The 144,179-nt window shown below is 36.9% G+C and overlaps 1 pseudogene; it reads right to left on the minus strand.

The window, feature by feature from the left end:
• Positions 1–11,697: 11,697 nt before the first annotated feature.
• On the minus strand, positions 11,698–11,795 carry LOC133094221 (U6 spliceosomal RNA; annotated as a pseudogene).
• Between the last annotated feature and the right edge of the window lie 132,384 nt (positions 11,796–144,179).

The raw sequence follows: 144,179 nt of genomic DNA on the forward strand, positions 1-144,179 counted from the left end.
TGGAGAGCATTAACTAATCAACCTTTTCACCTAAGCCAAGAAGTTTGATTTTTGCAATTGTTTTGAACATAAAAATAATTACTTCGCAGGAATTGGCAAACTACGTCAAGTCCAGCTTTAGCTGGACTAAATCTGTTTTACATTTTTAAAGGATTGCAAACAAAGCAAACAAAGAATATGCCACCAAGACTATGTAGGCTTGCAAACCCTAAAATGTTTACTATCTGACTCTTTACAAAGTTTGTTTACCCCTGCTCTATGGGCTTATACAGCTTTCTAGGATCCTTGAATGAGAAGTACTGAATAATGTATTTTTATTCTTTATTATTTCAAGTCTCTATTGTAAATTACTTTCCTCTCCTCCAGCCTTTCAGCATTTGCAACCAGGGTTATATCTACTCATGCTTCAAGGATGCTATGTTTGTTAAAGTATAAAGGCAGCTCATTGTACGTCAACTATTGTAAGATTTAAGACACTCATCATACTGTCTCTTGTAGTTTGGAGCTATGAGATTTGTATGCATATCTCTTCTTTAGATGCTCAACATTACAGTCAGTTAATTACTGGAGCAACAGTTTGACCAAGGATAAAAAAAGTACATGGTGTTAGAGGGTCTGATTTGTACTCCAGCTTTCTGCTCAGATGTGTCACCTTGGCCAGTGTAGACAAGTTCTCTCAGCTGTGGTTTACACACTAGCCATACAGTCTAGTAGCACCTTCCAGAATTGTGTGACTTACATTAAGAACTCATAGTTAAAAGCATTTTGCTCAGTTGCTCATGCATGGACTCTCAACAGTTATCAGTGGACTCTGAATCTGAGGTCAGAACAATGAATGTACATTCACGGATTTAACTCCAAGTTGGACCATAAAATAATAATACCTATAAAGTAATATACAGTAAGGAATTGATTCATTTTTTTCCATTCAGGTTAATCTGTACCATTTTCCTTATACCCTTTGTATTGGCTGAATTTTTTAGAGAAGACAAATTTTATGACTTAGACGTGGTTGTCTATATTCTGCACTAAGAGAATCTTTACCTCGAAAAGTTACTTATGTAAATGAGCCCAGTTATTAGGCACATTATTTTCAACTGAGAAACAAATTTATGAAGTGAATATTTAAGGGGACATATCAATGAATATTTGTGCAAATATATTGTTGATGTAGGGTTAATGAGTATCTCAGGAGGATCTATTTCTTCATATATATATTTCTCCATATATATATGTGTGTATATATATATATATTATTTTTTTTTAACGTGGCTTCATTTGGAAACATGCCCAGTAGCATGGTAGCTGTGATTGCTAGTGGCTTCCCAATATCTATTATCTCCCTTTCTTGTTAGTAACAGAATCCTTATTTTTAACCTTGGCACATTGGTACCCACTACACTTGCAGCTAGATATGATTATGGGACTAAGTTCTAATCAATGGGATGGTTGCAGAAAAGTTGAGTGCAGACTTCTAGGTAATCTCCTACAAGAGAATGGCTGTATCCTTCTTCTTTCTTTCCTCCATCTTGCTTCCTGGAATGAAGATATAGATGGCTGGAGCTCTAGCAGGCATATTGGAACATAAGGATGAGGATCACACCAAAGAAAAGCGAGTTCAGGGAACTACAAGGTCCCTGAGTTTCTGATGTTTTGAAAGTTTCCACAAAACCTATACTATCTCCCTCCAGACTTACTTTATGTGAGATGGAAGTTAACTTATATCTTTTTAGTTGCTATTATTTGTTTTATTTTCTGCCATAGATAGTCGAATCCAATCATGTCTAATATAGATACCAACAGATTTTATTCGTTCATGGTAAAAGGGAAACATCCATTTATTAAAAATGGGGGAGCTTATTGATTCTATAGCAAGGATCATGAATATGTATTTAAATTTGCATCTTGAAATTGTCTTCAAACACATCAAACCTACCACTAAATAAATAATTGTAAGATATGTGTGTGAATATATATAATGACAAGGAAATATATATATATACATATATATGTATATATATAAAATCACTAGGATACAACCTTCTCTAGACCATTGTAACAAACAACTTGAAGTTCCAGTATTGCATCAGGTCTTGGGCAGAACTGATTAGCCAATCAGAGATCTTATGTCTGTGAAGCAAAAATAAACATCATCTAGGTACATTTCTTTAGCACAAATCAAATTTATTATAGAAAGAGGAAATTCTGCCAAAAATATGTGGATTATATTCTTTTGAAAGAAAAATTGTGTTTCTTGTTCTATTTGTATCTTGTTCCTTCATTTTCAACAGCACTTGTCAGGTGGTACTAATTCATTAACTTCTATCAATGAATAAAACTGCTATTTAACAATCAATGTATGTCTTCTACAAGTGATAAGGTGTAGTTGTGCCTCTGCAAATAAAACACCTTCACTGACCATTCATAATTTTAAATATTTGTTAACTGTGAATTTTCACAAATTGACTAGGTGGAAAAATGTTAGACTCATATGTGAAATAAGGAAAAAATACACATGCATGTAGAAAAATGCCCAGCAATTTTTCATTTTTGAAAGTAATAATAGATTAAAAGTGCAAATTACTTATAAACATATTAAAATAACTAACTGCCCTACAATTAACTCAAAGTATAAGCATTAGTCTCATAAAATAGTAAGCAACTCTTCTTTAAATATCAGGAAACTGAAGGATAGAAAACTTAAAGTCACAGTGAGTAGATACTAGAGGTAGGATAAGAATCCGTATTTCTTTATTTCCAAACTGGTGCTCCCTTGGACATGCTGTAAGACATTTTAAAAATGATGAATTATGGATGGACGTCACGCTGTTGTTGACTCTTCTGAGCAAGAGATTTAAAATTCAATTCTAGCTTGTATAAAAGTTTTGGAATTAATTGTAGACATCTGCCACTTTCCTTGCTCTGTCCTTTAGCAGAAGAGATTATCACTAACCTTCTGTCATTCGTGTTGCTATCACATTCTGCCTCCCACTGGATTCCACTGCTCCCTCATCAGAGCACATATATTACCTTCCTACGGCCCAGAGGTGGAAAATAATATGGAGTCAAATCAAACTCAAGGAAATAAGAACCCTGAAGTTTTAATGATACAGCTGGTTTTGGTATTTTAAATTCTCTAGTTCATTAATAAAAACCCTGCACTTGCTGCTACTATCCTAAAGCCAATAAATACTGGAAAAGTGCAAACACTTTTCTGAAATATCAATATTATCTACTAAATAAATTATTTACTAAGTAACCAATGACATTAAACCACGGAAAATGGAAAGAGAGAAGTTACTGGACAAAAATAAGTCACAGTGGAACTGTTCTGGCCAACTGGTTTGGGCCAAACTCAGAAAAAAGCACTAAGGAAGTAATTTTATAAAGAGGAATGATGATCTGGACAACTCCTGGTATTTGTTTCTACCAGTAAAACCTTCTAGAATAAAGTCACATGATAGATGGCGTCCAGTGGGAGATTGTAGCTACAAAGGGGGAGGGACAGAAGGCCGAGTTTTGGTTTTCTCTTTGCATCATCTCCCCATCCTCCTACAAAACTTCGTAATTGCATTCAGCCCTTTCTTGACTCCATTTCATTGTTACTATTTCTGCGTCTCTAGGCAATATATTTTCTTTTCTCAATGAGAAAACTGTATTTGCTGCTTTGTTTTCAGATGGCCAGTGTTATTAACCATGTGTTTCTATATGATGAGTGCTTAAGGTGAAGAGATTGTGTAGGTTATTGATTAGTGGAAGAAAGATAAAATGAGCTAATTGAGTGGTATTTGGAAAATCTGTCAGGATCTGCCTCCATGGAATGGCATAAAAAAACTAAAAGCTGGTAAGAGTTCACAAGTAAACGGGAGTCGAGTACTAACAATTTGACATATATGATGACAGTGGGTGGAAAAAAAACAAAAGGACTGATCCAAGAGGAAAAGTAATGTTACTGTTAATTATAAATCATGCACAGACACTTCATTCAGGAAAAACTGTACCATAGGACACAGCTACAATCGTTGTTATTAGAAGTGTGTCTTTGTGCATTCATATCAGTTTTAGGAAGAGACAATAAGCTGATTGTGAGAGCGGAATAGGAGCCAAGTTTTGTGACAGAGTTCCAGAGAGGGAAATTTGTTAATGCCTTCTGGCAAGATAGAGAGGGTTCAGAAGGCAAAGTGTTTCTTAAAGGAGAAAGTGGAGAACTCAGAAAGGAAAAGTTGAATGACGACTTCACCTCCCTGGTCTTCAGAAATTACGTACAATTGCTGACCTCAGAGTACTAGAGGAAGCAAAACTCAGACCTACAGCCTGGAGAAGCAAGTATAAAGCTCAGAATGTTTAGGAGAATTACTGGCCAAAGAGTCTGGAGAGATGGGAGAATGAGAGTAACAGTATTGAGTGCAGGTCACATAGAGTAAAGCCTTGACCCCAGCATTCAGACATTGCAGAGTTGTAGGGAGTTCCTGGTTTTCTGTGTCATTCACATAATTAATACTTGTTGCATTTTTAGTCTACTTTCCTCCAGTTGTATTCTAATGGGTACAAGTGGCAACTGCCCACTGTAGCGCCTCTTCGGAGATTGCTTGGGGTCTTCAAGTTCAGTGAAGCACTGGACTTTCCATCACATAACTCAGACTCTTGAGGAATATCAACACCATGGTTACTATCATCAAGTATGAATAAGTCATACTCTCCAAACTCAGGAGTATAAGAAATATAATATTCTTTCTTTTCTAAAGCTCCACTTAATTTTTTTATTTCAATTGCCTCTTTTGTCTGACTGGCAGGAGGAGAGAGGAACAAAACTCAGACTATAACCTTAATGTTACAAGGTGTCCTTCACTCTCATTTATCCACAAATCTGTGATATTTGCAATGCTTAGGTGGCTGGGGTGCAGGGAGTCCATTCAGCCACTGGTTATCCATAGGTCCTTGGTTACTCTGCCCCAATCTTCTTGTTACTCACCCCATCCTTGGTTACCCTGCTCCATCATTGGTTAAATTAACTCATAAAGACCTTCACATACCTCAGTTCCCTGCCATTTCTGTGCCACTGCTGAGGGCATAGGCATCTTTGCCAAAGTTGCCTATGGTCCTACCTGCCCTAGCACATACCCAATCACTCCTCTCTCAAGTCAGGTTACTTTCTGTTGGCATTGAACCAAAGGGCACCAGACATGTTTGGTCTGAAGAGCCATCAAACTATTATATCTCACCCCTCCTTTTTCCCACTCCAACTCTACCATATTTTTTCAGATAACCACTAATCCTCTTAAAAGTTGTTCTAGAGTAGTAAACAGCATAATCTCCTGAATGGTTTTGGCTGTGCTCCAGGTGCAAAGAAGACATAAGTTGGCAAACTGCTTGAAATGGGGTGGGGGAGGGGAGGGGAAGATAGGAAGAAAAACAAAAAATTAACATCATGAAATATTATTTAGCTTAATGTTTATTTTTTAGATATCAGATAGTCCAATAAGAGGCATGATTTGTGTTTGCCTAAATCATTGTCATTACTCAAGCATCACTGGGCTGACAACCCAATGACTTACTTCCCTTTCAAATGCCAATGTTAAAGATACTTTAAAACACTTAAGTAGGTGGTTGTTACTGATCGCAATAAGCATTCTGCTGTAGATTGAAACATCATGAGATTCAAAAGAGAAGAAAGAAAAAACTTACTGCAGGATTCCTCCAGGATTTATTGTTTTCATGCAACTTGGAGGTCTCTGGTAATGATGAATTTATGATCCATATTACATATTTTAAAATAATCTGCAGCTCCCTGAATACATTTAATCTCAAACATATTTCCTTTCCGTTATATGATAGATGAAAATTTCAGAATCTTTTTGTTGAGTTTACATCTTATGCTTCAGGATGTTTTGGCTGGGTGACTTGATATTTGAGGAATTTTTTCTGTGAAACAGCATGTTGAATTTTAAAGTGAAAAAATGAATAAAGAATGCCATTCTTGTGCCCCTAGAATCCACCAAAATGGGATTTGATTAATTTTCTTTGTTAATTTTATCTATTTCCTGAAGTTGTCTTTTTTAGTGAAAGCTCTACTCCAGTTAAGAGCTTCGTATCTATTGAGAATGTGAAATCTTACTCAGATATGCAAAAAGATATGTTCAAGAATGTTTGCCAAAATTGTTTACAGTAATAGAGAGTTGAAAATAATTTAAATGTCATCTTGAAGAAGAGACAAATAAAATGTTATATGACAGTGATAGAACACAAGTTTACAGAATTAGCAAAACCTGTCTATCATGAATAAATTTCAAAAACATAAGTTTGAGTTATAAATTAAGCTAAGTGAGATGTAACATAATGCCATTTATGCAAATTACAAATACCATACTATTCATGGACATGTACATGAGTGTGTATACATGTGTATATATGTATTTATAAATATACATTATGTATTATATATGTGTGTTATACACATGTACACATTTGTGAGATATATATCACACACATATATAGACACATAATTATTATATATGTATAATAACTAATTATATATACACATATATGTGATATATATCACATAATAATACACAATGTATATTTTATATAAACAAATATACAGATATATACATTATATATGTATACATATATATATATATGTAGAAGAACTCATAATAAAAGCATTTATCTGTGGAGAGAAAAGATCGAAATTAGATTAGGAATGTGAGCCTAAGGGGAAATTAATAAAATTAAAAATTAAATTAAATATGGGCAATGCATAGACTCCTTCAAGTCAGATGTCAAATTCAAATGTCACCTTTCTCAATGAGGCTTACTTTGTCCACTCCAACTCCTGATCCCCTTAATTTGCTTTCATTACTCTTTTCTCATATCATCTAATATGATGATCAATTAGAATCTTGGCAGAAAGCAAAATATCTCAGATGACAGAAACAAAATATCTCAAGAGACTAATGAAAGGACTGATTGCGGAATTGTGGTCAAGGTTAAGGGAACTGATAAGGAATGCTGAGACACCTAGAGACCTGAAGAAGGAGCAGAGGGCGAAAGTGGTTTATTGGAATCCAGAGAGAGTTAGAGCCTTGCAAGAGGAAGACACCCAAGAGGAGGTGTAGCTGGGCAGGGACACAGCTTTTGCCAGAAATGCAGCCCAAAGTAGGGAGGAAGTAGGGAAGAAGTAACCTGACATACACCTCACACTGGCCCAACTCAACCAGAAGCCAACTGGCAAGGGAGCCTGGGTGCTGTTCATAGGGCAGAGAATGGATTTGGGGAGGAGTGGGGAAAACAGAATAACCAGGATATGTCATATAAAAATATTTAATAAGTAGAAAATAAATGAATAAATTTATAATAAAATGTGTTTATATTATACATTTTTTATTTATTATCTGTCTCTCCCTGCTAGAATGTAAGTTCCAAGAGGCAAGGATCATTGTTTTATTCACTGATGTATCCCAAGTGCCTAGAGAGTGCCAGGTATAAATAGGTCATCGATAAATAATTGTTAAATGAATGGTATGCCACTAATTAAGGATTATGTTTAATATACTTTTTGGAACCTGAGATAGAATAAGAAAAGATGATTAGTTCTGGGTCAATTAGACATCAGAAAATAGTGATTTTTATAATTATGGGGAAATTTTTCTGCGTTGAATCAATTAATTTTTATATTTTATAGTTAGATGCAGCACAAATGGAGTTAATAAATTACCTTAAGATTCCAGACTAATACATCTGTACCTAAATCTTACAGATATGTGAAAGGCTGAGCTTCCTGCATATCCAGATCCTGTCTTCTGCAGACAACCCTATGTAAAGAACAGGCATTGGAGCAAGTCCTTGTCAATGATTTCAGCGATCATAGTGACTAAATCCAAACGAAAGCATACAAAGGTTATGCTGTAGGAAAGCACTTCAGAATGATTCCTCCATATCTTGAGGTCAGCTAACAATATCCCATCAGTTCACTGGCCACCCCTCATTTCCCTTCCTGTTTTAGCTAGTCAGCATTCATCTCTAGTAATCTTCCAAGTTCTTAGGAAGTGTTAACGACCAAGAATTATTTTAGAGGCTTGCCTCCTATGAAAGATGTTCCTGACATGAATTCCCATCCCAAGGGCAGATGATGTCCAAACCCCTTATAATATGTCCTTGATGGTTACTGTTCTAAACACTCAGATACCACAAGAATCAGTTTATGCTGCTTGAAGCATGGCTTTACGTACTTAATATTACAATGAAGTATTTTGCCTAGCACCTTAATAAACTAAACTGCCTGAGGCCTTAATGAGGTGAAGTGTGTCCAGTGACTTTCAACTCTGGTCTTGAAAGCTTTTAAGTACTAAAATAATTTGCATATTGTCTCATCCGCCCATATCTGAACAGTTTATTGAGTAACGGGATAATTTTAGATTGCTCGGAAAAAATGTCAACTTAATCGTAGAGGGAAAGGCGATGGGATTGCTGTCTGTGTTGTTTTTTTATAGACGGTCTTAGAATTCTTTGACAGTCCTCCCATTGAGAGATGGAGGCTCTGTCTCTCCCTTTGGTCCTGTGTTCTGTGACTGTTTGACAAATAGAGGACAGCATAAGTGACACTGTGCCAGCTTCTGGCTCCGAAGACTTAAGAAACTGGTAGCTCCTACTACCTGAGTTTTGGGCTAGTAGTGGCTCTTCACACCCAGCCACCCTCCTCTGAGGAAGCCTACCAGTCACATGGGAGAGGCCACGTGCACACATTCTAGCTGACAACCCTAGCTAAGGTCCTGGCCAACAGCCAGCATCAACCCCCAGACATATGAGTGAATGAGACTTCGGATGATTCCAACCTCCAGCCATTGAGTCATTCTAACCTTTCAGCCACCAGAGCTGGCAGTGCATGAGCTCTGACCAAATTGCAGACTCGTGAGCAACATGAGTAATTGTTGTTTTTGTCCAACGATTTTGGGGTAGTTTGTTCCACAGCAATAGATAATCAGAGCACTATTCCAGCTTCTCGATGGCTACAGAAATCTTACTCAGCATATCTCCCACTTGTGGATATCGGAATTTTAAGTTAGAAAAGTTTTGCTCTGTGTTCTTCAGTATACAAACTGAAAGAAGCTGTACATTTCTTTTTAGATTAATAAATATCAGGTTTGGTTAATCGAAGCATTTTGTGAATTAACATACTTAGGATAAAAGGAGAGCAAAATTATCTAAAATGCTTTTCTGAACCATTGAGCTGGCCTAAAGAGAATCTAAGGATTTTTAAGAATCCATATTTTCAGCCATTCTAAAACCATCTTCCTCCTTCTTTCTCAGAGAGAAACCTTTCATTCACTCAGCTCCCTCCACACCCACCTTGGCCTGCATAGACTGCCACTTTAATAACCATCTGGTTTTCTTCAAGTACCATCACCATATTTTCTTTCTTCACATCCCACCTCTAAAAAGTATGTTTGTCTTGTATCCATGTCTGCTTTGTTAGTTCCCAGTCAGTACTCATTTCTGGCTTGATGCCAGAGTTGATTAGCTAAAATCATTTAATTTAGTAAAGATTGTTCATTATCAGGAAGACTAGGTTTTACTAGCATCTTGACATTAGAATATCTAGTATTTATTTAGGTTAAGTATTTGCTGTCTGGCTGTTCTGTATTTACTTCATTTTCTTCTCTGTTTGTAGCTTTCCTGGACTTACAGAAACCAAGAAAATTAAAATAAGGGTGTAATTAATGAAAGCAGATCAAACCATCAAGGTGTATAATTTGTTATGACAAGTTCTAACCTCTTTTGTTCACAAAATTCTAAAAAATGAAAGTGAACTAGCAAACATTTCAGTTTTCAGCTAAGTACTTATTGTCCTTGGAAGAAAAAATTGAATATGTGAGTCTATACTGAATTATTTTCATTCTTGACATTTTTATATTTATTTTATTTTTAAAATTTATTTATTGAAGTATAGTTTGATTTACAATGTTGTGTTAATTTCTGCTATACAGCAAAATGATTCAGTTATACATAGATATATTCTTTTCCATTATGGTTAATTACACAATACTGAATATACTTCCCTGTGCTATACAGTAGGACCTTGTTGTTTATCCATTCTATATATGCTAGTTTGCATCTGCTAATCCCAGACCCCCAGTTCATCCCTCCCCACCCTCCATTCCGGCAACCACAAGTCTGTTCTCTGTATTTGTGAGTCTGTTTCTGCTTCATAGATAAGTTCATTTGTGTCATATTTTAGATTCCACATATAAGTGATATCATATGGTATTTGTCTTTATCTGACTTACTTCTCTTAGTATGATAATCTCTAGGCCCATCCATGTTGCTGCAAATGGCATTATTTCATTCTTTTTTATGGCTGGGTAGTATTCCTTTGTGTGTGTGTATATATATATATATATATATATATATATATACACACACACACCACATCTTTATCCATTTATCTGATGATGAACATTTAGGTTGTTTCCACGTCTTCGGTATTGTGAGTAGTGCTGCTATGAACATAGGGGGTGCATGTATCATTTCAAATTATAGTTTTGTCCAGATATATGCTCAGGAGTGGAATTGCAGGATCATATAGTAACTCTATTTTTAGTTTTTTGAAGAACCTCCATGATGGTTTCCATAGTGGCTGCACCAATTTACATTCCCACCAACAGTGTAAGAGGGTTCCCTTTTCTCCAAACCGTCTCCAGCATTTGTTATTTGTAGACTTTTTTTTTTTAACATCTTTATTAGAGTATAATTGCTTTACAATGGTGTGTCAGTTTCTGCTTTATAACAAAGTGAATCAGTTATACATATACATATGTCCCCATATCTCTTCCCTCTTGCATCTCCCTCCCTCCCATCCCCCCTATCCCACCCCTCTAGGTGGTCACAAAGCACAGAGCTGATCTCCCTGTGCTATGCAGCTGCTTCCCACTAGCTATCTATTTTACGTTTGGTGGTGTATATATCTCCATGCCACTCTCTCACTTTGTCCCAGCTTACCCTTCCCCCTCCCCGTATCCTCAAGTCCATTCTCTAGTAGGTCTGCATCTTTATTCCCATCTTGCCCCTAGGTTTTTCTGACCATTTTCTTTTATTTTTTATTTTATTTTATTTTATTTTTTTTGTAGACTTTTTAATGATGGCCATTCTGACTGGTGTGAGGTGGTACCTCATTGTAGTTTTGATTTGCATTTCTCTAATAATTAACGATGATGAGTATCTTTTCATGTGCCTATTGGCCATCTGTATATCTTCTTTGGAGAAATGTCTATTTAGGTCTTCTGCCCATTTTTTGATTGGGTTATTTTTTGTTGTTGTTGTTATTGAGTTGTATGAGCTGTTTGTATATTTTGGAAATTAAGCCTTTGTCAATCGCATCATTTGCAAATACTTTCTGCCAGTCCGTAAGTTGTCTTTTCGTTTTGTTTATGGTTTCCTTTGCTGTGCAAAAGCTTATAAGTTTGATTAGGTCCCATTTGTTTATTTTTGCTTTTATTTCTATTGCCTTGGGAGACTGACCTAAGAAAACATTGGTACGATTTATGTCCAAGAATGTTTTGCCTATGTTCTCTTCTAGGAGTTTTATGGTGTCATGTCTTAAATTTGTCTTTAAGCCGTTTTGAGTTTATTTTTGTGCATGGTGTGAGGGTTTGTTCTAACTTCATTGATTTACGTGCGGCTGTCCCAACTTTCCCAACACCAAAAAATATGGAATGCTTCACAAATTTGTGTGTCATCCTTGCGCAGGGGCCATTCTTCTCTGTATCGTTCCAATTTTAGTGTATGTGCTGCGAAAGCAAGCATGGCATTTATATTTTTAGATGTTTGTAATGGGTTACTTAATTTAAAAACATATCAATTTAAGTCAACTATGTAAATAATTTGCATGCTATATTCTTTTCTAAAATTTTGTTTACTCTTTTTTAAAAAATCCAAAAACATATTTTAGAAAGTCCAAACAATAAAAAAGCATGATTTTAACAGAAAAAGTTCTTCTGATCCACTAACTCCCACCTCCCCCATGGAATACTTTCCAATTTGTTATTCTTATTCCTACCTGGTGCCCAGGAAAACACCTGCCGAATTTGGTCTTCACTGTGGGAAAATTCATGAATCATTTTTACATCACTCCTTTGACATTTCCTAATAAAACAGACATGACAATTAGAATCAATCTAAAGAAGTTTATTTTAGAATTACATACTTTGTAATCCATAAAGCTAAGTGTCATCTCCGAAGGCGGAATTGAATCTTGTGTCTTTCCTAATGTAAGAGACAACAGAATGATTTTTTTCAGATTTGTTTTGCAGTAAGCTTGAAAATATTTTAAAATATAAATTATGTCTTCATATTCATTATCTTAAATTGTCTAAAAAATTTATTTCAAGGAAATGAGCACAATTTTACATGATAAAATGGGGCCTCAAAAATTTAAGCAAATCTTCAAAATATGTAAATAAAAAGTAGAAATGACAAGAACCCAGAGCTTCATTGCTCTCCTAAGACTGCACTGCTGAGCTGACAGCGATTAAGTAAAAGTTATCATTGGACAGTTCAGGTAACTGCAGTGTAAATAACATTGCTCCCATTCTGTCTGTTGTAATGAAATGCTGCTTGTTATTCACAGAGTAAAACCTGTGCCCTATTGAACTCTTTTCCCAAAGAAATGAGACAAATTGAAGGATCACCTAAATTCACATTTTGTCACAAGTAACTTCCGTTGTAATTTAACCCATAAACTTACATTTCAGGTTTTCCAATAGGTGATATAAAAAAGAAAAAAAAATTTACCAGAATGACATTTTTATCACAACTGAAACTTGATATGATTCCTATAATCTTATCAGCTCTTAGAGCATCTCGTAAAGGAACAGAGGCCTTATTCTTAGTTGAGTGTACACCATCTTGCAGGGGAAAACACTGGGCCATGGTGTATTGTACTTGTTTGCTTAGCAAACTTTTATCGAGTACCTGTTATATGACAGGCACTGTTACAGGCACTGAGGATACAGCGGGGAACAAACTAGATCTAGCCTCAGCTCTCATGGAGCTTATATCCCAGTGAAGGGAAGCAGATAGTGCAGGAGTCCCCAGCCCCCAGGCCTTGGACTGGTACTGGTCTGCAGCCTGTTAGGAACCGGGAAGCACAGCAGGAGGTGAGCGGCGGGTGAGCGAGTGAAGCTTCATCTGCCCTCCCCAGCGCTCGCATTACCACCTGAACCATCCTCCCGCCCTCCCGTCCGTGGAAAAATTGTCTACCATGAAAGCGGCCCCTGGTGCCAAAAAGGTTGGGGACCGTTGAGATAGTGGACACCAAAATCAACAAACGTGATAATCATAGGTAGTAAGATAATTATGGATATGAATAAATATGGATAGTCAGAAAATAAGGTGATGACATAGGGTGGGGAGGACTTGGATGTGGGTATATTGGGGAAGACCTCTCTGGAAGTGAAAGCAGAGCAATGTTCTGGAGGAGGGTGAGCCCCAGCCCTGAAAAGAGTAGTGGGGAGCACGCAGGCAGAGCTAATCCAGACCTTATATTGGACACACGAATGTTCCATAATCATCAGAGTCCACATCTTTAAATTTGAGTGCATTGTTTTTCTTTCTATTTTCCAGAAACTAGTTTTCTTTGCCAGCTATCTCATTTTCTGTCATCAATCCTCTAATTCACTTATAGAGAACAGAAGGAATTGATCAATATACTGATGGCAGCCAAACTGCCCTGGTTCGCTGGTTAGCTCAGGGGTAAATTCAGTTACTGAAAATTAACTTTCCCTAGCAAAAAAGCGTAAAGGAACTACAGAGAAAATTATTGGTAGATTAGACTTTCTGGCTACTGTTACAGAAGGAACTGATCAGGTTGGGACTCAAAAGAAAGATAATCTAAATCAGACAGAATTAGGATGTCAAAAAAAGATTATCTAGGTTATTAACAAAGACCATGCAATCAGGTGTTTTAGAATAATCTTATACTGGCACAAAAACAGAAATATAGATCAGTGGAACAGGATAGAAAGTCCAGAGATAAACCCACGCACCTATGGTCAACTAATCTATGACAAAGGAGGCAAGAATATACAATGGAGAAAAGACAGTCTCTTCAATAAGTGGTGCTGGGGAAACTGGACAGCTACATGTAAAAGAACGAAATTAGAACACTCCCTGACACCACACACTAAAATAAACTCAAAATGGATTAGAGACCTAAATGTAAGACTGGACACTCTAAAACTCTTAGAGGAAAACATAGGAAGAACACTCTTTGACATAAATCACAGCAAGATCTTTTTTGACCCACCTCCTAGAGTAATGGAAATAAAAACAAAAATAAGCAAATGGGACCTAATGAAACTTAAAAGCTTTTGCAAAGCAAAGGAAACTACAATCAAGATGAAAAGACAACCCTCAGAATGGGAGAAAATATTTGCAAATGAATCAACGGACAAAGGATTTATCTCCAAAATGTATAAACAGCTCATGCAATATTAAAAAAACAACAGCCCAATCAAAAAATGGGCAGAAGACCCAAATAGACGTTTCTCCAAAGAAGACATACAGATGGCCAAGAAGCACATGAAAAGCTGCTCAACATCACTAATTATTAGAGAAATGCAAATCAAAACTACAATGAGGTTTTACCTCACAACAATTAGAATGGGCATCGTCAGAAAATCAACAGACAGCAAATGCTGGAGAGGGTGTGGAGAAAAGGGAACCCTCTTGCACTCTTGGTGGGAATGTAAATTGATACAGCCACTATGGAGAACAGTATGGAGGTTCCTTAAAAAACTAAAAACAGAATTACCATATGATCCAGCAATCCCACTACTGGGCATATACCCAGAGAAAACCATAATTCAAAAAGACACATGCACCCCAATATTCATTGCAGCACTGTTTACAATAGCCAGGTCATGGAAGCAACCGAAATGCCCATCAACAGACGAATGGATAAAGAAGATGTGGTACATATATACAATGGAATATTACTCAGCCATAAAAAGGAACGAAATTGGGTCACTTGTAGAGACGTGGATGGATCTAGAGACTGTCATACAGAGTGAAGTAAGTCAGAAAAGGAAAAGCAAATATCGTATATTAATGCATGTATGTGGAACCTAGAAAAATGGTACAGATGAACCGGTTTGCAGGGCAGAAATAGAGTCTCAGATGTAGAGGACAAACGTATGGACACCAAGGGGGGAAAGTTGGCAGGGGAGGGGTGGTGGTGGGATGAATTGGGAGATTGGGATTGACATATATACACTAATATGTATAAAATAGATAACTAATAAGAAAAGCAAAAAACAAAAAAATGAATAATCTTAGACCCATAATACAAGTTAAACTATCATATATATTTCTTGTTATATTTACATGTATTATGTGAAATTAATAATTGCTAAGTTAATATACAAATGAAATTGTCCATTAAGAAACCTGTACGCAGTTCATACATGGTGTTGATTTAGGTTTTTTTCTTGGTTTTTTTAAAATTTATTTTCTTTATTTCATATAAAGTGTAAGTCATATCTTACAGCTTGATGTTAAAAATTCAATTTAAAAATTTTAAATTGATTCGGTACTATTGTGAGTCCCATATTCCATGGATCCCACCATCCATGATGCTAATTTTGACCCTCTCCTTAAGTTATGAAATTCTGAATGTAATCTGTGTGATTTCTAAGGAATTTTAAAAAATCTGATTCTTCATCAATCATACACCTAATGATTTTAATACCAATCGTTAATTCTTGCCTGACCCAGTATTTTCATCAGGGTTTGTGAAAGTTTTGCTTCTAACATATTATTCCTTCTACATATATTAGTTGTCCTTCTTTTTTTCCTTCCTTTCACAAATAGTCTCTTTCCTCATCTCTCCCTAGAATTACAAAGCAGCATCGTTTCTTCTAAGGAACATTCCTAGACCACCAGGTTGGGCTAAGTGTCCCATATCTAAACTCTCTTAGCCCTCTACACAAAGCCCTTTACTAGTCCTTTACCAAAGCATATCAAGATAAGGCTGCAAGCACTTCAAAGGCAGGGCCAGAGTATTATCATTCATTGTGTGTATAATGTTCCTGACGCCTTGTGGGAGCTTAGTACACGATAACCTGAAACAAACTGCTTTCACTCAGCTAGCAATGCAGTCTCTGTTTCTACATTCTGAAGAGAAATATGTGTTCACTGAGACTTCCTAGAAGAAAACTTGGAAGAATTCCTTTAAAATCATGGAGTGGGGAAGGCCTGTCTGAAGTATGGCTCAAAATTCAGAAGACAGGAAAGAAAAGATTGATGGATTTTATGCCACATACACACACACACACACATACACACTAACTTTTACATTACAATAAATGGGAAGCAGCCGCATAGCACAGGGAGATCAGCTCTGTGCTTTGTGACCACCTAGAGGGGTGGGATAGGGAGGGTGGGAGGGAGACGCAAGAGGGAGGAGATATGGGGATATATGTATATGTGTAGCTGATTCACTTTGTTATAAAGCAGAAACTAACACACCATTGTAAAGCAATTATACTCCAATAAAGATGTTTAAAAAAAAACAAAACCCTGGGGAAAATATTTGCATCTCATACTCCAGACAAAAAATTAATTTCCCTAGTTTATGAAGCAGTCCTAGAAAGTGAAAAGAAAAGATCAATGAATACAATAGAAAATAGGCAAAAGACATGGACAGACAGTTCACAGAACATAAAATTCAAATGGCCCTCAATCTTACGAAAAGATCTTCAAAAAAGAGCATTTACCGATAAAAAGAGAAATATGAAATTCACACTGCAGTCTCATTTCTTACCTATCAGATTGGCAAAAATCCACAAATCTGAGAACATACTCTATTGTCACGTTGGTGGAGAAAGGATTTCTATATATTCCTGGTAGAAATGCAAAATGGTACAACCTCTATAGAAGGAAAACTGGCAATATTTACTAGATCTGAAGACGTATCTACCTTTGACTCAGTCATCTCACTTCTGGGAGTTTATTCCATCAATATATCTACACATGTATGGAACCAGTTACATAAATTACAGCACATCCACACAATGGACTGTTATGCAACCACAAGAAAGAATGATGAGGACCTCTAGTGACTGGTACAGGATGATCTCCAGGATAGACTGCTAATGAAAAGAGTAGGGTGTGAGTATAAAGAGTGTAAGAGGGAGGAAAGGACTATATATATTCATATTTTCTTGTGTTAAAGAATCATGCAAGGACAAACAAGAAGCTAATAGAATCATTACCCAGAATGAGTAGAGGAAAGAATGAGAAGAAAAGGCAGTGACAGAGGCAAGATTTCTCTGTGTGTACTTTATTGTTTTGACTTGTGAATCATTCATGTAAATGTAAGTATTAAAAATTATTTGTTAAAAAAGCACTGCCTTTCCAAAAAGAACAGGGCTATGAATATTAGTTTTGTGTATACACTTTCTATTTATTTTTATTCAGATAAGATTACAGTTATATATGCAGAAATAAATGTCACAATATATGAATGTACAAAGAAGAGAGCTTGATATAGTGGGAAAAGCATAATTTTAGAACCAGAGAGATCAGGATTCAAATTATAGCTCTACCATATAATTAGGGATTTGATCTTGGTTTCTTTCATTTATTTTCTTCTTCTTTAAAATGAGACTAATGACGTCAGCCTTCTAAAGCTCTTGTAAGGGTCAATTGAAAGAAGGTGTGTAAGAGTCCTAGTACATCATCTAGCTCACCATTCACACAGCTAACAGATGTAGGGTCTGGAATTTGACCAAGCTGTTTGCTTTTTAGAAGCTCTCTTCCTTGCATACACTCACATACTGTGACAGTTATGAATCAAGAATAATTCTCTTCCCTTCTGGTCATCCTAACCACTCCTTGGAAATTTAGTCCAGATCTTACTTCATGAAGATTTCTAGGGATCCTATTTCATTTATGGTTAGTACTACAAAAACTGTATGAGTTTCATGTTTTATATATTCATTTTTTGTCTCCTAAGAACCCTAGATTTTAAAAATTCTTTCCTGCATTTTAAAACAATAACTAAGCACATAATAAATGCTCAATAAAATTTTGTTGCTCTTGTTTTGTTTCTATATGTGACAGAAAGCCTAAATATTAAGTAGCAAAGCCTAATCTAAGTCTAGAGTACCAACAGTTTTTGATCTGTACAACCTTTAATTAATGCCTTTTTGCAGACTGCTAAATGCATTTCTCTTATATCTAATACTTGCAGGTGTTAAGATTATTTTTAATGAAAAAGTAGTGTGCTCAGGAATAAAATAAGATAATAATAATAAAATAATAATAATAAAAATAAGAAATGCTTAGATTTGGGGAATTCCCTGGTGGTCCAGTAGTTAGGACTTTGTGCTTTCACTGCCGAGTTCGCGGGTTCAGTCCCTGGTCAGGGAACTTAGATCCTGCAAGCCACGTGGCGTGGCCAAAAAAATAAAGAAAAAAAAAAAAAGAAGAAATGCGTATACTTGGAGCACAATATCATTTAAATATTTTCCATTCTGGTGTTTTATAATATTATTATAAGTCAGGTTATAACACCATCAAAACTGACATTTAATTATAAATATGGCAATTTTTCACTTGGCTACTCTTTCTTAATAAATTATTTTTTAATAGACTTTATTTTTTAGAGTAGTTTTAGGTTCACAGAAAAATGGAGTGGAAGATACACAGACTTCCCACATGCCCTTTACCCCAATATAAGATACATAGATTTCCGTATTATAAACACCCTCCCATCAGAGTTGGTACATTTTTTACAAGTGATGAACCTACATTGACATATTGTAATCACCCAAAGTCTATAGTTTACATTAGGATTCACTCTTGGTTCTGTACATTTTGTGGATTTGAGCAAATCTATAATGACATGTATCCACCTTTTTAGTACAATACAGAGTATTTTCACTGACCTAAAAATTCTCTGTGCTCCTGTTATTCGTCCTTTCCTGTCTCCTAATCCCTGAAAATCACTGATCTTTTTATTGTCTCCATGGTTTTGCCTTTTGTAGAAGGTCACACAGTAGGAATCATACACTATGTAGGCTTTTCAGATTGGCTTCTTCAACTTAGTATTATGCATTTAAATGTCCTCCATGTTTTTTCATGGCTTGATAGCTCATTTCTTTTTAGCACTGAATAATATTTCATTGTCTGGATGTACCACAGTTTATTTACCCATTCAGCTACTGAAGGACATCTTGGTTGCTTCCAAGCTTTGGCAGTTATGAATAAAGCTGCTATAGACATCCATGTGCAGGTTTTTGTGTGAATGTAAGTTTTAGTTTCATTTGGGTATATACCAAAGAGTGCAATTGTTGGATCATATGGTAAGAGTATGTTTAATTTTGTAAGAAACCACCAAACTGCCTTCCAAATAGCTTTATCATCTTATATTTCACCAGCAATGAGTGGGAGTTCTTGTTACTCCATACTCATTAGTCTCATTGTTCTCACCAGCCTTGTGGTGTTGCTAGTGTCCAGATTTCGGTCATCTAATAGGTGTGTAGTGGTATCTCACTGTTGTTTTAATTTGCATTTCCCTGATGACATATGATGTGGAGCATGTTTTCATGTTTATTTGCTATTTGTGTATCTTCTTTGGTGAGGTGTCTGTTAGGGTCTTTGGCCCACTTTTTGGTCAGGTTGTTTGTTTTCTTATTGTTGAATTTTAAGAGTTCTTTGTATATATATGTGTGTGTATATATATATATATATTTTTTTTTTTTTTTAATTTCTTGGCTGTGCCACGTGGCACATGGGATCTTAGTTCCTCAATCAGGGATCACACCTGTGCCCCCTGCATAGGAAGTGCAGAGTCTTAACCACTGGACCACCAGGGAAGTCCAAGAGTTCTTTATATATTTTGGATAACATTCCTTTGTCAGATGTATCTTTTGCAAATATTTTTTTCCCAGTCTGTGGCTTGTCTTTTCATTCTCTTGACATTTTCTTTCACAGAGCAGAAATTTTTAATTTTAATGAAGTTCAGCTTATCAGTTCTTTTTTTCATGGATTGTGCCTGTGGTGTCCTATCTGTTTTTTTTTGTTTTTGCTGCATTGGGTCTTCATTGCTGCATGCAGGCTTTCTCTAGTTGCGGCGAGTGGAGGCTACTCTTTGTTGCGGTGCGTGGGCTTCTCATTGCAGTGGCTTCTCTTGGTGCGGGGCACAGGCTCTAGGCTCATGGGCTTCAGTTGTTGCAGCACGCAGGCTCAGTAGTTGCAGCATGCGGGCTCTAGGGCGAGTGGGCTTCAGTAGTTGTGGGCTCAGTAGTTGTGGCTCATGGGCTCTAGAGCACAGGCTCAGTAGTTGTGGCGCATGGGCTTAGTTGCTCCGTGGCATGTGGGATCTTCCTGGGCCAGGGATCCAACTTGTGTCCCCTGCATTGGCAGGCGGATTCTTAACCACTGCACCACCAGGGAAGTCCCTTGGTGTTCTATCTAAAAAGTCATTGCCAAACCCAAGATAATCTAGATTTTCTCCTAGTTTTATAGTTTCGCATTTTACATTAGACCTGTGATCCATTTTGAGTAAATTTTGTGAATGGTGTTAAGCCTGTGTCTAGATTCCTTATTTTTTTTTTTTTTCTGCATGTAGATGTGCAGCTGTTCCAGCACCATTTGTTGAAAACAGTGTCTTTGCTTCATTGCCTTGCCTTTGCTCCTTTGTCAAAGATCGGTTGACTATATTTATGTGGGTTTATTTCTGGGCTTTCAGTTCTGTTCCATTGATTGATTTGTCTGTTCTTTTGCCAGTACCACACTGTCTTGATTACTGCATTTGATTACTCTTTAGCATGCATTTATTATGTTTTAGCATTTGTCATTCTAATTTATCTGAAGAAATACTTAGCCATGTTGCTGAAAATAGCATATGATCAAAACTAAGTCAGAGGGGTGGGTAGATCCCTTGATGTCTATGAAATTTCCACATCTTACATGTAATTTTCATTCTCACTGTTCCATATTTCTTGACTGGCATTTCAATGCTATTATAACATTTTCCTTCTTACCTTGGAAAAATTGGGGTTTTGTTTCCATTGTTTCTGATAGCATAAAATTATAGTTTAATTGAAAAAACACCTAAGAAACAATTTAAAATATAAAATTAATACCAATTTTGTATAAAAATCTAATTATTTATTTTTGTTTGATTGATGGAGCCTCAAATCAGGTTGAAAACTGACAAGTGACCATGGGGCCCAAGCTTAAAGTCACATCTCAGAACTCTTTTATTTTCTTCTTTTTATTAACACTCTCATACTGCAAACGTCTAAATGTCTTGTGTCTTTCAACAACGGAGAACTGACAATATCTAGATTGTCTTTTATATTTGAAGCTAATTTTTTAATTAAAATAAAAAACTTCCAGGTAATTTAGTCTATTAATAAACATAATAGTTATATTTATTAAGGATTTACCATGTTCAGGATTCTGTGCTAAACTTTGCCCTATATAACTTCGATGAAATTTCATAGCAACATAATACCTTATGAGATAGGTGCTATTATTATCTTCATTTTAGAGATGAGATATTTAATGTGCAGAGAGGTTAGAAAGCTTGTTTAAGATCTCTCACATTTATGCCTTGGTATAGTGGTGAGCATATTTGCCTTCCAAGCTCTCTCACATTTAACAAGTGATGGAGCAGACCTAGTCAGACTGGCTCTGGGGCCTGTAATCCAGTCACCTAACTACCCTGACTGTGAAGAAGTTGCACATATTTTTGGGTTAGAGAAATCAAAATCCTTTTTTTGTGCTTTCAGTGGAGACAATATAGTATCTTTAGCTTCTGAAATTTCTTATTTCTGAATTTGGTACTTTACAGTGTTTATTTTTCTGTGAGTCAAAGCAGAAACTATAGTCAATTAAAAGTAAAGTCATTGGGACAAATTAGGTAACACATATATAGTATTTTGACTCATTCAAATTATTTTTTGTTTTGTTTTGTTTTTTTTTAAATTATTTTTTGTTGATGGCATAGTTAGTATAACAACACTGAAGAAAAATGACTACATTTCACTTAAATTACTAAATAGGGATTTTAATCTATTGAATAAATTAATATTCCTTCCAGTTATAAAAATAACTGTTTTTCTTTTTTTTAAACAAATTTTATGCAAAGGATTGATAAAAGTAACATGGGGAAGATTTCTATGTAGAATTTGAATATAAACTTTGACATGAACTGATTTTACTGAAGTAAAATGGAATCTGTCTCTTTCTTTTCCCCCATGTCAATAATATTTCTAGGAGCAATTGGAACTTAAATGTCTTTTAAAGTGTACATATTGTGAAATTATCAGGAATTTGGAACTAAAAAGTCTATTTTAAATTTAAATAATTGTTTTATTATACATATTTTAAAAAAGAAGTTATGGGTAGAGAATAAAGAAACAAGCAAACATGACCTTTATTAATAGTCAATACTCTTCCAAAAGTAATTCTTATATTAATAAATAAATGAATGAATTGCAAGTTATGCTAGACTTTATATACATTATACCCGCTGTATGTAGGCACATTTCAGTGCGGGAGATATTATGGTTTTCAAGACAAGTAATGTCCGTGCTTTTATGGAACTTATTTTCTATTTGAAGTAGCGGTGTGGGTGTTATGTCTGGTATTTACTAATAAACAAATAAGTTTTATGGACTGAATATGTTCCCCTAAAATTCATATGTTAAAATCCTAACCCCAGTAACTCAGAGTGTGACTGTATTTGGAGATAGTCTTTAAAGAGATAATTAAGTTAAAATGAACTCACTAGGTTGGGCCCTAACCCAATGTGACTGGTGTCCTTATAAGGAGGGAAGAGTAGACATATACAGAATACACAGACATATACAGAAGGAAAACCATGTGAGAAGGCAGCCATTTACAAGCCAAGGAGAGAGGACTGAGAAGAAACCAACCCTACTCACACCTTTACCTCCAACTTCTGGCCCCCCAAATTGTGAGGAAACAAATTTTTGTTGTTTAAGCTATCCAGTCTATGGTACTTTGTTATGGCAACCCTAGCAATCTAATATACTAAGCAAGTACTATAAGATCAAATAGAATGTGATAGGATAGAGAGTGATGGAGAGGTTACCTTGGATTGGATACCCAGAGAATGTTTCTGTAAGGAGGAGATATTTAAACTGAGATCCCGGTGATAAGAAGGAGTCAGTCATGTGATGCTCAGAGAGGAGAGCACCCAGCGAAGGGAACAAACAGCGCAAAGTTTCTATGGTTCAAAGAACCACAAGAAAGCATGTATGAATTAGATCTAATAGAAAATGATGCTAAATGAGGTTGGATTCCTAAGCCAACATCAGATGATGTAAGGCTTAGACACCAGGGAGAGGAGTTTGGTTTGATGTTATTTTAAGTGCAGTGGATGGTCATAGGAGGGTGTGAATCATAGAAGTGATATGACTGGATACTCATTTTAAAAAGATGACACTGGTTGCTGGGTGAAGGGTGGATTTAGGGGTCAAGAGCAAATGAAAGGAAGCCAGTTAGATGGCTACCCTGGTCATCCAGGCAAGAGATCAGGTAGCTTGTGCTGTCTGGCTGGTTGTTGTGCAGATGGAAAGGACTGGTTATATCAGTGGTGTGTTTTCTAGTCGGAGACCACAATTCTTACTGCCAGACTGTAATTGTGGTGAGGAAGAGACGGATCAATAAGTTTTGGGTTAAGTAACTTGATGGTGAGATTGGGAAGGATCAGGAAGGAGTAGATTTGGGAGAAAATCAAGAATTCTGTTTTGGCTGTGTTACTTTTTGGAGATCTCAATTTGGCAGCTGGAAATATGAGCCTGAATTTCCGGAGTGTGTCAGGGCTGGTGATAAGAAGTTGGAAGTCGCTGGTATAGAGCTGATATTTATAGCCCAGGGATTGAATGCGCTTACCCAGAGAGAGTGAGTAATAGAGAAGAGAAGATGTCTTTTCTCACCAAGGGGCAGTCATCTGGAATGGTCACTGTGGACAGAACTCAGGGTAGGCTTTAACATATGTTTCAAAATAAATGGTACATTTAGGGCTTCTGTGGACAACATGTCTGATCTAGGTAGAAGGACAGTGTCATGTACATGGGGATCTACTCCCAGCCCCTCACTGAGATGTAGCAAAACATCCGTTTAAAAAATCAACTTAGGATACTTATATCTTCATATAGTTTTTATTCCAAACCCTCTCAATACACTCAGAACTCTCTTCTTAATGCTTTTCTGCTGCTTCTTGTGCCCATCCCTCACATGAAATTTCAAGAGATCGTTGAGGAAAATGGAAGTCTGACCTAGTAAGTTAACAACTTACATCCTGCCTCCTCTTAATATTATCCAGCCCAGTCCAACTTGCTCCCTTCTGGAGGAGGATAAACAGGGGCTGAAATAAAATGGAGTTAGTTATAATGACCCATTGAATTGAGGGCGGAAAATAATGATCTGTGACTCACATTAGCCCTTTGAAATTGTCAGAAGATCAAATGAAATTCAGAATATGGTCTTGACAACAGAAGTGGCTTAAGCAAAAGATATTTTTATCATTACACATTCAACAACTTCATTTGTTCATTTATTCATTCGCTCATTCAACATTTAAGAACCAACTATGTTTTAAGCACTCTTTTGCCACCCAAGGTGGTATGGGAACATGACAAAGCCTCAGTCAATCAGATGCTTCTATCTGAAGCAAATGAAGCTGGTGGCTTCCTGTTGAGATGGCTTCTGCAAAAAGACAGTTATTTTGCTTGTTCTTTATGATTCTCTGATAACTATCCTAATTCTTATTCAGTTCCCAAATCTTGGTCTCCAGCTTGTCATTGACTCCATGAGCCTTTGCTAAACTTATAAAAATCTTTTCTGCTTAAGAGAACCGGGGTCAATTTCTGTCATTTGCAAACAGGAGTTCTGGTTGCTGTATGTCTCATAATTGGCAAACTTCAAAGGGTAACATCAGACTTTCAAAGACTAAATGTATATACATTTCAAATGGCTACATATCAAGAATTACTATCCAAGTCTCACATGCATTGTAGAATGAAGGACTGTTTTCTCCATGAAACCCTTTACTGATTCAAGAATAGGTGGAAGACGAGCTCTGCTTAATATCCAATCGTTTCTTTGGTTAGCTCTATTTTACTGAATCTTAAAACAGCAAATTATTTCTTGCTATCCATCTTGCCATGGTTGAAGAATGGAAATTTGGGCTGAGGGATGGGGACAAGTAGAACTAATTGCTAGGTCAAGCAAAGTAAATTAGACGCAATGACTAAGTGCTATTTTAGAAACTCTCTCCAGAACCTTGGGGTTACAGAGCTAAGTGCCAAAGAGAATAAAACATCGAATAAAACATCGAACATTTCCAATTTGATGACCAAGAAATGAAAACACTTGGGGGAGTCTATTCACAAGTTCAGGATATTTCTAGTTCTCATCTTCAGGGTAGACTTTGGGCTTTAAAAGCCAGAAGTGATAGCAAGTCATCCTAAAGTGTGCAGAAATGGAAGCATGATGAAGCATGAGCACCCGGTTTTCTTGTTAGCCTTCTGGGTGGAAAAGATAAGAAAACCAGTAAAAAGATGACAGTATCTTTTTTCCGGCAGCCATGGGCACCTTAGTTTTTTACTCTTAAGAGAAATGCCACCAGAAGACATTTATTTAAGAGGGGAAAAGAAATGTTCTTTGTAACTTTCACTGGAAGTTACAAACAAAAGTTCTACCTTGCAACTTGACCTGCATGTTAGAAATGTCTAACTATTGCACACATTTAGACCCATAAAAGCCATATATTTATGTATCATTTTATTCTTTTATATCCACAATTAAATCTGAAATATGAGGAAACTCTTGAAGGATTCAGTAAAGTTAATATTATCTCCATAGATTGAAAATTATGGAAAGACTGATTTGGTAAAATTGTACAGTATCCTTACTGGGCTGCCACTATTCGTTTGTTTCCAAAAGCATTAAATTGCCCATTTTGTTTTTTAAGGGGGAAATGATTTTAAAAATTATTAACTGGAATTTCAAAATGGATTTGTATATATCGTATTGAATTATATATTATAGGTTAGTATATATCAATTAAATTATCAATGGACTCTAAGTACTTCACACTGTCATAGGTCTGGATTTACCAAGAGGAGAATATATTGAGTGCTAAATTTTAAAGAAAGCTTAGAGGAGAGATGCTATCAGCTCTTGTAATAATAATAACAATAACAGCTAGTATTTATCAAATATTTAATATGGATTATATCATTTAATCCCTTAAACAATCTAGGAGACTGGTACTATGATTCCCATTTTATAGTTGAGATAACCAAATCCCAAAAAAACTAAGTAAATTGTCTAAATTGTCCAAAGCTATGCAGCTTGTAAGTAGATGAGTGGATAATTTGAACCTGAGTAGCTTGACCCCATCATCTGTACTCTTGATCATTATTGCCTTTACCAGATAAAGAGTATATCAGTCAATAAAGGCACGTTCTATTTACTAGACAAAAGGGATGGATTTTAATGAGCCATTTTGTATTTGAGATAATATAACCTGAAAGGTTTGTAAATAATTGTGCACCACGATGTGCTACTGTAGTGAAAATAATTTCATGCTGTCACCTCAGAAGGCTTGGATTTCATTTTTCAACCTGCCACTTGATGTGGGTAGCCAAGGGCAAGTCAGACAAGTCCACCAGTTGCTGCTGTATAAAGTAGATGTAGTTCATCATCATCATTGTCCTTGTTTCTTATAGTATATGAAAAAATATTTTTAAACTATAAAATACTATATTATGACTTTAAAATTAATATTTAATTTTTATTAAGAAACACAGACCCCAAGAAAGATAATGTGAAAAGGAATATGGCTGAATAAAGAAACATATTCTTAAAACTGTTTGTTTTCAAAGATTCCAACTTTCCTCTTGACAGTGTTATTTTCTCACTGTCAGTAAGATTTACAAAAGTTATTTACAGTAGAAATGGCATTCATTGAACTGTTTGTTATCTGTGCCTGGAAGTCAACCAAAAAAAGACAGCTGGGGAGGGTACTAGTGCTTACAGGCTGGTTACTGATATCTTTTGAGAATGGTTGCCCAGTTGCATTATTCAGGTAACTCGTGTCCCAAAAGAATGAACTGCCAGTTTCATTTTAACATTAATTATTTGATAAAGGGATGGGGGAATTGGAGGTAAAGGGAGAAGAAGAGGTAAGAAAGATGAGAAGTGATTTTATAGAAATCAGGAGTAGAGAGCCTAGGAAGAGGGTTGATGAACCAGATTGAAAAAGACCTCCATGTTGCTGAGAAACAGAGAAAGGGGTAGATCAGATGGCAGGTATACTAAAATGGTAAGGTGAAGCTAACATATAAATTTGAAAACTTAAATCAAAATTGCATGATTGGCGAAGAGCCTGGAAGTGATGGGGCATCATAAATAATATGAGTGGTACTTCATCTAGCAGGGTCTTCCCATAAAACTGAGTAGTTATTGTGTGGGCAGGAAGTGTCAGCTTTAAGGTTTGAGAGATTTGGGGGGGGGGGTGGAATATTGAAGGGAAAAATATTATGACTCATTAACTTTTGTTGGCATTGTAAATCCCTAAGGAAACATTTTCTGCATGAGAACTGACAGCCTATTTCTCCCTTCCCACTTTATCCTAAAATACACTTTATCTCAACTTCAAGAAGTATATGATACATATATATATATGTACATGCACATATGTGCACACATACATACATGCATATACACACATATTCATCTAAGATTTCAGAGTTTATTGGGTTATTTACTCATCTAGGATTAAATTTTTTATAATGGAGAATGCAAGTTCTGTGAGTATAGAAACAGATTGTCTTGTTCACCGATATATACCAAATGTCAGGCAAATAATCTTGTAAATAAAAGATGCCCTATAAATATTGGCTAAGTGAGTGAATGTCATTCATTCTTGGTTTCATAGCAAATCTTCTGATTTTCTGAGGTGGTCATCAAAATCCCAATTTCATCATGGAAGGCCTAATTTTGAACTGTAAACTTCCCTGGGAATAATGAAAAATAAACATTTAATTTATGAAGAGAAAAATCTTAATACTTAATAATACTCTTTACTCATATAAGTAGGGTATAGTTTTATTAAAATCTATATGATAGAATGTCAGAGCATTCCACTATTGAGGAAATGTTTTTATCTACTCAGACTATATAGGGGTTGTTGTGTTAATTTTCAAACAAATTTCTTTGTGAACAAAAGGATTACTGGAAGCCATTGCCTTTTACAAATTGACAATATGGAAATCTCAGTTAAATAAAGATATAAAAGAACACCAACTTTTAGAAACTAATATTGAAATGTCATTGATGTCAGTTTAGCACTGGTGGAAGATATTAAAAGCTTCTCAAAACTGACATTTTTAATCAAAGTAATATTTTTAATAATAGTTCCTCTGTGATCATGGCAATCACTTGTGTTATTCAAAATCTATTTTTTTACATCCATACAGTGGTAGAGCTCTAAAGGTGGGTGGTGTAGGCAGCACACAGACAGTGTGAACTGAAGGTCACCGAAAGGGCTGTGTCCCCAAATCCATCCACATTGTCAGTAATATGGTGTTAAGTTTGTAGAGAACTCGCTAATATTGTTTGAATATATTATTCTGTTAGTCTTATCTCCAGCACACCAAATATGTGGAGTATATAACAACAGATGCTTGAACAATTTAAGTGACTTGCTCAAGGCCATATAGCTAATAAATAATGGTTCTGGGGCCAAACCTAAGCCTTCTTACTGATAATCTAATGTTCCTTTCACTGTGACACAGTCACTCTTGGCACCTAAACATCCTGTACTAGGGACTTTCCTTTAGGTTAAGCACAGTGGTGTTTCCAGAATATCCTTGTTAAAATTTAAGTTTACTTGAGAGATGTGTAATGAAATAAGCCAAAAAGAAGCATAAACCTTTGGAAAGAAAAACCAGAAGTCTAATGGGATAAGAGGCAAAAATCGGTCAATCTTGAAAAAGTAGATTTTTTTAAAATTAGAAAGTTCACAAACAGAGCACTGCAGCGGTTGGAGAAATCTGGACCATCCAGGTAACACCACAGGAGGCACTGAATACTGGCACATAGGTCTAGAAAGCAGAAAACCTCTGGGGACTGTCCCTGGGAGCTGAAGGAACTGGAGTAGGAATTGGGTCTGAGGAAGGATTGGGTCTGGCTGAGGCCAGAGAGCAACACAGACTTGTTTTTGATAAGAAAGTAACTCACATATATTTTTATCAAGACAAGTGATTTGCTTTGAATAGAGATACCTTCTCTTCAGGCAGTAAAGAAGTTTTCTAAAGTTCTAATTTTCAGATGTCATACATTTTTAAAACTCAAATTATTATTTGCTAGATAATGGGACACTTCCATCAAAGTCATGCATTAAGGAATAAAAAGGAAGGAGCGCCATACCTCCCTGTCCTCTGCTCTTCAAGGTGCACACAGGTCTGCACACAAAAGGTGTATATATTCCTTGGGAAAAACCCACACCTGCCGTCCTTTCATGCCTGAGGTCTTCAAGCGCTCCATGGAGGGCTCCATGCTACGGCCTAGCGTTTACGGATCTGGTCATCAGTGGAAAGTGTTGTAGTCCATGCCCAGGGGTGCCTGAAAAGGGATCTGAGACTCAAAGTTGACACACGAAGCCTTCCTACACAGTCACCTCAGGCAACCAAGTACTTGTTCAGAAAAGCCAAATAAAGAGCTAAAATTTAGTGCTTTTTACATAGTCATTTTACCTTCATTTTATGGCTTGATATCAAAACCTCTTTCCATTAAGATACTAACAGTTGATAAAAAGCCCAGATTAGGTTTTGCTAAAAGAAAATCTAAGTTAATGTCAAGCTCTCTTGGTTTTCTTGTGTTGTTATTTTCAGGAAACTCTCTTGAGACAGAAAGTATTAAGATGGTGAATGAGCTGTTTAGTGAGGGGAAGCTGGGGCTGTTTAATGAAACGGCTTTTATGTATGTAAAGTTTTTTTGAAGGCTGCCTGATTAAAAAAAGCAGGGTTTGTGCCTTAATTCTAAATGTAGATTTTAATTTTTGTTTCTTTTTAAAACCAATTTTCAAATCATCTCAGCAAATTTCCAGCATTTTATAAGATACTAAGCCCAATTTGTTTGAAGACAGAGACTTTATTTGATTTTTTTCAAAGTTTGAACCTTTTATTTTTCCCACATATTTTCTTGAGCAACTTGTAGAGAGATAAATTTAGTTAATGAGGAAGAGGATGGGATGGAGAACTGTCTGTAACATGGAATTAACATTCATTTAACATATATTTATTGAGCACCTGTAGTATGTCAGGCTGTTCTAAGAGGTAAGGATACATTAGTGAAAAAAAAAAAAAACCAGAAATCTCCACCCTTGTGGGTCTTGCTTTCTAGCTGGGGGAGACAGAGAGTAAGGAATAAATAGAGAATGCCAGAAGGTGGTAAATGCTATGGAGAAAAATAAAACCTGAAAGGGAGTAGGAAGTGTCAGGGTATGGTGTAGGTTGCAATTATGAACAGGACTGTAGACGAAAGCCACACCGAGAAAGGCATATTTGAGCAAAGACTTAAAAGAGATAAAGGAACAGTTATGTGGGGATCTAGGGGAGGAGGTTTCCAAAGAGAGGAAACAGCTGGTGCAGAGAATGAGGCAAGAGAATGCCTGCCGAGTTCCAGGAATAGCAAGGCAACCTGTGTAGCTGAAGTGGAATGATCCAGGGGGAGAGAGGTAGGAGATAATGTCAAAGAAGTGATGGATGGCTCAGACCACATAGGGCCCTCAATGCCATTGCAAAGTTTTGCTGGTGAACGAAAGGGGGGAACGTTACAGGGTTTTGAAAAGAGAACTGCCAATGCCTTTACTTACAGGTTTAACCACTCCACTCTGGCTGCTGTGTTGAGAACAGACTGTATGGGAGCAGGGAGACCAAATCGGAAGTCATTGCAGTAATCCAGGGAGGCAATGACCCTGGTATGAAAATAGGGAGAAGTGGTCAGATTCTGGATACATTCTGAGGAGAGAGGCAACGAGATTTGCTTAGGAAGTGACTGAGATGTCTGAAGTAAAGAGAACAATCCAGGATGACTACAAGGTTTTGGCCTGAGCAACTAGAAGGGAATAGCTGCCACATACCAACGTGAGAAGGACTGCTGGGCGGAGAGATCAAGAGCTCAACTTGGACCCATCAAGTTGAGATGCCTGTTAGATATCCTAGTGTAGATCTCCAGCAGGAGGTGACTGTGGGAATTGGATGTTCCAGGGAGATGTCTATAGTGGGGATTTGGGACACATTTGGGGATTGCCTAGCTGTCAGAAAGTATTTATCAATAAAACAACACAACCGGATGAGATCATATAGAGAGTGAGTGAGAGAGAAGACCCAAGACCACGTCCTGAGCCGTAAGACACTCTGATATTAAGAAGCTGGGGACAAGAATGGAAACCAGGACTTTATCCTGAGATAGAACAACCAGAGACCAGGGAGGGAGGAAGAAAACAGGAGGGCGGGGTGTCCTAGAGGCCAAGTGAAGAAAGGAGGAAGGAGGGATCGGCTTTGGAAATGCTGCTGATAGGTTAAGTAAAATGGGCCCTGAGCATTGGATTCGGCACTGTGAGTTTACTTTTGGGGTTAGAGCCAAAGTTTCTTTTTCTTTGGCTTTGGCTCAGTGTGTTTTTCGGCAGGGTGCCTTGCTTTCTGAAGCCAGGTCTGACTCACCCTGGAAATAGAGCTTGCAAAATCTGGCCTAGGGCCAGGTCATGTGCTTATTTTCCCTGCCTCTTCAGCTTCTAAAAGCAGCCGATCTCTCTGATAGGGTTAGGCCAAAACTCTCATCTCTCTGGTGGGTGGTAGCAGAGAAGAGGCCCAAAAGAATTGAATCCCATTCTCCCAGAGCATTTCCATTGTGGTTTACTTAGTATGCAGACTCCCAGAGAATATAAAGGACCTGAGTCATTACACTTAAGAGCAACGGAGTAGGTGGCCCACAGGTTATTTATTCAAGAAAAATGAAAAAGATGAAAAAAAGTGTGTCACAAACTTGGAATTTAAATCATAATGTTGCACATCATTTATTATGCTATAGGTATCTGAACACCCAATCTCATCTCTTAGCTCATAAATCAGGTATTGCAATCCCTTTACGTTCCCAGAATGATAAAAATATGTAAACTATGGTTAAAAAGCACTTTAAAGATATGAAGCAATTTAGTACTTTAAAAATAAAATTCCCTCAGGAAAATAAAATGCTGTTTTCATCACAGTACAATCAGATAACTGAAATCTAATAAATAGTTTGTAGACTGATTTAGAGAAGGCTTTTATAGATTTTGGCTAAAGAATAAGCTCGGGAGATACAGGTCACAAATTGTTCTGTTATATTTTTCTTTTTGTACGAATTTTTCTAATTAAGGGTTTACTTCGTGTAGGATTTTAATAAGGGAAAATGAATATTAATAAATTTCAATAAGCTTGTTTGAATTTCACAAATATACTATACTGAAGATCTAATAATCACAATACAAATTTGTTTTTCATTTGTCTATTGCTACATAATAAATCACCCCCAAATTTAAAGGCCTAAAGCTACAACTTTCCTTTTTAATCCTTACAAATCTCTTGGTTAACTGGGTGAAGCTGGGTGGTCGATTGCATTCGGCTGCGTGGTTCTTCTTTTCCATGGGATGTTGGCTAGGGCCCCAGTCATCAGGATACTTGGCTGGGCGGGAGTACTGGTTGGCTCACTCACTCGGCTGGCAGTGGTGCTGGCTTTTGCTGGGAGCTCAGCTGAGACCGTAGAGTGTCTTGGTTCCTCTCCAAGTGTTTTGGGATTCCAAGAGGCAGAAAGTAAAAACTCAGTGCCTTTAAGACCTAGGCTTGGAAACTTAAGAATGGCATTTCCACTGCATTCTATTGGTCAAAACCAGGTACAAGGTTAGCTCAGATTCAAGGGGAAAGGAAATTAGCACCATCTCTTGATATAAGGAGTGGCCTATGCATCCAAGAAGGGAAGAAATGGTTGAGGACCATCTTTGGAGATGAGCTACCACAGTTTGTCCTCTGGCCTCAACAGTTCATGACCCTGTCATGTGCAAAATACCCTCATTCTTCCCTAAAACCCCCAAAGCCTCATCCCATTATGACAGTGCTCAAAGTCCAGGATGATTTAGTCCTGTCATCTAAATCAGATCCAGGCATGGATGGGGCTCCTCAGGTGCAGTTTCTCAGGTACAGAGACCTTTAAAAGACAAAGTATATGTCATCCACATTCCTAATGTGCAGGGATGATATTGGATAGCATAATTGCAATAGACACCCCTGTTCAAAAAGGGAGCAAGTAGGTGAACCCTAGAAGTCATCAGTCCATGGCTGGGCACATGTTGCCATTTCCTCTGACACCAGGGAATTTCTGCTCCCTGGGAGTGAATTCCATGGTTCTGTGGTCCTTAGATCCTGAAATCGCCCACATTTAGAGATGAATAGCTTTCTCAGCCTGCTTTCTACCCACAGGCCTTTTTAAATTTTAAACTGCCTCTGTAGTATTTGGTCCAAGCTTGTATAATTCATTTTAAAATGGTGTGGGTTTTCCATGCATCAAATTATAATATACTCCATTAGACAAAAATAACACCTATAAATTTCTTCCAGACAGGCCCCTCCCTACCTTAGGCTGTGGGAAAGTACCTTAAATATTCTTAAATATCCCTTTTAGTGTAGTGAAAAGGGTATAAGAATCATGTCTTTATGATTCCTGGAGTCCCAATTTTTAAATTGAGAAGGTCTATAAGACATGTCTTTAAGCTTCTTAGATGTTTTGTAGTCTAGCTCAGATATACAAAGTGCTCCATTACATTTTTCTGAGGACCCAACACGTAAGAACAACCGTACCCCTAAACTGATTTTGACCCTCAGGCTATGTTTTACTGGCAGTGTCCTGGCATTGCCTCCAGGTTTTAATTTGCTTTGAGTATATTTTGTGAACTGGGATTTTAGGATTGACAAAGAGTTTTATTATCCAAACCAGTAATTCTGGGTTTGGAAATGTTTTATCTATTCTTATCTTACCATACACAGTTAAAAGTAAACATTCAGCACTTTCAAAATACTGCCTGGAAATGTTCTTAGCCATATTTACAATTTCATTAAGAATGTTGCCAAACTTTCTGTCACTACATAACTTTCTGTGATCTTTTTTTTCCTCTAATCTTTAATAATAATGCCCTCACTGTCCAGCCACCATTTACAATCTCCTTGAGGCTGTTCTGGCCTCTGCTGGCTACTAGTCCTAATGTCAATGTCACGTGTTTTAGGATTTTGTTATGGCAACACCCTACTTCTAGGTATCAATTTTAATTTTGGTTATAATGGTACCCCTAATGAAAATGCAGAGCATTTGGAAAAACACTTATCTTAAAAATAGTAAGTGCCAAGAGAACCAAAATTGACAAATTTGCTAATGCTTCTCCATGCCTACCTATATCAGAGTTAGTCTTTTAGCAACAACATACACTAGTTACATAGCCAGCTGTGAATTTTTGTCCACTGGTGAACTGCCTATAAAGTTAGTAAGCCAATATCAAGGTATCAAAAACTTGGTTTTAGGGACTTTTTAAAGATTGTTTTCTGTTAAAGGCACTGCCTCCTCCTCTATTCTCCCACACACTTACGCCCCCAAATGTGAAACTATGATGACTTTTTTTCTGTCCTCCAGCTAATTAACTATCATGTTTTCTAGATTCTACCTTTACAGTCTCTCTCCTTGTCATGCCATCCACTCCATGGCTTTGACCTGAGTCCAGATTCAGGTCTCCTCATCTCTCACCTGGTCCAGTTCAATAGCCTCCTCATTTCTGGTCCTTTGCTCCCCTTACTTCCCCTCCTGACCATTCATTTAATAAAGTATGAGACATGCTATGAAGCATACGCACTAGGACAGGCTGTAGACACTCATACATGAACTAAATATGGTACTTGCTTGAGAAACTCAACCCTGTTGACAAAGGAATTTTTGTTAAGCACAGATTGAGTCACTTTATTCACAATTCAAGACAAATAGAAAAAAATCAGTTTCTGTTTCTGGCTCCAATCCAGGATTCCATGTTGCGTTCACTTGTACAGCCCCTCAGTGTACTCCAATCTGTGATAGTTCCTCAGTCTTCCTTCGTATTTCATGATCTTAACACTTTTGATCAATACTCATCAGCTATTTCAAAGAATTTCTCTCAATTTTTTTTTTTGTCTGATGTTTTCTCATGATGAAATTTAAGTTTTGCATCTGTGGCAAGAACACCACAAATGCCATCTTATGTCCTTCTTGGTTCATAATATCAGGGGTTACATGATGTTGATATGTCTTAATTACCAGAGGTGCTAACTTTGATCACTTGGTTAAAGTGTCTGCTAAGGTTCTCCACTGTGAAGTTACTATCTCTCCCTTTACTATTTAAAAATACCTTGGAAGGGATTTTGGGGGGATTATATTAATATACTATTTCTCCTCAAAATTTCACCCACTGATTTTAACATCCTCAGTGGATCTTGCCTGCAACAATCTATGATGTTTGCCTAATGCTGCTTTTGTATATCCTTCATTCCCTCTACATTTATTAATCAGAATTATTCTGTAAGGAAAAGCTGCCTCATTTTGCCCATTTATTTATTTATTCAAATATATATTGATGTAAGCATGGACTTATGGATATTTATTTGATGAATGACAGTCAAATACTGTATTTATTTTGTTGTTCAAATTTCAATAGTCACCTTTTTAAGGAAGCTTTCTTCTTGAATTACTACAACTGGATATTATCTCTCTCGCCTCTGAACCTGCAGGTCATATCATATGCATCCCTTTTATGTTGCACTCTACTTTTTGCCTTATGTTACAGATATTTATGAATACTCCCATTCTCATAACCCCCATCTCCATTTCATGTGCTGGTTTATTGAGGATAGAGATGACTTATCACTAACCTTCTATTTCTTCTACAGTCAATAGAACTGTAGCACATTGTAGGAAATCAGTAAATATAGGTGGAATTAAATTCAACTGGCTAACACATTTTTGGCCAGAACATAACTTAGCAACCCAAGAGCCTAACACTGTGTCTCACTTGTTTTCACACCCGCTTTTTATCTAAAGGTTTCTTTGTCTTAGAATTCTTAAATGTTTTATTATTTATATCCCAATCTCTCAATGTTCTAGAATATTTGTGTTTCCAAAAAAAGCCTCTCTTTAAAATACTTTAAATTGTTAGAGAAGGATGGGAATTCTAGCAGGAAAACAAAAGTTCAAAACAATGAAAAACAAAACCAAAAACTAAATTAGGTACAGATAAAGACATGGGATTAAGGGGGAAAGCAACTAAGACATGGGCCACTAAAAGAATTAGACATAGGCATTAAAACAATGACTAGAGAGCTAATTTCTATGTAGCTAGAACAATTGGGGTCTGAAATATGGAATTTGGATTCTCTCAATTTTTGATTTGGTTCTCTTGACTCATTGACTTATGAGGGACTCTATCACATTAAGGGTGAGAATTATGTCCAGGTCATAATATATAATATGTGTGTGTATGTGTGAGAGAGAGGGGTGGGTGTATGTGTGTGTACACACATATACATGCAGAGATTATTCTTCGTGCCTCTGTGTCATTAGTCTTATAGAAGACTATTAAATGTCTTAATAAATTTGTGTTAAATATTTATTAAGAGCAAGATTTGAGCTATTAGTGTTGAGAAAATACAAATAACTTGCCCTCCATGTAGTTCTCTAATTTCAGTCATTTATGTACTATTTTAAAAATACAGAGCTGGTTACTGACACCTGGGATATGAACTCAGACAGTCTGACCCCAGAGACTAACCACTGATTCTAAACTGCCTCTTAGTATGTATTAAAATGATGTGTTCCTTAAGAACTGTAAAAATCATTTTGTGTAACACTAGTGGGCACATTTATATTTTGTGATTCCCTAGAAACTGGATGAAGTATATAAGTGACAATGGTAGTACAAAGTGTTATATACTATGAGAATGGTTGGTACAATGAATCACTACAGGAGATAAGAGAAGAAAAAGAGTATGTCCAGCTGGGCAAAGTGAAAAGATTTAGTGGAGGAGGTGGCATTAGAATACTTGATTTGTGTGTGTAGAGATGGGCATGAGAGGGGACATCCTAGCTTCAGGGAGAAGCACAAACTATGCATGAAATGCAGCAAGTGTTGATAGATAATTTTGTTGGAGCACACATTGTACGAGTGGGAGTGAAGAGAAGTAAAGCTGGAATAGTACTAGATGAAAGCATTAAAGGATCTTCCATTTGAGGATGATTTACAGTGCTAAGAAAAGTAAATGAAGCATCTGGACAGATGCCCCCAAACCTAGAAATGTACTCCTTAAAGTGTTTTGAGTTGGCAACATGCTTTAGATTTATAGATTGAGAGTTGTATTGATCAAGATATTTATTCAAATACAAGAAAATTTAAGTCAGAATTTGGGTAAACTACCACCAGGTGGTAGCAGATATGCTGATTTCTTAGTCCAGATGACTTGATTTAAGCCAGAAACATACGTGTGTGAGAGCCAGTTCAGAATTCTCAGTTATTCCAGGATCTCATGTGTGTAGAGGTTTGTCTGCAGAGCGTATAATTACGTCATGTAATTACTATGTTTATGTAAAATAATTTACTTCTAACAGTACAGCTGCATTCCCATTTTCAGAAACAATACAATGTGTTTCTTTGCAAGACATTTTATTCTTAGAAGTAGAATGTACAGGGATATACACTAATTCAGTGGGATGGTTGGAAATTGCTATTTCAAATATTATTTCAAACAAATTAGAAAATATGTGTTTATCTGAAAGTCTTGTGGTTGAAGTAGTGAGGCCAGAAAATGGGTTAATTAAGATTGAGAGAGATTGGGGAGAGGCCCAAATTTGGCTTTTTCACAGATAGTGGGTGGAATCTAAGGGGTTTCAGATCATAGGCAGATCTGCCTCCAAGACGCAGCTAATGTCTTCTCCTTTTATCATCTAATTTAATCCTCCCAACAGCCCTATGAAATAGAAAGTACTGTCTCTATTTAAATATAATAAGACTGTGGCTCAAAAAGCTAAGCAATTACCTAATTTATTTGCACAAGTAAAAGATCTGGAATTTGAACCCTCATCTGGTTTCACTCTCAGTGCCCTTTCTTCTCAGTACCCAAGAGATTCATGATCCACCTACTTCAGAAACCCACTGGCCTTTGCCCTCATCAAAGCAGGAAAGGAGGTAATGACAGTTTTTTAATTCTGGTTAATTAATCATTGCATTTCCCCAACATTTTATTATGAAAAATTCAAACATACAAAAAGTCAAAAAAATTTCACAGGATGCCCTTCATATAGCTACAACCTAGATTCTACAATTTGCATTTTACCCTACTTTCTTTATCACATATCTGTCCATCTATTCATCCCATTATTTTATCATTATCCCAATTTTATATGCATTTCACAGTAAATTGAAGACGTGAGTATGACTTCACCCCATTACTTCAGCATGCATATCGTTAACTGAATTTCAATATTGGTTTATAGATTTATTAAAAATTTGAGATAAACATACAGTGAAATGCACCGATCTTAGTGTATCATTCAATAATTTCAGACAAATGCATACAGCTATGCAACCCGAATTTCTCTCTAGATACAGAACATTGCTCTCAGACCAGAAAGTTCTCATATGTCCTTTCCCGATCAAGTTCCATCCCCTCCACCCCTTTTAGGACACTATCATTCTGTTTTTTGGTTGGTTGTTAGTTTATTTAACTATAGATTAATGTTGCCTGTTTTAGAATTTTATATAAATGGAATGAAACAGTATGACCGTATGTACTCTTTTGTATAAGGGTTCTGTCACAGCAGCATAATGTATTTTGAGAGTAATTCATTTTGCTCTATGTATCAGTAGTTTATTCCTTTTTATTCCTGATGATGGACAGCTGGACTGTTTTTAATTTTTTATATTTGAATTTTATTTTATTTTTTTATACAGCAGGTTCTTATTAGTGGACTCTTTTGGTTTTTTATCTATTATGGAATAAAGCAGCTGTGAATATTCTTGTACCAATTTTTCATTTCTTTTGGTGTAACTACTGGTCACAGGGTAAGTATAGGTTTAGTTTTACAAGAAACTGCCAAAACTTTTTCCAAAATATTTGTACCATTTTATACTCCCATTAACACTGTATGAGAGTTCTGGTTGCTCCACATTATTACCAACACTTGGTGTTATCAATCTTTTAAATTCTTTCCTTCTGGAGGATTTGTATTGTTTTCTCATTGGGGAAGAGAGCCATGTGCGCAGTCAGCCTTGGTTGGGCCCTCTGTTCCTTTTGAGTCAACTTCCATTATGAGCTTTCCCCATATTGTTTTGTCACAGTTTGTAAATATTCCTCAAGTTCCTCGTTCATATTTTTTCTGCTTCTCCATAACATTTTTGCTTTTCCTGAATTCTCTGACTTTATTTTATTTCTACTAACTAGCTCTGATAATGCCTCCTCTTTCATTGCAATAGATTTTTCCTTTTGACTAATATGACTCTATTTAATTGTTGAGTTTTTTATCATTTGCAGTCAAATAAGAGGATCCATTTATGCAAGCTCTTTGTAGCCCAAGTTGGACAGTAATTAAGTAAGGAATTCTGCCAGACTTTGCAGAAGAATTTCAGGCTCAAAGTTTTTAAGTTATGTAGGCAAGAATTGCTTTTATTTGCAATGAACTTCTTGGGTCTGGGTAGAAGTAGGATAGTTTTATGGTGAAGTTGTGATTGGTGGTTGCTTAATCGGAGGACTTTGGTAATATGTGGAAAACTGGTAAATCAAAGGGTAAAAGGCAATGAGCAGTAGGTTTTGTTTGTTTGTTTTAATTTGGCAAGACTTAAATGAACAGAAGAGCAAAACCTAGGGATTGCCTATTTTTTGTGTGTGGGGGGCGGGATTGCCTATATTAAGCGTTGTTTGTTAATCCCACTGTACTTGTAACTCACTGTGAGTGACAGAGGTTCCTTATTTTTTACCTGTTTGATACCTATGAGAGGGAAAACCTGCTGGAAGACTTCTTAGAGGGCATTATTGAAGTTTAAATATTACTTTAAAAAAGTCATTACTGATAAGTTGCAATAATTTATACTCTGCCAGTGATTAACATGGTTTAACTGATTCCAAAAGGGCAGGTCCCCTGCTAGAATAAGAATTTTTTAAATGACATTTAAAGGCGATTTCATGAAATGGACTTTAAATTTAGGAATTCTCAAAGAAGGTAGTAGCATAAATTCATTTCTATTTTCATTAGGTAGACATTTCTCAACAACTTATGCTTGCGTTCACATTCATTAAAAAAAGAAAAAAGAAGAAACGTGATAATTTCTTGGTCTAAAATTCTAGCCTGAAGTCAAGAGAAAATCTCACTAGCTAAAGAAAAAAGAAAGAAACTAGAATTGAATGGCATGGGCAATATAAGTATAAAGCAGGGAGATAACAGTAAATGGAGCCACAAAACAATTCTTTGAATATCAGAGCAATCTTTTTCACTTTTTAGCTGTGTGTTCTTGGGCAAGATTTTTAAATTCTCTAAGCTTCATACGGTGATTTTAAAAACTAAATAAAATAACAGTTTACAAAAATTTTTAAATTCTTTTACCAGTCTTGCAGAATAACATTACCTTTCCCCCACCCCAACTTCTAGATGAGAAAACTGAGGTTGTTACTTATTCAAGGATGTACAGATAAGTTATTAATGAAGCTGGAGCTATTGGTGAAGCTGTTTCAACACAGATATAGACAAATTCCCAAAGCCATTATCCTCTGCATATAAAGCACCTACCAGTTCCTTGGAAATTAGTAATTGCTTAGTAATTATGAGTCTCCCAGGCAGGAGGGGGAGGGGGGGGAGAGAGACGGAGAGAGGAAGGGGAGAAACATATAAGCTGGAAATATCTAAAAATGGGATTACTATGTACTATATTGAGGTACTTGAAATGCTCTCTTTCAGGTTCTCTTTTATAAAATAAAATTACTGTAGACCAGGAATTCTACACTTAAAGTCCACTAAATCCATGGGGCCTGGAAAGAAGTTGAACTGTGATGCAGACCTGACAAAGCATCAAGTGAATATTGCCCATCAGGGTGTCCTGTGTTGAGCTGAAATGACTGAGCATGTCCACCCCTGTCTCTTTGAGTCCCCAGGGGTGGGCTGCCCTGGGAAGGGCCGACCAGAGGCAAGGAAACTCCTTGCAATTGAGGCAGATTCTGAAAGAGGTGGACAGGTGAAAGCTATTGACTGCATGGCTTGTGACTGGTGAGTAAATCCCAGGGCAGGATTTTAAAAAAGAGAAGAAAAGGGCTGAGAATAAATTATCTGAAAGTGGGATTAATATCTCACTACACTGAGATGAGAGACAGTTTCTCTTCCAAGTTCTTCTGTATATAAAAAATATGTTTTGGAAACTAGATCTTGGTGGTACATCTTGGTGACACATTACCACACTTTTGCTGTGTAATATTACATTGTATGGATATAGCTTGACAATAAGTCTTGGTTTCTGATAGTTTAAGTCTACACTTTTATACTTTTTCAAAATTGCCTTGGCTGTTTTTAATTTTTTGCATCTCCATATGAATTGTGGTGTTACTGGTTGCCAGAAGCTAGTACCTAGGAAGGGCTGTCCATCGGGAAGGATGCAAAGCTGATGAACATAATGAGCTGGATTCCATCAGGCGAAGAGCTGAGATATCGTGCACTTAACTTCTTTCACTGATCTCTAGCACAACTTAAATTTTCTCATTGGCTTGCATTAGCAGATTCATTACAGCAGGATTTGGTTTGCATGGTGAATATTTTTAAGTTTTTGTAGTATTGCTGTAATGTATAGGATTATTCAGAGAGTGAGAGTTTGCATACCAAAGGAAACCTGTATTCCGTATGATTAATACACGTGCGCACGCGCACACACACGCGCTTCTAACTCTGAATTTTTATTTTGTGAGTTACTTACTGTATTGGGAATATAGTAAGGTGGTGTTTAGTAATATACATTTTATATTATTTCTGGTAATGTAGCTTTGGTGGAAACTGTGAACAGAAACCTACACAACCCAAAACAATAATGAATGTGGTTAGCCATTTCATGTTCCAGTGCCTACATCTAAACATGTACTGAGGAAAGTAAATGATAGTGCAGACTTCCTTTCTACAGTGTCATTTCCAGTTGGGGAATGAATGTAATTACATTTAATTGAGTTGAGGAACATTATTACACTGATGCATGCCTCTCTTGATTGTAAATAAGAAATCTGTGGTATTTTATAACAGTGGAAAAATGCTTTCAATCTGCATGGAGTAAAAATTAGTATGGGAACCAATGTATGTCTCGTCCCAATTATAGACAATTAGGAAGGCTTTTTGGTATTATTAGAAGGCACTTCTGACATTTGATTAACAGAGGTCAGGTAAGTAAAAAAATGCATGTAATATACAGAGAAATCTGTGTAGACAAATGATATGAGGGGAAATGTGGCAGAGTAAAAGAAAAGTGGTTAGAGATACTGAAGACCTGAATCTTAGCTCCAAAATCATGATCCACTAGTTATATTTGGAGAAGGTACCCAGTTATTTTATCAGTGAAACGAAGCTGGTGAAAGTGCCTCTTGAAGATCTTGTCCCACAAAGCTCTGCACAATTCATACTTTAAGGAGATTATGACCTGAGAAATATATTAATGTTATTGCCAATCACTTGTTACTCAAAAATACATTATTTGAGGGGATATGTAGATGTCGTATGATAATTGTGTTTTTGCTACGATACCCAACTTTTCCATTTTTTGACATTGTTTTTCACATCATCCTCTTATTCTTTCCTATTCTTGATTACATCAGTTGCATTTTCACTTTAAATACACATTGATATACAAAGTTCATGCCCTACATAAACTCAGCAATTGTGATTTTTTCATATGAAGGATGGGATATAAATTACTAAACTAGATGCAGATTGTCAGCATTCTATCAGGTTCCAGATTTAGTGGCTCGACACACTTAATTTGTCAACTTTGATAATCACAGAGCATAAGGAGAGGTATTAACGGATTAATCTGATTGCTTCGTTTTGCTCAGTGCTGTGATATGCACATGTTAACAATGTTCCTTCCATCTCCCATTTGCAACTAATGATTCTACAGCTCTGTGCTGACCTTTGGTTCCAATTCTAATTTTGGAAGTGACTGGCTTTAAAACCATGTTGAAAAGAATTCTGAGGCCTCCTCTGGGCTTGGTAGGAAAGAGCAAAGTAATCAATAAATGATAACTGCTTTAGGCATGGAAGAAGCTGTGGCCACACATGTGCCGCAGGCTGGCCATCCCTGCTGCCTTTACTGCTTCATGAATCACAGTGAATATAATGATTTTGAAGTGGAAAATTTAATTGCATAAATCATTGGAAAAGAAATCATTATCATTTGTTGGATATTCTACATATCATATAAATTATATTAACAATCTTTGGCCCCTCCCCTTCTTGTTCTGCCATCAGGCTGGAGTGGGACAAAAATTTATAATGATGGTAACACTGTATTTACCACTCTCTCATTGAGGAGAGCCCACCATGACTTAATTTAGTAGTGTGACTTTGTAGTAAAGTCTTAGCCTGATGCAATTCACATATTCCATTTTCTTCTTAACAGGGCTAATGTCCCCAAAATCTCATTCTTTTCTAAATACAAAAAAAATCCCACAAAATTTTAAATAGCATTTAGTATTTCTTTAATGTCTCTAAGCACCAAATGCTCCCTGGGTGCGTTAAATGATGCTTCAGAAGCAAAGTTGCCAAGATACACAGGTGCTAAAGAGTTAGGATTCTCTCTGCTAAAGTAAAAAGATCCAATTTCATTGGGCTTAGTAAATACACATATGCTCTGAGACACAAAATTTGCGTTTCAAACCACTCATTCCCCAGTTCAAAGATTATCTTTGTTTTCCAACAGCTAAAGTAGAACATATCAAGAGGCTACTTTTCCTCAAGAATAAAAAAGTATGGGAAAAAGTACTAAGAAAGCACACCAACATGCAAGCAAATCACAATGATGATAAAAAGCAAAATATAAGGAGATACAACAGTATGTTTTACCTAATGGCTTACTCTGAGCCTCTTGTGGGTTTTACAAAAGACTCATCATATCCTCAAGGTGTTTATGGTATTATTAGGTATATAAAATGTATGCCCTGAATTATGGAAATATAATTAAAGACAGAATTACCAGCAAGTAAATGAGGAAGAGAAGAAATGATCTATAATTGATATTTTACAAAGAAATAGAAGTCGCTATGAAGACTTGCAAATAATTTGTAAATAATGATGTGTTAAAAATCTCATAGAGTTTTCAGGGATTTACTAATGAAGACCTTTCCACATGTGTAGTACATGTTTTGGAAATAAAACTTACGTTCACAGTATGACTTCACCAACTAATAGTTCTTTGACCTTGATTACGTTACTTAAGTTTCTAAGCCTATTACTTCATTTTTAAAATGGACATATAATAGTACTCAAAATCTTAGAGTTTTATGTATATTCAAAGAGATACTTAATACAATGAACATTTATTGAATGTCTACTATCTGCAAAACACTCTTTTGAGAGCTATGTAAAACAACACCACCAATAAGGTTAAATCCTGCCCTCATGGAGAGAATATTCCAGTGGGAACTTCATTAACTTATCCATTCATTTAACAAACATTTATTAAATGCATATCATGTTTCAAGAACTCTGTCTGCTTTTGTGGTGTTTATTTGGGAGGCACACAATACACAAAGAAACACAAATGCTTATGGATAAGGGCTAAGAAGAAAAGAACAGGATCTATGGGAGAAAAACAAGGGGGCAGCAACTTTCATTTGAGTGGTAAGGAATGGCTTTTCTAATAAGGTAACATTTAGACTAATTCATTAAAATGTAAGAAGGATTAAGCCTTGAAAAAGAGAAAGGAAAAGATTTGCAGCAGAAGGAAGAACATGTTTAAAAGGTCCTAAATTGAGAACGAGCTTGGTGCATTTCAGGACCTGAAAGAAGGCCAGTGTGTCTGAGTGAGTTTTTGACTGAGTGAGTGAGTGAGTGAATGGAAAAATGGAGAGATAGGCAGAGGCCAGATCTTGTATATAATTTCTGTGCCATGGTTAGAGTTTGGCTTTTATTCAAAGTGCCATTGTAGCCACTTAAAGGTTTCAAGAAAGGGAGTGATGTGATCCAATTTCAAATTTACATTCTGGCTGCTGTATGGAGAATGGATTGAGGGGGATCATATTTGGCACCAAAGAGAATAAGAGTTTATTGCAGAAGTTCGGGTAAAGAGTCATGATTTATATTTGGGGGGTGGTGGTCGATTCAGAAAGAAAAGAATGGGTTTGAAATATTTTTTGGAAATCGAATTAAGTGGTAGAGAGTACAGGAGAATTGATAGATGATGCAGAGTCAGATCTAAAGAATGGCATCCAGGTTTCTGGCTTGAACAACAGGGTGAATCATTCCACTTGAAGTGCATACAAGATAAAATGCTTGACATAATATCTGACATGTTAGGTGTTCAATAAATGTTAGCTCTAAACAGGTAATTGATGATATGTACCTTGAGAAACCAATCCTTTTTACAAACTTTACTTGACAGTGTAGCACAGAAGTCTAGAAACTTGCTCTTCAAAATGAGGTAAAACAGCAGCACCAGCATCACCTAGGAATGTGTGAAACTCTTAGAGTCTCAGGTCCTTTCCCAGATGTAAAGAACTAGAGTCTGTGTTTTTAAAAGATGCTCAGGCGATTCAACACTCAAGTTTGAGAAGTACTGGTCTAGTGCAGGGAACATGAAACTACGGTCTGCAGGCCAAATCTGACCCACTGCCTGTTTTTGTAAACAAAATTTTATTGGAACACAGCCATGCTGTGCTCATTCATTACTGCTTTTGCACTACAGTGGCAGAGGTGAGTAGTCATGACAGAGGCTGCATGGCCTGCAAAAACTACAATATTACTATTTGGCCTTTTACAGAAAAAGTTTGCCAACCCTGGTCTAGTAGATAGATTCTGATGCAATGAGGATTTGAATGCTAGCTCTTGCATTTACTAGATGTATACTATTCAACAAATTACATAACTAATCTGTGCCTTAGTTTCATTTCTAAAATGAGGACAATAGCAGTATTTACCTTATAAAATGGCTCTTATAAAGGAGAAAAAATATAACACTAGTAAATTGTCTGGCATATGTAAAACATTCAATAAATATTAGTTGTTATTTTCACTTGGTATACAATTTAGCTTACTCATAAGAATGTGTAATGTTTAACGGTGAAAGAGGCCTTAATGAAACATTAATTTGAAAAGCCAACTGGCATTTGTCATACAGACAGTGCTTTTTGGAGATTTGCTGTGATTTTTAATGGAGCCATTGGGTGGAGGCAGAATATGGAACAATTAATGAAACTCAGTTTTCATGTCCTATTGATATCTGGACAAGATAGTTTTCCAGATCAAGTGTCAGCAAACTACAGCCTGTGCGCAAATGCAGCTTGTTGCCTGTTTTGTGTGGTTCTCAAGCTGAAAATGGTTTTTACATTTTTTAAAGGTTGTAAAACAAAGCAAAATAACAGACTAGATGATAGAGATGAGTTGGGGCCCACATGGCCTGAAATATTTACTATCTGGCCCTTTACAGAAAAAGTTTGCCAACTCCTGTCTAGACAAAAGAAAGTACTTTCTCTTTTATATTTTAAACTTACTGGATAAAAGAATTAAGCACAGAGTTAAAAACCCAAGTTTGTTCTGTGAGCCTATTATTTTTTTGGAGTTATTCCATTTATGAAATTTGTTTTTGTCTTTTTCATGGTAACCATCTTGCTTGCCAAATACCTGTATCTCTGTTTCAAACTGTACCATTTCTTTTAACCACTACTCTAGAGAGCAAATCCACGGCTAGTGAAGTCATTTATCTATTATGCAAATTGTTTGCAGTGGGGGAGGCTAGCAGGTTTTTACTTTTCTTAGTTTTTATTACCTAGTTGGCTCCAATTTGGGATTTACCAAACCTAGAAAGAATTCCTGAAGCAACTTTTCAATAGACTCAAGAGAAGGCAGGCAGGCAGGAAGAATTGAAGGAAGGAAAGAGAAAGTAGTGGTCACTTTAAGACTACTTCCTTATCATTTCAGCCAGGTCTCCCCCAAACCCACCTACTTTCACAGTGACCTCTTTTTCAGTCTCTCAGAGTTTCGGGTTCAGTTCAGGTAAGGCTCACGCAAGGGTAGTTTGCTTGAGCCTCAGAGGACTAGCTAAAAGCTGTTGTGACAATAAATGAATCCACAATCTTTTCCAAGATACCCACAGGCATTTCAGCTATAGGTCTACAGGGGCTCGCTTGCACACCAGGCATTTTCTTTTTTCTTACAGCATGTGGTTTGTAGCTTATTTGAGGGCACTCGATCAGTAAAGCTATGCGTGGCTAATTTCCTAAATTAGTTGTCTTTAACAATTATCTGCAAATGTGGAAAGAATGACTTGTAAACAAACATATTTCTAAGACTAACTTGTGATAAATACCATGTAAACTATCTGGAGTTCTTGAACAGTATTCCAAATATCTCAATAATTGAAAACATTTAGCAAGTAGGTCTAAGGTTTCCAGATGGTATTCTAATCAAATGTATAATAAGCTTATTTAGAAAATTTCCCCTCTGTTTTTTACAAATTGCCTGGTAATACACTTGAGATAATACATGTACCATTTTGTCTCAGAGTATAATAGTATAAATAATGAGTAAAATACAAGGGGAGGGAGATTTTAGCTTATGAGAAAGAACTTCTAGAACTGCATTGTCTAACATGGTAGCCACCAGCCACATGTGGTTATGGAACACTTGAATGTAGCTAGTTAAACTGAGGAACTAAATTTTTTTTTAATTTTTATTTTGTATTGGAGTATAGTTGATTTACAATGTTGTGTTAGTTTCAGGTGTACAGCAAAGTGATTCAGTTATACATATACATATATCCTTTTTCAGATTTTTTTCCCATTTAAGTTATTACAGAATATTGAGTAGAGTTCACTGTGCTATACAGTAGGTCCTTGTTGATTATCTATTTTATATATAGTAGTATATATCTGTTAATCCCAACCTCTTAATTTATCCTTCCCCCCCAACTTTCCCCTTTGGTAATGATAAGTTTATTTTCTAAGTTCGTATGTTTCTGTTTTGTAAATAAGTTCACTTGTATCATTTTTTTTGATTACTCATATAAGTGATATCATATGATATTTGTCTTCTCTGTCTGACTTACTTCATTTAATGAAAATCTCTAGGGCCATCCATGTTGCTGCAAATGGCATTACTTCATTCTTTTTTATGGCTGAGTAATTTTCCATTGTATATATGTACCACATCTTCTTTATCTATTCCTCTCTCAAAGGACATTTACGTTTCTTCCATGTCTTGGCTATTGTAAATAGTGTTGCAGTTAACATTGGGGTACATGTATCTTTTTGAATTATGGTTTACTCCAGATATATGCCCAGGAGTGGGATTGCTGGATTATATGGTAGCTCTATTTTTAATTTTTTAAGGAACCTCTATACTGTTCTCCATAGTGGCTGTACCAACTTATATTCCCGCCAACGGTGTAGGAGGGTTCCCTTTTCTTCACACCATCTCCAGCATTTATTGTTTGTAGACTTTTTGATGATGGCCATTCTGACCAGTGTGAGGTGATACCTCATTGTGGTTTTGATTTTCATTTCTTTAATAATTAGTGAAGTTGAGTATCTTTTCATGTGCTTTTTGGCCATCTGTATGTCTTCTTTGGAGAAATGGCTATTTAGATCTTCCGCCCATTTTTTGATACAGTTGTTTGTTTTTTTGATATTGAGCTGCATGAGCTGTTTGTATATTTTGGATATTAATCCCTTGTCAGTCACGTTATTTCCTGGGAACCTGAGCCAGCTGAATACTTAAGTCCTTCTCAAACCTACCTCAGTCCTGTTTCATTCAACCAACGAATCATTCATTCATTCATTCATTCATCCTTTTAGCATGCATTTATCAGTCATCTATTGTGTGTCATGCACTTTGCTAAGTATTGGCCCCTGATATCAAGATGGAAGTAAAAACTAATTTAATATAAATAATAAATGTTATAATTGGTGTACAGGCATACCTCATTATGCTTTAGTTTTTTTATTGTGCTTTGCAGATACTGTGTTTACAAATTGAATGTTTGTGGCAACCTAGCATTGTCAGATGATGTTTAGCATTTTTTAGCAATAAAGAAGTTTTTAATGTATGTACATGGTTTTTTAAGATGTAATGCTATTGCAGTCTTAATAGACTACAGTCTAGTATAAGCATAGCTTTTACATGCCTTGGGAAACAAAAAATTTATATGACTAGCTTTATTGCGATATTTGCTTTACTGCCGTGGTCTGGAACTGAACCTGCAATATCTATGAGGTCTACCTGTATATAAACCACAGTGTTAAGAATGTCAGAGAAGAAGCACCAAGGTCTTTTTTTGAGGAATTGTCATTTGAGCTCATACTTGTAGGGTAAGTAGGAGTTTTACAGATGTCAAGGAAAGAGGAGGGAATGTTTGAAAGAAAGAAAAGCAGATGCACAAACGGTAGAAGAGGACTACCACCAGAATATTTGTGGGACTGAATGTCCAGTGTTTCTTTTACTTAGACAGCAGAAGGGCGGGAGATGAAGCTGGATAAGAGAAAGGATTGTATCATGAAGGGTCTAACACACCATTTAAAGGACTTCAGATTTTACTTTGTGGGCAACAAAGTCACCGACAATTCTAAACATGGTTTTATTTTTATTTTTAAAATTTATTTTATTGAATTATAGTTGATTTACAGTGTTGTGTTAGTTTCTGCCATACAGCTAAGTGATTCAGTTTTACATATATATACATTCTTTTTCATATTCTTTTCCGTTATTATTTATCACAGGATATTGAATATAGTTCCCTGTGCTATACAGTAGGACCTTGTTGTTTATCCATTCTATATATAATAGCTAAACATGATTTTATAAATTTGATTACAAAAAATTATGTTTCGGAAACATCATTTTGTTGATTCTGAGAATAAATAAGAAGTGCTTTTGGCTAGAGGTAGAGAGTCTGGTAAGCTATTGCAATGGTTCTGGCAAGAAATGATAAGAGCCTAAGCAAGAGCAGATAACTGCTGAGGGACCAAGGGAGCGTTGGGTAAGTCTAGACTTCCAGCTTGGAGAGGTGGATATATACAGGTGCCCTTTACCAGGGCACATAAAGGAGACAGAGAATTGGAGAAATAATAACTCGGTTTTGGGTATTTGAGATTGAAATACCTATGGGAAGTCCAGGTAGAAAAGTCTGTATGTTATGTTATCAAATAAACCAAATAAAAATGCAGAGAAAAGCATATGAATGACTTTAAAACTTTAACCATCAGAAGAAAAAAAAAAGCAAACAGTATGATTTTATCTCAGAACAAATGGTCTTAAAAGTATATATTGTGAAAATAAACTCAAAATGGATTAGAGACCTAAATGTAAGACCAGACACTATAAAACTCTTAGAGGAAAACATAGGAAGAACACTCTTTGACATAAATCACAGCAAGATCTTTTTTGATCCACCTCCTAGAGTAATGGAAATAAAAACAAAAATAAACAAATGAGACCTAATGAAACGTCAAAGCTTTTGCACAGCAAAGGAAACCATAAACAAGACGAAAAGACAACCCTCAGAATGGGAGAAAATATTTGCAAACGAATCAACGGACAAAGGATTAATCTCCAAAATATATAAACAGCTCATGCAGCTCAATATTAAAAAAACAAACAACCCAATCCAAAAATGGGCAGAAGACCTAAATAGACATTTCTCCAAAGAAGACATACAGATGGCCAAGAGGCACATGAAAAGCTGCTCAACATCACTGATTATCAGAGAAATGCAAATCAAAGCTACAATGAGGTATCACCTCACACCAGTTAGAATGGGCATCATCAGAAAATCTACAAACAACAAATGCTGGAGAGGGTGTGGAGAAAAGGGAACCCTCTTGCACTGTTGGTGGGAATGTAAACTGATACAGCCACTATGGAGAACAGTATGGAGGTTCCTTAAAAAACTAAAAATAGAATTACCATATGACCCAGCAATCCCACTACTGGGCATATACCCAGAGAAAACCATAATTCAAAAAGACACATGCACCCCAATGTTCATTGCAGCACTATTTACAATAGCCAGGTCATGGAAGCAACTGAAATGCCCATTGACAGACGAATGGATAAAGAAGATGTGGTACATATATACAATGGAATATTACTCAGCCATAAAAAGGAACGAAATTGGGTCATTTGTTGAGACGTGGATGGATCTAGAGACTGTCATACAGAGTGAAGTAAGTCAGAAAGAGAAAAACAAATATCGTATATTAACGCATATATGTGGAATCTAGAAAAATTGTACAGATGAACCGGTTTTCAGAGCAGAAATTGAGACACATATGTAGAGAACAAACGTATGGACACTAAGGGGGGAAAGTGGCGGGGGGATGGGGGGGTGGTGTGATGAATTGGGAGATTGGGATTGACATGTATACACTGACGTGTGTAAAACTGATGACTAATAAGAACCTGCTGTATAAAAAATAAATAAAATTCAAGAAAAAAAAGTATATTGTTTACTTTGTCTTGCTTTGCAATCAAGGAAGTTAAAGTGAAGATTTAATCTAATTAATGTTCTGTTAAAACAACTGCAGAGAAAGTTAGTTATATAATAAGAAAAGATTGGCAGCACCCTAAATGAGCTATATTAGGGCAATGGTCAAGTAACTAGCAACATGTACCATCTTTGGAACATTACATAGGCATGGAAATTATATTTTGGAGACTATTTAATCAGTAAAATAGTCATGATATGATGACAAGTAAAAAAGCAGGATACAAAACTGTGTAAACAGTACAATCCTAATTTTGCCAAAAATATATGTACCTAGGAGTGGGATTACAGGTAATTTTGATTATCCCCTTGCTTTCTTTTATTAAATGTTTTACTCTGAAAATTAATAAAAAACATTAGAGAATAAATAGTTCATATAAAAGAAGTATTCAATTCCACTGAATTTAAAAATTATATTATTGAGTTATAGGTAAAAATAAAACTGAAATCCATTCAACAACCTCATTTTGGATGTGAATATGTCATATTTTCACTTTCTGTTACTATTATCTTGGAAGCAGAAGAGTTCACCTATTTATGCAAATTAATATACATGCTATTTGCAAATTATAGGATTACCAAAAATTAAGGAAACCTTTAACTTTATCATTCAAACTAGGACAATTTTGAGAATGAAAGGGTCACTAATAATAATTATTCTGGACAACAGGTACAAATCTGGACATATGGTCACACATTCACTTGGATTAAAATTTAAGGCCTTATATTGTGAAAATGTTGACTTTTAGCATTATTTCATTTCCTTTTTTGTAAGAGTAAACATTTCAAGGATAACATGTATGAATGAGCTAAATCACACAGTGGCATGTATAGGCAGCTCTTTTTGACAATAATTTGCTCACTCGGTAGATTGTAAAATTCAGGTTTGAAAGTAACTCATTCATCCTTGATGGGTTGATATAATGGGAGGAGAAAGAAAAAGGGTAAAAATCCATCTGTTTCAAAAATGATTTATGTAAATCAACTATAATTCAATAAAAAAGATATTAAATCAATAAAAAATGATTTGTGTCATTTAGGCTTTTCTGAAATTTATAAACTTCCATTTGAAACTGAAAGGCAGTGTGTAGTGCATTATACTCTGACCTTTAACACATTTCATCTTCTTGTTTATCTCCTAAACACTAAGATGGAAAAAATTTTTTTAAGAAAATCATTCACAAATTTTAATATCTGATGCTCTACAGTTGCTGTATTACAAATGACATAAAATTTCACAAGAATTGATGTGACTAAGTAGAAATTCATAAAGTCATTTAAATAGTTAAGATTTGTATCAACTTCTGTAACTACTGAAAAAAAATGTCTGGATGGGGAAAGCACTTTCATAAACAGATGAGTATACTAAATGCTACAGAATGCCTGAAAAGGATCATGTCTCCTCTTTGTTAATTAACACTATTATAAAGAGGTGATAAAGGAAAGAAAAACCCAACAGTCCGTAAAATCATACACTTACATTTATGCACAGTACTTTTGATTCTTGGATAGAACCAAAATCATAAGCTTCTTAGCAGCTTTCATAGTTACATGTAGCTAATAATATATTAAGTGCATTGTATGATTTGCTTTTACCAAAGTATCTTGAAAATTATGGCAAACAAGCTTATTAAATATTACTTTGAATTTTAGAATGAAGTTTTGGTGGTACTGGGACTAATGGGTAGAGGGAAACTATTGTTTATTTATCTTTTATGCTGTACCATAAAGGGAGACAGGCACTCAAAAATCCTTATTTCTGTTAAACGTTACAAAAATATGAGGGTCAGTTTTATGTACGAGAAACCTGAGAATTAATGTATTTAAGTGTTATTGCCAAGGACTAAAACTAAGTATTTCAAGCCTAAGGTATACATATGCTTAAAAAAAAGCATTAGAGACAGAAGAAGCCCCAAGCTGGTGGAGTAGGAAGACCCTGAGCTCACCTCTTCCAACAGGTACACCAAAATCACAACTATTTACAGAACAACTATCTATGAGAATGACCTGAAAACTAGCAGAAAGGATTTTCTAAAGCTAAAAATATAAAGAAGGAGCCACATCAAGATAAGTAGGAGGGGCAGAGACACATTGTAGGCAAGACCTACGCCCCCAGTTGGCAACCCCCAAACAGGAGGAATATCACAGTTGTAGAGGTGCTCTCCAAGGAGCCAGGGGTCTAAGCCCCACATCGGGCTTCCCAGCCTGGGGGACCTGCACCAGGAAGATACGCCTCCAACATCTGGCTTTAAAAACCTGCAGGCTTGTGATTGGGAGAGCTGGAGGACTATAAGAAACAGAGACTCCACTCTTTTTTTTAAATTGAAGTGTAGCTGATTTATAATATTATATAGTTTCAGGTGTACAATATAGTGATTCAATATTATTATAGATTATACTCTACAAAAAGTTATAAAATATTTGGCTAATTCCCTGTGCTGTACATTACATCCTCTCCATTAAATGCTTTTGGGAAAACTGGACAGCTACATGCAAAAGAATCAAACTGGACTACTCTCACATCATGCACAAAAATAAATTCAAAATGGATTAAAGACTTAAGTGTAAGAAGACTCCTAGAAGAAAACCTAGGCAGTATGTTTTCTGACAGTGGTCTTAGCAATATATTTTTGGATCTGTCTCCTCAAGCAAGGGAAACAAAAGCAAAAATAAACAAATGAGACTACATCAAACTAAAAAACTTTTCACAGTGAAGGAAACCATCAACAAAATGAAAGACAGCCTACTGAATGGGAGAAGATATTTGCAAATGGTGTATCTGATAAGGGATTAATATCCAAAGTATACAAAGAACTCATGCAATTCAACATCAAAAAAACAAACAACTCAATTTAAAAATGGGCAGAAGACCTGGATAGACATTTTTCCAAAGAAGACATACAGATGGCCAACAGGATGTGGAGAAAAGAGAACCCTTGTGCACTGTTGGTGGGAATGTAAATTAGTGCAGCCACATACTTTTGGAAAAAAGTATGGAGGTTCGTCAAAAAATTAAAAATAGAAATACCATATGATCCAGAAATTTCATTTTAGGGTATTTACCCAAAGAAAACAAAAACACTAATTCAAAAAGATATGTGCACCCCAATGTTTATAGCAGCATTGTTTATAATAGCCAAGATATGGAAGCAACCTAAGTATCTATCTATCTATCTATCTATTTATCTATCTGTATATATATACATATATACACACACACACAAATGCAATATTACTCAGCCATAAAGAAAAATGAAATCTTTCCATTTGTGACAACATGGATGGATCTAGAGGGTATGTTATCATGCTAAGTGAAATAAGATAAAGACGCATACCATATAATATTACTTATATGTGGTATCTAGAAAACAAACCAAACCAAACCAAAACAGACTCATAGATACAGAGAACAAACGAGTGGTTGCCAGAGGGGAGGGACGCAGGGGGTTGGGCATAATAGGTGCAAGGGATTAAGAGATACAAACTTCCAGTTATAAAATACAGAAGCCACAGGAATATGGTCAGTAACAGCATAATAACTTCGTATGGGGACAGAAGGTTACTAGACTTACCATGGTGATCATTTGGTAATGTGTATAAATGTTGAGTCACTATGTTGTATACCTGACACAAACATAATATTGTACATCAACTATATTTGAATAAAAACACTGTAAATTGTCAAAGTATGTGTAAGTAAATTTGTAGGATAAACATAACTCACCTTTGAAATATCTTATGGGTCCATATATCCCTAATCTCTATAAAGATCTCTATGCAGTTAAAAGTTTAAAATAAGGTGGTTTTTTAACAGTAGAAATAAGTTTATGGTAGCTTGGAGAATAACATTATTCTGTCCACTTTGATAATGATCTTCCTAACTGAATATCCATTCAAAAACCCCTGTAAAGAATTAAACAGATTTAAACACCACGTGAAAGCATGAAAACCAGTTTTGTGTTATTTTTATAATAGTTTAATTTTTAAAGGTGCCCTGGGATGTTAACAGAGAGACAGTTCATGTGGCCAGGACATCATGGTGTGACTGGAAAAGAGGGGCAGTTTGGTGGAGGGTGGAGAGTGAGAGGGGGCACCTGGATTTGAATCCACATTTTGCTATAACCCGTTTTCTGACTTCAAATGGATCCTTGGTGGCCTCGCTCCTTCCTGTAGACGATTTCTGACTTCCCACCCCCATAAAGTCTAAACTTCGAAGGAAGGAACTCACAAATTAAAATGATAACCAAGTACATTGGAAAGTCCCTGAAGGCGATACTGACAGTAGTGATGATATCGTTATAATGCTCTCTAAGGTTCACCCGAGCTTTGAAAGTAAAATATTCTATGGTTTCTTCCCAGAATTGTTATGAGATGGTAACTAGTACTTAGTAAGCTGGTCTGCGATTCCATCCACTAGAGGACAGTAGTAAATGTGCACAAGCATATTTTAAAAAGCCATAGTGTGACTCATTTGAAATAAAACCTATCTTGCACACAGATGCTATGCAAAGAAGCACATAAAAAAACGGTCAATATTTTGAATAAAGCCACAACATTAGAGGGTTATAGAAATTTCTGGTCTAGTAAATAGTTGAATATTTACTAGTGCATAAATGGGCAATTTCTCCAGGACCAGCTCCTCTGTAAGAAGTCAGCTGTGTTGAAAGGCCCCTGGAGTCATCATCAAACATGCAGCTGTGCCTGCAATGGCAGTGAGGTGAGCCGTGGACAGCCTGGGGCTGCTCCCAGCCCAAGACAGGCTCGAACCTCCTCGGGGCGTACCACATACTTTTTTTTGTCTCTACAGCCCAGCCCAGCATTTTGTGTGCAATAAGTGCCTAATCAAAGCTTGTTCTTCAACCCTAGCCATCTCTGGACTTGGTTCCCTGTTTTGCCACTTCTCAGATTTTTGATTTTTGGCAAGTCACTTAACTTCTCTGACTCAGCTGGTTTTGGTTTTGTGGATTCAAGAATTTCTGAGGACCCTTTAACATCCACAGTTATGAACTTAGCAATCTCACCTTTTGAGATATTTTATGTATTTCCTTGCTGCCCTTCCCTGCCTGAGAACAAGTCAGGCGATTAATTATGCTTCTTAACACATTTTCCTTCCCAGATTATTTCTTTTTCTGATATAAAGTTTCTGAATAGGCAAAGTAAGTTCAGTGGCAGGTAGACTGCCTAAATGTGTACCTATGAGTATATGTCTTAATCTTTCTGAGACTCACATTCGTAAATAGCAAATGGGGATACTATCTCTCTTAGAGTGTTGCTAAAGATTAAAATGAGATTTGATATTTAAAGCACAACAGTAGGTCTTCAGTTGACTTCTCACAAATATTGGTTCTCTACTCTTCTCTGACAGATCTAATAGTCTATGATTATGTTATCTTCTTTTCATTTATAGGTAGGAATTTATAGAGAATTCTATTAAAATAGACAGTTTTTAGTGCATGGTGGGTCATACAGTGTCTTTTATAATATAATTACCAAATGTAGAAATGTCTTAATATCATAAGACACAAGTAAGCAATAGCGCCCCTTCTCAAGAAAAAAATCATTATAGTAGAATTCTAAATTTTCTAAAATGACTGGAATAAATCATCATGTGCCCTGTGCATTGGCCACATTTGATAACAATAATTTTATTGATGAATCTGTAATTAAAGATAAATGTTCTGAGTTTTTAATTATATGTGATTGAAACAAACTCTTCTTTTTATAACATGCTTAGTCACTCTGTAATTTCCTGCACATTTAAGTGTTCATTTTGTTAGAAGTAGCATGTATTGTCATCCTTACTCCCAATGTTATGGGATGAAAACAACTCCAGTGTCTGAATCATTTATCCATTAGTGACAGTGAAATAAACCCATAGCTGAAATAGAATTAAGAAATTAAGTGTTTTAATTTCAACAAAGGCAAAATGACAGATTGGTTTTGGAATAGCTATTGGCAAAGCATAGATACAATGCCTGTGACCAATATAGACAGGACATTTATTATTTTCTGACTTTATAAGTAAGTGGGGTTTGTGAAAATCTCAGTTCTTCTTGCTCCATCATGAGAAATGCAGAGATGATTGGACAACTGGGGCTTCTGCTTCCTGCTAAGAGCCTACTTTCTGTAAGAATCAAATAGCGTCAATAGACCTTGAAAGGCCCATGGAATAGGGCATTCACTCAAAGTACAGAAACACAGAGATTTTCTTCCTTTACCCAAAAGTTGCTCTGTGTTTCTAGGCTCTCTCTGTCTCTCTCAATTTTATTCAAGGTTTTTTTCTAGAATGGATTCTTCTTGGACGTAAATGACTGTAAAACATTTTTCAAGGAAATGTCTTTTTGGGTAAATGCAGTCACACCATAATAGAGGGCACAGACTGTGTTTGACATGAGCCAAAGGAAAGAACTTCCCTAGATACTCTTATATAAACTAGGTGCATAAACAGAGCGCACTGTGACAAATCTACAAATTCTTGAGGGGCTCAAAATACAAGCTAGATGTTGAAAGACCAAGATACAAATGCTAAAGTGAGGAATAGTCTTTCCTGTTGGGGAGGTCTATTAGCAAGAATCTCTAAAATAGAAGACACGATTTCTCTCTTGACAATTCCCTAATATTTCCAGAGCCAAATACTTTATAGCCTGGTCTACCAGTGCGTCACAATCATGCCCTACCCAAACAGTACAACTTTGTCCTTGTTACTACTAGTGCCGTCCATACCCACATTCCATCCCCACCCACACTCACCATTTCCAACACTTCCTTCCCTGAGCCTTTGTTTGGCTGCTTCCTCTTCCAGAAATGTCTTTCTTCCACTTCTGGTGAACTGTGACCCAACCCTCAAGACTAGCTCAAATGTCAATTCCGAAATCAGTAGCTTTCTGGGAATCTCTTTTCCCTACCCCCAAGCAGAATTAAGTTCTTCCCTCCTCTGTACTCCTTTAACCCTGGCATTTGCCTACACAAACGTGGCACTGGACCCATCGCATTACTACAAAATATATATGGTATCGCCAGTGCCATTGGTTTTATACCTTCCTGCATGTGTTCATCTCCTCTACTAGCCAGTGAGTTCTTTGCTTACGCACCCTCACAATCCAGGGCCTGGGACATAGTAACCATAAATCAAATATTCTCAACAGAATTATTAAAATCCATGCCATTCATGTGCACAAAAGTCTAAAGTCTTCAGAGTTTCTACCAATCTGTAGTTTAAAAAAACAGGAACGAGGACTGTATCACCTTTGCATATATTTGTTCTTTGAGTATTTGTTTATTTACTGATGAATCATCAAGGTGCTTTTAACATTCAAAATTGAGTTTATTGAACTTGGCAAAGTGATAAATTCATTTATTTCCTTCTATTTCCCAAGCTAATGGCATATTTGTTTTATTTTAAACTCCTTTTTGAAGGAGTAGACATTTATACACATAGACAGTTTGTTGACTATCAAGTGTTGTTTAGATTTAGGTTCGAGACCCGCAGCTTGTGGGGAATGGAGATGCACAAGGGTCCAACGAAAACATATAAGTTAAATTTAAAGTAGCTTGAAAGTCTGCCTTCTGTTGGTAGATCATAGATTCATATGAATTGTAAAGTGATATAATTTAATGTTAGAAAATACCAGGGTTTTTTTCTCCATAATTAGAATGACTTGGAAGTGGAGTGGGTTGGAGAATATTTAGAAGAGAAGAGACAGGGAAGATAAAATTGTTGAGAGAAAGTCACCTTGGCCGGATGGTTAAATGTGGGAATTAGAATCAGAAAGAGGAAAATCCCATCCAACAGATATGTATAGACATTGGCAACGGGGTCCTAGAAACAAGTAACTACATTAATAATTAACTAACATATTAAATTAACATTAAAAAGCCTAAAAAATGGTTGAGATTTTGACACCCACCTCAGGGAAATTGCTCCATTCTTGCAAAAGAGAGGTGTCAATCTTTTTGTAGAAGTGGCTCATTTCTTAGGTTCAATGGGAGCACCTGCCCTGACTGGAAAGGGCCTCTTCAGTCATTCCTTATTTTAGGAACAGGAGTTACTGGGCATTTCAGCCAGAAGGGACACTCAGAACAAAGTCTCATTGTGATGATCAGTGAGTGGTTCAGTGTCCTAGAGGGTAGTGCTAGAAGAAGGGCTTGGTTGAGATGAAGCTGGAGAGGCAGAAAGGGCCAGGCCCCAGGGCTTGATTTGCTACATAAAGACAAAGGGATTTGGGGGAAATACCTGCAGTGACTCAGCTTCCTGACACGGTCCACTGTGCAGAGAGATGGGATGGTTGTGGACATGTGCTTTCTTTTCCAAAAAATGTTAGAGTGTTATTTTCTGGATTTCTCTAGTTGTCAAAATTTGACAGAGATAATCTTCTGAAAGCATTTTATCTCTGTTCTCATAAAATGTTTATAAATGTATATAACTGTGTTTCAGGTCTTCCAGTGTGAGAATACCACAAGGAGCTTTCTGGCAATTGTAAGGAGCTGTGCCACAGCTGTGTGCAATAAAGAGGGTGTGGTTTATAGGGCATGCAAAGCTATTTCCAAGAAATGAGATTCTGCTTAACAGGTTTAGACACAAATCTTAGCTGCACAAATGGCTAAATGTACTTGGTTATGACAGGTACAAAGAGTCATTTTGAGTCAGTGAGGTCACCAACTTCAGTGCAAAAAAGGCTGAGAGTCAGTTTTAGCTATTGGCAGTTATATTTATGAAATGCACCCCAGACTGGGTAAGATGCTAGCTTTCACTTGCCTTGTTAATACTTAAATAACATGAGAGAATGTGGGATACCACTTCTTCCAGTAGCTCCAGTTAAGACTTTCTGTAATGATAGGTTTCTACTGAAATAATGAGCTTAACCACATTTGCTCACAAAAGCCCCATTCTTTATGGGTCAAAACTATAAATGGTACAAACAGCAAAAGCAATCATTTGTTAATACATAAATCTGTTATCTGGATGTAATTTCCATTGTCCTTCATTCAGTTCTTAAAACAGTGAAAACATAAATATAGATCCTCAGTTTCTTTCCTTCCTTCCTACTTCCTGCCCTAGACACACACACACACACACACACACACATGCACACAGAGATATGCAAATACACACACACAAAAAGGTGGGGAAAGATAGTCCTTCCAGAAATATTTCTGATGGCACATTAAAAAGGGAGTACCTTTGGCTTTTAGACAAACATACCTTTTCCAGATTACAGATTCTTCCCAGACAGGTTCAGACACAAAAACTCAGCCACCAACTGATTGCAGTAGGTAAAATTAGGTCTCTGAATGTGTTAGCTTGGTGTTTTAGAATTCTTAACCTAGATGTACTTTTATATACATATATATATATATATATGTCATTTATTTGGTGTGACAGAAATTTCGATACCAAAATATTATAGGGAAGCATTAAATAATCACATATGAAAATGCATTCTAAGAATATAGTAATTAATAAGGTGTGTTTCTCACATTTAGTGTGTACGTATACATAAAGACAAAAGCTTGGTATGGGCCATTATTAAATCCTAGGATGGTTCGGACACTCTTACCTTGCTCTGAAAAAAAAAAATGAGTGTTTATAACCATGGAAATGGTTCTTCATCTAAAGGGAAAGTGGGGAGATGGCTCAACTAACAATAAAGAACTTAAAAGTATTTTTATTTAAACTTCAATTCATTGGCAATCATTATTCTTTAACTCAATTGTGACAACAATCAGTGTTGCTAGGTCAGCAGCTAATTCCAGGTTTCTCTGCTCACTTTATGGCTTCATCCTTGCTTGTAACAGATGATGTGTTGGGTTGACCACTGGACAAGCCGTCCATTGCCATATTGGAGGAGAACTTGCCAACTCTACAGAAATCATAAACTTGAAACAAGAAGAGAAACTTTATTGGTTACCAGGTCCAGGGCCCTAGTACAGTATGTATTCATCTCCCCCTACCTTTGTTTGGGGAAACCTCCTATCTTACATTTCAGGCCATGTGGTTTGGGTGAGGTTTTCCTTACCCTTAGCTTCAGGGGTGAGTTTTCTGTTGGTTTAAGCCAATCATCCTTTCACATCCCTTTGACTAGAGTAATTGATTTGGGGATTTACTTGCAACTTAATTTGGGCAATGAGCAACCCCAAAACATTTGTTTATCTGTTAACAGAGAAAAGTTCCATTTTGTGGACTTGAAGCTGAAAAAAAGTATGAATCCTGAGGCAATAATAGCCATCTAGAAACCAGGAGGGGAAACCTTACTTCAGAGTGAAGACAGTGCATTAAAAAAAGCCAAGTTCAGAGAAGTAGAGAATCAGGCTTCAGTTACTTCATTGAAGCCCCTGAATTAAGGCTTATCTAAAGCCAGTCCTTACTCTTGGACTTCTCATTACAGCAATCAATAGGTTCCTTACATGTTTTGGCCAGTTTGGTTGGGTTTTAAGTTGCTTGCTATGGTAAGAATCCTGTCTAGATATAGCATATCACCTTATTATTGAAGCATCAGCTTAGACTTTTACCTTCTTAGTTGTAACTCCATTAGGATGATAGCAAGTAAAATCATGCCCCGACAGCTGTCAATGACATCAAAGAGTAGATCTCATCTCTATTGATATTTCTGATTATATATGTATGTATGCATGCATGTATATATGTGTATGCATATATACATATATATATAATCATATATCAAAACAAAGTTCTTTTGGGTGGATTAATTAATGTCTTTTTGATTACACAGCAAGAAATTGGGTTTGCTAATTCTGCGTCCAGTAATCCATAAAGCATGCAGTACAACCATGTAGCTTGAAAGAGGAAAATAGCTTTAGGAAGATCTGGATCTAATATCTTAAGGATTAAGCAGTGTTAGGAGAGGAAAGCCATGCTGATTAATAGAGACCCCTCTAGTGGCCATAAACAGGTACACAGAGGGAATCATAATCATGTTTTCTCACCTGTACTGCTCCAACATTTTGCCTCCTCTCATACCCTGCAGCTGAAGTTGTCTCATTGCGTCCGAGTAAGCTCAAATAAAGTTGGATGATGAAGAACTGCAGCCCAGAGGCAAGTAGCAGTCATGTGCATTGGATTGTAGTTTGAAAGCTGACAGGCTTAAAGTGGCTCATAATATGCCAGAAAAGAGATGGGGTCAGGTATTTACTGTGTAATGTTCAATGGCATTATGAAAAATCTACGAAAGGAAATGTGACATCTTGTTAAGTCCCAGCAACAGAGGCTGGGAGAGACGGTGTCAGTTATGCAATGTCTTACTGCATGAATATGAAGTTTATTTCAAAGAGCCTCTCAATACCTATTAACCAGCATTGAGAGTACAAGTGTTATATGAGCTGCTCAAAGGTATACTACATTTTGTATTTGTACAAAAAGGCTTCTAATATATCTGCTTAGAAATGTAGCAATTAAACCCAGATAGTAGAAAGTAATAATAAAGGTAATAATGAAAAATAGGTAATGCTGTATTTCAGTATTCGTCCCTTCATCATATTGTGTGACACAAAGTATCATAAGTCATCTGAGAGTATTCTAGTGTCCCTTGAAATCTATTAGCAATTAACTGAAATAATTTAAATTTGCTAGACTGGAAACTGGGGTAGAGTGAAAGAAAAAGAAGCAAATAATAATAAATACTTATACAGATTCATTTTAAAGATAATCTTGAGTTTCTGAAAGTAGAATAAATATTGATAAGAAACAAAAATAGATTTAAGGCTCGCTCAAGACAATCTAAATGTAATAGTAATTTGAAATGTTTTATTTGATGGAAATCTTTCAAGATGAATTTGACTACATAGTGCGGTTCTGATAACAGGTTGGCAGACGTGGCCTTTTGAGTGCAATGTGACCAGGCACTTTTCTAGGTACATGTATCTGATGGATACATCAGAAAATAAAAGTAAGGACACTATCCCTGACCTCATGAAGCTTACATTCTAGTATGGGGAAACAGGAAATAAACATGAGAAAAAACTGCATTACATAGTATATAGTATTGACGGAAGATGTTAAGTGCTATAAAAATACAATAGGATTGAGCTGCTGGAGCAGGGGATTCATTTAAATAGGGTGGATAGTGACACTTCAGCAAAGACTTGAAAGAAGTAAAGAAAGGAACCACATAGATATCTGGTGGAAGACCATTACAGATACAGAAAACAGCAGTGCAGAGATTCTGAAGAAGACATGTACCCAGTGTGTTTGAAGAATAGGAAGGAGGTCTGTGTGTCTCGTGCAGAGTAAAAAGGGGTACAGTAGTAGGTGATGGGATCAGACAGGTGTGAGATGGAGTCTTATAAGGATTTAGATTTTTTAAATTGAGGTATAATTGACATATAACATTATATTAGTTTCTTCAATATCTTGTAATAACCTATAATGGAAAAGAATCTGAAAGAGAATACATGTATATATATATGTAAAAAACTGAATCACTTTGCCGTACACCTGAAACATTGTAAATCAACTATACTTCAATAAAAAAATTCAAAAATTTAAAAATTTTAAAAAATTAAGTAAACATTATATTAGTTTCAAGTGTATAAAGACTAATAGTTTCTGTATATTGAGAAATGATCACCACAATATGTCTAGTTAACATCCATCACCATATATAGTTACAGAATTTTTTTCCCTGTGATGAAAATAACTGGAAACGTGTACCGTCTGACACCCTTCACCTATTTCACCCGCCTCCACACCCGCCTCTCTGCCTCTGGTAACCATCCATCTGTTCTCTGTATCTATGAGTTTGGGTTTGTTTGTTTTGTTTTGTTTTCAGTTCCACAAAAAAGGAGGTCATACGGTATTTGTCTTTCTCTGTCTGACTTAATTCTCCTAGCATAATGCCCTCTGGATTCATCCATGTTGTTGCACATGACAAGATTTCATTCTTTTTTATGGCTGAATAATATTCCATTGCATATATATATATATATATATAGTCACATTTTCTTATTTTCTTTATTCATTCATCTATTGGTAGACAGGTTGCTTTCATATCTTGGCTGTTGTAAATAGTGCTACAATGAACATGGGGGTGCATATATCTTTTCATATTAGTGTTTTTGTTTTCTTCAGATAGATACCCAAAAGTGGAATTGCTGGATCATATGGTAGTTGTATTGTTTTTTTGGCCGCACTGCCCGGCGTGTGGGATCTTAGTTCCCTGATCAGGGATCAAACCCGCCCCCACCCCCTGCAGTGGAAGTGCAGAGACTTAACCACTGGGCTGCCAGGCAAGTCCCGGTAGTTCTATTTTTAATTTTTTTGAGGAACCTCCACGCTGTTTTCCATAGTTTCACCAAGGATTTAGATTTTTAATGCGTGTGAAATAAGCCTTAAGGAAGTTTTGAGCAGAAGAGTGACATGACCTAACTCAGTGTTTTAACAGTGTCAATCTGGCTATGTTGAGAAGAGACCGTAAGAAGAAAAAGGTAGAAACAGGAGTGTCAATTATTGCAATAATCCACGCAAGAAGTGGTGTGATTTAGTTCATGGTGTTAATAGCGTAGGTGGTGACAGGTAATTCTAGATATGCTTAGAAGGTAGAGCCATGGGGATTCTGATACATGACAATAAAGGATGGAAGGCAAAAAAAGGAGACAAGAATTATTACACGGTTTTTGACCTGAGTAATGCAAGTTTGGAGAGGTCATTTCCTGAGGTGTTAAGACTGTATGTGGAGTGAGTTTGGGAGGAGTTAGATGAATCTGGAGTTCAGAGAGATCTTGACTGAGAGGTCAGTTTTGGAGGCACCTATTTAAAGCCATGAGACTGAATGCATAATGGCACATAGATAAATGAAGTTTCTATTTTAAGCAATTTGCCAGTCTAAATATCTAGAAAAATTTCTTCTGGTGTAGAACACCTAAAATGCTAGATAAAACATAATAAACTTTAAATAAATAAATCTGAGCTCTAGTAATGAAAACAATCAGAACCAGCAAAGAATAAAGAACGGTTGCACAGTGGTAAGCCAAATCTAAAGTTTCTTTTGACCTGAGGGCATCTCTCAGTTCCTGAGGGCTCAGAGCCAGGCTTTTAACTAGCCACACATGTTTAGGACTGGAAACTAAGCTGCAAGCCCCTAGAATATGGTGGACAGATAAGAGATACTTTAGTACAACAGAAAACTTGAAATAACTTTCTTAGGGAGTGCATTAGGATAAATCAACCCACCACTCGAAAGGAAATATCCCCCTAAGGGGGATAGCCGGGATGGGGGGTCAGGGGAGGGATAAATTAGGAGTTTGGGATTAACATATATACTACTATATACAAAATAGATAAACAACAAGGACCTACTGCTATACTCAGTAGGAACTATACTCAATTTATTGTAATAATCTATAATGGAAAAGAATCTGAAAAAAATGTATAACTGAATCACGTAGCTATACAATTGAAACTAACACAACATTGTAAATTAACTATACTTCAACAAAAATATTTTAAAAATACAGTAACCATCTTACAATAAAAAAAAAGAGAGAAAGGAAATAGTCTTAGACTTGGCACGGGTGGAGGCATGGATTTATGTTTAGGGGACAGAATTAAAACTTCTTGTGTGGCCCACAAAACCCTCAGTCTGAAAGTTAAGTTTCTAACATAGTTCTGGGTTGTTGGTGACATCAGGGATAAAGCAAAATCAAAAGCAGTTCCTCTGTGAAGGAGATGATTTAATTACTTACCTGTGTAAGATATTTCTTTCTCTCTGGCTCTTTCCCCTCTCCCACTTTTGTCAGGACATTCTTTCCATTGCCTCTCTTGTCCTTTATCTTATTTCATTTCTATTCTCAGCAGTTTTCCTCAGTGTTGCAGTCTACTTTGGGAGAGAACCCTAGCGGGCCAGGTTTCAGAGATCACAGAAACTAGACTGCTCCAGTCCCTTGCAGTTCCACGGCAAGCTCTTACATCCACCTGCCACCAGAGTGGGTAAAACCCATCAAGGTTTTAGCAGCAGCTCCTGAACTGACCCATTGCACTTTGTGAATATCTGTTGGCTGTTTTATAGTTCCTGTGTTCTTAGACACTGGGTTGCTTCACATTACTTCCTCCTGCAGAGTATGTGGATCTTAGGGATGTTGAAGGATTGTCCCTACTCACCTGTATTTTTTACTTCATGAGGATAACTTGTCTCCTAGTTATTCTAAATATTGTCTTTCATTCTTTGGTTTTGCTATCAATTTTCTCTGTTTTTATATGGGGATTTGGGTTGCATCAGAAACTATGCCCACCACTATTACTATCTTCTGCCCACCACTATTACTATCTTCTGGAATCCCCATAATACATTAAAAAAAAAAAAAAAGGAAATAGAAGAAAGGACTCAGCTTTTATAAACATATATCAATATATATTTATGTATACATATATGCAAATATATGTAAATATATACAAATATACATATACAAAAAATCAAAGACAGTTCTTAGAATAATGGTACATGAAGAAAGAGCAAGCAGAGATTGTTAAATGGTAAAATGCATTACTGGAAATAATTATAATGTGCAATGATCAGACCAGCCTCAGGAAAAATTGTCAACAGTAATAGGTTTTCTTTGGTGCTGAGCACCTCCTGATTCTGTGGTCAATGCCCTCTTCTGGCTTGCCACACCTAGCATCCCAGTAACCTATGTTTTGTGCCTATCTATGGCCTATCAATATCTACTTTTTAATCCTTATTTCACATTCAACCATAATTCAATGTTAAGAATGTTAACTAGTATTTTTGGAAAGAACAGTAGACTAAGTGGAAATCTCAGTTTAGCCATTAATTGACTGGATCAGCTTTGACAAATCAATTTATCTCTCTGTTTTATATATATATATATGTGTGTGTGTGTATATATTAATTATAGATAAATTATATATATATAATTATAGATAAATTATAATAAAAATAAAGAAAAAATGAAATCCAGAGCTTGTAATTCATTAATAAAAAGATAAGCATTAAGAACATACATATAGAATAGAAACATGAGAGACATGTGACCCATTCATCCCATGTCCTTTTTTACCTGGTTATAAAACTCAATTCTAAACTCTTAACAACCAGGGTGAAAAAAGTACATTCATGGCTCTGTGTGCTTCGCTCACCTGTGATGCTCTTTTACAGCTAGAGTCTTCTCCTGCCATGAGATAGGCATCTCTGGCCTCCCTGCCAAAAATAGGGTTCCTGACCCCCCCCCTTCTACCATATCTTTCTTAGCAACTTGTTTCGTTTATAGAATTTATCACCTTTCCAATTATTTTATATGTCTGTGTATTTGCTTTTGGTCTGTCCTCTTTAGTAGACTGTAAGGTCCATGATGAAAAGCATTATGTCTGTTATTTTCAGTAATCTGTGCCCAGTGCCCAGCGCAGTTCCTGGAGCACAGTAGGCTCCCAGATATTTTATAAATCTTAATGCAAAAGAAAAAAGTGAATGAATGGAACACTTGGTCAAAACTCTGCAGGGGACTAGTCTGTGACATTTGAAAGTGGGCGTTAGGGTCAGAAGATAAGTGTTGTGCAACAAGAATAATGTCTCTAAATTTAAGACAAAGAATAGAAAGTATCAAGAAAACATAAAGCTAGCTAGGAAAGCACACTATATAGTTAGACAGAACCTGGGAACTATTACTAAATAAGAAAACAGACCTTTCAAACAGATAACTCGACCAAGTTATTGGTTAAGTAAAAATAAGCTGATAAAATATTACATTATTTGAAATAAATTTTATTATTTAAACAGTTAATGGCAATGTGAAACAAGCTAAAACTGGAAAAAATAAGTTAGAGTTGAAATTTACTGGGATGTGTCACAGTAAAAGAGACACTGAAGGAAAGATATAAAAATTCATTTCTAGTGAAGAATAGGAAAGGTGCTACGTGGAATGCCAGTAAAAGAATCATGGCTGCAAGCACTAAAAACGTGATCATAATGAGTAATGGAAATGTCACCTGAGACAGTAGGAGAAGTTGTTACTCAAGTAATGAGTTTGAGTAGAAATTAGAAGCTAATGACTTCTTATATAATTCTCTAGTTCAAATATCAACAAAATTATTGAAAAGTATTCCATGACCATAGCACATATGTCAGACCATATACCTGATAGTATATGCTTTATTAAAATATTAGAAACAGTTGTTCAAATTCAGGCAAAATGGATTGACAATGTGGGTAGTGCAATTTCAAAGGACAGGAGAACTAAGAGGAGGACAGAGGAGAGATGGAATGTCACATGCTGGCCTTAGGGATGGTAACAGTGGTTAATTCTTCCTCATAGGGGCAGCTTATGCTCTGGAATCAAACAAACAGACTGACAATAAGAAAGTGCAACCAAACAGCAAGACAATTAAAATTCTTCACAACGGGAGTCTGAATCCAGCTCCTGCTTGATCCATCATTTCCCTGACTTTCAACCATTTTCCTGTGTCATGAAGAAATAGAGAAATAAAGCCCAGAAATTTCTCCCAAGGATGCAAAATGCATGCTTCTCTAGTCTCTGTGAGAGTCAATATCTTTTTTTTTTTAACATCTTTATTGGAGTATAATTGCTTTACAATATTGTGTTAGTTTCTGCTGTATAACAAAGTGAATCAGCTGTACAGATACATATATCCCCATATCTCCTCCCTCTTGCATCTCCCTCCCACCCTCCCTATCCCACCCCTCTAGGTGGTCACAAAGCACCGAGCTGATCTCCCTGTGCTATGTGGCTGCTTCCCACTAGCTATCTATTTTACATTTAGTAGTGTATATATGTCAATGCTACTCTCTCACTTCGTCCCAGCTTACCCTTCCCTCTCCCCGTGTCCTCAAGTCCATTCTCTGCGTCTGCGTCTTTATTCCTGTCCTGCCCCTCAGTTCATCAGAACCATTTTTTTTTTTTTTTAGATTCCATATATATGTGTTAGCATATGGTATTTATTTTTCTCTTTCTGACTTACTTCACTCTGTATGACAGACTCTAGGTCCATCCACCTCACTACAAATAGTTCAATTTCATTTCTTTCTATGGCTGAGTAATATTCCATTGTATATACATGCCACATCTTCTTTATCCATTCATCTGTCGATGGACACTTAGGTTGCTTCCATGTCCTGGCTATTGTAAATAGTGCTGCAATGAACATTGTGGTACATGTCTTTTTTTGAATTATGGTTTTCTCTGGGTATATGCCCAGTAGTGGGATTGCTGGGTCATATGGTAGTTCTATTTTTAGTTTTATAAGGAACCTCCATACTGTTCTCCATAGTGGTTGTATCAATTTACATTCCCACCAACAGTGCAAGAGGGTTCCCTTTTCTCCACACCCTCTCCAGCATTTATTGTTTGTAGATTTTTTCTTTTAAATTTTTTTTAATACATTTATTTATTTATTTATTTTTGGCCGCGTTTGGTCTTTGTTGCTGCGTGCAGGCTTTCTCTAGTTGTGGCGAGCGGGGGCTACTCTTCCTTGCCGTGCACAGGCTTCTCATTGCGGTGGCTTCTCTTGTTGTGGAGCACGGGCTTTAGGTGCACGGGCTTCGGTAGTTGTGGCTCACGGGCTCTAGCGTGCAGGCTCAGTAATTGTGGCACACAGGCTCAGTTGCTCCGCAGCATGCGGGATCTTCCCGGACCAGAGCTTGAGCCCGTGTCCCCTGCATTGACAGGCAGATTCTTAACCACTGTGCCACCAGGGAAGTCCTGTTTGTAGATTTTTTGATGATGGCCATTCTGACCGGTGTGAGGTAATACCTCATTGTAGTTTTGATTTACATTTCTCTAATGATTAGTGATGTTCAGCATCCTTTCATGTGTTTGTTGGCAATCTGTATATCTTCTTTGGAGGAATATCTATTTAGGTCTTCTGTCCATTTTTGGATTGGGTTGCTTGATTTTTGATATTGAGCTGCCTGAGCTGCTTGTATATATTGGAGATTAATCCTTTGTCAGTTGCTTCATTTGAAAATATTTTCTCCCATTCTGAGGGTTGTCTTTTCGTCTTGTTTATGGTTTCCTTTGCTGTGCAAAAGCTTTTAAGTTTCATTAGGTCCCATTTGTTTATTTCTGTGTTTATTTGCATTTCTCTAAGAGGTGGATCAAAAAGGATCTTGCTGTGATTATGTCATAGAGTGTTCTGCCTATGTTTTCCTCTAAGAGATTTATAGTGTCTGGCCTTGCATTTAGGTCTTTAATCCATTTTGAGTTTATTTTTGTGTATGGTGTTAGGGAGTGTTCTACTTTCATTCTTTTACATGTAGCTGTCCAGTTTTCCCAGCACCACTTATTGAAGAGGCTGTCTTTTCTCCACTGTATATGCTTGCCTCCTTTATCAAAGATAAGGTGACCATATGTGCGTGGGTTTATCTCTGGGCTTTCTATCCTGTTCCATTGATGTATATTTCTGTCTTTGTGCTAGTACCATACTGTCTTGATTACGGTAGCTTTGTAGTATAGTCTGAAGTCAGGGAGCCTGATTCCTCCAGCTCTGTTTTCCTTTCTCAAGATTGCTTTGCCTATTCAGGGTCTTTTGTGTTTCCATACAAACTGTGAAATTTTTTGTTCTAGTTCTGTGAAAAATGCCATTGGTAGTTTGATAGGGATTTCATTGAATTTGTAGATTGCTTTGGGTAGTATAGTCATTTTCATAATGTTGATTCTTCCAATCGAAGAACATGGTATATCTCTCCATCTGTTTGTATCGTCTTTAATTTCTTTCATCAGTGTCCTATAATTTTCTGCATACAGGTCTTTTGTCTCCTTAGGTAGGTTTATTCCTAGGTATTTTATTCATTTTGTTGCAGTTGTAAATGGGAGTGACAAACAAATGTTTTTTAGAGCATGTCACATTCTCTGAATTGGAGCCTTAGGATTAGTTCTTACAGAGTGAATCAAGAGTTTAAAAAGTTTGCAATAGATCAATAACCTTCTTTCTTTTAAAGTTAGGGGAACTTCCCTTAATACGATATCACTGTACTTCTGAATTTAGGAATATATTTATTAAAGTCCTTATTGAGTACCAGTTATTACCAAGAACTAGGTGCTGTGGTTAACTGAACTACAGATCTGCAGTCTCTACCCTCAAGCTCACAGCCTAGTTGGTGTGGGCGTCGGGGTGGGGACAGAACACTGTGGTAAAGGCTATGCCATTAAGCTCTGCCTAAGTTACCTTTGTGGCAGTGAGGGCTCCCAGAGGAAGAGATATTTGATCTGTGTCTTCGAGGATGAATAGGGATTCACCAAGAAGACAGAGGCAGAAGACATTCCAGGTTAAAGGAACAGCAATTGGCAAGATGCACACATGAAGTATGCCAGCACATTGGAAAATTATGAGAAGTTTGCTATAATTCAAATAAATGTGCCCAGAAAGATACCATGCTTAGAAAGATCATTGTTGTGGCTGTTTAGAGGAAGTATTAGAAGAGAGGAGAAAGTGGAGTTTATTGGTTGAGAGTTATTTTAATAGCCCAGGTGAAATATGATGAGTGTCTGAACTGAGGTCATTGCAACAGGGATGAAGAAGGGAAGTGAATAGGAAAGAGGGAGCACTCAGAAAGGAGACTCCTAGGTTTTATTTGGTAAACAGAGTAGATGGTGGTTCTAAAGCCAGGATGTAAGTTATAGGAGACACAACAACTTTGGGAGATTATTTTCCTCTGCATACCTGAGTTTCAGTCACCTAAAGACCATCCAATCAATAGTTGGTTATTGATATCTGGAGTACAGGAGAGATATCTGAGCTACATCTTTGGGAGTCATGGATGTGTAGATTGAGAATCAAAAAATTAAATATCTACAGGTTACAGCTGCTAAGTAGACAAAGTAAATGAGTAAAGTGGATGATAAGGAATGGTGAGAACTGTCATGAGCTGGAGAGAGCATGCCCCGCCTCTGGGGGACAGCTGCTACTCAGTTCTAATAGGTTACTGATGTGGGACTCTGGGGGAACAGTGCTGGCAGCTTTTTTAGAAAGAGAAACCAGAAACCCGGATTTTAATATGGGCTTTCCGAATCTCAAACTAGTTTAAGATTAAAAATACAAAGCAAAACAACTTTGTGAGCCAAAACAAATTAGTTGACTGGCCAGATTAAATCAATGGGTACCTCTGTTGTAGATGGTAATGCAAATTGTAAACATGAATGACATTCCTAAGAAAAATGTAGTCTACAGTGAGAAAAGGAGAACCTCAGAATGAAACTCATAAAAACCTGAGGCTCAAGAGGCAGCCTTGAACCAGGTACTGCACAATATAACTCATATTTTTAGTGGTGAAAGAGTAAAACTAACATTTTATTTCGCAGCATAAAGATGTGTCCCATTAGAAATCCATGAGTACCAACTTAAAATAAGCACTCAATTGTGGGCAGTCGTATTACATTTCTTTCATCAGCTCACCCTCATCCATCCCAGACATCATTTAAAATCTTTTCCACTATCTTAAAATCTCTGACCATCACAACTAACTCCAACCATACCCTCTTTCAGCTGGTGACCCCATCTCATAGTTTCTATAGAAAGTGGAAACTGTGAGATGGGATCCTGTGTTTAGTTTCAGGGATATGAGAAATTTTTCTCTTCTGCTGCTCTAGCCTGTTCTCTTCCCTCCAGCTTCTCATGAATCTTACACTCTCAGTGCCTTCTATGATATATTCAGATACCCCATCTTAGTCTCTCCTTAGGTTTTTAAACACATCCAGGCCTCTCCCATTAACCAGAATAAAAAACAAAACAACCACTCCCAGGCCCACAAGTTTCTCCAGCTTACTCTATCTTTCTTCCCTTTTATAGTCCAGCTTCGTGAAAGAATCACATACACACCCTTGTCTCCAGTTCCTTTTCTACACTCACTCCTTAGACTATCTGATCTAGCTTCTGTTTCAGATAGTCTGGTAGACTCTCTCTTGTTAAGGTCACCACGCTACTAAATCCATTGGAAGTTTTCAGCCCTCACCTTTCTTGTCCTCTTAGCATCATTTGACCCTGCTGGCCACTCCACTCTTCATGACCTGCGTTACCCTGGCTTCTGTGATATCTGGCTCTCCTGGGCTTCCTCCTACTCCTTCTTTAGATCACATCTTATTCTTCACTTCCCCTGGGAAAACCCTGCCTTTACTGGTTCAAATCTCACTATTGTATGCTCTCTGAGGGCAATAAAACTCTCCTTTGTAACATTTTTCACTGTGAAATTTTATATTTTTCTGTGTGCTCTCCCCACTTGTAAGCTGAAGATAGGTAGGAAGCATGCTAGATTTTCTCATCATCATATGCGTTGTACCTGGACAGAGTCCTGGGGCTCAATAACTATCCTTCTAAGGAATGAATGACTAAATAACTGAAAATGAGTGAATTTAAAGCCTGAAACTACAGACCATAGAGGCTGCCTCAGTTACCTAGCACATTATTTCATATTTGGATCGTTTTCATTTTTATTAATTAAACCACAAATTTCAGAAGTTTAAGAAGGGTTATTTCAGTCTATTTAATTTTGGGATTATTTTTAGTTTTTATTCTTCAACTCACACTTAGTCTATAATATAACCTTTAAGTAGAGTGACACAAAATGAATAAGAGTTTGTCTCTACTCTTAAAAGGCGTAATTTTTTCCTCTTCATATATATTAAAATTTAAATTGGAAATAAAATTTAAATATCTATTCATTCAAACAGCTGCAAATACAGAGAGAATAACAAGAATGATAAAGAACAAAATAGTTGGAAGTCTTAAAAATCTCATTGAAATTATATAAAAAGGCTTTTATTTCACCCCAAATATTTTTACATTATTAAATATGTTCATGTAAAGGATCTATATCTAGAGAGATATATAAAGGATCTATGTTTAGAAACTGGTATGAATGAACACTTTCAGTATGGGAAATGGACCAAATATTATTGCTTATGATCATCAGCTATATTCATTCAACAAGCGTTTATTGAGCACTTGCCATTAGTTAAGGTAAGCTAAGCCAAGTCTTCATGACCAACTGAATGTGAGATTGAGCATAGGGGAGAGGAAGAGATCAAAGGGCACAGAGATTTCTAGATGTGTTGACTGCAGGCAGGATGAACAGGAATTATTTCTGGAAGTTTTGAATTTAGGCTGCTGATGTGTAACTAAATTAAAACATGTTGACAATATGCCTACAGTGAAAAGTAAAGAGTTCTTGCTTATCAATATCATTTTGGTAATAACTGACACATCAATGATGGTTGAAGGTCAGGGAGTAGTCAGTGGTGCTGGATGTCAGGGAGAGGTCAAGCCATATGATAAATGAAAAAGGCTTTGAGATTTCCTAATTAAATATAGATGAGAGTCTAGTAGATAGATTTGGAGATTACAAAACAGAGAATTTTCTCAGAACTGAATGTGTCAAATCAACTCAATCCATGTCAGACAGCCCTGTGTTCAAATCCCAGGTTTGTCACCTTCGATATAGGACATTGGTCAAATTTACTGAACCTCTAAAAGCCTCAGAGTTTCTCATGTGTAAAGTGGAGATAACAATATCTGCCCCCTCTAATGTTTGGGGAAGAATTAAATACTATGCTTGGTACAATGTCTTTCACATAGTAAATGTCAAATATATAGCATTGATGAGGAGGAGAAGGACAATGGTGACAACCATCCTATGTTTATGAGGGCCAGGACAAATAAAAAGAAGGAAGGAGACTTTGATTCAACATAGGGATGACATTTTGAAAGACCAAGTCATCTAGATGGAGAGGTGAACTGTAGGAAGGGTAAATTTCACATCACTGGAAGGAAGGACCAGATGGTCATTTGACAGCAAGCTGACAATGCGGTTTGAAGCATGATATAAAGGTCGACATTCTAGTTCTATGATTCTATTATAGCTCTATATTCTATATAGTTCTGTGATTCTGTTAGTTTCCCAGGGAATGTGATAGATAAAGCGGGCGTAATTTGGGGGAAGATGGGAAAAGAGACAGCTTTCTTATAAGATGAGTAGAATATCTGATATATTATTTCACAACAAAATCAAATGATCCCCAGCTGGACAATGACAGTTTTGTGGTCAAATGCAGAGTGGCAGCTATTACAGTTGACCCTTGAACAACACGGGGGTTCAGGGTGCCCGAACCTCTGCCCAGTGGAAAATCCGAGTATAACTTACAGTTGGCCCTCCATATCCATGGTTCCTCTATATCCAAGGCTCCAATTCTACAGATTCAAGCAACCGTGTAACACTGCAGTGTTTGCTATTGAAAAAATCCAAGTATAAGTGGATTGCGCAGTTCAAACCCGGTGTTGTTAAAGGGTCAACTGTATACTCAAACACATCCCCATGCCACTTCTGCCCACACATTGAGTTTTACTAACAGCAGCCTCATTTCTTTTACTGTAGTGTCAAAACTTTAGGAAAACAAAAAGAATTTTGTCCTCAAAACATGTTGGGACCCCAGATTTGTGGGAACCACAGTATGTATTTTCCTAAAAATAAAACCCTGGATTTTGAAAACAGGCTCTTTGGCGGGTGATCAGTAGCATTACCAAAGAATTACTCAATTAAGAAAATAATTACCTATAGAAATCTCTTGTCAACTCTCCAAAAAATTTCACTTTACTCTTAATTTTTGAACTCCACATAGGATGAAGTACTTATCAATGTAGCTATTTCTGAAGACTGTTCTTTTTGTTGTTTTTAGAGCAGTGGTCTTGAGTGATGGAGCCACCCCCATTTGTTCTTGTGACGGTTCATATTTACTCTTGAGTTGACTGGCTAGAACTAAAACTGTAAGTTCTAGCCCTAAGCCTAAATGATATTTACAATCCTGAACTCACTCTCACAACCTCAAACAAAGAACTAAGAGACTCTAAACACTGGGATAAGATTTAGCATGACATTATTCTTCTGAAGAAAACATTTCAGATAAATCTTCCGAGTCTCTAGATGTCAGAGTGTATAGGATGCTTTGTGCAATAATCCCTCAGAGGAGAAACCTTGAAGGAGTCCTATTTTTCCTTATGGCATATGAAACCTGAGCATGTGAATTGTTCTTACACACACATCACCTCTAAATTCTCCAGGGAAAGAACTCTTTTTAGTTTTAAACAGACCAAAGAGACCTGTTCTGGATCTGATTTTCTCCCAGGCTAGCTGACTTAGAAAGTGGATTTACAGTTCACTCACATACAAACTGAGTGCAATGTTGTATAGAGGTCTCCAAGGACAACACTCCTTGTGTTCTGAATAAGAAATAAAATCACCAGGATAACCAGGGTCTTTTAGGGATATCTCAGTCACACCCTGTATCTTGAGTTGTAATTATGAGAAATGCATCAAAGCAACTCCTCATTTGTGTACGAATGAAGAGAAGGGACAGGTCCCTTTTATACTTGCAGAGTAAATAAGGTCCGTGTAGCAACATGTTAGCAGCTTGGCATTCTTGGATTTAACAGTCATGGTTCTACCTAGTCTTGTGTGATATTATTACACCCTGACTGGCAATGTTTTATACTTCTGCTGAGGCATATTTTTGACTTGAACATGCTGCAAGGCCAGAAAGTTTGGATTAACTAGTGAGCAAATGGATGACTCCAATTAACTCAGCATCCACATCTCAAGACACATGTGTTGTCTTCCTTCTGGAACTTATTTACAATAACTGGAGTAAAGTTATTTTATAATAAAACCTTTGTTCACTTATGAAATCTGGTCGTGAAGTAGGAAAGGAGACGGTTGAATTTGAAATTGAGTTTAATGCATGCTCACTGTAATGGAAGTGTGATTGGATCACATTTTGAATTTTGTCCAAATTTTTTTCATACCTATGAATTTAGAGAATTCACAAGGCCCCATCTTCAGAAATATGGATACAAGGAGTTAACTGTATCTATAAATACGGTGTAAAACATGTCAAGGCACATGGAAAGGAGTTTGAGGATGAGAAATATAATTTAATTTCTGCCTTCCAAAAAAAGTCTTCAAGGCAATGTATCCTTTTTCCAATGTTTGATCTTTTAAAAGATTTATTTGGAGGACATAAACATTATCAAAAAACCTTCTGTAGGATCATCTTAAATGTTACCCTACAGAGAGAAAATAACTAAAACAATTCCCCATTTCAGTCAATAAAACTCAGTTAAGTTTAGTAATATAAACTCATCCTGAAAATTCATTTCTCACAAAAATTTTAGTATAAAATGTTGATATCATTTGATAAAGAATTACTTACCATTTCATAATATAGAAAATGTGATGAATGTTTCCTACTAAAGTAACTTCTGATTTGATGTGAAATCCTTCAGTGGTTCCGCATTGCCTTCACGATAAAGTCCACTCCATCACGTGGCCTATGCGCCCCTTTATTGCCTTCCGTTGGAGCCTCACCTCGAGCCACACAACACAGCTCACATTTCTCCGAGCACCTGTCATACTGAACTATTGGCAGTTCCCAGACCTTCTGGGCCTTTGTTTATGATGCCTTCTCTATCTGAAACTCTATACTCAGTCTTTTGACCTTTACAACTTGCCTCAGGAACATGTCTTCTAAAAGGCCCAAGAACTTCCCCAGTCGGCACTTAGTGTCCATCAACACCCTTTCCCAAGCACCCCATGTTTCTATTTATCATAGCAGTTTTAATGCTGCATCATAATTGTCTACTTGTCAATTTTCCTCATTCATTCATTCAAGCATTCCACAAATATTTAATGAATATTAACTACATGACAATCACAACTCTAGGCACTGAGGACAAACAATGAACAAAAAAACTACCAGCTATCGTGGAGCTTAGCTTCTAGTAGGGGCACAAATATAATAACACATAAACATATTTATAATAAAATGCCAGGCAATCTTAAATGCTATGAAAAAAAAAAAACTCAACAAGGTAAGATAAACAGGGAAAGTGGGGAAACAGTTCTGGTGGGGAAAGTTGTTGCTTTTAGAAAGAAAGTGGTTTATTTTTAGAAAGATGGTCTTCAGGGACCCTTTATTGAGATGGCAGGGTTTTTTGTTTGTTTGGTTTTTCTTGTTTACATAGATTTGAAGTAAGCAAGAGAGCAAGCAATGCTGGTGTTTAAATGAAGTTGTGTTCTAGTCAGAGGAAACTATGCATGCAAAGGCTGTGAAATGCAAATATTCCTGGCATATTTGGGGGAATAGCAAGGAGGGCAGAGTGGCCATTGTACATACACTGTGTTAGGGAGAGAGAGGAGTGGGAGATGGTATTAGAGAGGTGTCATGAAATAGGACAATGGTTCTCAACAAGGCTGTACATTAGAAACAACTGGTGAGCTTTAAAAAATATAAGACAGCCCTGTCTTATCCCAAGAGAGTCTAACTTTAATGACTAGGAGTAGAGCCCAGACATTGGTATTTGTTCTTCTTCTTGTTTTCTATCATGTTTTTTTTTTCCAAGGTTTAATAAACTTTTAATTTTAGAATAAAACTTTCTAGAAAAGTAGCAAAGATAGTACAGGGAGTTCCTGCATCTCCCCACCCAGTTTCCTCTACAATGGTTGACATTTTGCATTACCATGGTACATTTGGTACAACCAAGAAACCAACATTAACTAAATAAACTCCACACTTTATTAGGATTTTACTACTTTTTCAGCTGATGTCTTTTTCTATTCTAGGACCACATCCAGGATTCCACATTACATTTAGTTATCATGATTCCAATAGTCACCTTTAGTCTGTAACAATTTCTTAGGCATTTGTTTGTTTTGTTTTTCATATCCTTGCCAGTTTTGAGGAGTACTGTTCAGGTGCTTGGTAGCGTGCCTTTGATGTTTTTCTCATGTTTAGCCTGAAGTCATGGGTTTGGGGGAAGGATACTCCAGAACTGAAATATCCTTCTCATCACATTATATCAAGTATGTGCCATCAACATGACTTAATGACTTATCACTGATGATGTACCCTTGATCATTTGGCCAAGATAGTTTCCCAGGTTATACACTGTAAAGTCTCCCCCACCCAACCTTTTCCATTACTCTACCTTTTGGGTCAGTAATTCAATAAGCACAACCCTCGCTCAAGCACGGTTAGGGGGTGGATTTAAGGTTCATTTTTTGGAGGGAGGAGGCACTGATATTTTTAAACAGATCCTGTGATAATTCTTATGTGCAGCTGATGTTGGGCACTTTAGGCCACTTTAGGATTTTGACCTACAGTCTGAATGAGATGGGAAGGCATTGAAGGAGTTTGAACAACTGAGTGATGTGATCTGACTTGTGATTTCAAACAATTTCTCTAGCTTTTTAGTGGACTATGGGGTCAAGGACAGGAGCAATGAGATCGGTTGAGAGGTTATTACAATAATTCAGGTGAAGAGACTATGGTATTTGGGACCAGGGCTGGCTATGAGCTACCTCTACCGAAAGGGATCATGATTTCTTTATACCTTCAGACCCTAGTACATATAATAGATGTTCAATAAATATTGCATGAATGATTGTGAAACAGACGGTTTATGTATTGCTGTTTGGGAGACAGCACAGCTCAAAGGGTAGTAAGATAAGAAGTCTGGGAAGGTGCTAGAACATAACATGACCTGGATCATTTACAACCAGTTGAACAACTGAAAACTTATATTCGTTATCTATAAAATGGAAATAACAATCCTTCAGGGGATTATTAGTAGACTAATAAAAATAATCAAATATAAGGGATCTGTTTATACTGCTAATAACCTGCCACGATTCCCCAAGCCTTACATACACCCAGTGACACAGCAGAGATAAAAGAGTGAGATCTGGGTTTCTACAGCCTTGGTTCTTATTCCAGTATTGGTACTTATTACTTTGGCCAAATTATATCAGTTCTGTAAGTCTCTGTTTCTTCACCTTGGAAGTGAAGATATTAGTTCGTATCTCATAGGATTGTTGCGAAAATAAAAAATATATAATATTTAAAAGTGCTTAGAATGATTCCTGGCATATAATAAGCTCTCAGTGTGCAAGTTACTACTATTGCTGTATCATCTCCAGGGTGTGTATTTCATGTTCTCAGAACATCTTCTCACTTAATACTACTGTGTTGGATACTCTCTATTTGCCCCTCCAGATCCATACTCCATCCTGCTCTGGGCCTGGGCAGCTGACCTGTATGGGCTGTGTCAGGATGGTATCCAGTTGGAACGCAATCACAGGCCATCATAGGATGAAAGGAGGATGATGGTAGGATATCAGTCCCCCTCAGCACACAGCAAAGTTGACACTGGCCGTGTTTTCCTGTGGAAACCCTCAGCTCCTGGCCAGAAGCCCTCTCTACAACTTTCTTTCCACTTCCAGTAATCACTTTCTTTCCTGCCCTTGAAGGCCACGGGGTGGTAAAGGGTCTCCCTTATTCCTGGCCAGGGCACTGTCCCTTTTTCCATATATGTACTCGCACTCTAGTAAATCGTCCCTTTATTGGGATCTTCAGTTACCTAGTTTGGATGTACATCGATTTCCTGTTGAAATCCTGACTAATACATCTGGAAATAGGCATCATTCCCGTTTTGCAGGTGATAATACTGAAGCTTTAAAAGACTATACTCAGGATAGTGGAAACAGCAGAAATTTCAAGCTAGATAGCCATGAGTTCAAATACTGTGTAAATTTGAGCAAATTACTTGAACTCCTTTTTTTGCTGTATGAATCATGTAAACTTATTTTTAGCTCTGTGAGTTTGGACAAGTTATCTAAACTCTCTAAGGCTTAGTGTTCCCTCCTAGCGCATAGGATTTCTGTATTATAAGTAATATTGCATTTAAAATAATCATCATAGTATCAGCCACAGAGTGGTTGATAAAAAATGTTAGTTTTGTGTCCCAAGAAGTCCCTACAAGTCATAGTCTTTGCTAAATTTTGGATATAGTTTGGCGATTTCTGACTGAATATCAGTGGTCTCTTTGAAGGCCAAATTTTCTCATTTTTATAATTTTGTAAGTACATATTTGTATGTACTGTTATCAAATAAAATTCTTGTAGGCTTTCCTTTGTAATTGTTTTAGTCTCAGTTTGTTTTGTTTTTGCAAATTTAGCTGTAGAATTATGCTTCCAGGAGATACTTCTACTTTGTATTTCACAGTGGTAATCTTAGACAAACCTTATGAAAACAAAATCTTCCTGTTAGCCTTCTAATTTAAAAAGTGTCTTGGCAAATTGGCCTAGTGTAGAAAGTTTTCATCAAAATGACATTTACTAATGATTATAGAAATCATTGATACCAAATCTCCCTTTTTGATAGCTTTTTCCTATTGGTGTAGTTGATAATTGCTTATCTTACACAGCAGGACAGATTTAATTCAAAGCTGTTTCTGAAAGCTTCTCAGGAGATGCAGAACAACTTTTCTGAACAGCATTTGGCTTGAAATAACTGTTTCACATTGGGGATTTTCACTTAATATCAGAAGTCATTTATAATCCGATTGGCAATGCAAGTGGCATTGGACGGCTTTATTGAATCTGACGTTTTGTCCAACAAGTGTATTGATTGGAATATGTCAGCTCTAGGCATATTACAGTTTTGTTACATTTAACATACCTGTCACTTGGAAATTTCATTACAGAGTGCTGCTGTGGGCCTGATCCTACCAGGAAAAAATAAATTGCTTATTAAGAAAATTTTAGGCTCTCAGACTGCCAATTCAAAAGAAGAAGTTGTCTTTTTATGTTAAAGGACCCATTCCCATGGATTTTAGAGTTGAAAAAGAGGGCAGAAAGCAAGCTAATTGGCTATCCACATGTACCAAATATTCTTCGTAACTTATTTAAACGTCCCAACAATCTTGCAAGGCAGGAATTACCTCCAGTTCACTGAGGGTCAGACAGGTAAGTATCTGACCATAATTAATCCATCTTGGAAGTGATGGATTTGGGTCTGAAGTGTAGACTTCTCTGATTTCCAAGTCCACGCTCAGTGCATCCCCAATCCACCCCATCTAATCACCAGCTCTATGGTGTCAGTGCAGAAATTTATTAGAGAATGGCTTTTTAAAAATTATTAAAAATCTCATCTTGCTTGATATTTAGACAATTTTCTCAACTACTAACTGCTCTCAAAGCTTTCTCTCCACATCCTATTGCTCTGGTCTCAATTTAAGGCCTAATCATCTCTTAACCAGATTGTTGTAATACCATTTTAACTTGTCTTCCTGAGTCTAATTTTGTCCACTCCAATACATTATCCATATTAATATTTTAAGCACAAAGACCTGATTATTAATCCCTATTGATACCCTTCCGTATCAATAGGCCCCATTTCACCAATGAGGTAAAGTCAGCATTCCTCAGTACCATGTTCAAGGCATTCCTGATTACATATTTTGCAATCAAGGTAACTTCTCATACCCTTAGTTCCAGGAATATGGAATTTCCCTAAATCCACCACACTTTTCCATGCCTCCCAGCTTGGACATGTTTCCCTCAACACTCACCCCCATCTTACCTGGAGAATGTTTATCTTTTAAGAGCTTGATCAAAAGTTACCCTTTCACTGAATTCTTCCCTGTCCTTTCTGAATGATTTTATGCCCAAATTATTATTTCTATTTGTAAGAACAACACTATACTGAAGCTTTTTTGTTTTCTTTTGATTTTGGGGTTTTGTTGTTGTTTTTGTTTTGTTTTGTTTTGTTTTTATCTCCTCCTAGCGAATTTTGCATTTTGTCTCCTCCTAGCAAATTTTGAGCTCTTTGCAAGCAGGGACTGTGTCTAGATGTTCAATGATTATTTGTGAACTAATAAATCTGTTGAAACCTTTAGAGTTAGTTTCCTGTTTTCGAACAAATATCTTTAAAAATAGCAACTTCAGGGATCTAATCCATTACATTGATGCTTCAGAGACATTTCCAGCAGACCTTACTCTTGAAATCTTCTAAACGGGCCAAGGGCATGCCCGAAGAGTGACTTCTGCTTACACTAGTAAAAGTTGGGGAGAGGGCTCAAGAAGAGAGAGAAGGAAAATGTAAGAAGCAGAGACAAAAAAAAAAAAAAAAGCACCCAGAGCATAAGCTCAGGTGTCACACAGTTGAAAGAGGTAGAAACTGGACAAAAAGTACATACATCGCATCAGGGCAACTCAGAGATGGGTTGTGCTTTCCTGAGCATGGAGTAATCGAGGGAGGGAGTGTTATGGATTAAGAAGGCAGTAGGCTGGGCTAAAGAAGCCAAAGAAAAAGTAACAGGCTGCTGGGGCTCACAGCTGTGTTCTTCCATCTCTCCATCCAGTATTGAAATGCTATATACACGCAGCTCATTATAATCAAGGGCATGTCACTCCCATCTCTCCTGACACTCCTGTAAACAGATTATTTGTGAAAGAAAAAGACAATGAATTTTGGGAGCAACAGATATCTGAAACTGACTGTATAAAACCCAAACAAAAAATTCAGACAAATAATAGTATCTTTTTTTCTTCATCAGTTAGATCTCTTGTAACAAGATTTCCTTGTCCCTGTTGACACTCTGGCAAGTGATATTGACAAGCCAAGGAATGTAAATAGCAAAATGGAAAGGAAAGAAAAGCAAGCAATGGGCATAAGCACTAGAAGGGCTAATCAGATCCTTTGTAACTGAAAGTTTACTGGAGGCACAATTTAACAATCATTAACTAATTACTTCATTCAACAGAAAATTAGATTGCCCATTTTCCTGAACACATATGAAAATGGTGTGAGAACTAATACTTGATGTCGTATGACAATGTCATACCCACAGGTGCAGTCAGAGCATCCTCTGGCCACTGACGCCTCCTAACTAGTCTTCATATCTGCAGCCTCCAAGCCTGTATTGTCCAATACAATAGCCGCTACCACATGTGGTGATTTAAATGTAAATTAATTAAAATTATAAAACGTAAAAAGTTCAGTTCCTCTATCCCACCAGCCACATTTCAGTGGCTCAGTGGCCACATGTGGCTAATATATTAAACAGTGCAGATGTAGAACATTTCCATCATTGCAGAGATTTTTATGGGAAAGCTCTGCAAGCCTCCCAATTTACCCTAAACATCCCCACTAAGTTAAGCCTACTCATGCATAATTTTATCATATCACTTCCTGGCTCATAAACTTCTGACAGATTTCTTACTGCCACCAGGACAGTGCTTCTCAAAATTTACTGTACGTCCATATTATCTGGAGAGCTTGTTAAAATGCAGTCTCTGATTCAATAGGACTGTGGTGGGCCCACGAATCTGCATTTCAACTCAACTCCCAGGGGATGCCGATGGTGTTCCTTCAACCATATTTTATCACCTGCATTCGAAAGTTCTCTATTCCCTCACCAGTCCCACCTGATGTCCATCAGCTTCCAGAAAGGCCCTTCTTTGCTCCACCGGCTTAAGTTTCTCAACAGTTCCTTCTGATGACATTATTCACTCGTGCCCCCTTACTAGGTTCCTCCAATTTCTTCACCTTTAAGGAGGTTGTCCCCAGTGGCTCAAGCCTGCTCAATCACCTCTATAGAGATGGCTTTCAAACTTTCAGTGTACATAGGGATCATCTCAAGGGAGCTTGAGAACTTGTGCTACTCAGGCCCTACCCCAGGAGAGTCTGGTCATTAAGTTTGAGATGGGGCCCAGAACCCACCTGATTAATAGACAACAGGTGATTCTAAGTGTTTCCCTAACCAAACTCTGAGAACTATTGTCTTAGTATACTTCTCATCTACATAATTCATTTTGATACTTAAAAAACTTATAGATAACCTTATACTGATATTCAGCTGCTTGTAGTGTTTTTTATTTATTGCAAAATTAAGTATAAACAATCTATTTATGTCTAGAAATTTCTAGAGCTGTGGATTTCAACCCTGAGCACATGTTGTAATCCCTTGAGGGAGATTTTAGAAACCTTCATTCAGATGTTCCCATCCCCAGAGATTCTGATTTATATGGTAAGGGAATAGGCTTTGGTTATTTTTGTTTGTTTGTTTTCCAAAGCTCTGTAATTAGTTTCCTGGAGCTGCCATAACAGAGTACTACAAATTTGGTGATTTAAGACAACAGAAATTTATTCTCTCAGGGTTCTGGAGGTTAGAAGTGTGAAATCAAGGTGTTGGCAGGGCCATGCTTCCTCTGAAGTCTCTAGGGAAGAACCTGTTGCATGCTTCTCTCCTAACTTCTGCTGGTTGCAGGCAGTCATTGGCATTCCCTGGCTTATAGCAGCATCACTCCAATTTCTGCCTCGTTCATTGCATAGCCTTCTTTCCTGTGTCTGTGTCTCCAAATCTCATTCTTCTTATACGAACACTGGTCATGGGATTTGGGACCCAACCGTATCAGGTCTGACCTCATCTTAACTTGATTCCATCCGCAAAGACTATTTCCAAATAAGGTCACATTCACGGGTATCTGGGGTTATGACTTCAACATTTCTTTTTTGTGGGAAACAATTTAACCTGCAAGCTCCCCAAGTGATTCTAAGGCACAGCCTGGCTTTAAGAACAATGGTCTAGACTCAGTGGTTCTGAAACTTGAGCATACAACACAATAACCTTGGGGGCTTGGAAAGATAAGGGTTGCTGAATCCAAACCCCAAGATTTAACAGGTCTGGGTTGGGCCTGAGAATTTGCATTTTACTAACAAGTTTGAAAACCACTGGTGTAGGGAAAAGGGAAGTAAAATGGGTGTACTGCTGACCCTTAAACAAAACGGGTTTGAACTGCATGGGTCCACTTATACGTGATAGTAAGTACTACAGCACTACACGACCCGTGATTGGTTGAATCCAGAGAATCGCAGATTCGGAGGAAGCTCATATACAAAGGGCCAAGTATAAGTAATATACAGATTTTTGACTGTGCAGAGGATTGGGACCCCCAACCCCTTTGCTGTTCAAGAGTCAACTGTATTTCTTTCCTACTCTTGGAGGAGCAGCATAGGTATCACCTGGGAGCTTAGGAGAAATGCAGAATTTTGAGCCCACCCCAGACTCCTGAATCAAAGACTGCATTTTAACAAGATTCCCAAGTAATTTGAACTTTCATTAAATTTTTAGAAGCACTGTTGTATACTATTCAAAATAAAATTGCTCTTAATTGGCTGGTTGAGTTAGTTAATAAGGGGATGGATGGATAAAGAAACAAATGAGGGAATAATAAAGCAGATTCCCCCACTGCCTATCTCCCAGGAGATAGAAAGTGGATCTTCTAAATCCTTTGATCATGAACTTGTCTTAGCAACTGTGAAGACAGTGGCTTGTCATCATAGTGGCAGCAAGGGAATCTGCCTGTTGGTTCTTCAGCAATTGAGTGTTCTCAGCTTATTTAGCCTTTTACAGGCTTTAACCAAGAAATTCCATACTTTCTTCCCCCTGCCCCTTCCCAAATGACCTCATCTTAACATTTTGTGGCTTCACTATCAGCACTCTGTCATTTGTGCCAAAGTCTGAAATAGGAGTCTGGCTGGAATACAGAGAAACACAGCACAGTGTAGATTTAGTAATGAACTGGCTTTGGGCCAGAAGGGTAGCAGGTAAGTTTCAGAGTTTCAGCTGAAAAAGAAAGAAAAGCTTTTAGAAAGCTTAGAGCCAAGTCAAAACATGCCATATATGACTTTTTTTTTGGCAGATATGCTGTAAAATAAGAGTAGACCAAATTCCCTATTGATAGATTGAGTTTCTGGAAACATTGTTCTAGAGCTAAAGTGCTCATGTGAGTCTCAGAAAGGAATTTCGAGTCAAGCTTTGAAAGTCCTTCTTTTTCTCTCTCCACTACTGATTTCCATTTTTCTCTTGGAGAGTTGCACTTTTTTTTTCTTTTAAGCAAGCCACATACCCAAGGAGTCACAAACACTTGTCTCCTAGAAGGCCAAAGTTTTCTTGGAAAAAGTTGTTTTTTAAAGGCCATTACCTTTCATTTCTTCATGGAGCCACGTCACACCCACATTGAATAATTTAATAGAAAGATTGAGAGAGCTCTCATTAAGGTATGCTTTTTTAACTTGACGATTTGAGGAAGAGCTGATATTTCATTTTAATGAAATGGGTGTTGCCTGGAGAGGCACAGTGTGATTTCAGGAGGCACTGCTGTGCATGTGTTGTCTCTTGCAACATGGCTTGAGGAGTATCCCTCAACAGTGGTCTGTTGCCTCCTCTTCCTCTTCTGTAAAATAGGATTAACAAAGTTATCAATCGGTCTCCCACATGTCTATTAGATTTAAAGAGAATACGTCTCCTATCCAAGAAAAAAAATCTCTCATGTCTTTAGCCATATAATATTAGGTACATTTCTGTAATCACCACTTAATTTAATTTAATTTAAATTTTATTTTCTTTTTGGTATGAACTTATAAAATCAGTTTCTACATTCTAAACGCTCGATTAAAGCAAATAGGGTTTGTTTGTTTTTTTTTTGTCTGAAATCAGCCAGTTACACACATTAGCAGCTTTGGGATAAAGAACAAATTAATAACTGTAGATACCTCTTTATTTGTGCACAATGAAAAATGTTCCTCACCCAAATCCAGGATGAAAAATTCTCCTTCTCGCTGTCATATTTTCTACTGGTAAATTGCTGCATCACTGTGTGTGGCAGCTGTGTTCAGCTCTTGGGCATGCCTCTTAGAGAACTGTCAGGGGCACCCAAGGTCCCTCTGCTATTTCTAGATGACAGGAATAGAGGAGCAGCCTGACGCCATACTCTAAACAGCTGTGCACACGTGTGTGTGTGTGTGTGTGTGTGTGTGTGTGTGAGAGAGAGAGAAAGAGAGAAATTGTTTCCTTCCCCCTTGTTAAAGCTGGTGGAGACTCTGTATCTCTGCATGTTTATGCAAATCACAGATTGTACAATTTGAGCATAATGTAGGGGTCTTAAGAAATCATGTAATATGACTCTAAATTGTAGTGTGATAAAATGTAGATAGCCCTGGCCAGGAGTTAGGAGACTTGGGTCCTGTCTCACTGAGGTATATAAACTATAAGTCACTTTCTAAGACTAGTGTGAGAAAAAATTCGATAAGTAAGATTTTCCTTCTTTCACTTTAAAAGTAAGCCACAAGCTGCAGATTAACCCTACTTTCTTTAGTTCTTATTGGAAATAGTGCAACATTCTGGTAATAATGTTTTATTGGTTTCCAGTTCTATTACCATCTTTCTCTTCCTCAAATTAGAAACAAATCTCTTTAATCCATCCTTGAAAAAGCCTTTTGTAACCCCTTAATTATTGTCCATTAGAGCTAGACATAATAACACAGTAAAGGGCTGATGAACACTCAGTAAAATTGCAGATTATTTTACAGATCAAGAGTATTAGCTCTACGAGAGAAGGAGCCAGCTTAAACGCTGGAAAAGGCCTGCCTGGATTTGATTGAATACTAATAATGTGATCCTGAGCATGTTACTTAAACTCTCGGAGTATGAGTTTCTTCCTCCCTAATAGACCCTACACTATAGGGTTATTGTGAGAATGAAATGTTATAAAACACATAAAGTTTTTAGCATGGTGCTTGATATGTAGTAAATGTTTGTGAATTTGAGCTGGAATACAGTCTATAAGTGTTTGTTCAATTTATTTACTTATATTGAAATACTATCTAGTTGAATCCTTCTTAAAATGCTTGCCAGCTGGGTGCTAAAATCTCTTGATTATGCAAAAAATTATTTTTTATATTTTATTTGTTATGATGGATTTTATTAACACCTATTTCAATTTACAGTATTGGGCTTTTTTTAGTTGCTGTTTATTACTGACTGATTCTTTTAAATTATATGTTACACTCTTTAAACCTTTTCAGTTTCAGTAATATGTTGTCAACCTTTCTCAATCCTCCAATTCTTAGTCAGAAGATATGACTGCTTTTTAAAAAAACAAATTCCAGAAGAATGTCTTATTTCCAACAATAAAGCCCTCTCTTCTACAAGCTGAATGAATGTCAGAACTTAGATATGGAAAATTCGTTTTTAAAGGAAAAGATAATAGAGCATTGTAAGAAAACCTTCACAGTAAGAAGATAAGGCAATTTTCTGAATTATTTATGGAGAAAATCCACTTTTTATTAAGTTATATGAAGACGCCATGTTTAAATATACTTCATCTAATGGCTTTGAATATCCAGTTTCCTTACTGAAGTAAAAAAAAAATGCTTTGATGTTAGGGAAATTTTGCAAATGTTAGAGCAATTGAAAAGCATGTTCTCACTACCTTCTGTTTTCTTCTGCTATCCCTATAATGTATGTCTCAAGATATTATGGTTGATTTATCTAGAATATCTCTTAACTCTCTTAAAATCTCCAGAGGCCATTGTAGATAACAGCTGATCGTGTGTTGTGAAAGTTCGTAGGTTTTATATCTTTGGAAAGAGTCACATTCTTTATTTTTATCTGAACTTCAGGTTATACTTAAAAAACACTTTCTGTTACTTGGTACCTATCCTCTAAGACAGAATGAAAGTTTATTACTGTCATGATAATGGTAACTGTTGAGTTATTAAACTCAAGAATAACACACATGGATAATTAATAATGTTTTTGACTATGGAATTTCAAAACATTTGTTGAAATAAGAAAGAGACAACATTTCATATCTAACAATTTATCCAGAAAATTCCTGATTCAAGTTATATCTATGATAATTTTCAGGATAGTGTGATGACTATAGAGAAAAACTGGAAATGTCTATGACAGGAAGCTGGCTAAAGATCTACTAAACCATGACAACCACTCATGATATAATGCCTCTAAGTAAAACTTAGAAACAGTAAAATGGGAGACTGATGGGAGAAAGACAAATGAATTTATCATTAGAAGCATAACTGCCAAAGAGACTAGATACTTGTTTTGCCTGGATAGTTTTTCTGTTTTCTAATATAAGGATTTAACGCTATAAATATCCCTCTCAACACTGATTTAGCTGCATTCCACAAATTTTGGTATGTTTTATACTCATTTTCATTCAGTTCTATGTATTTTTAAGTTTCCTTTGAGACTTCTTTTTCGACTCATGGATTGTTTAGAAGCATGTTGTTTAATTTCCAAGTGTTTGGAATTTTTTTTTTCCTGTTATTGATTTCTAGTTTGATTTCATTATTATCAGAGAGCATACTTTTTATGATTTCATTTCTTTTAAATTGGCTTAGGTTTGGTCTATGACCCAAGATATGTTCCATGTTAATGAATGTTCCATGGGCACCTGAAGAGAATGTGTATTGTGCTATTTTGGAGTGAAATAGGTATAAATGCCAGTCAGATCCTATTGGTTGATGGTGTTGTTCAAGTCTTCCTAACCTTCGCTAATTTTCTACTTAATTCTTCTATCACTAGCCAAGAGTGGGGTGTTGAAGTCCCTAACTGTAATTGTGGATTTGACTATTTCTCCTTTCAGTTCTAACAGCTTATTTTCATGTATTTTGAAGCTCTTGTTATTTAGTGCTATGTTTTCTTTGTGGATTGAGCCTTTTATCATCATGTAACATCCTTCTTTTTCCCGTGTAATTTTCTTTGCTCTGACATCTACTGTCTGATGTTAATATAGTTTCTCTATTAACATTGGCATGGTACATCTTTTCTATTCTACTTTCAGTCTACTTACGTTGTTATGTTTAAAGTGAGTATGACTTTTTTCTTTGTCTTTAGTTTTCAGAAGTTTAATTATCATGTCTTGGCATGGAATTCTTTTATTTTATCCTATCTAGGGTTTACTCAGCTTCTTGAATCTGTATGTTCATGTTGTTTGTCAAATTTAGGAAATTTTCAGTTATTGTTTCTTCAATTACTTTTCCAGCCCCACATTCTTTCCCCTCCCTCTTGGGGCTCTGATAATACAAATGTTAGATCTTTTGTTATTGTTCCACAGCTCTCTAAGTCTGTGTGTGTGTGTGTGTGTGTGTGTTTATTTCAATCTATTTGCTCTCTGTTGTTCGGATTGAATAAGTTCTATTGATTTGTCTTTAAGTTCGTTGATTATTTCTATTGTCATCTCTATTCTACTCTTGAGCCTATCCAGTGAGATTTTGTTTAAATTTTGGTTATTGTACTCTTTTAGTTACATAATTTCCATTTTTGAAAATAAATTCTATTTCTTTGCTGAACTCTTCTATTTTTCACTTGTTTCCAGGGAGTTTGTAATTTCTTGTAGTTTCTTGTAGTTTGTTCATGGCTGCTTTAAAACTTTTTTTCAGATAGTTGCAATATCCAGTTTCTTTTAGTTTTGGCCTCAGAGATAGCCACTTGGTGCTGGTGGGCTTTCAACTCAGTCTCTGCAGTGCACTGAGAAAGAGAAGTACCCACCTGGGATGCCTTCTGTCACTGAGTGGAGGGTCAGGAGCTGTCTGAAATTGTGGGTTCTGGGTTGCCTTCAACCCACACTATCCTGGGTTGCTCTCTCTGGAGAGCCTATCTAGATCTTCTGCTGCTGCTAGATGGAGGGGCAAGGAAGCACTGGGCTTCTTTGTCTTCTGCCAGTGAGTAGAGGGTGAGGACATGCCTGTCTTGTCTTCTGCTGCTGGTTGGAGAGCTGGGAGTTGTCAGGTCCAGGGAGTTCTTTGTATTGGATAGCAGATCCAGAGATGCTGGCCCTGAGCTGTCTTCTGCATCTGGGTGGAGGGCCTGGAGACACTGGGCCTGCAGGGGTCACCAGTGTGAGTGAAAGGCTTCTTGCTGCCAGTGAGTATAGGATATGGAGTGGGCACATATATTTTAATACCACTGATTGAGTCATTTTTATTCTAGTTGATAAATCCTTGATTTTTTTAAGTGCTATTCTTGGCTTAATCTTCTGTTAGTTAAGATGGCATTCTATTTATGAAAGCAGTTTCTGGTCAATGGGTGTAAAGTTTCGGTTATGCTAGATGAGTAAGTTTTAGAGATCTGCGGTACCACATAGTGCCTACAGTTAACAATACAGTATCATGCACTTCAGAATTTGTTAAGAGGGTAGATCTCATGTCAGGTGTTCTTAACCCACCCACACACACATACACACACACAAAGCCAGAGAAACACAAGAACACAAGAAAAGTTTGGGAGGTGTTGGATATGTCCATTACCTTGATTGTGGTGATGGTATCATGGGTCTTTGCATATGTTCAAACTCATCAAATTGTACACATTAAATAGGTGTAGTTCTTTGTATATAAATTATACCTTAATAAAGCTGTTAAAAAAGATGATTTCTGTTGAGTCTAATCTACTCCATTCTGTATTGATTCTAGTAGTTAATTAGTGTCATTTTGATGCTCTTTTACATAGTCTTAATTGCTCATTAACAATATTGGCATAATAAAAAATGAGAAAAAAATTTAAAAGAGCACAACTATTTCTAGGTATTAAACTGACAGATTAATATTAAAGACAAGAGCATTTGCTTTGGATTTCTTATAGGAATAATAGATTTAAGTGATTAGGTTTGTTGTGATGCCAAAAAGCAGAAAAATAATTGTTCCAATGAGATAGCCCTGCCAACTTTGGCTTGTTCACCCCGTGAATTAGTTTAATTATTAAGATCATTATTGGTTCCAGAAGCTTACCTTGACCAAAGGCCAAATAATATATTCAGTAAATATTAATTCAACAAATATTGACAGATTACCTGCCACTTGATAGGTTCTAATCTGCTTTAAGAAAAATAGTCCTTTTAATGGAATGAATTTTACTATCTATTCTGTTTTCCTGAATCACTCTCTCATTTGTTCCCTTGATGGAGTAACTGACCCATTTAGCCTTGGTCGAACCCATAGAGACTATGACATCTCAATTTCTTTCCTGGTAGAAAATTGGAGTCTAGTGCCGTAGCATTGGTACCAAAGTGGCAGATATCCTGGAAGTGACCAGGAAGCCTCCCTGACAGCCGGAAGAGCTATGGGTAATAAACACGGTCAAGCCTTCCCTCTTGAGATCAATGAATTAGGGAAGCAGGAGGATGTATCACAGTAATTACTCAGCCACACCAGCATTTGTGCATTGTTATTTCATTACCATACCCCTCGGCCTCTTGAACTTTACCTAAAAGTTATTGTTTAATCTGAATTATTACTTATACAATTAATAAGATTTGTTTTTCAGAGGCAGCACCCACACTTGTACTTAAGAGAAAGTTCTGAGGGTAGCTTTAAAATACCACACATTTCTTAACATTGGGGGACCTTGTTGAATTGAAATACAGTCACCTTTAATGCATTTAAAAGCAGCCCAGATTTTTACATCTAAATGTTACAGGATATTTTATATTTGTTATATAATAGATTATTATACAGTATTTATATTTCAAAAAGTGGAATTGAATGGGGGTGGGGGGGGAATCACTTATCAGTCAAGACACAGATCTTACAGCTTTTATAAATCTCTCAGACTATCTGAGGCTGGAGGATTCTGGAACCCTAACATACTACTTCATTTTGTTTTCTTTTGGCTCATAAACTAAGGCTGGCATCTCTTTGGGCAGGTCTTGGAGTACTGTGCAATTAGAGCTCCACAAGGGCAACACACTGAACTTCAGACTATGGCAGCCCCAGCACCCAGATGTGGCCCGTGATTGCCAGTGTCCTCTGCTTCCAAGCTGATTCTTTAGGTCCAGGTTCCAAAGAAAAATCTTGGCCCAATTAATCGCATCTATATTTCTCATTTCTTTCTTTCTCACTGCCCTCAAACTCAGCCAGTCCTGTTATATGGAGGTTGATTCCAACCACAATAGGAAACCCGAGGCTTACTCCCTACAAGGTCTACCCACAGGAAGCTAAGGTAAGCCATTATTGAGCTTAGGCCTTAGTGCATAATGAATGAATGGGCTAGAAATTGACAAACTTTGTGGTGTGGTGTAGACTGTAGACATTGATCTTCTATTAGCATTCATCTACATAGATTACTTCTCTTTCTCTTCTCCCCTAAGATTCTTTAAGTAGATCAGTCACTTCCCTATTGGGAGGTACTGCCAGGAACCGGGAGGATTAAATCAGCTGTTCCTGAGCCTTTGATGGACCAAAATCTAGAAAACTCAGACTTACAGGAACCAACCAGATAATTATTGCTGCTCTGGTAGCAATTATTGCTCCCCAAAGCACATTGCATCGACCTAAAAAGAGTGGCTGCTCCTAGGGTTTCCAACAGGCTTTATAGACTGAGGGGGTTTTCAAGATGTGGGATTCTCAGTACTAAAACTGGAAAAGTCCTGAGCAACGGACATGAATTGGCCACCCTAGCTTCTACTCAACATAGCCAATTGTTATTATATTTGAACTTCCTTCTTTCCATTTTTCCTTTCTTCATTATGTAAAACCTCCTGATATTGGGAATTAATTCAGATCTAAACAATAACCTGTGGGTAAAAACACAGACCAAATTTGGCCCAGGAGCCTCCCAGTTTGTGATCTTTGTTTAAGAGATGAGAGTGTGGACTGAGGGAGGGAGAGTCAAGTGATGACCTTGCTTTGCTTTTAGTCTGGGTCAAAAATTAACCATTATGGCTCATTTATCCATAATATCTTAACTAACACTAAGGGTTCCATATAAGCTTTAAGACTGAAACCTAAATTAGTTATAAATTGTGTCATTTTAATCTTTTTTTTGTTTGTTTTTCGGCCCTTGAATCTGTATATACCCTCCTTGGGAACCCACCAGAGGTATCTGTGAGAAAACGGAATTCAGAGACTCTGCTCACGCCCAAACTCTCAACACAACTAATGTTCTAACTATCACAATACTCTGCATGTTCCTCTGCCCTTTCTCCACAGACCTTGTCACTCTTTCTTTTTTACCATCTGGAATTTGCTTATTTCATCGGAAAAGAACACCTTTACATCCTCAGCTTTTTGTTTTTCACAGATCACCCCCTCCCCCTGCTAGACATAAATAAGTTAATAAATATAAAAATACTTGGAGCAGTGCCTAGAATGTAATAAGTGTCAATAAGCATTTTAATCATGATCATAATAATTATTAACTGAAACCTGACTCTGTCCAGAGGATACACTTTTTTTTTTTTGCAATTCTCTCAAGGCAAAGCTTCCCAGTTTTCAATAATGCCTCAGCTCTCCCCGGTCGGATAAAATGACTGCATTCTCCCAGCTACCTACTGCTGTTGGTAGACCATTATTTTTCTATCTTCCTGTGAAAACTCATTGTGTTTTGAGACTCTTACCATCGGCCCAAACCCTGTTTTACTCATCTTTACAGCCTAATCACAGTGCTACTGTCACTGAAGACTGGAGATGCCTCTGCATTTTCCTCCACCCTGAATCCTGTCAGAATCCTAACAGACTTCACGTCCATGTGAACGAGCCATCCATTACCGCTTCCTGCTTTCTGCACCTCCAGCTTTACTGAGTGCCTCTTCAATGTCATCAGTAGGGAACTCTGAAGTCCTAAATGTCAATACGCCACTCTCAGACTACAACCTCCTTTTAAAATCTCCTCCTTTACAAAAGGCACTTGAGCCTTTTCCTTTGCAGTACCACCTCCTCTCTCAGCATCATCCTTCACAGAAGAAACTGAAGCTACCATGTGGAAACAGCCTTACTTTCCCTCCATCACACCTTGAAACTGAGGTATCTGTCTCTCTACTACCTGACTCAAACGAAGGGGAGCCACGGCACCATCTTGATCAAGCTTAACTTGCCACTTGTGTTTTTAATCTAATCCACACTGTCTAGGACATTTCCAAATCATTTATTTCCATCCTCTCATTCTGTATTTGTTCTGCATCCTTGCTTCTTGCCTGTTAATCCATTTAAGTCTCTTCTATTTCAAAAGAAAAAGAAAAAAACCCACCAGAAATGCCTCTCTAGATCCCTCAACTATTACCCCACCTTTTCTCATTCCTTCACACCCTAGCTTTTCAAATGCTCTTGTCCAGCATCTTTACTTCCCATTCCCTCTAAAGCATTTTACACTTGGGCGTTTTCCACAATTACTCTAATTAACCACCCCTACTTAGTTCACTTAACATACTTGATGCCAGGAGAATCATTTTATTTTCTAATGTACTTGCTCCTAAGGAGTATTGGACTGATCTTCACTCACACTTTTTCCTCCATTGTTTTAATGTACTCCTTTTTGTTTATTTACTTATTTATTTATTTTTGGCTGCATTGGGTCTTCGTTGCTGCACATGGGCTTCCTCTAATTGTGACGAGCGGGGGCTACTCTTCGTTGCAGTGTGCAGGCTTCTCATCGCAGTGGCTTCTCCTGTTGCGGAGCACGGGCTCTAGGCACGTGGGCTCCAGTAGTTGTGGCACATGGGCTCAGTAGTTGTCACAGGGTCTAGAGCGCAGGCTCAGCAGTTGTGGCGCACGGGCTTAGTTGCTCCGCAGCATGTGGGATCTTCCCAGACCAGGGCTCGAACCTGTGCCCCCTGCATTGGCAGGCGGATTCTTAACCACTGCACCACCAGGGAAGCCCCTCCTCCATTGTTTTATATAGAGAATTTCATGTGTGTGCACATGTTTTTGTCATTTTTCTAGCCATTTCTCAGCCTCCTTCATTGTATCCTCCATGATTTTTCCCAGTTTTACACTTACTCCTCATACTAACCCATATCCTTGTTATCCATGGCCACAGCACAGACTACCACCAATGTATGATAACTCTCAAATCTATACCTGTGTCTCTGACCTCTCTTCTGAATTCTTGATTCATAATATGCAGTTCCCTGTGGAAAACCTGTACCTAAATGTCCTAGAATCCTGAAAAGACAACATGTACAAAATTGACCTGGACTTTCCCAGACTCTCATCATAGTCCTTGTAATTGTCACCAGAATTGATTTATTTTTTCTAGCCATTGACCTAAGAATCCTCTTAGAACCTTCCTTTTCCCATTTCCCCACATTTAATTAGTACTATGTTACTGTGAATCCACCAAGAAGCAGACGCCAAGACAGGATGAGATGTTCAAGAGATTATTGGGGGAAATGCCTGTGAAGGATAAAGGGAAGGGAGCAAGAGTCGATACGAAGAGCCTTTAGACTGCAAAGCAGATCTCTTCTCTGTGAGGAGAAGGGGAAGGAAGATTGAGTAGGAAGACAAGAAAGTTTCAAGCAGGAGAGGGGAGTGCTCAAGACAGAGTCTCTCCTTAGAGGCATTCTATATCCTACAGGAGTCTTGCATCCTATAGGAATGGCCTGCTCTGGTGCCCCAGCCGTGCTCAGTCGTTGGCTGGGAGCAGTCCATGGGAAGCATGACCTTGTCATGAATGAAGTGGTGGACCTAGCAGGATGGATGCTGGGGCCATTGGTCAATTATACTCCATACACTGCAGGATATATGAGAGATGCATTTTCACAGCTGCCACTTTCCAAACCCTACCCATTTAGCCTCCTAAATATCTATCGTGCTTCTTTCTGATCCGTTCCTTTGAACATGGCCTCATCATCTTTTTTGGGGTGGAATGCTAACTGTTCTCCCTGCTACCACTCTTGTCTGCCTTCCTCTCTAGTTCATTCTCCAAGCTGCTAACGAAATGCTCCTTTTCACATGCAAATTTAATTTGGTAACTCCCAGCAACCAGATTACGATATTTCAGTGGACACTCAGGGATAAAAGCCAAGCTTCTTAGCATGGAAACAAAGATGTACCAAAATTCTACTGGTCCTGTATAACTGCATCTGTCAACATTACCTCTCCAGAAATGTACGGTGTAATCCACTGACTGAATTTCTAATCCCTCCAATGCATTTTCCTCAATTCCATGCCTCATGCCTTTGCACACACAGTTTCATCTGCCTAAAGTGTCCACCCTTTCACTGCCTCCCCTTGCCCCATGGCCTCATTATTAACTGCCACATGGCTCAGAATATTCTCCTAAGCCCACAGTTCTTGTCTTGGCTGTGCAGTGGATGGAGAGCTTTGAAAACAAAACTGAGGCATGGGTACCATGCCCAAAGATTCTTATTTAGCTAGCCTGTCTTCTTTTTCTCAGCATAGCATTTTTGAGATTCATCCATGTTTTATGTATTAGTAGATTGCTTAAGTAATTACTGGGTTGGTGGTAACTAAAGAGACATATTTGTGGGTTTTTTTGAGTAATTAGTGAGTATACATGCTGTTGAGTTAGAGTAGTTGCTAGATTCCTTTTGCCAATAACGCTATATTGAAAGCAGTTTGAAAATTAAGTATTTAGATGGATCATTTGAAATAAAAGTTTAGCAAATAAAATTGGTTGTTTGAATTCAACTGGTTTAAAAAAAAACCCAATTGTTTCTCTGAATTATTTTTTCAAAACATTTTGGAAATTTCTGTGGAAAGGTCATGTACACAAGACAATTAAAAACTACTGATTCTATTTCCTTCACAAAGGAAAAAAACATTTATTTAAGAAATTTGGCTCTTAGGAGTGTCTGAATTCTTGTCCTGCATAAGAAAGATATGAGGCAGTAGACTTGGCTTTGCCTCCCGAGGGCCTGCTTTCAGCTAGAGTTGGGCATTGGAACCAAGAATAAGATGGCGAACAAGGGGACCCCCAGCAGAATGTGGGGCAGCCTGCCTCACTGAAGCATAGGTCATATGGGCCAGAGCAGAAAGGCAGAACCCAGGTATGAGTGTGTGGGAAGGGAAACCAGAGTAAGAGATCTCAGAGTGGAGGAGAGGAGAGAGCCCCTGGGGTCGTAGCTACAGGCCCTTCATAGACAGCTGTGTCTTGACTGTGAGTGGGTTGTGAATTGGGAATAGCCTCAAACTGTTTCAGCTATTCCTGTGGAAAAAAAATCAAAACAACTGAAATGGTAGCAACAACCAAACACATAACTAAATGCCACTTTCTAGAGTGGAACAAGAGGACTCCTCATATCTGGAATGATTAGTAGACTATCAGAGAAATTTTTGAATAGCAAGGGGAAACAGTCTTAAAAGCATCCAGACAGAAAATGCAAGTTACCTGCAAAAGAAAGAAACTATCCTGGCCTCAGTTTTCTCTTTTTAAAAATGAAGGGCAACAGGAATGGAGCAGCCTCGACATCATCATGAAGGAAGAGGCTGTACCTAGCACAGTTCCTGTTTATGCAGGGTACCAGGAGAGATTTTCAAATATGCAAAGATTCGAAAAACATTTCACTCGTACTACTGCAAAGAAAATTACTTGAAAATATGTGTAGCCAACTGAAAGGTGACTAAAATGTAAGACTTTATGAGAAAGTATGCTATAAAAGATTGATGATAAGCATCAGGGTCAGTTAAATATAGAAATAGGTCAACAAATCTATAGTAGGCCACATAGGAAAAGATAATTTATATAGGTTACATTCCCTTTTCTACAGTGTAAAAAACCAAGTCAAAACAAAACAAAAAAAAACCTTGCATAAAGAGCCTCCCCTGCAATGTTTCAAATGCCTTATAAAAAATTACATCCTGTCATCCAATAATCCTTTCCCAGAGCTAGCCTAAAAAACAATCTGTGATACAGACAATATATATGCAAAGATGTTCGTCACATCATTATTTATTACAGTGAAAATCTGAACCTAAATATTCAGCAATTATAGAATGGGTACCTAATTACACATGCATTTGAAATAACTGGAGAAAAATCATAAGGCAGAGTATGGTGCGAGATAGGCAGGCATCTGTTCACAAAGGATGTTGACAGTGTGATGTTCCTGGGCTTGCAAACTGCTGGTCCAGCCTACCAGCTTCCCTGGGCAAGGCCATCCCTCTTTCACGCTTAAGATCTCTACTCTGGGAAGGAGTGTGCAACAATCATTCCTGTTTTTCCTAATGGCTAATTTAAACGCTGCTTGTAAAATTCTCCCCAACAATGAATTTAAATTGGTTCCAGTGTTCATTATTTTTCACCCAATTCTGTATATCCAATCCATCTAGAAGGAAATCCAAAGAGATTGTTATTGAGTTCTTTGATCACAAAATCTTCACAGGAAGGAGAGTTCCAGAAACAAGGGATTGAATAGTATTGGCACACAAGTACTTATTTATGTCCAACAAGTATTCACTGAAAATTATTTGAATATATCTGATGAAGAGAATGCTGTATCAGTAAAGTTTTGAGAAGTTCCAGAACTGGTGTGGAAAATTAAATGATTGTTCAGCAAATGTTCATTCACTGCCCAATGCCCCCACTTCTTTGGGAGGAATATCTTCCCTGTACTGTTGATGATGGTTTTGCTGTGTGACTTGTTTTGGCTGATGGGGTGTTAGTGAGATGAAACTAGCAGAGGTTTGAAAAGTGCTTGTGAGATTGGATGTAGTCTTTCAACTTTTGCCATGAAAATGACATGCTTGGGTAGCCAGCCCAAGAGGAATGAGAGACCCATAGAGTAGATCTGGACCTATTCTACTGTTGGCACCAAACACAGCCAACACAGTCCAGATCAACCAAATTCCAGCAACTTGAAGATGTGTGAACAAGAAATATGTGCTTGTTGCTGTAGGTCACTGAGTTTGGGGGTGATTTCTTATGCAGCATATAGTGGCAGTAGCAAACTGATTCAGTTTTGTCTGTAAACTTGGAGACAAAGCAGTAAATTAAAAAAATATATTGTGAAAAATATTAGTACTTGTCAAAGATGAATGCAAGAAATAGAAGAATATAATGTTACTCAGGGAAAAAAATTCAAGAGTAATAGTCAGGTATATTCAGAGGCTAAGCTCATGAGAGATGGAAAACAGAGGAAATAAAAAAAGAGATTATTCAGAATCTTAGCGCCATGAGCAGTTGAGTGGTTAAAACGCTTGTAACAAAACCCTCTAAAAGTTGGAAGGAAGTGGAGTAATACACATGGTCTATATTTTGACCAGATTGCTTTATGTGTTTGGGTCTCTGTTTTATCTTCTGTAAAAGTGGAGAACAACAGTGGATAAGCTGTTTCAGCATTAAAGCTTAATAAGCCTTTGGGATGATTTTAAATCTCTTTAGGAAAATAAGCTTAGAAAAGTATGCAGAAATGGATGCATCAGAGATTTTAAGGAAATCAAATTTCATTATTTTGGTAACCCTGACTTCTTAAAGTCATTCCTTATTCATGTTACTAAAAAAGGACAGTCAATATTATTCAACAAGAAATCAATTCAATAAGTAGATAAGGTTCTAGTTTAATGTAAAAACTGATTTGAACAGATTGAGGTTTTTGAGTTAGATATATTTGATGCAATTACACCCATTTCCTTTTAAATTACTCCTCTGCTACTTGTCAATGTGATATTTTAAGATATCTTTTATATATTTCTAATTTCCCATATTAAAGAAATAATTTCTCTTTCAACATTCCCTAAGTGAAAATATACCCTTTAAGACATTTTCATATTAAAAAGTTATAAAAGCAGCTGAGAAACAGAAATCTCTATCAGTTTTTATCCAAACAATCACTCAGTTACAAATTTTTATTAATTTTGTGCTATTATACAACTAAGCTTTAGGGGTAATAGAGATTCTAACAGATTCTGGAAGGTTACCTAGTTGATAAGACTGAAACCTTCTAATCTGCTGAAGAGTAGTATAAATATAAACTTGAGAAATTTATGACACAACATAAATCATATGTATTACAGCAAATATGACAAAAGTGCCTTGCATTTTAATAGCGATTTGCTTTCAAATGGCCTCCTGATGGATTGATAGGGCTTTCTCCACGTACAATTATCTTATGTGAAGAATATTTATGACAAGTGCAAAACCTCAGTGAGACAGGTCCATGCACCACTAATTGGATTTTACAAAAGCACTGATGATTTACATCGAAGTTTATTACATTCTACCCAGGTTAAAACTTAATTAACAATGATAAATAATTTTAAGAATTTAAATATTGCCCAAACCTCAAACTAAAATTCTTGTTTGATGTTTAACTGTATTTTTCATATGCTTCTAATGAACAGAAAGTATTAGAAAGGACATTGAACTCATCCAGTAATTCTTATCCATAACTTCAATCATATTCAAAGGCTTGCAATACTTCTGTTTTGCTGACCTATGCATAAGAAACATGACTTTTTTTTTTTTAACATCTTTATTGGAGTATAATTGCTTTACAATGGTGTGTTAATTTCTGCTTTATAACAAAGTGAATCAGTTATACAGAAACATGACTTTTAATTTTTATTTTTATAAGCATAATTTTCACTCCTTAAAACCTTTGGTTAATCCCATTTACCCTTTATATTTAAAGAGGTTTCATCAGTTACAAACTATTTGGTAGTCGTCATATTTCACAATTTATTTACTGTCCCGAGATGGAAAACCAGGATTTATTTATTTATTTATTTATTTATTTATTTACTTACTTACTTACTTACTTACTTACTTACTTATGGCTGTGTTGGGTCTTCGTTTCTGTGCAAGGGCTCTCTCCAGTTGCGGCGAGCGGGGGCCACTCTTCATCGCGGTGCGCGGGCCTCTCACTATCGTGGCCTCTCTTGTTGCGGAGCACAGGCTCCAGACGCGCAGGCTCAGCAATTGTGGCTCACGGGCCTAGTCGCTCCGCGGCATGTGGGATCTTCCCGGACCAGGGCTCGAACCCGTGTTCCCTGCATTGGCAGGCAGATTCCCAACCACTGCGCCACCAGGGAAGCCCCAGGAATAATTTTTAATCATAAATTAGAAGCAAAAAATCTTTAACAGAGTTTCATGATTTAGAATCACTTGATATTTTAAAGAGTAAAATGATTAACTTCAGTGTGGGCAATACAAATGTGGTCTATGCATTCAAATAATAGGAATTATAAACGTAAAATAAAGTTTAGAAGGAAAAAAATCCATGGCTAGGCAAAGAACTACATTTCACCAAAAATCTTTCAACAAGTAAGTTTTATAATGGGGGTACAGCAGGCAGTAGTTTTTACATAGAAAAACTAAATAAAAGGCACATGAAATATGCTCTCTCCTCAAGTCTTACAGACATGAAGTTGTAGCTCTAATGTGGGAGCACTGTGATCCACAGGAATTTAAAATGATATACCACGTGTTAGCAATGTTCAGAACATTATTTTTAAAGAAGACTAAAATTTTTTTTATTTGCAACCCTCCAGGGGATATTTGACTTCACAGAGAAATATCCCAAAGTAAGCATGGGAGAGGAAAAACAACAAGATAGATGCTGTCCTCAAATGTATATTGATTACTTAGTGTTTGAGGGAGAGTGGGTGGATGAAAAAAGTGTGCACCAAGTAACTATAATAAAAGATTGAGTAAAATAAGCTACCAGAATTCCCCCCCCCAAAAAAAAATCAATCTAGTTTTTAAAAAAGGGGAGTGGGGAAGGGAGAGAGGGAGGGGAGGAGAAAGAGAGAATAGATAAATTCATTGATTATTTATTGATAGTCTCCCATGTACCAGATATTGTGCAAGGATCTTAGCAGACCATAAAGATAAAGAAATACAATTTCTGCTCCTCAAGGTTCAAAATCCAGAAGGAAAGATAAGAAAGATATGAAACATTCCCACAGCAGTCTGTGAGTTCAAGAATGGGCAGGGACTGTGTCTTATTTGTTGTGGCGTCCTAAGTGATCCAGCATCTAGTAAGGATTCACAATTCTAAGGAATCAATCAGTAATTTGCACATAGACAACTTAAAACAAAGCTAAGCATTACACTTGTTTTCTTATTTAATCCTCACAACAACTCGCTGAGGGAGCAGCTAGCAAATGATGAAATTGAGGGTTGGAGAAGCTAGGGAAATTACCCAAAGCTACACAGCTAGTGTATGGTAGTGTGTATCCAGAATTCAGGTTTTTAATCACTTTTTTTCTTATTATTGGGTTGGCAAAATAGTTCGTTCAGTTTTTTCCGTAACATCTTATGGAAAACGCCGAATGAACTTTTTGGCCAACTGAATACCTTATTGAGTGTTACAAGTTGTAAAAAGATATAGCTAAATTGTTGTAAGGGTTAAAGAAGGAATTATTCCAACTAGGGAAATCAGTAGAGGCATCAGAATATAGATGATTGCCCTGGGCACTGTAGGATGGAGAGAATTCTGAGGGATGGAAGCAGGATCCAGACCCGTACTATCCCATAACCATGAGCACGTGTGAAAATTGAAATTTAAATTCATTAATGTCAAATAAAATTAAGAATTCAGTTCCTTAGTTGCACTAGCCACATGCCATGGGTTCCGTAACCACATGTGGCTTCTGGCTATCATATTGGTCAGCACAGAATTGTAGAGCATTTCCATTCTCACAGAAAGTTCTATTGGAGAGAGCTATTCTGGACAGAAGAGACTATGAAAAACAGTTTTCGCAGTGAGAAAACATCAAAGGCAGCAAGAAAGCAAAGTTCAGGTCTGTTCAAAGAAGATTAAGGTGTTGAGCTTGGTGAGAGCATAAAATCCACATAAGTATGTAGAACATGATAAGTAAGTGCCAGATATATTTTGGATGATCTTGAATGCCAGCGAGGAGAATTTATGTGCGTGGAATGCAACAAGAAACATGGAGGATTTCTCATGAAGAAAATAATGTTATTGGATCTGTTCTGGAAGTGGTTCATAGATCTAATGAAATAGTGAGAGCCCATGGTTGGAAAGCTGATCACGAGGCTTGGGATGGAAAAGCTGAAAAGGATGTGAGAAATTTAAGGTGGAACCTCTATGACTTGATATTCTGAGGAGGAAGGGAAAAAGAAGTTTGAGTAACTGGGAGAACGGTGGGGGCATGGTCAGAAATACAGAAATCAGGAGAAGGATGGGGTTTGTTTGGAAGGAAAAAAGAGTAACTGCAGTTTTGAACATGTTGAATGTAAGGTTCTTTTGAGACATTTATCTGGAAATGTCCATGAAGCACTAGGAAAATTTTCCAAATCCTTTCCTTATTTTCACAGAAAAATCAATGGCTGGCCTGTGAAGATGAGACAGAGGGGAGATCAAGGAAGTCATCACTGGCAGGAGGACCAATATCCAAAATGGCAGGAGTGGAGTCCAAAAAGGTGCCAAAGTCAAGAGAAGCAGGTATGAAAGTTGAAGTAAAAAGCCAAGATTTGGGGCCACGACTAAAGTAGTCTAGTTTGTCCCTTACAGCTTTGGAATATTGTGCACTTTTTTAGCCCTGTTGGTTTAACATCATTCCCCAAATAGGCTACTACTAGAAAAGTTCCTAAAAGTATCAATTTCACATTGTTTGCTACCATCTTAGATGTTTGTGATAATACAACAATACCTTTAGTGTCTATGAAGTGTTATCAGAAATTCATATAGGATTCTCCTAAATTTTTCTATGGACTTTCATACATGGTACAAACTGTTGGTATGTTTCATTGAAGCAAAAGCCTGGTAAGAGTTACAAACTATCAATCCTATTGTTTCCAATATCACACAGAAAGAATCACGAGGGCTCCCTTCACCTTGGTGTTAGTAGATTTCAAGATCCCTGGTGTGATTCTCTTTCACAAGAATTTTCCTGTTCACCATTTAGATTTCGTTAGTGTAATCGGTAGTGGAAGGAAGAAACCAGCAATGTAATTTAAAAGAGAAAACAGAACCCAGATGGTAAGATAAAGTTCTATGTATTTGTCCAGCTTCATGAGCAGAGACAGGAAGAGGTAAAGATCTTTCTATCTTTCAGAAGATATTTCAGTCTTTGTCACAAACTGAGACAAGGTACTTTTGACAACCAAGTTTTCAGGGGAAAATAATGTAAGATAAAAAGATTGGTACTAACTCAGAATTTTGAAATTTTACACAGTGGATTCCGGAACCTAAGGAAAGTTTTCTACCAGACCTCACTCTGTATTATTGAATTTATAAATGCTGATTTTGTTCAGTGATTTAGTTGTTTTAAAAGGTTAAATGCTTGTAATTTATACACTTCCCAAGGCTGTAATTACTAAAAATCCACTGAAACTCCTTCAGTTAGACAATTTTTAATGAGTCGATGCATGATCCTCCTCTGAGATATCTTGGGAAGGAAGATAGGTACAAAGGGAAGGAAGCAGGTGCAAAAGGGAAGGAAGCAGGTGCAAAAAACCACGAGAGAGGCCAACTGAGTAACCTCTAGTAGAATCAGGATTGAAATGCATACCTCCCAAATCTCAGTGGCTCAGAAAAGCAAGATGGACTTGACAGCAAATGGAAGATAATTAATAGGAAGAGGAAACCTTTATGGTGTTGAGAAGCTAGTCATTAGCTATAGCAATTAAGTGCAGTTGTCATTACTCACAAAAGGGTAAGATATTTTACACAAGCAACAATTATTCAATAAAAGATAATTTTCTCTTGTGATTATGGTTGTGTGACAGGTTGTGTGCCATAGATCAGCTAAGATAAAGTGAAAGTGAGTAATTGTCTCAGCAGCTGTATTTCAAAACACATACCTTCTACCACAAGACTAATGTTGACAGCATCTATCCAATCCCAAATATCCAAAGGAAAAGTGAACGCATTTTACTCTCATCCCAACATGTGGTCTACACAATGTTAAACATACAGGTGCCTGAAAAGGGCTGTTTTTCATTTAAATAATGGAGAAACTAGAATTCTTCTACCTTTAGTATTTTGATCTGAAGTTGGGCTTTTCACTTCTTACCTTAATTCTAGCAATATAGTTAAGTGAAGAGTGAAAACAAGAACTTACAGAATTGCTCTAAAGTGAACTGTATTTTTCCATTAGCACAGCATGTAATTGAAAGTTTTTCTTGACTGCACATAGATAGCTGTGAATATGCCATAAAAGCAAAGGAGCAATTACGATAACAAGGTGGATTTAGTTCCATGTTGAGAGTTCATGTGTAATAACGCTTATGTAGCAAATTACAGGAAATATATTCTAAGCTTTCTACAAAAAATTCAGAAACAATTTTTGGACTTTTTAAATCTATTTTACTAGCTTTAAATAAGTAAATGAATTATGCATCAATTGACACATCTTGAAATGCTTATACAGTATTTTGTCTACTTTGTTGAAACATGATTAGATAAATCAGCTTTGAGTTCCTCTGATTTATGATTTCAGTTGTTTACAAATTAAAATTCATTATAAATGGGGATAATTTTTTTAAAATTAATTAATTTGTTTTTATTTTTGTCTGTGTTGGGTCTTCGTTGCTGCGCACGGGCTTTCGCTAGTTGCAGCAAGCGGCGGCTACTCTTCGTTGCGGTGTGCGGGCTTCTCATTGTCGTGGCTTCCTTTGTTGCAGAGCACGGGCTCTAGAACGCAGGCTCAGTAGTTGTGGCGCACTAGCTTAGTTGCTCCGCGGGCATGTGGGATCTTCCCGGACCAGGGATCAAACCCGTGTCCCCTGCATTGTCAGGCGGATTCTTTTTTTTTTTTTATTTTTTTTTATTTTTATTTTTTTTTTAAATATTCCAAGCTTCCCTTTAATTTTGCCAATTTATTCCATTAAAGCACTATAATAAGGTGGAAAGAACTCTGCTAAGGTTTCCCATGATATAAACATAAAGGGGAAGGGAGCTAATGCTTACTGAGTACCTACTGTGCACCAGAGACCAAACTGAGAACTTACCCCCTATTTTATTTAATCCTCCTCACAGCTACACTGTGAGTTACATTTTTACAAATGAAACTGAGTCTTAGAAAATTTTAGTAATTTGTTCAAGCCCATTTTGTCTGCTTTCAAATTCTATGCACACTTCACTACACCCTGCCCTCAAGCAACTTACAGACTATGAGATTTGTATATCTACATACAAATAATGAAGACATAAAAGAGAGTGTGAGAGGAACCATGAGAAGTTCAAGTAATACGTGATGGGAAATCAGAACACAGACTCTGGAGCCAAACAGCTTAAATTCAAGTCCTTTCTCTGCCACCCACAGACTGTGTAGCCTGGGGAAAATTATTTAACCTTGCTCTGCCTTGATTTTCTCATCTGTGAAATGGGGATCATAATAGCATTTACCTTGTGGTGTTATTTTGAGAATTTAAGTGAGTATATATACACACACCTGGTAAATGGCATGTTGATGATGATTGATGATGATGATGAAGAAGTTCAGGAGATGCTTCAAGGAAGAGATGGTATTGTAAGAAAGGGAGGGATTTGGATGGGTAACAATTCAGGGGAAGCTCCAAACATAGCAACAAGAATGATGGAAGGCATGGAAACTGGACAATATTGGAGGAGCAACAGTGAGAGTCTGGCTGGAATATGGACCAGTGACTCTCCATGGGGCAGCGTGCGTAAAGGGTTGGAGCTCTTTGTCAAACTACAGCAGCAGGCCTGAGGTGCTGGTCTGGCCCATCCCCAGGAAAGTGACCCTGACTCCCAATACCACTGAAGAAGCAGTTAGGAGATGGAAGCTGGGAAGGCAGACTGAGGTCAGATCATAACCCCAAAGCCAGGTTAAAGGATTGAGCCTTATTTTCTGCACACATTTTCTGCCACTGAAGAGTTGTGACAGTGAATGCTATCATCAGACATGTTCCCACATGTGAAAAAGCAGAACAATTTCAAAACAACATGATCAACTGCCCCCATTGTATAAGAAGCCATATTATGTAACAAAAAACATTTTGCCCCTCACATAGCATCTTCCACTGATAGCAGGGAAAAGGCGAGGGTGGACAAAAATAGATCATGGAAACTTCACATATGCAAGATATAAAGATCAAAGATGAGGACACAGTCACAACACATGTGTCCATGAGGCTGGCCACTGCGCAGAGTTTTCAGAAGCTGGCACTCACTTTTCCTATTATAAAAAGGCAAAATATTCCATTTTCCCTGAACAAAAACAGTACTGTCCTTTGGGGAAGTCAAATACTCAATCATTAAGACTCACCACGAAGCTATAGATGTGGAGGCAACGGCCACATCCATGAGGAGCTTGCTTCCTGGTTGACGAAACAGTTGAGGTTGATGTTTGGAATAAGTGAAGGACACTTTTTCATATTAGCATCATCAATGTGACAAATGAGTATTGCACAAAGCTTTAAATGCCAAGGAGACTACAGATAAAGCAGTCAAGATCAATGGGATTAATCTTGGAAGGCATCCAGGAAGAGATGAAGTCTTGGCTCATTTAAATGGAAAAGTCCAGATATGGAAATGTTTTGAAGTCCAGCTGGATCCAGGGACTCAAACAATGTCATCCAGACTCTGATTTTTCCTCCATTCTCTGCTTTGCTCATCCCTGCATGGTTTCATTCATCAGCTAATGCTTTGACTATTGATCTGGGAAAGGGCTCAAATTTTTTCTGCTTCAGCCACATGTCCATTTCTGGACGAATCAGTTTGCCCGTGGGATGGGATGCTTGATCAGCCAAGGCTGGGTAACGAGCCCTCCTTTCGGGATTTGGGTCATCCTCCTCAGCCCTCTGACAAGGTGTGCTCCGTGTCACTGTGAGAACAGAACGCCTGCTTTGTGCTCCTGTGGTTTCTCTTACCAGCTGTTAGGATCTTGTCACATCCGTGCCGCCTCTCACTGTGTAGACTTGCTGCCCTTTGGCCAAATCACCTGAAAACAGATTCTAGACTTCACGGCAGTTCACCTCTAACTTCTCCAATCTGCATCTCTCATGAACAAGGGCATTCTCCTACACAACTACATCACCGTTGCCACACAGTTCTGGAGGTCAGAAGTCCAAACTGGGTTTCACAGGGCAGATGTTAAGGTCTGACTCCTTCTGAAGGTAATGAAGGGACAATCTTGAATTTTTCAGCTTCTAAAGGGCACCTGTATTCCTTGGCTTGTGACCGCTTCCTCTATCTTCAAAGCACACCTCTCCAACCTCCACTACCATCTTCATACTACCTTCCACTCTCAGGCGGATTCTTAACCACTGCGCCACCAGGGAAGCCCTGGGCCTAATTTGTATATTGTAAAATCAGATTTAACTATCTACATGCCAGCTATTATTATAGTAGTCTTGATTTTATAAAAGACTCTTGTCTGGTGGTAAAGAGAACATCATATGGAAGAAGACTGCCTGAGTTTGAATCCCTGCTCCTCTAATTATTAACAATGAAATCTTGGTCAAGTCATGCCTAATTATGCCTCTGTTTTTTCCCTCTGTAAAATGAGCATAATAAAAGTACTTACCTTACAAAGATGTTGTACCAAATTAGTTAATATATATAAAACCATTAGAATAGTACCCATTACAAGGTAAGAGCTATAAAAGTCTCACCTTATATTATTGCAGCTCTGCCTCATATTATACACAGCTGGAGGCCAATACATGAGCAACAAATGCAGGAAAAAAGATTGCAATAAATTAAATTTTGATACTAATAAAATAAAAATCTTATAAGATATACTTTGTAAAAAAATTGAGATTTCAAGAAAGCTCTCAGCTACCAAAAGAAGCACTATATCTAATCATTCAAATAACTTAAGACTAATAATTCCTTCCCTCAACTATTTATTCCCTAAAAACCTTTTCTTTAAGTTTTTAAAATTTTCACACTTAAAATTCATGAAGACTAAGTTAAGCTGACTTACTTGAGAGTTTCTATTATATTATAAAACCAGTCATATGAAGAATAAAAAAGAGTACTTTAAATAAAGCAGTGGATAATATCCAAACTTTTAATTAGCTGTGATAATTGGGAAAATGTATCCTGGATAATTAATGTTCACAGAAAACTCTAAAAGCTCATTTTATTTAAGTCTCTTCTGTTTCCAAGTTTTTAATTTATTTTTGGTTGGAACTGCAAACTAAAAACAAAGATACAGCTACTTCTCTGTTTTATACTTTTCTACCATGATTTTTATTAGCAAAGATAGAAATGGCCAGGAAGTAAAGCTATGTGAGGTTTCGATGGTCTGTAATGATTGAATGATCTCCGAAATACATTCAAATTGGCTTCTGAAAACAAAGTTTGGGCTGATACAGACCTTAGTGTGAGTGTTGGCTATGTCATTTAACAACTATTTCATTTTGCACAAATTATTTAAACATTGTCAGCCTCAGTTTCCTCCTATGTCAAACAAAGATAATAGTATTTATTTCTTACGATTGAGATTTAAATTAGATGATACATAAAAATACATAGTACATTTCTTGGCATAAATAGTTCAATAATTGTGAGCTGCTATGGTGGTGGTGATAATGATGGTAATGATGGCTTTGGTTCTGCTCCGCTAATGCTTTGGTCTTTAATCACTGATAGGTTTCCCTATTCTAATGTTTATTTCTATTTCTCTAAGTCTTCTTTCTCCTTTACAGGACCTTTCTCTATGTACCTCTTTTAAGTAAATATTCCTCAAAGATCTGTCTGGTTTATATTCAACTTCTCACAATGCAGTCTCTCCCAAGATATCTAAAATTCTTTACATCTTTAGATATTTTTTTCAGGTGGTTCAAAGGCCCTCTCTCTGGCCCTGACTTGTCTCCTGAGTTCCTCATCTGATTGGCACACTTTGCAGAGATGTCCCACCATTATTGCAACCAGTGGTGTGCTGGTAAAGGCTCTCAAAAAAACTTCTTTGTAAGCATTTGCTAATTTCTATAGTGTAAATACTCTCATTATGACCTCTTTCGAGCTACTATCTTAACATCATTGAATGCACACTTGGGAGAAGATGTGCGTGCTGGCTCCAACACAGCACTGGACTTTCCCCAACTTGTAATGCCCCAAATCAAATTCATCATCTTTGCTCCAGTCCTAGTTAATAGCACTTTATTCACCAATTTATCCAGGCTAGAAACATCAGTCAGCCTTAATGGAGTATGAGGTATTCCTCAGTTGTCTTTTGCATACCCCTGTGGCTTACCTCGTGCTGCCGGCTCAGACTGGACTGTCTCACATACTCACTGTGGAAACTCTTCTTCAAGTCTGAGCTCAAACACTGAATCCTTTGAGAAGCCTTCCTCACTTGACTCTCCAATTAGAAGTAGTCATTTTTTTCCTCTGTAATCACACTAAGCTTTTTTTTTCTTTAAATAGAAACATCTAGAGTTGGTTCATTAAAAGCAAACCCAGATTTCTCAGGGTGAGTAAAGAAAGAAGAGCTTCACCTGTAGGGTGTAAAGATGGATCTGAAGTTCTGAGCTCTGATTTGCAGTCATTCACCTTCCTCTCAGGAGAATTTCATATGGGTTACAGCCAGCAGTGTGGGGACCTCAACAGGGATCCTTTCCCTTTAAACGTCTCAGTCTGAAGATAGATTTCTTACTTTTTTCCTTAATTCTGTCAACACAGTCCAATCAAGACTGGAACTTTAAAACAAAGCATTCAAACAAACTCAAGAGAAACAGGAAGGAAACAAAGGGCAATCAGACCATGTGGCTAACTCCAACATGAAGGTTTGAGCTTATAAATAAAGCTAATCTTTCAAAAGCATTCATTTATTTTTATTTTTTACTATGCTAATTATAGTCTTCACCAAATACAGTATAAACTTCTATCTGCTACGACAGTGTTTTACTTATCTCTAAACTGCTCATGCTATAGCACTGTATTATGTATAATACATAACTCAACAATTTGTGAGCACAATTCATGAATGCATGACATGAGAACTTTGATTTCAAAGTTTAGCTTGAGAAGACTGTGACAGGTAACAGAATATTAATATGCCACTATGATGTGAACGTCCATATGTAAACTTTTGTGACCTTGTTTGACCTTAAATGGCATATAATAAATACTTTTATTTTTGCTTCTTTCTATGTTTCTTCTGAAGAAAAAAAAAATAGATAAATGTACACTATTCAAAACACACACTAATCTATTAAAGGGAGATAACTTTTACCCTTTTCTTTGTCCTTCCAGAAACACTGAGAGCTATGACTTTGTTTTCCCATCCTTAAATTGCAGGCAATTGCTTCTGAAGAATCCAACCTCAAATTGACATTAGGATTGTGGAAGAAGTATTTGTCCTTTGAACTTTATTTCAAAACATCTGAAAACGTAGATGGTATATTTTTCTTAACTGCAGAGCCTTGAACTTCTGGGACAAAAGAGGAAGAGAGTTGTAGCAAAGACTGTGATTAATCCTTAACCTAGAAGACAAACTGGCCAGACATGGATGTATGTGCTAGTTTAGCTCGTTGCAGACTTGCTACTCGTTGCATAAACACTCCCATTCTGTCCATCAGACCCACCCATCTCTCTCGTAGGAACCAGTGAATCATGCTGAATCCTGAGTAGGCCATTGTGATCTTTACCTTCTCAAGGTCTATCTATTGCTTTTGCCTCTGATCACCTTTTCTTTGCCTCCTGCCTGTTTGCCTGACATCACTGTCTACCAGGCATCTGGATAGGGAAATAGGTTTAGAAGGAGATTTGGAATGGAGTGGTCTTTTGGAAATCATTAGGCAAGAATTCAGGAGACCTGGTTTGGTTTTAGTTATAACTGCTTTTGAGTAGCTATTGACCTTGAATAAACCCCATTATGTTTCTGGATATAATTTATAAAATTATTGAACTGTAATAAATAGTATTCATGAATTTTTACTGTTCTCATATGTTAAGGTTCTATGTAGGTTGCTTTTTTAAAAAATAGACTTTTAGTGATATATACAATGCACTAATAAGCACAGAGGTAGATATAGTTCAATAACAAGAAATTAACCAGATCAAAACAGTTGATAAGGGAAGAGAGGAAAATAGGGAAGAAGATATAGACCTAGGTACAGTGATGGGTAGCCTTGCCTTCCAGATTTGTCATGTAAAATTAATTTTGCACAAAGGAAATGGTTTTAAGGGGCAGAATGTGCTGATAATTTATAGTGTTACTTAGTTATAGACATTGGTTGGTTGCTATTTTACACTGATAATGTCTGCTTCAGTGTTTTACTTTTAGTCTGTGTCTTTTGCTTCACTTTTTATTTATAATTTTACTTTACAATTTAAAAAATTAAAACATACAGTGAAGAAAAAGTATAAAATAACAATTATACTCATTACCCAGAATCATTTTGTCACACTTTTGGAATTCTAATGTTTATTTTTATTATTTGTACATGATGTATATATTAGTTTGTGTTCTTTCAGAAGAAGATCCTAAGGCAATAATTTGAGTGCAAATAGTTTATTTGAGTGGAGCAGGGGACACCAGCAGGGCAGCTGGATAGTGGGAGAAGGGGAAGCAGTTAGGAAAGACTACTTTAGTCAATCCATTTCTATGGTGGGTAACTGGAATTCATCCCTTGGAAAGACTCTGGGAAATGGTAAAAAGACACAGGTCGCAATGATCCCGCTGAAGTTCAAGGGGGCTGGTTTTAGGGCTGCTGGGAGTGGATGTTAATCTCTCAGTACCTCTGGGTCATTTTCCTTGTGTAGAGGGGCTACGGTAGCCTTCCACAGTTGAGCGGAGATGGCACTTGGGCACAGAAATGTGATAATGGTAGTAGGGAGTCAGCTGGAGCACACAGAAGGGATAGACAGATATGGGTGGAGTACAGACAATGCCTATTATATCACCAAATTTTTTAGGTAAATCAATTAATTTTTTTATAAAGATGAAATGTATTTACTTTAAGCAAGTTAGAAAAGTTAAAATGATATAAATATTTAAAAATCATTCTAAATTTGACCATCTGGTAGTAGTCATCAATATGTTTAGGTGAACACCATTCCCGTTAAATAAGTAAGTGTGTGTCTGTGTGTGTGTGTATCTGTGTGCGTGTGCACATATGTGTGTAGAGAGAGAAATTCAGTGAATTCTTCATTTCAGGAAAATTTTTTTATGTCGACTGAAAGAAAAATGCACAATGTAAAAGTTGCAAGGTAAGTTTCATTCTGGGACCTAACTGAGGACTATAGCCTGGGAGACAGCCCCTCAGGTAGCTCTGAGGAACTACTCCGAAGAGGTAACGGAGGTGCCAGGATGAATTTTCTGCTGGAAAAAAAATCATGCAGTCGAATATCAAAAGATCACTCCTAATCACAAAGAACAGACATATCAAGTTAATGATTTTAGTGCTGTTCTAATTATGGAAAGATGCAAGAATCTGGGGTCATTGAAATTTTCCTTCGATATGCATCTTAACTATCTAAGGGCCAGTATATCCAAAGCACAGAAGACCTCCTGTTTTTCTTCATTGTGTATTCCCCTCAGGCTACACTTGTCAGTAGGTAAGTGACTGCAGTGTCTTGTGGCTTGATTCTTGTAGAACTGGAATAGCAGGCAGCATTCTTTTCTTTACAGATACATCTGCTTTTCTTTGGTCAGATTCCTTATTTAAGGAGTGCTATATAGTCATATGTTGGATTTTATTTTTCTTCAATATCTGTTAGCCATCCTATGATAGCTTAAAAATTTTTTTTGCCTCTTTCCTATGCATTTATTAAAATTATCTCAAACTTTTCTTCTACATCAGTATTTCAATTTTTAATGAAGTTTATTTTTTACTTTGCCTTTTTTAATTTACTTATTTCTGTGATTATGTTTATAGCCGTCTTTTATTTTCTTAAATCTACACGTCCCCTTTTCCTCTATTTTTATTGCTATACCATTTAACAACTATTTCATTTTGCACAAATTATTTAAACATTGTCAGCCTCAGTTTCCTCCTATGTCAAATAAAGATAATAGTATTTATTTCTTACGATTGAGATTTAAATTAGATGATACATAAAAATACATAGTACATTTCTTGGCATAAATAGTTCAATAATTGTGAGCTGCTATGTTGGTGGTGATGATGATGGTAATGATGGCTTTGGTTCTGCTCCACTAGTGCTTTGATCTTTAATCACTGATAGGTTTCCCTATTCTAATGTTTATTTCTATTTCTCTAAGTCTTCTTTCTCCTTTACAGGACCTTTCTCTATGTACCTCTTTTAAGTAAATATTCCTCAAAGATCTGTCTGGTTTCTATTCAACTTCTTACAATGCTATCTCTCCCAAGATATCTAAAATTCTTTACATCTTTAGATATTTTTTTCAGGTGGTTATTGCTTATTTATTTTATATATAGTAGTTTGTACCTCTCAATCTCCTACCCCTCTCTTGCCCCTCCTCCTTCCCTCTCTCTACTGGTAAACACTAGTTTGGTCTCTATATCTGTAAGTCTGTTTCTGTTATATTCATTTGTTTGTTTTATATTTTTTAAGTTCCACATATAAGTGATAACATAGAGTATTTGTCTTTCTCCGTCTGACTTACTTACTAAGTATAATACCATCTAGGTCTATCCACATTCCAAATGGCAGAATTTCATTCTTTTTTATGGCTGAGTAGTATTCCATTGTATGTATACACTACATCTTCTTTTTTCATTCATCTGTTGATGGACACTTAGGTTGCTTCCATATCTTGGTTATTGTAAATAATGCTGCTATGAACATTGGGGTGCATGTATCTTTTTGAATTACTGTTTTCAGATTTATTCTTGAATGATATAAATTATATAATTACAAATTTAAAAAATTCTTACAATACATGGAAAGACTTCTTGTATTGGAGAAGTTAAACTATCTGGGCATTATGATAATTTCCAGTTAATTTATTTTATAATTCTAAATAAGTATATTGTGATATAAAATATGTAACTTAGAAATAGGACAATCAAAGATGACCCCTAAGAATACTATCAACTCGATAAACATAGAAGTAAACTAAAGGTATCTGTATCAGTCAAAATCCATAGCAGGTGGGAAAAAAATAATTGAATAATATTTAATATAATAGTTAACAAAAAGACAAGGGAACAAGGGATTATGAGGCACCTTGACTCAGGGACTAGGAACAGTGGGATAGTGTTACCACCCCTAAATTGGAATGGGCAAGAGAAGGAAGGCTTACAGACCAGGTGTTGGCCATGTGAAGAGACCGCACCTTACAGGGAGGAAAACATTCACAACTGAAACCTTGGAAATGGGGAGGAAGAGACTCTGATCCTTTTCTCTTTCCAACTTCTAATCTCCTACCAATGCCTCCCATTGAACAAACCCACAGAAAACCAGAGGGCGGGAGGCCAATGTTGAAAAGAGGAGAGGTTGATCTCCTGGGGCTTAGTAAGGCAGGAAAGAGTGGGGAATGGATCTGGAGGGACAAATGGAGGCCAGCCAGGACAACATCGTACCCTGATTCTGTCTTTAAAGATCATTTAAAGAACAGGAATGAGCTCTTTAGCTATAGAAGTAAGGGCCATAATTTTCTGCATTTACATAAACTTACAAAGCCAATCATGTACAATTTGTAAAATGAAGTTGTTTCATGCATGTTCTACGTATGTAGGCACTCACATGCAGAGTTGTTCCTACTACTTTAATAGCTAACGTTTCTTGAGTGCCACATGCAAGGAACTTTTCCAACAGCTTTATGTGCATTTACTCATTTACTCCTTAGTAGTAGGTACTATCATCCCTATTTTGCAGGTGAGGAAACAGAAGTTCAGCTAGGTTGCCTCAGGTTAATAACATGAAGTGGGATTCTAAGCTGGGATGCTAACTCAAGCATCTGGCACCAGAGCAGTTCACCCTAACTACCATCCCTACAAGAAGTCTATGCTGTGAGCACACAGACTCATCAGCTGCTTAATTTTGGAGTCCCCTGAGTTTTTGTGTCATTTTTATTACACTTCAGTAATAACTACTCAGTTGGCAAAGTAACTTAATCTGAAAGAAATGACCCACTTCCCAAACTCTGCACATGAAGTCTGAGAATCAGATTCCAAGATGTTCTGTGTCAGAAGGGAACTTAGCCAATCCTCTCTTTAGTTGTGACCAGACCAGTCCCCTCTCTAACCTCATTAGCATCTTGCTGATTCATTTACTAGAACAGATGTAACTCCTGTTTTGTAAGCTTAAAAACCATCCTCCTGAAATACTGCACAGCTCCTGAATGGTGGCACTATGAAGATATTTTGCATCAGATATGATTCTAATAGCAATGTGTGGCAACTCTGTCACAGGGAAAGAAATCTAACTAAGTTTCTTCATATGAAATGGAATAAAGAAATGGAGATTTTTGTAAAAGAAGTAATGATTTCAGTAGCTTCCGAGAGTAAAACTAGGAATTAAATACAATCACATAGAATTTCTCTCTTTAAATTGAAGGTCAATTTGGGAAATAGTTAACCCAGGCTTCCATAACAAAATACCATAGATTACATGGCTTAAACAACAGAAATACATTTTCTCACAGTTCTAGAGGCTGAAAGTTCAAGATCAGGGTACGTGGTTGGTTCTGAAGAGAGTTCTCTTTCTGGCTAGCAGATGGTCACCTTCTCACTATGTGCTCACATGGCCTTTCCTCAGTGTGTGCCTCTTCTTGAAAAGAGAGAAAGATCTCTTCCTCTTCTCATCAGGTCAACAATTCTATCCAATTAGAACCCCATCCTTACGGAACTCATTTTAACTTTAATTACTTCCTAAAAGCCCTATCTCCAAATATTGTCACACTGGAGGTTAGGGCTTCAAAATATGAATCTGGGGGGACACATTCAGTCCATAGCAGGGAACTACTTTTTTCCTGACTAGATTAGTAAAATAAAATTATTCTGGACTTTATTCAAGAATAATTTTATCACAGCACATTTATATTTAAAATAGAAATAATAACCCAAGAAAGTTTATTAAAAAATAAACCAGCAATTACTGCTTTATGAATTTCTAAATGTAGGCCATAACATAGAATTCTATTAGCATTCTTAGCTTACTTCAAATAAAACTGATGTCATATAGTTTCTAAAATAGGTTGGACATGAAATTGCAAAGATAATATTTCCCTTAACGTTGCCTCCTTCCTCAGTCAATGTAAATGCAGATGACTATGGTAATTGGGGTGAGTGGGAGGATGTGAAGATTATATTGTGTCCCTTCCTTTGGAGCTTCTGTTCTATTTGCTTAGGGCAGTGAATCAGGGCCGCAGTTAATTGAGGGAAAAAATGATATGTTAGCGCATTTGTGTCAAAAAGACTTAAGGTTCAGATGAATACAATCAACCCACAATTCCCACCATCCCTCAAATGAGTTACTTCATTTGTCCACCTATAAGAGGCTTGGTGGTGTTCTTGTATTACTTATTTCCACTCTGAGTTCCTTTAAATATGGCACTTAACCGGATTTCTTAGGAACACTAATATCTGGGAGTAATAGGGTACAGTGGTTTAGGGGCATAATTGCCCCAGGTCCTATACAATTCCAAAGACAGCCATACTACCTCAGAAGGCTGGTTAGTGAAGAGATTTATGAGCATGGATAGTTGAGATACATTTTTACGTGACAAACTATGCCTTTCACTTAACAGCTTACATAACTTTATGCAACCTTCTAGACTTCAATTTACTTATTTATAATATAGGTCTAATAATAGTACCTAATAGTATTATGGTATTATAAATATGTATATATGATGTATATTTATATCCACATATGTATGTGTGTATCTATCTAGAGGGAAAGATCCTTTCAATTGGGACTGCTTAATAAGTGTTGGTTGTTCTTATTTCTTTTGAGTTGGGGTTATAATTTCTGTTTAAATCTCTTTAGGTAGATATTTTTATCACTGGTCCAATTTAATTAAATTTCTATGTATTTTTGAAGGGCAAAAGCAAGAATAATTTTGAAGTTATAGAAGAAAGTATAAAATTAATTTATAAAATTGGATTGGGCTGGCAAATTAGCCAAGGTTGCAATATATGTCTTATCTGGCTCTGATTTCTTTAATGAGTAAAAGTGACCTTTTTGGAACATAAGACTGAATCTGAAAGAAAATCACATGCTTTCAACTACAATACTGAAAATAAACTTATAATACTAAAATAAATCATCCCATTTTCTATTTAACAATGCACTTGATCACCAAGATGTTTTCCCCTTTTTTAAAATGGAGAAAGAATATGCTACATGACCATATGAATACTAATAAAACCTCAGTGACAGTCTGAGCTGTCATCATTGTCAGGCGGTCAGATAAAATGCTTTACAGTGCCCCTTGGTTTACCTATTTAAACAATGTGATATGTACACCAACGATGTACATGTTCAATACTGAAGGATTGCCATTGGTTGTAAAAGCAAATTCAAAATTATGATTTTAAAACAATCACAAACTGACAGAAAAGTTGGAGGTAACAGTACAGGAAACTTTTTATTTTCCTGACCCATTTAGGACAAGTTGCCAACCTGATATCCAATTACCCCAGAATACTATGATGTATTAATATATTTCTTAAAAACAAGGACCTTTTCCTATACAACTGTAATACAACCAGTGAAATCAAGAAATTACCACAAAAACATTACTAACATTTAATCCTCAGACCCCATTTAACTTTCACCAGTTGTCCCGATAATGACCTTTTTAGTAAAAGGATCTGGCTTAGAATCACAGGGTACATTCCGTTGTCAGGTCCTTTTACTCTCCTTTTCCTGGAATAATCAGCTATCTTTCTTTGACCATCACGATCTTGACACTTGAAATTTAAAGGCCAGCTATTTTGTAGAACATTCTCATGTTTTGTAGAATGTTTGGGTTTGTCTGATGTTTCCTCGTGTTTAGATTCAGATTGTACATCTTCGGCAGGAATATCACAGGAGCAATGCTGTGTTCTTCTTGTTGCAGATGGCACACAATTTTGATTAATTCCATTACCAAAGAAGTTCACCAAATTAAGGTGGAGTCTGCAAAGCTTCTCCACTATAAAGTTAGTTTTCATTTTAGTAATCAATGTGTTGTGTGGGCTGGTGCTTTGAAACTGGGTTACTATCTTATTCCTCATCGAACTTTCAACTTGTTCATTTATTTATTTTTATCTGAATGGACTTATGGTTTTCTATATTATTCAGTGGGTTATAGTTGTTCTTTGCCATTTTTATTTATTTTGGTATCTGTATTGATCCTGATTGGACCATGAAGGGACAACCACTCCTATGGACACCCTCGTCACTCTCCTTAAGCTTTTACACACCGCGCCCAGCTGCCCTTCTGCACAGATGCCCTCTCAATCCGCTGGGGCTCTGGCACCCCGATCTGGACCACTGCAACTCCCTCAGACTGTCATGGATGCCTGCCTCACTCTGTTCCACCTAATGGCTTTAGCAAGGAAAGTGTGAAGGGAGTGGAGGGAAGGAGAGGGAAAATGAGCCAGAGTTACAATTTTATAATAAGTTGTGTAGCTTCAAAATTCTGCAACTTAAAAAAAATTTTTTTTTTCTCTGATACTTTCTCAATTTTGTATAAGGAAACCATCAAGTCACCCTCAGGCAATTTGAATCTCTATTTGAGCATAGTGGTCAGATATTTATTTAAGATTTCTTTTAAATAAATCTCAGTGCTTGTCAATGGCTGCCTCCTGAGTCTGCATTAAAGAACATTGAGGGAGGAGCTAGTCCTTTGAAGGAGAGAAGACTAATGATGGATTTCTGAAAGGCTTCTTTCAGAAGCTTTACAAGTATGCAATTTAAAGTGTCTGTTCACTAAAGAAAATAATAGAGCATGGAATATATGAAAGATCTTTTTGATTATGGGTGAAAAAACATTCCCTTTTAAGGATATAGAACTGTTATGGTGAAACTGACTTGGGACCTGTACATTTTCTGCTGTTCAAATGTAAACTTTAACCCCGATCTGACCTCAGTGAGGTGTATACTGTTGAAGAAATCTGTCTACACACTTGGAGAAAATGTCCAGACAGGAGGGAGCCCAGCTGAGTGAACTCAGCTTTCTAAAGGCTCCCACTGCCTGAATGATCTGTAGTGCTATCTGGTATTCAAAACCTGTACTACCTTGTGATATCTCTTCTACTGTTGTTTCATATGAATTCTCCTGCATGTAAACATTTTATATGTTTCTACTTTGCTTCATCAGCTAGGCTGTAAACAACTTGATTATACAGATGATACATTTAATGAATTTTTCCTGGATATCATCCAAATTAGCAGTAGGTGTGTAACTGTTTGTAGAATGAATCAATGAATCAATGGTCCAACCCATCAATTAATTAACTCAAGTACCTGGCATTAACCATACTTTAAAAACATTTTTCCACCCTAAAAGTCCATGGGTTTGGGTTTTCAAGAGAGAAAAAAAATCTCTTGCTTTTAATGATCCCATTTTCATTGTTATAGATTCTGTAACTTAAAAGAAAAAAACAGTTGTCTCCTGTATTTTCCCAGTACCGTTTAAGAAAACCATCATGATGTTCTTAGGCAATTCATCCCTCTACTTGCACATATGATCAGAAATTGCTAGAGCAGCTGAGAGATTTCCCCATATTTGTAAAAAACTCAAGGAACAATTTTAAAATGGAATCGTCCTACTCTGCCCCAAGGAAAATGCTTCAACATCATCAGATATCTGGTACCGTTAACGGAAGAGCATTACCGATGTCTTGAGGCAAATACATAGCTTCCCCAATCACAGAGTTTGTCTGTTTTTTCAACTTGCTTTAGGTATACCAGTTATCTTTAACAAGGAGTTCAACAAATCTTAAGTGTATTGTTATTTCATTGGTGACAAATAGAACATCTCTCCAGAACATGAGTTAGGTATACCTTTCAGTGTCAGCAAATGCCATTTTGAGACAATGCTATATTTCTCCTCCTGAAGACTAGCACTTTACACACATTTGGAAGGTGTTAATGACAAGCAGTAATATGGCATCTCTTAGATACAGCCTGAAGAAGGTGAGTATTGTACATAAAAATATTGAAAGTATAATGACAAATATTTTGTGCTGCTTCTTTCTAAACGTACTGTTTTACTATCAGTGTGTACTAAAAACAGTAACTGCACCAGATGATGACTTGAGGATTTAATATAAGAAAACAGAAATTACACCCCCATCACTTCCCTGCTTAGACCCTCTAAGCCTCTTACCAGGGTCTGTCAGGCCAGGTGTTATGTGGCCCTCCCAGCCCACCGCTCCCTGAGCTCGTCTCTTACTACTCACTCCTCTGTTTCTTTACCTGTTCCAGCCCCTGGGAGAGCCAAACTAGTTTCTGCTTTTGTGCCTGTTCTTTCACTCTTCTCTCTGCTTGGAACTGCTGGTAACCCAAAGTACCACTTGGTAGGTGTGAAAAGAGTTTTTTGTATCAGCTCCTTCCATCTCAAATAAATATGCACTGTAACTAAACAGTAAAACAGTGTGTTTTCTCTGCAAATGTCACTTCCAAGAAAGTCCCCTCAAACTTCTTCCAACCAGATTGCTGCCTCTTTATAGGATTTCTGGAATATACTGTCTAAAAGGTCTTCTCCTATTTCTCAGCAGAGCTGGCTCCGCATCATTCAAGGCTCAGGTCAAATGCCAGCCCTTCCGAGAGGCATAATCTCATGTTCTTCTTCCCCACTCTTGTCCCTCTTTCCTCACTGTGTTCTATACTGTTTTTATTTTCTTCATAGCATGTGTAACTTTCTGAGGTGAATTTATCTTCATTGATGTTTACTCATCATTTCTATTTTTGCAGTAGACTGTAAACACAATGGGAGCAGGAATTGTGTCTGTTTTTTTCCCGACTATATCCCCAGCCCTCAGTGGTGCCTGATACACAGTAGGCACTCAAAATCTCTCTATTGAATGCAGAAAAAATTATTTCTTTGCTTGAAAAAATTGGATACTTGGCCCAATTCTGAACCAGATGACTCTAGCAATTATATTTAGCAATCATATGACAATTTCAACTGCCCTCTCACCAGTATTTCTTCAGAATATTTAAATCTTGCTCTATTTATAACAAGACACTTTTAAATAAAAACAAATGAGTAGGCTGGAAAACACAAAATCATATTTATTAGAGCTCCACTTTTGGACCCAATTAATCAAAAGAGGAAGTCAATCAATTCCCCATCCCCTTTTTCAGGCTTGGTGAATAGCTCCACCATTCGCCCCATTCATTGCTCAAGCTAGACATTTGGGAGTCATATGCGGTCTCCCTCATGCCCTCCATCTTCAATGAGTTCTATTGTTCATGCCTCCTATTAATATTTTCTGGTCATTCACAAGGGCACCCACTCAAAAGTTCTGGTCTCATCATGTCTCAACTAGTGTGCACTCAATATATTTTGTTGAATTTGAAATATTCCCTATTTGGGCTTTAAAAGCCAAAATTTTCATACTTTAAAATGTAGTTTAAATGTCTCATCTTTTTGCAATATTTTTAAAGGAAGAGTCGTAGTGAAAAATCAAAGACAATTCTAGATATCATTGGTAAAAATGTACAAACCTTTAGGCAAATAGATGTCAAGTATAACAATTTTTAAGAAAAATGCAGTTTTTTTTATCCAAAAGGTCAAAGAGATCTCTGAGATACATTAGTGTTCAAAGAATTTGAACTATTTTTCTAAATGGTATCAAATATAATGGCAAAAAAAGTTTAATTTAAGCTTTTATTTGTTATAGATTTGGAAACTGTGAAGTTTCTTCAGTTTTGTACTGAAGAACATATTCTGCTGTTAGAGAGCAATGTAGTATTTTAAGAATTGTTGTCTAATATTCCTAAAACAAACAGTTGAAAGAGAAAATTACTTGAGGGTACTTTTCATGACAAAGGCAGACTTAATTTTAAGTAATATTGGAAGAAATAATAGTAGCAATATGGAGCTAAATGCACTATGGGAAATTGTTCAAGTGGTGTAATTAGGCAGTTTCATAGTATTATCACTTGCATATAATTAGGATCAACTCTAGTTTCACTCCAAATTTTTTTTTAAAGCAATTTTGAAACTTCTAGATATTTGTGGTATTAAATATTATCATTATTTTCATTTACTTGCTCTTTTGGCAGATCAAAAGAGATTCATGAACACTTCTGATGTGAATTAAATACATAGAAGATAAGGAACTACTTGAAATACTTTACAGATTTACATTAAAATGAGCTTAAAAAATCCACTGTTGTCATTTCAATGTTTTTTTTTTGAAATTTACAAGGAGAGTTTACTTTTTAAATTGCTAAACGCCTAATAAAGTGAAAATTTTCTTATTATGGAGAAAAACTTCAATACAAGATTAATACTACTTTCAGCAGTTGATTTTAAAACTGAGGAGATGTGAAAAGAAACACAACAATCTACAAGTTAAGATTTGCTGTGCCATATAATGGAATTTGACAAGGCTGAAAAGATTTCAAGTCCTAATGAGGACTGTATGAACGCTAACAGGAATACCATGGGGAATGGCTGCGCTTGCCAGAATTGAATTTGGAAGCAGCAGGAATAATATATCCTGGCAACCAGGGTCTGCCTGTTCTTTTAGAATTTGAGATTTGAACAACAGCAGTATAAACAAAGACATACTCAACAGCATCACACTTCAGAATCAATACATAGTGCTGCTTGACCTTTCAGGGCCACTGGTTCTGTTGACCCATCCCTGAGAACTCAGTGTTTCTTAATATTTCATTCTTGACCCTCTGCCCTCTGGCTTACTTCCCCTCCTCTTTAATCCTCTCCTTATTGCTCAGCCCATCTCTTGTTCCCTCGAAACTCATTCTCTTTCCTCATTTACCCCTGCTTGTAACTACTTCTTTATGGGTTTCTTAGATGCTGTTATTTCCTCCTTCCCTTCTTTGCTTCCCTGGATAGTCTATCCTGGTCTCCTGAGTCCTTTAAGTTTGACTCCAAGCCTCTCAAGTTTCCCTCTCCCTACAGCTGATTCCATTGACCATCTCAGGCAGCCTCTGCCCAATTCCACTTCCTAGGTTCCCAGCCTCACTCTCCAGCATCACTATTCATTGAGCACTTACTAAGTGCCAGGCAGTTGTACAGAGTTTCAAATAAATGATCTCATTCATACTTCACAAGAACCCAATGAGATAGGTATCACTCACTCTATTTTTGGATGAGAAAACTGAGGCTCAGAAAGGTTAAGTATCTTGCCCAATTTCTCACGCTTAATAATTGTCTGTGCTAGGATTTGAACCCAATTGAGTCTCACTCTTAAACACCATAGAATATTAGCCTCCAATTTGTTAAGCATTCATACTACAAGACTTGCACTGACCTTATACTGTGATTTTCTTCATTCTCACCTCACTCAAAAAGCGTAGTTTCCATCTTGTACTGGTGTCTGGGTTCCTCTCTATCTGAGTTTCTGCATTGTAACTCCTCTTCCTCTTAGCCTGGGCAAGGGAGACCAGGGAAAGTCAGGAAAGAGAAGGACATGTAAAGTCTAGCCTTTCTTTGCACCTTCCAAGTGTTTGATGAGCAGAGTCCTGTCTTGTAATGACATTTCAGGGTCTGGAAACCCAGGTATGAACTGACAGGTGTTGCCTCACAAATCAGCCTAGTAAAGTGGACAGACTATCTGCCTGATGCAAAACTGACTGGTAAATTGGGGAGAGGTCAATGTTAGACTCTCGGAAGGGACAGCTTCAGTCTTGGCACAAGTGTCCCCACAGAGCTTTGTGACAGAATATGGCAGCATGGCAGCATGGATTTTGTTACAACACCCTCTTCTTCCCAACCTTCCCTAACTCTCTCCTGATCTAGTCAGTTGGTGTCTCACGAGCTGGTTTCTCCTCTTGTGTCATATCTTAGTTCGGACCTTACCCACACTCCTGGCTAGGTCCCTCCCTCTGGTTTCCTCTTCATCTATCACTCCCATTGCACGCTTGACTTCACCATTCCAGTCCAACCCTGGCTGGCTGTCCTCACAGGTACCATGAGTTAAAACCTAGCCATCCCACAGATAATTTGCCTGCAGTTGTGACAATCAACCTCGCTAGGCATTCCGCATGACCTGCCCTCCCCACATCTTCCTCACACATGGACAACTCTTTTAGCCCTCAGCCTCCTAGCCTACCCTCCACCCTAAGGTTAACAGGCCAATCTGTTAGAAGAAGACAGGCTTCTCTTCACCAGCCCTTGAAATGTATTTGCTAGCATCTTCCCTGCCATCTCCTCATTTGCACACATCTCCCTAGCGATGGTTTCCTTCTCATGCTTTTCTCATGATGTTCTCATCACTTACAAATCTATCTAGCTTTGAGTAACTGTTTTAAAATCTTTTTCCTACTCTGAGTCTTGCTGCTCTGAAAAGAGATTCCTGGGTATGCTCCTATCTTGCTGTAGCTTTTGACAGAAACAAACAAACAAATAAACCCCACAGTATCATCTCTAATTTCTCAGTTGCACACATTCTTTCTCTTTCTTTAAAATGAACTTTGTACCGACAAAGGTGGCTACCTGTAACAATCACGGCAATCATGATATAAAACGTCACAGTCTTTAGCCCCAGAATTCCCTTACGCAGCTTTGCCTCCGTTCCCTTACACCCGCACAGTTCTGGCCATAGGCAATTACTGGTCTGTTCTAGAACGTAATCTTGCGTCTGGCTTCTTTTTCTCAGCATAGCATTTTTGAGATTCATCAATGCTGTATTCGTGGATTGCTCCCTTTTGTTGCCAAATAGGCTCTATCACAATTTGTTTTGTCATTCATCTGTTGATGGATATTTGAGCTATTTCCGAGTTTGACAATTCTCATTCTCTCTCTTTTTATTTAATTTAACTTTTATTTTAAGGTAACTGTAGATTCACATGCAGTTATTAAGAAATAATACAGAGAGAGCCCACGTACCTTTTACCCAGTTTCCCCTAAGGGCAACATTTCTATCACTGCAAGAATCCCTCACATTACCATTGTATAGTTATGTTCATTTCCCAACTTCCCTCTTTAACCCCTGGCAACTACTCATCTGATTTTCTCATCTCAGGAACTAGATAAATGGACAAATACAGCATCTGACCTTATGAGGATTTGTTTGTTTGTTTGTTTTACTCAGTCTGTTTCTATGGAGACTCATCCAGGACATTGGCTGTATAAATAGTTTTTTTCCCTTTTTCTTGCTGAGTAGTATTCCATGAGATAGTTTGTACCACAATTTGTTTAACTAATCACCCACTGAAAGATACCTGGGTTGTTTTCAATTTTTGTCTATTATGAATAAAATGTGTATAACATTTTTGTACAGGTTTTGCTGTGAATATGGGTTTTCATTTTTCTGGAAAAAATGTCCAGTGGACAATTTCTGGGTCATATGGTAGTTGCCTGTTTAGTTTTTTAAAGAAATTGCCGAACTGCTTTTCAGAGTGGTTGTATCATTTTATATTGCCACCATCAATGTATGAGTGATCCAGTTTCACCATATCCTTACTAGTATTTGGTATTGTCACTATTTTTTATTTTAGCCATTTTGATAGGTATGTACTGTTATCTCATTGTGGTTTTAATTTGCACTTCCCTAGTGGCTAATGATGTTGAATGTACATTTTGTGCTATTTGCCATTTCTACATCCTTATATTTTTGCCCACTTTCTGCTTGGATTATTTGTGTTTTTACTATTGAGTTTTGAGAGTTCTTTATATATTCCATTCCTTGTTCTTTGTCAGATATGAGGTTTGCAAACATTTTCTCCCAAGCACGTCTTTCATCTTCTTAACAGGATCTTTTACAGAGCAAACATTTTAAGACTGGTGAAATCCAGTTTATCAATTTTTCCTTTACGGATCATGCTTTTGATGTCATCTAGAACTCTTTTCCTAGTCCTAGATCTTTAAGAATTTCTCCTGTGATTTTTCTAAGTTTCATAGTTATATGTTTTACATTTAAGCTCTTGCTCCATTTTGAGTGAATTTTTCTATAAGGAATGAGGTTTACAGTGATGGCTTCTCCTTTCATTCTTTCCTTCATTCATTCCTTTGTTCCTTCCTTCCTTCTTTCCTTCCTTTGTCCCTCCCTCTTTCTTTTCTGTCTCCTTCTTTTTTTCTTTCTCTTTCTTTCTTCCTTTCCTTTCCTTTCCTTTCCTTTCCTTTCCTTTCCTTTCCTTTCCTTTCCTTTCCTTTCCTTTCCTTCCCTTTCCTTTCCTTCCCTTTCCCTTTCCCCTTCCCTTTCCCTTTCCTTTCCATCTTGGTCATGGATGTCCAACTGTTTTAGCACCATTTGTTGAATATATTATCTTTTATCCATTTAATTGTTTTGGTACCTTGGCCAGAAAGCAACTGGATATTTTTCTCTGGATCTATGTCATCGTTCTCTATTCTATTGCATTAATCTATGTGTTTATTCCTATGCCAGTAGCAAACAGATTATTATAACTATATAAGTTTTGAAATCAGGTAGTTTTGATTTCTTCCACCTTATTCTTCTTTCTCATAAGTGTCTTAGCTATTCTAGTTCCTTTGCCTTTCTATTTAAATTTTTCGGATAATCTTGTCTATATCTACAAAAAGTCTTGCTGGAATCTCAATAAAAATTGTGTTAAACCTATATATCAGTTTGGGGAGTACTGATACCTTTATTATATTGAGTCTTCTAATCCATTAACATGTTATGTCTCTTCATTTATTTAGCTTATTGATTTCTTTCATCAACATTGTATAGTTTTAAACATACAAGTCCTGTACATGTTTTGATAGATTTCATTTCATTTTTGAGCTATTATAAATGGTATTGTATTTTTAATTTCAACATTCATGTGTTCATTGTTAATATATAGAAATACAATTGATATTTGTTTGTTTGTTATGTCCTGTGACCTTGCTGAACTCAATAGATTCAGGACTTTTATTTTGGAGATTTCTAGGGTTTTTCTACAGGGCAGTCGAATCATCTGCAAATAGTGAGGCAGTTCTATTACTTCCTTTCCAATCTGTATATCTTTTATTTGCTTTTCTCACCTTATTACACTGACTAGAACTTCAAGTCCTATGTTGAATAAGAGGGGTAAAAGCAAAACTGTTTGCCTTGTTCTCAATCTTGGGGGAAAATCATTCAGTCTTTCACCATTAAGTATAATGTTAGCTGTAGTTTTTGTTTGCTTGTTTGTTTTGTTTTATGTTGTTTTGTTTTTAAAGGATGCTGTTTATCAAGTTGAGGAAATTCCTCTCTTTTCCTGTTTCACTGAGAATTTTTATCATGAATAAATGTTATATTTTATCAAATACTTTTTCATCAATGATATGATCATGTGATCTTCTTTAGTCTGTTAATCTAATGATTATATAGATGGATTTTTAAATATTAAATCAGCCTTGCATCACAGGTCCCACTTGGTCATGAAAATTCTTTTTATATATTCTTGTATTCTGTTTGCTAATATCTTGTTAAGAATTTTTGTGACTATATTCATCAGGGATATTAGTCTATAGTTTATTTTTTATTTTTATTTTTTATTTTTTGGTGCTCTTTGTCTCATCTTGGTATCAGGGTAATACTAGTTTCATATAATAAATTGGTAAGTGTTCCCTCTTTTGTTTTCTGGAAGAAATTGGGTAGAATTGGTGTAAATTTTCTTTAAACATTGGTTCAATTCTCCAATGAAACCTACTAAGCCTGGAGTTTTTTTTTTGTGGGGGGGGGCAGGGTTTAAGTTACAAATTCACTTTCATTCATAGTTTCAGGGGTACTCAAATTGGGTGAGTTGGATAAATTAGTATTTTTGGAGGAATTTTATGTAATGTCAATTTTTTTTTCCTTTTCTTTTTGGCTCTTCTTATTCTAGATTCTTGAGATGGGAGCTTAGATTATTGATTTGAGGTTTTTCCCCTTTTCTAATTAATACTATAAATTTAATGCTATAAATTCCCCTCTTACTACTGGTTTAGCACCAATTTTGCCTTGTTCCCCATCTTAGGGAGGGAAACATTTAGTCTTTAACCACTCAATATGATGTTAGCTGTAATTTTAAAGAAAATATGCTCTTTACTTGTGTTCTGCAAATTTTGATATTTTACATTTTCATTTTAATTCAGTTCAATCTATTTTTTTATTTCCCTTGAGACTTCTTCGTGACCCATAGGTTATTTATGAGTTATTTATAAGTGTATTTTTTAGTTTCTAAGTGCTTGGGTTTGTTATCTTTCTCTAATTTATTTCTAGTTTGTGTCCACTGTGGTCAGAGAACACATTTTGTATAATGTCAATTCCTTTAAATTTTTTGAGATTTGTTCTATAGCTCAGGATGTGCGTGCTTGCAAAGAGTGTATGTTCTGCTATTGTTGGGTGGAGTGTTCTATAAATGTCAATTGGATCCTCTTGTTGATAGTGTTGTTAAGTTCTATATCCTTGCTGATATTTGGTCTAGTATTTTATCAGTTGTTGAAAGAGGAGTGTTGAAGTCTCCAACCATATTTTTTGATTTGTCTATTTCTCCTTTCAGTTCTATCAGTTTTTGCTTCACACGTTTTGCAAGATATACATACACACACACACACACACACACACACACACACACAGACACATATATGTTTAAGATTGCTATGTCTTCGTGGTGGACTGACCCTTTTATCATTATAAAACACCCCTTGCTGTCTCTGATAATTTTCTTTGCTCTGAAGTGTAATTTATCTGCAATTACTATAGCTACTCCTATGTTTCTTTAATTAGTGTTTATATGACATATCTACATTCTTTTACTTTCAATCTGCTATATTGTTATATTTGAAGTGAGTTTTTTATGGAAAGAATAAAGTTGGGTCATGTTTTTAAATCCAGTCTGCCAATCTGTGCATTTTACTTGGTATATTTAGACCCACTTACATTTATTGATATGTTAGTATTTAAACCATTTTATTTTTGGTTTTCTGTTTATTCTCCATGTTTTTTTGTTTCTGTTTTCTTTTTTCTGCCTTTCCATGGGTTACTTGAATGTGTTTTTAGAATTCCATTTTTGTTTTATCTACATTGTTTTTGAGTGCATTGCTTTGTATAACTACTTTTTATTTGCAGCTCTAGTTATTACTTTATATGGACATAACTTTTCCTATTTACTGTTGACATTATTTTACCAGTTCAGCTTAAGGGTAGAAACCTTAACTCTCCTTTATGTCTCTTTACCCTGCCTCATTTATAATTATCTTAAATATTTTCTTTACATATATTTAGAACCAAATCAAATAGTATTATAATATTGCTTCAATCATCAAACAGTTTAGAAAACTGGAAAGGAGGAAAAATACATATATATTTTTTATATTGAAATATGGTTGATTTACAATTTTCTTTTAGTTTCAGGCGGACAGCAAAGTGATTCAGTTATACATATATATGTATAACTGAATATATATATATACTTGTTTTACATTCTCTTCCATTACGGGTTATTCCTGTGCTTTACAGTAGGTCCTTGTTGGCTTTATATTTTATATATAGTAGTGTGTATACTTTAATCCCAAATTCCTAATTTATTCCTCCCTGCCCCCCTTCCCCTTTGGTAACCATAAGTTTGTTTTCTATGTCTGTGAGTCTATTTCTGTTTTGTAAATGAGTTCATTTGTATCACCAAGATGAATTCTTTTTACATTTTCCTAAGGAGCAGAAAAACCCCTGAATAGAAATAGCTATGTGGTATATCTAAGGCAATGGCCTAGGAGAACTCACAGGATGCCCCATGAAACCTCATGCCCCAGCAGTAAGATGCTATTCCAAGAAGGGCACGGTATCTGCTCAGAGAGCCATAAATGAAAGGCTCATGCGAATGGCAACAAGGGGGTAACTAAGCAGTGCACTGAGGACACAGGCCGCTTCGTGAGTGCCAGTGTTGAGAGATGATGGTGTGGACCAGATGCCCTCCTTTCAACAACTAAATTTCCTTATGGATTTAAGTCACAGCTTCAAAGAGAAGGGCAGAGGAACTGAACAAAGTGAAGTTAAATTTCTGCCAGATTAGCAGAAGAGAGGCTCATAAAAATTAAGTTGAAGTATAGAAAAATAAATGGAGTGCTATATCTTGCACAGGGGCCTTCACATCTTACACTCTATTTTCATGCTTTTTTTTTTTTGGTACTCTCCTGCTTCCCTTTCCAACATCCTAGTTCCATCAGAATCACTACCATTATTCCTAATTCTCCAGATGGAACCTCAGGCATTTTTGACTTTTCTTTTTTCTTCTCCATTTTATTCATATACCCTTATTTCTTCCTACAAAATCTTTTATGCTTCTGCCTCCTTAATTTACCATACCACCATTGTTTGAATGTCTTGCTTAGAGCAACAGTGTCTCTGCTCCCCTTGCTGAATTCCCTATGATGTCATTCTCTTGATTTAAAACTTATCATGACTTTCTGTTGCCTTCTGTAATGAATACAAACCTCTTTGCCTATTCCATCACAGTGTGGTTTTATTCTGCCTACTTAACCTTAATTTCTCGGATCCACTGAGCCACAGTGAATCTGTTTTCTCCCTTTCTTCTACCAAAGTTCATCCTGTTTCCAATCTGCTGCCTTTGCTCATTTTTCCATTACACCCAAATGAATAACAAGCCTGGCATACTTTCCCCTCCTGAATATTAAATTCTATTCTACTTTTAAAGCCAACTTAATAACAATTGCCTTCATGAATATGCTTTCTCAGTCTACTCGAGTTAACTGAAATTCTCTTCTCTGTGAAATCCTTTTATACTCATAGCTTCTTGATACATTTTACCTCTTAACTCTTCTCCATGTGAGATGTTTTTTGGTGCCAATTTAAGTGCCTTCTAAATGCCTGGCACCATTTTGGAGGCATGGGTTATAATAATAGAAATATTTAGCCACAATTAGGCACTAACTTTATCCAATCTGAATGGGCATCTGGCCAATCATCCAGTTCTCTTGATGCATATAACTGAATATCATCCCTGGTTGAGGATACACTATATATCCCTAAATCAATCCCACCCCCCAACCTCTATCACTACCTTGGCCACACCTATGTAAAGACAAAAAAAGCAATTACCGTGAGAGATAACACTGCATTGGCAGTCCCACTCCAATTGTAGTCTAACTTAGGCTTTTCAGGTTACCTATTGCTGTGTAAGAAACTACCCCCAAACTCATAAATAACCACAATTTTATTTTCCTAATAGATTTTGTAGGTCAAGTTTTCACACACGCCTCAGTAAAGATGGATTATCTTTGCTCCATGATGTCGGAGGCCTCAGCTAAGGAGAGCCAACCAGTTGGAGGGATTAGAATGGCTGAGCGTTTGGATGAGGCTTCTTCATGCACGTCTCTGATGCCTGGGCTGGTATGATTTGCATGCTAGAGGATCTTGGGTTCTCATTTTCTCCCTCTCTCTTTCTCTCTCTCTCTCTCTCTGTCTCACAAACACACACCTCTGCCTCTCTTTTCAGGGCCTTGCCAAGTAACCTCTCCATATGGTCTCTCCAGCATGTGGCCCCAAGGTAGTCAGCTTCTTATACCGTAACTCAGAGCTCCAAGAAAGAATGTTCCAACCAACAAGGCAGAAGCTATGTAGTTTTTTGTGACCTAGTCTTAAAAGTCACAATGCATCACTTCGCCATATTTTGTTGGTCAAAATAATTACAGATCCTCTCAGATTCAAGGGGAGGGAACATAGACCCCAATTCTTTTTTTTTTTTTTGGCTGCATTAGGTCTTCATTGCTGTGCGCGGGCTTTCTCTAGTTGCGGCGAGTGGGGGCTACTCTTCATTGCAGTGTGCAGGCTTCTAGGCGCGTGGGCTTCAGTCATTGCAGCACGCAGGCTCAGTAGTTGCGCACGCAGGCCCTAGAGCACGTGGGCTTCAGTACTTGTGGCTCACGGGCTTAGTTGTTCCGTGGCACGTGGGATCTTCCCGGACCAGGGATCGAACCCGTGTCCCCTGCATTGGCAGGCGAATTCTTAACCACTCTGCCACCAGGGAAGTCCCTGTAGACCCCAATTCTTAATGGAAAGAAATGGCAAGGAATTTATAGCCATGTTTTAAAACCACCACACAAGCTCTCCATCACTGTCTAAAGCCAATCTATTTCCTTCTTCCCTGATTCCATCCATCTAAAGACAATCTGTCTAGACTATGGGGAAACTTACTGCCAAAGTTCCTATTGAGATATCAGTTATTTCCACCCTGGGATCTTTCTACAGCTTGCCTCTTTTATCCTCATGATCTCACATGACCTCCTGGGTACAAGTTTGCTTGTCACCAAATTTTTCTTCTCCATCCAGTTCATTTCCCTCTCTTCCCATTTCTACCCTCTCTTGACCACGCTTCCTACCCTTTTTCTTTGTTTCTTTTTTTTTTTTGCTGTGTATTCTGGAGACACAATTCTTTCCAAAGGAAACTTCTGTACCCTCAACCTTCTTTTACCAAAAGCTGCTGACAACTTTCCAGTAAAATATTTTGCTCGCTCTTTTTCCCAGTAGAAGCCATTTCTTTTATCTCACTACCCTAACCCACCAGAAAAGGGATAGGCATTCTCTCAGATCCCCACTGCATCTTCACATTATTCCTCCACCACTATGTAACTCTCTCTTTTGAGAGTAATGCCAACTAATTCTCGCTAGCTGTCCCCTACTTAGTGCTCTTCTTGTGCACCAACTTTTGAATCAGTTTCCTCCACAACTTCTACAGTCTTCCTGTCACTCAGTGACCCATCCAGTGTCCTAGCCTCACAATTATGGCTCTCCCCTACTGTGACAGCCTTTACTGCCATTCAACTCTAGTAACCACAGCCACTTCTTCTCCTTTGTCCTGTTGATGTCATCCATCTACTCCAATTTCCCTAAGGACCTTGTTCCCTTTGGCATTATAAAGCAATCTCTTTCTTTATACCTTTTTCTATCTCTAATCCCTGTCTTCTCCTCAAACTACTAACCTCTTTTCCTCAATATCATCACCAAAGCACTCCTTGGGTGATCAGTAATCATTGCTATTTTTATGGTTTGAAAATGCTCTCAATTAAACACCAATGCTTTCTAATTTCTAAATCCAGCAGACTTCTTTATGGCCCTTGCTGTAACGAGGGACACAGATTTACCTCCTCCCTGAAATCCTCTTCTGAGACTGATTTCTTCAGGAGGCTGTCAGGGATCTTCTGTGACTCCAATTCTTCCTGCTCAGTATTCTTCTCTGTCCATCCCACCAATGCTGGTGTTGTTATGGTTCAACGCCACCCGCCTTTGCTGGCCCTTTTTTTTCTGTGCCCACACATTCTCCCTGAGTGCTTACACCTACTTACTCGGTTACAGCTATCATTTGCACATGGACAACCTCTATCTCTTGCTACAACACTAGAATGGTCTTTGTAATGACATATTCTACCTTTCCAACTAGATGTCTTTTAAGTATCTCCAACTTAGCAAGCACTGCAATGTTCTTTACCACACCCCTCTTCCCACACCACCATTGGGAGACATTACTAAAACATAATTTGCAAGTAAAGAAGTAATAATGGTGGTGACTGATTTTAAAAGAAAATAAGCAGATGTGAAATTTTCTACTTATATGCTGCTAAGCTGTCACAAGCAGGTGGAATTTCTTCAAGTACAGGGTGAATGCTGATTGTCATGACCAATATCTCTAGGGATAAGCAATTCTTTTAGCTTCTCTATCTTATTGAAAATAGTGCCTCTCTTTGTTCTTATTTTAAGCTCTGCAGGCAACTTTCTGATACATAATTAGATTAAACAAAAAGGCAGATGTCTGTTATTGTGACTAAGATATAGCTGTTGTATACTCATAAGGTGACATTCTAGTTGGTAAATGATTTTCTTGTCAGTTTGCTTGGTGTTAGTCAGTGCCCCAGAGTTGGTGACCTGTCGGTGAACTGTTGAGATCAAGTTTCTAGATCTGCAAAACTGAAGACCAGGCTCTGGACTGTGGTGACTGAAAATAGACCATGAATCTGAAGGTGAGGCCCAGTTAAGGAGGTCAGCAGACCGTTCTTGAGGATATATTTTTAGCTGTACATACTTGGCCTTATATATCTTTGTCCCACACAGTGAATATCATGGTACAAAGCATCAAAAAGTTGAACACTTGCTTATTATTTGACCTCAGATATTCAGTGGAATGTCCAAAAGAGCAATTAAAAAAATATATATATTTCTCAGATTCTTTTCCATTATAGGTTATTACAAGACATTGAATATAGCTCCCTGTGCTATACAGGAGGTCCTTGTTGGTTACCTATTTTATATATAGTAATGCATATCTGTTAATCCCAAACTCCTAATTTATCCCTTACCCCTCTTTCCCCTTTGGTAGCCATAAATTTGTTTTCTCTGTCTGTGAGTCTATTTCTATTTTGTAAAAAAAGTTCATTTGTATCATTTTTTTAGATTCCACATATAAGTGATATCATGTGATATTTGTCTTTCTCTGAAAAGAGCTATTTTAAATGCACTCAATCCCATAGCATGAATTTCTAAGAGACCCACTCTCGATCCCATGATGTAAATTTCCAGGAGGACCACAAAGCCTCCATGGCATGAAAGAAAACAGAAATGTTAATATCCCTATTAGTAGAAATAATATTTGTATTAATAAAAAGAGAAATAATAATAACAACAAGAAAATGGCATGTGGAGTGGCAAAACCTTAGCAGCCTCAAGAATGGTATACCTACCATTTATTAAGTGTGCATTATATGGTAGGGACTTTGCATATTTTATTTCACTTAATTCTCCTGACATCCTTTGAGCTGCAAATTTTTATGCCCAGTTTATAGTTGAGAAAAACACAACCAAGAGGATTTAAGTAATTTGCCCAGGATACAGAAGTAGTAAATGGCAGCGATAGGTAGCTTCAAACCTAAGGCATTTTGACTGCAAAACCAATGCTCTTACACATAATGGACATTTGCTATTTTACTGTTAACTGTTCAAACCAGAGGGAATAGAATGAAGAGTTAAGCTGTCAAACTTTACATAAATCTGAGTTTCAATTACTATCTTAAACTACAAATAACCATCCTTAGATGTAGGCTAAATGCTGCTTTAATCATTTCTTTGGGAATTCCAAGTAAAATCTTCATAAGAAAATAACATTTAAAAAAACGAGAACACATGTAACAAAATTAACAACTAAGATTCTTTTTTTTTTTCTTTAACATGTTTATTGGAGTATAATTGCTTTACAATGGTGTGTTACTTTCTGCTTTATAACAAAGTGAATCAGTTAAACATACATATGTCCCCATATCTCTTCCCTCTTGCATCTCCCTCCCTCCCACCCTCCCTATCCCACCCCTCTAGGTGGTCACAAAGCACCGAGCTGATCTCCCTGTGCTATGCGGCTGCTTCCCACTAACTATTTATTTTATGTTTGGTAGTGTATCTATGTCCATGCCATTCTCTCACTTTGTCCCAGCTTACCCTTCCCCCTCCCCGTATCCTCAAGTCCATTCTCTAGTAGGTCTGCATCTTTATTCCCGTCTTGCCCCTAGGTTCTTCGTGACCATTATTTTTTTTTTTTTAGATTCCATATATATGTGTTAGCGTACAGTATTTGTTTTTCTCTTTCTGACTTACTTCACTCTGTATGACAGTCTCTAGGTCCATCCACCTCACTACAAATAACTCAGTTTCGTTCCTTTTTATGGCTGAGTAATATTCCATTGTATATATGTGCCACATCTTCTTTATCTATTCATCTGTTGATGGACACTTAGGTTGCTTCCATGTCCTGGCTATTGTAAATAGAGCTGCAAAGAACATCTTGGTACATAACTCTTTTTGAATTATGGTTTTCTCAGGGTACATGCCCAGTAGTGGGATTGCTGGGATGTATGGTAATTCTATTTTTAGTTTTTTAAGGAACCTTCATACTGTTCTCCATAGTGGCTATATCAATTTACATTCCCACCAACAGTGCAAGAGGGTTCCCTTTTCTCCACACCCTCTCCAGCATTTATTGTTTGTAGATTTTTTGATGATGGCCATTCTGACCAGTGTGAGATGATATCTCATTGTAGTTTTGATTTGCATTTCTCTAATGATTAATGATGTTGAGCATTCTTTCATGTGTTTGTTGGCAATCTGTATATCTTCTTTGGAGAAATGTCTATTTAGGTCTTCTGCCCATTTTTGGATTGGGTTGTTTGTTTCTTTGATATTGAGCTGCATGAGCTGCTTGTAAATTTTGGAGATTAATCCTTTGTCACCTGCTTCACTTGCAAAGATTTTCTCCCATTCTGAGGGTTGTCTTTTCGTCTTGTTATGGTTTCCTTTGCTGTGCAAAAGCTTTTAAGTTTCATTAGGTCCCATTTGTTTATTTTTGTTTTTATTTTCATTTCTCTAGGAGGTGCGTCAAAAAGGATCTTGCTGTGATTTATGTCATAGAGTGTTCTGCCTATGTTTTCCTCTAAGAGTTTGATGGTGTCTGGCCTTACATTTAGGTCTTTAATCCCTTTTGAGTTTCTTTTTGTGTATGGTGTTAGGGAGTGTTCTAATTTCATTCTTTTACATGTAGCTGTCCAGTTTTCCCAGCACCACTTATTGAAGAGGCTGTCTTTTCTCCACTGTATATTCTTGCCTCCTTTATCAAAGATAAGGTGACCATATGTGCGTGGGTTTATCTCTGGGCTTTCTATCCTGTTCCATTGATCTATATTTCTGTTTCTGTGCCAGTACCATATTGTCTTGATTACTGTAGCTTTGTAGTATAGTCTGAAGTCAGGGACCCTGATTCCTCCAGCTCCGTTTTTCTTTCTCAAGGTTGCTTTGGCTATTCAGGGTCTTTTTTGTTTCCATACAAATTGTGAAATTTTTTGTTCTAGTTCTATGAAAAATACCAGTGGTAGTTTGACAGGGATTGCATTGAATCTATAGATTGCTTTGGGTAGTAGAATCATTTTCACAATGTTGATTCTTCCAATCCAAGAATATGGTATATCTCTCCATCTATTTGTATCATGCTTAATTTCTTTCATCAGTGTATTATAATTTTCTGCATACAGGTTTTTTGTCTCCTTAGGTAGGTTTATTCCTAGATATTTTATTCTTTTTGTTGCAGTGGTAAATGGGAGTGTTTTCTTAATTTCACTTTCAGATTTTTCATTATTAGTGTATCGGAATGCAACAGATTGTGCATTAGTTTTGTATCCTGCTGCTTTACCAAATTCATTGATTAGCTCTAGTAGTTTTCTGGTAGCATCTTTAGGATTCTCTATGTATAGTATCATATCATCTGCAAACAGTGACAGCTTTACTTCTTCTTTTCAAATTTGGATTCCTTTTATTTCTTTTTCTTCTCTGATTGCTGTGGCTAAAATTTCCAAAACTATGTTGAATAATAGTGGTAAGAGTGGGCAACCTTGTCTTGTTCCTGATCTTAGTGGAAATGGTTTCAATTTTTCACCATTGAGGATGATGTTGGCTGTGGGTTTGTCATATATGGCCTTTATTATGTTGAGGAAAGTTCCCTCTATGCCTACTTTCGGGAGGGTTTTTATCATAAATGGGTGTTGAATTTTGTCAAAAGCGTTCTCTGCATCTATTGAGATGATCATATTTTCTCCTTCAATTTGTTACTATGGTGTATCACATTGATTGATTTACGTATATTAAAGGATCCTTGCATTCTTGGGATAAACCCCACTTGATCATAGTGTATGATCCTTTTAATGGGCTGTTGGATTCTGTTTGCTAGTATTTTGTTGAGGATTTTTGCATCTATGTTCATCAGTGATATTGGCCTGTAGTTTTCTTTCTTTGTGACATCTTTGGTTTTGGTATCTGGGTGATGGTGGCCTCATAGAATGAGTTTGGGAGTGTTCCTCCCTCTGCTATATTTTGGAAGAGTTTGAGAAGGATAGGTGTTAGCTCTTCTCTAAATGTTTGGTAGAATTCGCCTGTGAAGCCATCTGGTCCTGGGCTTTTGTTTGTTGGAAGATTTTTAATCACAGTTTCAATTTCAGTGCTTGTGACTGGTCTGTTCATATTTTCTATTTCTTCCTGGTTCATGCTCAGAAGGTTGTGCATTTCTAACAATTTGTCCATTTCTTCCAGGTTGTCCATTTTATTGGCATAGAGTTGCTTGTAGTAATCTCTCATGATCCTTTGTATTTCTGCAGTGTCAGTTGTTACTTCTCCTTTTTCATTTCTAATTCTATTGATTTGAGTCTTCTCCCTTTTTTTCTTGATAAGTCTGGCTAATGGTTTATCAATTTTGTTTATCTTCTCAAAGAACCAGCTTTTAGTTTTATTGATCTTCGCCATCCTTTCCTTCATTTCTTTTTCATTTATTTCTGATCTGATCTTTATGATTTCTTTCCTTCTGCTAACTTTGCGGTTTTTTTGTTCTTCTTTCTCTAATTGCTTTAGGTGTAAGGTTAGGTTGTTTATTTGAGATGTTTCTTGTTTCTTAAGGTAAGATTGTATTGCTATAAACTTCCATCTTAGAACTGCTTTTGCTGCATCCCATAGGTTTTGGGTCATCGTGTTTTCATTGTCATTTGTTTCTAGGTATTTTTTGATTTCCTCTTTGATTTCTTCAGTGATCTCTTGGGTTATTAAGTAGTGTGTTGTTTAGCCTCCATGTGTTTGTATTTCTTACAGATTTTTTCCTGTAATTGATATCTAGTCTCATAGCATTGTCGTCGGAAAAGATACTTGATACAATTTCAATTTTCTTAAATTTACCAAGGCTTGATTTGTGACCCAAGATATGATCTATCTTGGAGAATGTTCCGTGAGCACTTGAGAAGAATGTGTATTCTGTTGTTTTTGGATGGAATGCCCTATAAATATCAATTAAGTCCATCTTGTTTAATGTATCATTTAAAACTTGTGTTTCCTTATTTATTTTCATTTTGGATGATCTGTCCATTGGTGAAAGTGGGGTGTTAAAGTCCCCTACTATGATTGTGTTACTGTGGATTTCCCCTTTTATGGCTGTTAGTATTTGCCTTATGTATTGAGGTGCTCCTATGTTGGTTGCATAAATATTTACAATTGTTATATCTTCTTCTTGGATTGATCCCTTGATCATTATGTAGTGTCCTTCTTTGTCTCTTGTAATAGCCTTTGTTTTAAAGTCTATTTTGTCTGATATGAGAATTGCTACTCCAGCTTTCTTTTGATTTTCATTTGCATGGAATATCTTTTTCCATCCCCTCACTTTCAGTCTGTATGTGTCCCAGGTCTGAAGTGGGTCTCTTGTAGACAGCATATGTACGGGTCTTGTTTTTGTATCCATTCAGCCACTCTGTGTCTTTTGGTTGGAGCATTTAATCCATTTACATTTAAGGTAATTATCGATATGTATGTTCCTATTACCATTTTCTTAATTGTTTTGGGTTTATTATTGTAGGTCTTTTCCTTCTCTGTGTTTCCTGCCTAGAGAAGTTCCTTTAGCATTTGTTGTAAAGCTGGTTTGGTGGTGCTGAATTCTCTTAGCTTTTGCTTGTCTGTAAAGGTTTCAATTTCTCCATCAAATATGAATGAGATCCTTGCTGGGTAGAGTAATCTTGGTTGTAGGTTTTTCTCCTTCATAATTTAAATATGTCCTGCCACTCCTTTCTGGCTTGCAGAGTTTCTGCTGAAAGATCAGCTGTTAACCTTATGGGGATTCCCTTATGTGTTATTTGTTGTTTTTCCCTTGCTGCTTTTAATATTTGTTCTTTGTATTTAATTTTTGGTAGTTTGATTAATATGTGTCTTGGCGTGTTTCTCCTTGGATTTATCCTGTATGGGACTCTCTGTGCTTCCTAGACTTGATTAACTATTTCCTTTCCCATATTAGGGAAGTTTTCAACTATAATCTTTTCAAATATTTTCTCACTACCTTTCATTTTCTCTTCTTGTTCTGGGAACCCTATAATTCGAATGTTGGTGCGTTTAATGTTGTCCCAGAGGTCTCTGAGACTCTCCTCAATTCTTTTCATTATTTTTTCTTTATTCTGCTCTGCAGTAGTTATTTGCACTATTTTATCTTCCAGGTCACTTATCTGTTCTTCTGCCTCAGTTATTCTGCTATTGATCCCTTCTAGAGAATTTTTAATTCCATTTATTGTGTTGTTCATGATTGTTTGTTTGCTCTTTAGTTCTTCTAGGTCCTTGTTAAACGTTTCTTGTATTTTCTCCATTCTATTTCCAAGATTTTGGATCATCTTTACTATCATTATTCTGAATTATTTTTCAGATAGACTGCCTATTTCCTCTTCATTTGTTAGGTCTGGTGGGTTTTGCCTTGCTCCTTCATCTGCTGTGTGTTTCTCTGTCTTCTCATTTTGCTTAACTTACTGTGTTTGGGGTCTCCTTTTCGTGGGCTGCAGGTTCGTAGTTCCCATTGTTTTTGGTGTCTGTCCCCAGTGGCTAAGGTTGGTTCAGTGGGTTGTGTAGAATTCCTGGTGAAGGGGACTAGTACCTGTGTTCTGGTGGATGAGGCTGGATCTTGTCTTTCTGGTGGGCACGTCCACGTCTGGTGGTGTGTTTTGGGGTGTCTGTGGCCTTATTATGATTTTAGGCAGCCTCTGTGCTAATGGATGGGGTTGTGTTCCTGTCTTGCTAATTGTTTGGCATAGGGTGTCCAGCACTGGAGCTTGCTGGTCGTTGAGTGGAGCTGGGTCTTGGCGTTGAGATGGAGATCTCTGGGAGATTTTTGCCGTTTGATATTACGTGGAGCTGGTAGGTCTCTTGTGGACAAGTGTCCTGAACTTGGCTCTCCCACCTCAGTGGCACAGGCCTCACACCTGGCCAGAGCACCAAGACCCTGTCAGCCACACGGCTTAGAATAAAAGGGAGAAAAGAAAGAAAGAAAGAAAGAAGAAGATAAAATAAAATAAAATAAAATAAAGTAAAATAAAATAAAATAAAGTTATTAAAATAAAAAAATAAAAAATAATTATTAAGAAAAATAATTTTTTTAAGTAATAAAAAACAAACAAACAAAAAAAGGACAGACAGAACCCTAGGACAAATGGTAAAAGCAAAGCTATACAGACCAAATCACACACAGAAGCATACAGATACACACTCACAAAAAGAGAAAAA

The sequence above is a fragment of the Eubalaena glacialis genome, chromosome 6, assembly GCF_028564815.1.
Source record: "Eubalaena glacialis isolate mEubGla1 chromosome 6, mEubGla1.1.hap2.+ XY, whole genome shotgun sequence".
In the NCBI taxonomy this organism is placed as follows: domain Eukaryota; kingdom Metazoa; phylum Chordata; class Mammalia; order Artiodactyla; family Balaenidae; genus Eubalaena; species Eubalaena glacialis.